The sequence below is a fragment of the Mustela nivalis genome (assembly GCF_964662115.1).
Source record: "Mustela nivalis genome assembly, chromosome: 7".
NCBI lineage: Eukaryota > Metazoa > Chordata > Mammalia > Carnivora > Mustelidae > Mustela > Mustela nivalis.
In genome coordinates, this window is record NC_139026.1 from 91,042,026 (window position 1) to 91,183,889 (window position 141,864).

At 46.4% G+C, this 141,864-nt stretch overlaps 2 protein-coding genes, 2 long non-coding RNA genes and 1 pseudogene across 12 annotated transcripts; 2 read left to right on the plus strand and 3 right to left on the minus strand.

Moving 5' to 3' along the window:
* Positions 1-10,771: 10,771 nt before the first annotated feature.
* Positions 10,772-18,205, minus strand: LOC309869829. The gene is made up of 2 exons (XR_014314364.1): positions 16,559-18,205; positions 10,772-12,187 (listed from the first exon to the last, which is right to left on the minus strand). It is a non-coding gene; the product is annotated as an uncharacterized lncRNA (long non-coding RNA).
* Positions 18,206-19,758: 1,553 nt separating this feature from the next.
* ATP5MC2 (ATP synthase membrane subunit c locus 2) lies at positions 19,759-27,118 on the minus strand. Of its 6 annotated transcripts, none has more exons than XM_082741568.1 (5): positions 27,025-27,118; positions 23,546-23,615; positions 22,285-22,374; positions 21,558-21,751; positions 19,759-20,021 (listed from the first exon to the last, which is right to left on the minus strand). In XM_082741568.1, the coding sequence occupies exons 2-5, from the start codon at positions 23,582-23,584 to the stop codon at positions 19,907-19,909; spliced, it is 438 nt and encodes a 145-aa protein (XP_082597694.1). In that variant the 5' UTR covers positions 23,585-23,615; positions 27,025-27,118; the 3' UTR covers positions 19,759-19,906. The 6 variants fall into 6 exon arrangements, with proteins under 6 accessions (XP_082597694.1, XP_082597691.1, XP_082597696.1 ...); XM_082741565.1 differs by lacking the exon at positions 27,025-27,118 and adding an exon at positions 26,552-26,836 and having other exon boundaries at positions 22,285-22,369; positions 23,542-23,615; XM_082741570.1 differs by lacking the exon at positions 27,025-27,118 and adding an exon at positions 26,552-26,662.
* On the plus strand, positions 26,820-28,186 carry LOC309869828. The gene is made up of 2 exons (XR_014314363.1): positions 26,820-26,939; positions 27,636-28,186. It is a non-coding gene; the product is annotated as an uncharacterized lncRNA (long non-coding RNA).
* A 27,307-nt stretch (positions 28,187-55,493) lies between these two features.
* CALCOCO1 (calcium binding and coiled-coil domain 1) lies at positions 55,494-72,242 on the minus strand. 3 transcript variants are annotated; one of them, XR_014313853.1, is made up of 17 exons: positions 72,160-72,242; positions 69,823-70,004; positions 69,176-69,278; positions 68,205-68,395; positions 65,650-65,808; positions 65,100-65,248; positions 62,957-63,047; positions 60,644-60,799; positions 60,184-60,438; positions 59,592-59,717; positions 59,005-59,100; positions 58,542-58,650; positions 58,119-58,318; positions 57,604-57,710; positions 57,285-57,356; positions 56,774-57,077; positions 55,494-56,625 (listed from the first exon to the last, which is right to left on the minus strand). XR_014313853.1 is itself a non-coding variant. In XM_082738995.1 (16 exons), the coding sequence occupies exons 2-16, from the start codon at positions 69,976-69,978 to the stop codon at positions 56,445-56,447; spliced, it is 2,151 nt and encodes a 716-aa protein (XP_082595121.1). In that variant the 5' UTR covers positions 69,979-70,004; positions 72,160-72,242; the 3' UTR covers positions 55,494-56,444. The 3 variants fall into 3 exon arrangements, 2 of the variants coding, with proteins under 2 accessions (XP_082595121.1, XP_082595122.1); XM_082738995.1 differs by lacking the exon at positions 56,774-57,077; XM_082738996.1 differs by lacking the exons at positions 56,774-57,077; positions 57,285-57,356.
* A 33,936-nt stretch (positions 72,243-106,178) lies between these two features.
* On the plus strand, positions 106,179-131,434 carry LOC309869820 (cationic amino acid transporter 3 pseudogene; annotated as a pseudogene). Its single transcript, XR_014316500.1, has 3 exons — positions 106,179-106,261; positions 109,588-109,741; positions 129,290-131,434. The product of XR_014316500.1 is annotated as a cationic amino acid transporter 3 pseudogene (transcript).
* The last annotated feature ends 10,430 nt before the right edge of the window (positions 131,435-141,864 follow it).

Genomic DNA, 141,864 nt, shown 5'->3' on the forward strand with positions numbered 1-141,864 from the left:
CAGGCACATTCCTGATGGGAAATCCTCCCAGGAGAACTGACTGTTTTGCACCTGGTTGTGTACTTTGCTTGGAAGGAGAAATAGCCAGATGTGTGATTATATACCCATCCATGGGCTGTGGTTAATGGTTTGCCTGATGGTCAGGGAATTGGAAGGAACAGGAGTGGAAAGTTGCTGACAAGGAAACTCAGGGAAAAAGTATGTATATAGATTTCTCTGAATGGGCAAAAAATGTGAAGCCATTTGTATACCTTGTGAATGCTCACAAAGGATGACCTCAGCAGACCAGGATTTTAATCAAGTGGATAGGATGATCTGTTCTGCGGAGACCAGTCAGCCTCTTTGCCCAGTCACTACTGTCATCCCCCAACAAGCTCATGAACAAACTGGACGTGGTGGCAGAGATGGAAGTTACGGATGAGCTCAGCAACATCGACTTCCATTTACCGAAGCCAAGCTGGGTATGGCATGGCTGAGTGCCAGATGAGGCACCATTCCCCGGGGTGATCTGCTTGCTACCTGGTGGCACTCCCATCATGGAAAGGGCAGTATTTTGTTCTTACCAGAATAGATACTTACTCTGGATATACATTTTCCTTACCTGTGATGCTTTGGCCACAATTAGCATCCATGGACTTAACAGAATGCTTTATCCACTGTCATGGTATTCCACACAGCATTGATTTTGATCAAGGAACTCACTTCATACCAAAGAAGTGCAGCAATGGGTCTATGCTCATGGAATTCACTGAGTTTACCATATTTCCCACCATCCTGAAGCAGCTGGTTTGGTAGAACAGCGGAATGGCCTCTTGAAGACTCAATTTGTGTCTGCTAGCTGGCAATATCAATTATCTTTGCTAATATATATATACACAACTGATTTTCTATCTGTTTGCGTATCTATATCAGTATTTCTTTATCAGTATAGATATTCTGATATTCTATCTTGTAAATTTACTAGTTCTAGGGTGTTTCTTGTAGATTCCATAGGATTTTCTCTTTTTTAAAGATTTTATTTATTGGGGCACCTGGGTGGCTCAGTGGGTTGAAGCCTCTGCCTTTGGCTCAGATCATGATCCCAGGGTTCTGGGATTGAGCCCCACATTGGGCTCTCTGCTCCGCAGGGAGCCTGCTTCCTCCTCTCTCTCTGCCTGCCTCTGCCTACTTGTGATCTCTGTCTGGCAAATAAATAAATAAATAAATAATCTTAAAAAAAAAAAAAAGATTTTATTTATTCATTTGTTGGAGACAGAGAGAATACAAGTAGAGGGTGTAGCAGGTAGTAGCAGGCTCCCTGCTGAGTGGGGAGCCTGATGCAGGACTCAATTTGAGGACCCTAGGATCACGATCGGAGCCAAAGGCAGACGCTTAACCAACTGAGCCACCCAGGCATCCCAATTCCATAGGGTTTTCTGTAAACATTCACGTTATTTGTGAAAAAAGACTTCTTTTTCTAAAATTTATGCTTTTTATTTCTTTAGTATATGGTTTCTACCAAGTAGGAATTCTCCAATAACCATAATACAGCCATCAGAATCAGGAAACTAGTATTTGATACATTACTACCAAATAATCCACAGACCTTTTTCATGTTTCACCAGTTCCCAAAATATCCTCTAAAGCAAAAGGATCCAGCTCAGAGTCACATGTTGCATTTAGTTGTCATGCTGCTTTACTCTGCTTATTGTTTTTTTTAAAGATTTTATTTATTTATTTGACAGGGAGAGAGAGATCACAAGTAGGCAGAGAGGCAGACAAAGGGTGGGGGAAGCAGGCTTCCCGCCCAGCAGAGAGCCCAATACGGGGCTTGATCCCAGGACCCTGAGATCATGACATGAGCCAAAGGCAGAGGCTTAACCCACTGAGTCACCCAGGTGCCCCTTTACTCTCCCTCAATATGGAAGTTTCTTGGTCTTTCCTTGACTTTTGTGACCTTGACACTTTTAAAGATTATAGGTCAGCTATTTTGTAGAATGTCCCTCAGTTTGGTATGTCTGATATTTCCTTGTGATTAGATTCAGATTATGCATTTTTGTCAGGAATTACAACAGAAGTGATGTTCTAATTGCATCCCATCAGCCTATACATTATTTTGATTTGTCCCATTAATGGTAACATTAACTTCAATCTCTTAATTATGGTGATGTCTGCCAAGTTTGTCCACTGTAAAATTATTTTTTACCCTTTTCTAATTAATGAGTATTTTGTGGGAAAGTACTTTGAGACTATGGAAATATCTTATTCCTCATCCAATATCCACCCACTGGGTAGAGTATTCATTGATGCTTATGGATTACTATGATAGGTACTAAGTGGCATTTTCTTTTTTCTTTTTTTTAAATTTTTTATTATTATTATTTTTTATAAGATTTTTTTTTTATTTGTTTATTTGACAGAGAGAGACAGAGAGATCACAAGTAGGCAGAGAGGTAGGCAGAGAGAGAGGGAGAAGTAGGCTCCCCGCCAAGGAGAGAGCCCGATGTGGGGCTCGATCCCAGGACCCTGGGATCATGACCTGGGCTGAAGGCAGAGGCTTAACCCACTGAGGCACCCAGGCACCCCCTAAGTGGCATTTTCTAATTCCATCATTTCTTCTATGTTTACTAGTCATTTTACAGAGGAAAGCTTTTTCTTCTTCTCATTTATTTATTAATTACTATCAGAATGACTTATAGATTCCTATTTTATTCTGTGGATTCTGATCCTTTATTGTTCTTGTTAGGTTGATATTCAAATTGTCCCAGATCTAGCCAGTGGGAACCCCTTCACGCTGGTTCTTGTATCCTTTTGACAGATCCCTATCATTATTAGGTCATTCCGTACTTTCTTGGCACTGATATTTCAGGTTTATCTTGTAGTTGCCCCCACCCACAGCCTGAGAATCAGTTCTCTCTCAAAGGAGCAATGGTCCTTTTCAATGGAGAATGGTATTTAGAAACCAATATCAGATGTAGTCAACGTTATGGGGAGTCATTGTTCTGAGGTCCTTTCAGGAGAGAATTGGGAGGAAAATATGTGTATGTATGTATACATTTCACCCTGATACCTCCAATTCTAACCTAACATTAGAGGATTCATTCTGATTTTATCTTTTTCCATAGTGGAGACCCTTGTTTAGCAGAAAAAATATGTCTCCCTTTATCCTCAATATATTTGACCAATCCCCCTTATATATAACTAATCTGATGTCATTGCTGCCCAACCCCTTCCCTGCACCACAAATGCCTGCTTGACCTCCAGCACCCCATGCCAGACTCCCACAACAGTCCTCCCACCACATAGAATTGGAACCCTCTTTAACCTGCTCTGGCTCCAACACTCCACAATGGGCCACTGTTGTTGCTCAACTAACTGGACTCCTACATTCTCCAGCTCATGGATTTTAATTAATAAATAACTTTATTTATTTATTAAAATTTTGACTTATTCATTTGAGATAGAACAAGAGTGAGACAGAGAGGGAGCGCACAAGCAGGGAGAGCAGCAGGCAGAGGGAGAATCAGGCTCTCCACTGAGCAAGAAGCCTGATGCCGGGCTTGATCCCGGGACTCTAGGACCATGACCATGACCCAAGCCAAAGGCAGACACTTAACAGAATGAGCCACCCAAGTGTCCCAAGCTAATGGATTTTAGACTGAGTTTCTCAGGAAGGAAGGAGGAAGAAGAAGCGATACAAGCAGGCTCATAATTATTTTTTAATTAAGAAGAAAAAATCCTCCAATCATTTTGATTTCTTGTTATCCTTCACAGTATTGTTGACCACTCTTCTACTTGTGGTAGAAAGGAAATCAGGTTTCATTATTACACTAGACAAATCTGTGTCCATAATATTCCTTTTTATTTATTTTGTTACTATTATTTTTAAAGGTTTTCTTTTCTTTTCTTTTCTTTTTCTTTTAAAGATTTTATTTATTTATTTGACAGACAGAGATCACAAGGAGGCAGAGAGGCAGGCAGAGAGAGAGAGGGAGGAGGAAGCAGGCTCCCCGCTGAGCAGAGAGCCTGATATGGGGCTTGATCCCAGGACCCTGAGCCGAAGGCAGAGGCTTAACCCACTGAGCCACCCAGGCGCCCCAAGGTTTTATTTTCTTAAGTAATCTCTATGCCCACTGTGGGGCTCAAACTTACAACTCCAAGACGAATAGTCGCACGCTCTATCTACTAAGCCAGCCAGAGGTCCCCCTCTTCTTATAATATTTTTAAAGGCCTGCATAGCTATAGCAGAAAGGACCATGTTTGAGGTTATTAGCGATATAAATTTATGAGGAAAAAATAGAATAGCTAGATCCAAGAGAGCTACCAGAGACTCAGTATTACTCTTTCATCTTTGACTAATTTCTGAAGTACAAGCTTCTAGCTAGAGAAATGCCTGAGATACTTACAGGAAGCCATGGGTTACAGCTACGGTCACACTAAGTCAGGATTAAGATTTAAGAGTTAGCTTGATGGGGAATGCCAATCCGAACCTACAATGAATGATAAATATTTCATACCCATTGAGGGAGGCAGTAGTGCAAAGTATGGACTCTGCAGCCACACCTCCTGGGTTCCAGTCCTCCCTGTCATACTAGTAGTGGGAACCTGCAAAAATTGCTCAGTCTCTTTGGGCCTCAACATCTTCATCTCTAAAATGGAGACCACTTTATAGGGTTGTTTAAGGAGACTAGGTAATACCCTTAGAACAGTGCCTGGTATTAGAAGCAGATTTGCCTTAAAGCTAAAGACACTTAAGTTTTAGGGGCTCTCACTGACACAGGCTACCTCCAAAGCTCTGAATTTAAGTTTGCCTTTATTCAGGCACCTGGTAGGCTCAGTCAGTTGAGCATCTGACTCTTGTTCTCAGGGCTGTGAATTTGCACCTGGCTGGTTCAGTCTGTAGAGTGTGAGACTCTTGATCTCAGGGTTGAGTTTAAGTCCCATGTTGAATGTAGAGCTTAATTAGGGGGGGGGGAGGAAAAATTAATTACTTACATCTAATGTTAGGAGTGGTCCTCTAATGGGGCACACAGCTGGCTCAGTTGGTATAACATGTGACTCTTGATCTTGGGGCTATAAGTTTGAACTCCTCCTTGGGTGTTAGAGAGAGGCCTTAACCCACTGAGCCACCCAGGTGCCCCTAGAGATTACTTAAAAAAATAAAATCTTGGGGAGCCTCGGTGGCTCATTCAGTTAAATGCTCACTCCTGATTTTGGCTTGGGTCATGATCTCATCGGTTTTGAGATCGAGCCAGGAGACAGGTTCTGCATTCAGTGGGGAGTTTGCTTGGGATTCTCTTCCTCTGCTCCTCTCCTCAATTGCACGTGCACTCTTTTCATCTCTTTCTCTAAAATAACACTTGGGGCATCTGGGTGGCTCAGTGAGTTAAGCCTCTGCCTTCGGCTCAGGTCCTGATCTCAGGGTCCCAGGATTGAGCCCCACATCTGACTCTCAGCTCAGCAGGGACCCTGCTTCCCCCCATCCACCACCTGCCTCTCTGCCTACTTGTGATCTCTGCCTGTCAAATAGATAAACAAAATCTTAAAAAAAAAATAAGCCTTTTAAAAAATAATATCTTAAAAAAGAGTGATCCTCTAAGGTGTATTTATTTTTTATTTTGTAGGTATGTGTTTTTTGTTTGTTGTGGTTTTATTTGTGATTTTATTTATTTTTTTTAAAAGATTTTATTTATTTATTTGACAGACAGAGATCACAAATAGGCAGAGGCAGGCAGAGAGTGAGAGGGAGCAGCAGGCTCCTGGCTGAGCAGAGAGCCCGATGCGGGCCCGGCTCAATTCTAGGACCCTGAGATCATGACCTGAGCCGAAGGTAGAGGTTTAACCCACTGAGCCACCCAGGCCCCCCTGTTTCTTATGCTTTTAAATTGCTCCGTCTTGTAGAAAGATAAGCTATAAGATAAGCCACAATGTAGCTCATCCATTTGAAAACTATTTACTGAGTGGCTACTATGTCATAGGTGCAATCTTGTGGCTAAGACAGATATGTACATAAATAATTACAATATGACACAGTAAGTGCTGTAACAAATGTGTATACAGCTACACAGAGCACTGAACAAACTCTAGAGGGAGTTGAGGAATCTAGAATTTTGACTGGCCTGTTTTAATGGATACCTGTGATATTTGGAGGGCAGAAGATTTTCAGTTGTTTTTTTTTTTTAAGATTTTTATTTATTTATTTATTTATTTGACACAGAGAGAGAGTCAGAGGTCACAAGTAGGCAGAGAGGCGGGCAGAGAGAGAGGAAGCAGGCTCCTTGCTGAGCAGAGAGCCCGATGTGGGCCTCGATCCTGGGACCCTGAGCCAAAGGCAGAGGCCTAACCCACTGAGCCACCCAGGTGCCCTAAGATTTACTTTTAAGTAATCTCTATACCTAATCTGGGGCTCAAACCCACAACCCCAAGATCAAGGGTTGCCTGCTCTAGCAACTGAGCCAGTTTATTCAGTTTAAAGAAACAACATATTCAAAGGCCTTAATTCCTTCATTGAATAAATTATCAAGGAACTACATCAAGCCAGGTAGTATTCTGGATGCTGGGGATATAGTGATAAACAAGTCAGGTAGAGCTGGGCTTTCATGGAGTGTACACGCTACTACCAACGGCATTAAATAGGGTAATGCAATAGAGTGTCACATGAATCTATGAATGTGTGTCCATTTTATTTTATTTTGTTTTTTATTTTTTTAATAAGGCTCCGTGCCCAACATGGGGCTTGACCTCATTACTCTGGGATCAAGAGCCTGTCCATTTTATTTATTGCTTAGAAAAATTCTTTTTTAAAATTGTATTTATTTACTTGAAAGAAAGAGAGAGAACACGAGAGAGAAAGCATGAGCAGCAAGAGTGAGAAGCAGACTCCCCATTGAACAGGGAGCCAGGCCTATGTGGGGCTCAATCCCAGAACCCTGAGATCACCACCTGAGCTGAAGGCAGCTGCTTAACCAACTGAGTCCACCCAGGTGCCCCAAGATTTTATTTTTTTTAAAGTAATCTCTACACCAAATGGGGGGGTTAAGCCCACAACCTGGAGATTAAGAGTCGCATTCTCTCCTGACTGAGGCAAACAGGTGCCCTGAGTGTGTGTCTATTTTAAACCAAATGGAGAGAAGGCCTTTCTGAGGAGGAAACATCTCAAGTGAGGCTTGAATGACAAGGAATCAAAGAAGATTAGAGGCAGAGGAGAGCACTTAAGTGCAACAACTCCTGGGCAGCAAAGGACCTAGCATACCCAAAACAGTTCTGAAAAAGAAAACAAAGCTGGAGGACTCACACAGTCCCATTTCAGAACCTACTGTAGAGTATCAATAATCAAGATAGTGTGATTTTAGTGTAAGAATAGATATTTATATCCATGGAAGAGAATAAAGAATCTAGAAATAAACCTAACTGTATAAGGTCAACTGAATTTCAACAAGGATACCAAGTTAATTAAATAGAGGAAAGACTGTCTTCCCAAAAAATGGTGCTGAAACAATTAGACATCTATATGCAAAAAAAGAAACATAATTTGCACCCTGTACATAAAAAAGTCAACTTCAAATGGATAAATCTAAATATAAAACCTAAAACTACAAAACTTAAATAAGAAAACATAAGTGAAAATCTTTGTAATCTTGGGTTAAGCAGAGATTTCTTTGCTGGGACACAAAAAACACAAACCATTAAAAAAAACAGATAAAGGGGCGCCTGGGTGGCTCAGTGGGTTAGGCTGCTGCCTTCGGCTCGGGTCATGATCCTGGGGTCCTGGGATCGAGTCCTGCGTTGGGCTCTCTGCTCAGCAGGGAGGCTGCTTCCCTCTCTCTCTCTGCCTGCCTCTCTGCCTACTTGTGATTTCTGTCAAGTGAATAAATAAGGTCTTTAGAAAACAAAACAAAACAAAAAAAACGGATAAATATGAACTTCATCAAAATTAAAAACTTTTTCAAACGCTCTTATTTAAAAAATAAAAACCAGGGGCACCTGGGTGGCTCAGTGGGTTAAAGCCTCTGCCTTCAGCTCGGGTCGTGATCTCAGGGTCCTGGGATCGAGCCCCACATTGGGCTCTCTGCTCAATTGGGAGCCTGCTTCCCTCCTCTCTCTGCCTGCCTCTCTGCCTACTTGTTAAATAAATAAATAAGTTCTTTGTTAAATAAATAAATAAATTCTTTAAAAAAATAAAAAATAAAAAGCAGCCACAGACTGTGAGAAAATATATGGAAAACACATATCTGATAAAAGGCCTATATCCCACAATATAAAAAGAACTCTTACAACTTGATTAGAAAACAAAACACCTAACTTAAAAAATGGACAAAGGACTTGAACAAACACTTTATCAAATGAAAAGTACAGATGACAAATAAATACATTAGGAGATGCTGAACATCATTACCAGAATTGCAAATTAAAGATTTTATTCATTTATTTGAGAGACAGCATGAGCAGGAAAGTGGGGAGCAGAGGAGAGGGAGAGGGAGAAGCAGGGTCCCCCCTGAGCAGGGAGCCCAATGGGAGACTTTTTTTTTTTAAAGATTATTTATTTATTTGACAGAGAGAGAGAGAGAGAGATCACAAGTAGGCAGAGGCAGGCAGAGAGAGGCAAAAGCAGGTTCCCTACCCGGCAGAAAGCCTGTTACGTGGCTTAATCCCAGGACCCTGAGACCATGACCTGAGCTGAAGGCAGAGTCTTAACCCACTGAGCCACCTAGGTGCCCCCCAATGGGGGACTTGATCCCAGAACCCCAGGATCATGACTTGAGCTGAAGGCAGATGCTTAACCAAGCCACCCAGGTGCCCAGAAATTACAAATTAAAACCACAATGCTCTATCACCACACACCCACTAGAATGGCTAAAATTACAAATATAGACAATGCAAAATGCTAGGGAGGATGAGGAGCATACCCTGCTGATGGGAAGGCAAAAAGATATATCCACTTTAGAAAACATTTTGTCAGTTCTTTTCTATCTTTCCTGTTCTTTGCTTCCTTCCTTCTTTTTTTTTTTTTTTTTTTTAAAGATTTTATTAATTTATTTGACAGAGAGAAAGATCACAAGTAGGCAGAGAGTCAGGCAGAGAGAGAGGAGGAAGCAGGCTCCCGCTGAGCAAAGAGCCCGATGCGGGGCTCGAGCCCAGGACACTGGGATCATGACCTGAGCTGAAGGCAGCAGCTTAATCCACTGAGCCACCCAGGCGCCCCTGCTTCCTTCCTTCTTTCTCTCTCTCTTTCTTTCTGAAGTATACTTGACATACAATATTATATTACTTTCAGGCACATAACTTGGCAGTTTCTTAGGCAGTTGCACATATATTTACCACATAACCCAGAAATCCCACTTCTGGTATTTCCCCAAGAGATATCTGCCCACACAAAGACCTGTACAATGAATGCTTGTGGAAGCTTTATTCTAAAAGCTCCAAACTGGGAAATACCTAAATGTCTTATCAACCAGTGAACTGATACACAAATTATAGCACACCTATACAATGAAATAATACTCTTCAGCAATAAAATTAATACACATGACAACACAGAAAAATCTCAAAAGTGTTACAGGAAGTGAAATAAGCCAGACACAAAACCCTACATACTGTATCGTACCATTTCATAACAATTTGGGAAAGACAAATCTTAGAGATGGGAATCAAATGAGTGGTTGCTAGGGGCTATGGTAATGGTTGTGGGACGGGGACTGACTACGAAGAGGCACAGGAGAACTTTTTGGAGTGACAGAAATATCCTATATCCCAACTGTGATGGTTATATTACTTTACACATCGGCCAAAACTTGACATATCGTGCATTTAAAAATGGTGAATTTGGGGCCACTTCAGTGGCTGAGTCCGTTAAGCACCTAACTCTTGGTTTCGGCTCAGGTCATGATCTCAGGGTTGTGAGGTTGAGCCCCATGAGGGCTCTGCCTTCAGCTCAGAGTCTGCTCTCTCCCTCTCCTTCTGCCCCTCCCCCTTTTCACATGCACATTCTTTCTAAGTAAATAAATAAATGCACATTCTCTCTAAAAAAAATAAAAATTTTTTAGAAGATTTTATTTATTTGACAGAGGGAGATCACAAGTAGACAGAGATGCAGGCACAGAGTGAGAGAGAGAGAGAGAGAGAGAGAGGGAAGCAGGCTCCCTGCTGAGAAGAGCGCTGGATGTGAGACTCGAGCCCAGGACCCTGAGATCATGACCTGAGCCGAAGGCAGCGGTTTAACCCACTGAGCCACCCAGGCGCCCCATAAATAAATTTTTTTTAAGATGAATTTTACTGTATGTAAATTATTCTGTTATGAACCTGAATTATAGGCCATAAAAGGCACTGCAGCTTTCTCTTTGTTCTCTTTTGAATCACTTACTCCAGGGGAAGCCAGGTATTATGAGGACACTCATCACCCTTATGGAGAGGACCACAAGATAAGGAACTGAAACTTCTTGCCAACTTGTGAGTGAGACATCTTGAAATCTGATCCTTGAGTCCCAATCCTTGAATTAACTGGGGCTGTTGCCCTGGCAGCATCTTGCCTGCAACCTCATGAGAAATCCTAAGGCAAAATCAACTAGCTAAGCCAGTTCTAAATCTCTGACCCAAAGAAACTGTGAGGTAATAAATATTTGTTTTTTAAGTCACTAAGTCTGGGGTAATTTGTTAAACAATTATAGATAGCTAATATACTGAGAGATGGGGGAGTAATCTGAGGTGATATTGGGAGAGGTAGGGGTAGGTAGGGGCCAGATCTTGTAGACTTAGAGGTGTGTAAGAACTTCGGATTTGATTACAACTTCAATGGTAAGCTATTGGCTGTTTTATTCAGAATAACAATTACAATTTCACTTTAATCAATTACTATGGAGTGGTCAAGAATGGAGGCAGAAAGGGGCGACTGGGTGGCTCAGGTGGTTAAGTGGCTGCCTTCAGCTCAGGTCATGATCCCAGGGCCCTGGGATCGAGTCCCACATGGGCTTCCTGCTTAGTGGGGAGTCTGCTTTACCCTCTCCCTCTGCTGTTTGCTCTCTCTCTCTCTAAAAAATAAATAAAATCCTGAAAGAAAAAAAAGAATGGAGGTAGTGTATGTGAGAGATGATGGAGGCCCAGACTAGGTGGTGCCAGTGGAGATGGATGTCTAGAGAAAAGGAAGTAGAGGAATCAGGATGAGCCTAGGGCCTTTTTGTCTGAATAGTTGAAATGAGAATAACTATAAAAGGAATATATTGTGGAAGTGATGGATAAAAGCAAGTCTTGAAGGAGTATATAAACATAATGTGTTTGCTGAAAACTGTAAATAGGTCAGTATGGCTGGAATTTATGGTGATTGTATGGGAGGAGAGAAAAGACAGGCATGGAAGAAAGACCCTTTTTATCACCATAAAATATCTGGACTTTGTATAGTCAAAAGCCACTCAAAGATTTTAAGTAGCAGAGTGACTGATCAAATTCACGTTTTAATTTTTATTTTTTAAAATTATTTTAGTTTTATTCATTTATTTGACACAGAGAGAGAGATCACAAGTAGGCAGAGAGGCAGGCAGAGAGAGAGAGGGAAGCAGACTCCCTGCTGAGCAGAGAGCCTGATGTGGGGCTTGAACCCAGGACCCTGAGACCATGACCTGAGCTGAAGGTAAAGGCTTAATCCACTGAGCCATCCAGGCTCTCCCAAATACACTTTTTAGAAGGATAACTAGCAGCAGAATTTGGATTGAAGATGGGAGACATTTTGAATTGAATTAACCCCCTGATTTTAAAGAGGCAGTAGAAAATGGTAGGAAGAAAATATGGGGCACCTGGGTGGCTCAATTAATTGAACATCGGGACTCTTGGTTTCTGTTTGCGTCATGATCTCAGGGTCATGAGACTGAGCCCTGCACTCCGCTCTGCACTCAGAAGAGAGTCCGCTTGAGATTCTCTCTCCCTTTGCCCCTCTTCCTGCTCCCTGGAGTTGCTTGCATATGCTCTCTCTCAAATAAATGAATAATCTTAAAAAAAAAAAAATATTTATTTATTTATTTATTTTATTTGAGAGAGAGAGAAAAAGAGAGAGAAAGAGAAGGAATGGGGGAGGGGCAATCGGAGAAGGAGAAGCAGACTGACTCCCCGCTGAGTGTGGAGCTGGATACAGGGCTTGATCCCAGGACCCTGAGATTATGACCTGAGTTGAAGGCAGACGCTCAACTGACTGAGCCACCTAGGCACCCCTGAATGAATAAATCTGAAAGAAATAAAGAAAGAAAGAGGAAAAGGAAGAAAAAAAGGAAAAATGTAAATGGCTTTGGAGTTAGATGGACCCAAATTCAAATCCTGCATAGCAAATTACCATCTATTACAAGTTGAGTTGTGTCTCCCCCGCCACCCCAATTACCTCCAACTCATATGTTGAAGTCCAAACCGCCACTACCTCAGATATGATCTTGTTTGGAAATAGAGACATTGCAGATGTAATTAATTAAGATAAGGTCATACTGGAGTAGGACAGGCACCTAATCCAACAATCAGTATCCTTATAAAAAGGGAAAACTTGGTCAGACATGTGTACAAGGATGATGCTATTTGAACATGAAGGCAAGAACTACAGATCCAGGAATGCCAAAGATTACCAACAATCCACTGAAAACTAAGGGAGAGGTATGTAACAGATTCTGCTTCACAGCCTTCAGACAGTGAGATACTAAATTTCTGTTAAGCCATTCAGTTTGTCATACTTCATTCTGCTAGCCCTAGCAAACTAACCGACCATGGACAAATTATTCTATTTTGCTAATCCCTAGTCTCCTCATCCGTAAAATGGGGGTAAACTGCATCTACCTAATAGGGTGGTCACAAGAATTAAATTAAATGGCACTTGTAAAACACCTGGCATGAGCATGCAATACTTAAGTATTATTTTACATTTGTGAGACACTAATGCTACCCAAAGAAAATGGGACTTTTCTAGAGATTTTTGGAAAGATTCCCTACAACATCAGGGCCATGTGCAATATAACCAGAAAGTAACAGGGTGAATAAGATGATCTCAGAATCCCTTTATCCTGTTGGATTCTTTTGAATGGAGCCCTGGGTAGTCTTGCTCTCTATTGGGATAGAACACTATTACAAGGACCACAAGTATCCTCAAAGGCAGGAAGATTGAGGCTAACTAACATCCTGTGGTGGGGTCAAGTTGGAAAGGGAAAGAGGTGAACAAAGCTAGAGAAGAATGGGCCAGATACCTTAGGCCTCCAGGCTTCCCAGCTCACTTCCTTGGGTAAAAAAATGTAGGTTATGGATTGTCCTCTCCCCAGCTCCATAAGGGAAACCCAACGGAGGCCTCATCAGTCTCTGGAACGCCTAGTCCTTTCAAGCAGGGAGTCCCTTGCCAAAGCAAACAATCCCAGCTCTACGATTGTGCTCTGGCTGGGGTGGGGGAGAACAAAGATCCCTTTCTTTGCTTCCCCAACTCTATGGCTCCAGCCAAAGGCACTGTTTACACAATCTTCCCTGGTGAAGAATTTGTTCCTTTTCTCTCTCTAGGTTGCAGCTGGAAAAGATTGACTCCCTCCTTGCCTGTTTCTTTTCCCCAGATCCCTGGTCAGGAAAAGTGCCCAAAAATACCTGAACCTCCCACCCTCAGACAGGATGTCAGCACACAGAGCAGTAACTCTAGGCCCTTTTGTGATGTGACCAGAGAACCTCCAAGTTTTAATGGCAGAAGGCCTATCTGGCTGGGAAAGACAGGCTGCTGGCTAGAGAGACCAGGAGACAAACTTGTCTCCATTCCAATTCTGTTTATTCCTCCCTCTCTATTCCCATGGGGTTACTAGGCTTTCCCAATCCATCTGCACAACTGAATTGAATAATCAAAATCCAGGGCAGATTTGATTCCTTCTTTAAAAGGAGATAATGTGGGCAGGATGAAAATCGTTTTTCTAATGGATAATCTAATGGGTTTTTTAGTTTACTAATTCTTTTTTTTTTTTAAAGATTTTATTTATTTGACAGAGAGAGATCACAGTAGAAAGAGAGGCAGGCAGAGAGAGAGGGTAGCAGGCCCCCTGCTGAGCAGGGAGCCCGATTCGGAACTCGATCCCAGGACCCTGAGATCATGACCTGAGCCGAAGGCAGCGGCTTAACGCACTGAGCCACCCAGGTGCCCCTAGTTTACTAATTCTAGTGGTACATGTTTTCCTTAAACCCTAAAACAAAGCAAGGAAGAGGAACGAAAGCCCCAGAGTGGTGGAGTCTAATTTTAGTACTGGCAGAGAATCCTAGTGTTAAGTTACTCTTGGTAAATTAGTAACCAAGATAGAGCAGAGATAGAGACAATTTACAAGATCTTGTGTTCTAAAAGGAAGTTTCAAAATTAATTCCACTTATTTCTATGACAGCTCCAGGAAGCACATCTCAAGGAAATGTGCTCATTTCACACAAGGGAAGAAACTTGAAGCATAAATTTACCTAAAGCGACTTGAACCCAGGATTCTGGAACTTTCAGTCTGGTCAACTCTATAGGGCCAAGCTGCTTTCTGAAAATTTTATGGTCTTTTGCACTGCACAAATTTTCCTGAGCTAAATCCCCACTGACTATTCTCCTGTTGCTAAGGGAGTTATAAGCTAGCTGTTTGTTATCCTTTGCAGTTATGTTTTGGAAACTTGAAAGTCCCCACTCCAACTGCTGGGTGATGTGAATGGAAAGGCCTTACAGGTACAAAGGGGATGTAAGTCTGTCTGGTCTTGGATTCCACACCTACATATACATAACCCTTCCTGCCCCACAAAATCTGCAGAGCTGGTTTCTGTAAAAGCAGCTACATAATTCCTGGAAGGCTCTAATCCACAGTGGTTAAAAATACCCACCTTGAAGGCAGAGCTGAGCCAACTAAACTGAGCCTGCCCAGAAACCCAGGAAATAGGCAGTGGGGTAAAATGAATCCGGGGGAGGCAAAAATGTTACCTACCAGCAAGTTAACAACAGGGATGGTAACTGTAAGAAAAACAGATCAATCACCTTCACTGAGAAGTCTAAATAACTATCTACATTTGTTTTACCTCTCCACCAATGATATTGTGGTCCCTATACCTTGTGATGTGATAGAATGCAAGCAACTTTGGTTGTGGATTTCTATTTGGTTTTATCACTTCCTACCTAGATAACCTTAAGGACAAGGCATCACTCTTGAATCTGAGGCTTAGTTTTTTTCATCTGTTAAAACAAGAAAATACATCTACTTCATACAAATTAAATAGCTATAGAAAAATATTATGCCATATAATTTTTGTTTAAAGGTCTTTCCTTCTTTAGCCTTCCTGAGCTACATTAGATTCAATGAAGTTAAGAGGCAGAGGGCCAGATAAGTCAACTTCTGGAGTTCCTTTTCAGCATTAAGAGTCAGATGAAATGTTACTTCTTTTGCAGATTTAAACATTGTATAAACTTTCTACACTACATAATAAATTATTACAAACTTAGTGGTTTAAAACAACACCCATTTATCACCTTACTATTCTGTATCATAAATCCAGGAAACTTGTGTTCTCTGCTTAGGATCTCACAAAGCCAAAGTCAAGGCAGGTGTTGACTGGGCTAGTCTTTTTTTTCCCCCTTATGTAGGCTCCACATTCAGCACGGAGCCCAATGTAGGGCTTGAACTCATGACCCGGAGATCAAGACCTGAGCTGGTATCAAGGGTTGGATGCTTAACTGACAGAACCATCCAGGAACCCTGCGAGCTAGAATTTTATTTAGAGGTTCTGAGGAAGAATTCACTTCCAAGCTCATTCATACCATTGGGAGAATTCAGTTCCTTGCAGTTGCAGGACGTAGGTCCTCATTTCCTTGCTGGTTGCTGTTTTGGGGGGGTCAATTCTGGCTCTCAGAGGCCACTTTCCAGTCCTTGTATCTGGTCCCCTACATCTCCAAAGCCAGCAATGGAACACTGAATCCTCCTTTCAAATCTCTCATTTATCTTTCTGCCACCACCCTGAGAAAGCTCTTTGCTTTTAAGGGTTCCTGGGATTAGATCAGGCCCCCACAGATAATCTCCCTATCTTGTCAACTGTGCCATGTAATGTAACAAAATCACACCCATCATATCCCATCAAATCCGAAGGTTCTGGGGATTAGAGTAGGACACATTTAGGGGAGTCATTTAAAAAATTCTGCCTACCACCACACTTATTCAAAAGATCAAAGATCTCTTATGGGGTAAGGGGAGGAAGGAACTGGGAACAAACTATCTCTAAGTAACCATTTACACTTATTACAGTAAGAGAAGCCAAGCATTTGAGATGAGAGGCCTGACCTCATCCTGGTATTCTATCCATCATGTCTTCTGCCATTTCTACGGTAGCTAATTTGATCACAATGTACTTACTAACACTCACACTGCCTTGAGATGAATGTTTCAAAACTAAAAACATTTTAAGGAATGCCTGGGGACTAAAAAATCTTGCGTTTTAAGTTTTTCTCATCAGTGAGAACACCAAGCTGTCCAAGAGTGTGTCCTAAGAATACATGTTGGAAAATGCATAATTTTAGATACAACTCAATAAAGACGAAGTTTAATTGCTCACAACTTAGAGGATGAGGACAATATCCTCTACTTACCAGAGTGACGCTATCCTCTTCCCTTTTCTATTTCAGAATTCAGCTTGAATATTCCTTCATCTAATTTCTCTTGAAAGGATGTAAAGACACAGAGCAGCCTCTAAGTGCCCGGACACCAACTTAAGCTAAATCACCAGTGTTGTTCCTAAACATATTTCTCATCTGGATGACCTGAGAAAGCCTCAAACTAATAGATCCATCCTGAAAGGGAGCCTGTAATAGGGTTACTCATTACTGCTGTTTAACATTTAGATTATTTCCAAAGGACATCATTTTCCTCTAATTAGAATGGCACTCCTCCCCTGGTTCTGAAGAAACACAACTGACTTTTGAAAAAACAGGAGTAAGAGGGAAGCAAGCCTCACTGCCTTCAGCATCCTTGGGTTCTCTCTCACATGTTTTATGGCTAGAATTTATAAATTTTGGATGGTCAGTTCCCTTTTCCATGCCAACCATAAAAAAGGGAGAAGCCATCTACAAAATGGCTATAATATGCTGTGAGCTCCATGAATGAGAAAGCAAATTATAATCAATATATTGAATTTTGATGGCACCATCCTTTCCAAACACTCAAAGGGCCTCTGTGTGTATGCACATTAATTCCTGTGATGAAGATTATTATTCCTATTTAGTAGGTGGGGACAAACAGAGGGCCTAGAAAGTTACTGGTCAGTGATCTGCCCAGTATCACAGTGGCCAGTGGTGGAAGAGCGATTAGAACATCTCCTGATATACCTGAAACTAATGTAACACTGTGGTCTACTCAACTTAAAAAAAAATAAAATAAAATAAATCTGACTTCAAACATGGTCTCTTTCTAAAACTACAAGGACAGTAGAAAGCTTTCATTACATATTATTAAAGTTGGAAAGCGCTTCAGAAAATTTGCTCTTGGACCCTCTACTAAAACGTAGCACTTCTCTTCCTAAGTTGTTAGCAACCTGGGTTGCCAATAACTATCTCCTGGGGCTTGAAACGAAGAGGTTGCCTGGACTCCTCCTGAAGTTGCTTCCAAGCTCCTTGCAGCACCATCTCATCATTTACCTCAGAGAGAACAAAAACACGTGGGCCACTAAGCTGTGCTCTCCCCAAGCACCTAAGTTGATAAGGGGCTAGCTAGAATCTATCCCAAAGAAAGGGCCAAGAGAAAAAAACAGATACCTGATGACTCAGAAAGGAGATGGGCAGCAGAGGCCCTACCAGAGATACAAATCTAAGAGACCATAGTCGAGGAATAGAGTCTGTTCCCTCTCTCAAAATATGTACATACCTTCCACCCACTCTGAGCTGGAGGAGCTATTCTAGTGAAAGCTCCACTTGGAGCCCTATGGCCCAGAATACACTTAGTTGGGCGTAGTAGAGCAATCTGGAAGCAAACTGTGGATAGGATCCCTCTCAACCCTTGATCTAGCAAAAGGACAGGGATGAACGATTTTGGGTGACCTGCTTCCGGAGGATTAGTTTACTCTGGAGTTAAGTCTGCATTGGGCTTTAATTTTATAGTCATTCACATTATCAGGTAAGGACTTTAACCCAGTTTACTTCAAGCATGTGTAGGATAAGGCTTATTTTAAGTGTATCTAGCCATTAGAAAATATAATTCTTCACTTTTATATTAACCCCACTGTCCAAAGTCCCTCTTCAGAAATTTTTAAGGGAAAAGGTTTATCTTTGCTTATTCTGCCCTTTCCTCTTGCTTGGGATAAGTAACTGGCAACATGGCTTGGGGAGAGTCCCACAAGACCAGCAGTATGGTATTTTTTTTTTTAAAAGATTTTATTTTTTTATCGGACAGACAGCACAAGTAGGCAGAGAGGCAGGCAGAGAGAGAGGAGGAAGCAGGCTCCCTGCCAAGCAGAGAGTCCGATTCGGGGCTCGATCCCAGGGACCTGGGATCATGACCTGAGCCGAAGGCAGAGGCCCCAACCCACTGAGCCAACCAAGTGCACCAGCAGTATGGTATTCTTACATCCTGGCTACAAGATATGATCCTTACTCTAGCTCCAGCTTAGCTAGTCAGTGTTTCTGAGGAAATCCTTTGACATTTCAAACTCTTGGTTTCCTCATTTGTGAAGGTGGGTGGTTTAGATAATTAAATATAAAGAGGGACAAAGATATTGCTGAGATGCATCATTTAGATACTTCTAGGGATACAAAAATGAACATGACATAGTCGCTTCAAGGAACTGAGTCTAACTTGGAAGATAAAAAACATATACATGCATACAAATCCACAATTTATCATAGACCATAAGCATTATAAAGGATACAACATACTCTATAGTCCTTTATTTTGGTTAGTGCTCATTTGGCTGAAGGTAGATGGAAAACAGATGAAAGTTTCGTAATGAAGAGTTAGCATTTAAACTTTTTTTAAGAAAATATTTATTTGAGAGAGAGAGCAAGACAGTGAGAGCATGAGCAGGGGTAAGGGCAGAGGGAGAAGCAGACTTCCTGTTGGGCAAGGAGCCTGACGTGGGGTTCAATCCCAGGACCCTGAGATCATGACCTGAGCCGAAGGCAGCTGTTTAACTGACTCAGCCACCCAGGCACCCCTAAACTCAGTCTTTAAAGATAAGAGGGAGTTTGCAAAAGAGGAAAGTGTGCAAAGATTCAGAAAAAGAAAGCAGAGATGACCAAAGGGCAAGGCCTGAAGATAAGGACAGGAAAGAGGGAAAGTATTTGAAAAATGACAATACCACTTTGGGTAGAGTGTATGGTGTATGGGAATAATAAAAGATAAAATCTGAGAAAGCTGAGGTCAGACTGTGTTTGAATTGGTAAATGACAAAACTTGTCTCATACTTAAGGATTAATCTGGCAGTGGTAGATAGAAGTAAATGCTAGAAGGAGGAGACTGGAGGCGAGACCTGTTAAAAGTTTATTGCAGTAGGCCAAGTGGATGGCAATGAAGGCCTGAGCCAGGAGAGTAGCAGGGAAAATAGCCATTCGTCAAAATTTTAAGCCAGTCCTGTTTGTTTCTATGGACTCAATTCTCCAAGGTAACAGGCCATCCCAGGTGAAAATTATTAAAAATGATTGCTAATTTGAATAAAGCTTTCCTGACACAGAGCATGAAGAACAAGTGACCCCACACTCATGCTGAGTTTAGAACTGTCACCACCCACCAGGCCTTATACTTTCACCAAGGCACTCAGCCAACCATGGAGAACAAATATACACAGGAGACACAAGAAAGCTCTTATTAATACAGTATTTATTTGTCTTCCCTCTGTCAAACCCTGAGCCAACCACTTTCCCCAGGCTGCCTGGGGAGGTATAGGAAAAGGATTATACAGGGCAGACGAGACACGGGAGAAAGACCTATGGGAGGTGGAGACGGCTCCTTCACATGGCGAAGAGGATGAGAAAGGCCACCATCAGGCAAAAGAGCCCCATGGCCTCCGAGAGGGCAAAGCCCAGAATGGCGTAGGAGAAGAGCTGTTGCTTCAGAGAGGGATTCCTGGGAGAAGGGGAGGAGAAAAGACTGAATTTCTAGTCCACACAAAGAAAAAGACAAACACCAAAGGTGGGCTCAGGGAAAACTCATCTCCCCAAGCTCATCTTAGGCAATGCGTCTCTCGGGGCGACGTCACCATGCCCCAATTCTTGCCTGATATATCAAGGGCTCTACAGAGACTGAATGACAGCAGCGGACAATCCAAAATTCTGTAACAAGACCCATTACCTCCTCCTCCAGTGGATCACCCATAGCATAACTTAAGACCTCCGGGCCTGGACATTTAACTACCTAGGCTCCAACCAGAATGGAAGAGGTATCCACAGTGACAGAGTCTGTGTTTTGAAACTGGAAGCAGCAGAACCCCAAAATACAAAATGTGTAAAAACCAAATCACAATGGTAAAAAAGGTGGGGATTTTAAAGGCTTGACTGGTCTCCCTTTATTCTTTAAGATGGTCTCTGGGCATACTTCAAAACCCTAGGACTTTATGGACCCCAACTAGAAAAACCCCATTCCAGAGGACAAGGGAGCCAGGGGGACAAACTACTTTCTTTCATTTCAAGTCAAAGATCTGGGGCTTTAAGAAGCTACAAATGGTCTGTGGGGTTTAGAAACAAAATGGGATTAAAAACTCCCAATTTTGGAAGTCAATATATAATTTCTATTTCCCTTATTCGGTCCCCTCTGGAAGCCTTGATCAACGAGGTAAAGTAACACCAACTTCCAAAAGAATTGTGAACACAGGCTTATTTCATATAAATCCTAAAAAACAAACCTATTTCCTCAAAGGCATTAAGAGAACTTGCAGGACTCTAGAGGATTAATTTAGTTTTAACGTGAGTTGCCCAGGGTTGGTGGAGACCAAATAGTCCCCAGTGTCAGAAAGCTGTGGGGCTGACTGCAAAGGCAGTTTTCCCAGGAGTGATGGGGTGGGGGTAGGGGGGAATTCCCAGGGATAGGGGAAAAGCAGCAACCAAGCCACGATGCTGACTTGAGGCGCTAGACCAGTGGTAGCCAACTTTCTCTGTCAAGAGCCAGACAGTAAATATTGTAGCTGTTATGGGTCACATATGGTGTCTGTGGCCCTCTTTTTTTCATGACACTTTAAGGATTAAGATCCATTGTTAGCTCAGTTATACAAAGACCAAGGGATAGCCCAGGTATGGCCCGCCTGCTTTGGTTTGCTGACTTCGGCTCTAAACCAAAGCTTTTGAATGGAATTTTCCAATATGGTAGCCACTGGACACATGTGGCTATCTAGCCACATTATAAATACACAAAATTTAAACTTTATGTACTGTTAGTTACTTAAATATTTATTTTAAATAATCTCTAAATCCAACATGGGGCTCAAACTCATGACACCAAGAGCCACAAGCCCTATCAACTAAGCCAACCAGGAATCCCTAGTTAATAAAAATTTAAATTCAAATAACCACAGGTGGCTACTGTATAGGACGGTATGCCTCAAGATCCCCAGGTATTTCTGCCCATACCTCTGGAAACATATGAGAGCCAATGGAGGGCCCATCTTACCTGGCATAACCAATGATGAGGCTCCCAAACACAGTCCCAATTCCAGCCCCAGAACCAGCCACCCCTACCGTGGCAGCCCCAGCCCCAATGAACTTGGCTGCTGTATCGATGTCCCTTGAAATGGCGCTGGTTTGGAAGCTTCGGGTGGGAATAAGTGAGGTCAGGGGACGTGGGGCTGCCAAGATGCTGAGGCCCTGTGAAGAAGATGCCAGTAAAAGATAAAGATTTTAAGAAATCCCCTTTTTTGCTTTGGTAACTTTGTGCCATGTAAACCCTTTATGCTATGACATTCTATGGCTTCTCCTCCAAACAAAAACTTTTTATTCCCTGGAAAATACACTAAAATGTTGCCAAGCAGAACTTTTTCATGCAAGAGGTGAACATCAAATACCTTCAAGATTCAGGTATGGTCTAAAAGGGTAAGACTTAAACCGCAGCCTGTTCTTGGTACCCTGAAATCATCGGGATAAAATGCCACCAGCTGAAGTCAGTAAATTAGGTCAGGTAATGGTAGTCAGCAGCAACACACATGAGCATGTGCTGCCAGCAGCAAAAGCTGGAACACTAATCATATGTGGTATCAACTGTCCTCCACCTTCACCTAAAGCCAGTGGCCTCATTCCTTCATTAACTTCGTCTGTGATGATTGTCCTCAGCACTCCCCCTACTGGCGCTGCCAGGTAGCCCTTTTCACCCTTCACCCCGAAAACCACAGGCCCAATCTGACCTTATAAGGTGCCTCATCTGTCAGTGTCTCGGGTGGTTTTAGCACCACTGCAGACAGTGATCGGCTCAACAGCTGAGAGGTGCTCCTGACCTAAAGGGAACAACACATAGGCAAGAGAGTCAAGGAAGTTGTGGAGAAGTTGTCACATGGATGCCCCATTCATTCACTTGAGGGTAAATCAGAATCTTGGATCATTCTTTTACATTCAGCAAACAAAGAACCATTCGAGTTCTCTTGCTTCTCAGGCTTCTCCTCTATTTTAAGGGAAGAAACCTACTTCCTTTCAGACCACAAGGTATTGCCATTGTGTTCAAAATTTACCCCGTTTTATAGCCCTTTCTGACTAACTCCAAGCAAAAGCGGACAACCTGGTGGTTACCAGCCAGTTTTAGTCAGAGAGATCCAGATTCTAATCTAAGCTCTATTTCAGCCTTGTGATCTTAGGACAAGTAACTTAAATCTTTCTAGACCTGCCTTCTCATCTATCAAACTGAAAGGCGGTAACTCAGGATTGATGTGAGAAGTAAAAGAGATTATGCACACAAATTAGTATACCCAGTGTTCCATCCATCAATGGTACCCATGAATAGTGCCACCCCTTTTCACTTATGGATGTATGAACCAGTTGCCTCCACCATCTAATAATCTGTAATGTCTGGGACGCCTGGGTGGTACAGCCAGTTAAGCATCCAACTTTTGTTTTCAGCTCAAGTCATGATCCCTGCATTAGGCTCCCCATTTGTGGAGAGTTGAGATTCTCTCTCCCTCTTCCTCTGTCCCTCCCACTTGTTTTCTCTCTCTTTCCCTCTAAAATAAATAGTAAATCTTTTTTTAAAAAAATAATCCACAATTTCTTCCACTCTGTTGCTTTTGAATCATATGTTTTTTCCAATGTGTATTTACATGTGATTTAACTTGCCATTCAAATTTCAGCTCTGGAGGGAACTCAGGACTATGGCTCTCTAACACTCAGGGAAAGATCCTATACAGTTGGGTTCCAGTTTACAGGAACACAGTTTTAGGATAGAAATAACCTGATCTTAGTCTAGATTCTCATTTTCACTCTTCTAATATGGTTGGATGAAGAGATTTAACTGGCTTCCAAGGGATCTGAGACGGGAGGTGTCTAGTAAGCATTCACTCTCTGTTGTCAGGCTAACATAGCAAAGGACCTTCCCCCAGCCCAACTGTGAAGACCAAGGTGTGGCAAGGAAGAAACAAGATCCCCCTACTTAACTGTTCCAGAAAGGCAGGCACTCACCAAGAACGGGGTGGAGACGAACTTTGCACAGGCGTACATTTTCAGGGAATGAGGGGCTGTGGCAGGAGAGCTGAAAATTACAGAAGTAGAATTGTAAACGTTGTCCTTATTCATCAAAGGAGATCTTAATTAGCAGAAAAGGTGCTCTGGAAAATTTAAATGGCCCAGAGAGCAGAGTGAATGACCTCAAGTCATCAGCAGAGATGCAATCAAAACCTTAAAGTCAAGATTTCCTCCACACAGTTTCTAAGATTTCCTTATAATCAAGTGACTCCCACTAGTCTGTACAAGTAGCCACTTGGTCTCAACTTTAAGACCTGTACTCATTTCCACAGCTTGTAAGTTGGTGTCTCCAGAGAAGTTCCTGTGTCCTCAGCCTAAATCTTCCTCAGTTTCTATTCAAAAGGAACTCTTCTAGGGGCGCTTGGGTGGCCCAGTGGGTTAAAGCCTCTCTCTTCTGCTCCGGTCATGATCCCAGGGTCCTGGGATCAAGATCCACATCGGGCTCTCTGCTCAGCAGGGAGCCTGCTTTCTCCTCTCTCTGCCTGCCTGTTTGCCTACTTGTGATCTGTCTGTCAAATAAATTAAAAAAAAAAAAAAAAGAAAGAAAAACCAAAAAAAAACAAACACAAAACAAAAGGAACTCTTCTAAGATTTCATTGTCCAAGATCGAAACAGTTGCCCTTTAAAGACTCTTAAGAGTTGTTTGTTGAAGGATTTCCAATCTCTTTTTACTGAACCTAGTTACCTGGAAGTTATCGGGTTCCTCAAAACACTTCAATTTCCTACATTAATTAACAGAGTGAGGCAGATCAGTGAGGAATCCTCCCATTATCCTAGTTAGCCATGATTGTTAAAGTATTCATTTTCACCACCACCCAAGTGGCATTCAATTTTGTATGCTTGAGATCTAAAACAATGCTGACACCCTACAGATTCCCTAAGTTTGCAGAAATGAAGTTATTTAAGAGAAGAGTGGTTGAGTTAAAGACCTACAGAAAGATTTCCCTGAGAGGCCCACAAGAACTAGTTACTTGAGGGTAGGGATGATCTATATATTAAAAATGCATATTCAAAAAAACCAAATAAAATAAATGCATATTCGAAAAATTTTGCATACTCGGGTCCCACTTTAGACTGTCCTGATCATGATCTCTGGGTATAAGGCCCAAGTGTCCTATTACTTCAAACAAGCTTCTCAAGTGATTGTCAGGTACACTGAGAGCAAGGTCTTAAAACCACTAACGATGGTAGTGGTAGAGTCAGGACTTGCCATTTTCTCACACTTAAGTTAATGCTTCCTAATATGCTACAGGTTGAAATACTCAGGGGTTACTTAAAACCTGTTAAATAACACTTCCTTAAATGAGCTGTACTCAAAATTTTTCCACATACCCTTCTGAATCCAGAATCAGTCACTTTTAGATTAATCGGTGGCTTCAACTCTTGTCCTGTCTCCAACTGCCCATACATAACTCTAACCCAATTTTGCGGCAGACTATAAAGGTTTTCTTTGGTCAAAATCCAAAAATTTCCCTAAAGCTTAAAAAAAAGGAGGACTAGGGGTGGGGTGCTGGGTGAATCAGTCAGTTGAGTGCTCCACTCTTGGTCTGGGTTCAAGTCAGTATTTCAGGGTCATGGGACTGAGCCCCACAAGGGGCTCTGAGCTCAGGGATGAGTCTGCTTGAGATTCTTTTCCTCTTCCTCTCACTCCCCACCCATGCTCTAATAAATAAAATCTTTAAAAGAAAAAAAAAAAAGAGAGAGAGAGAGCCAAACTCTGTAGAGAATCTAAATGTCCATCAACAGATGAATGGATAAAGGAAATGTATATATATATATACAATGGAATACTATGCAGCCATCAAAAGAAATGAAATCTTGCCTTTTACAACCACGTGAATGGAATTAGAGGGTATTATGCTGAGCGAAGTAAGTCAATCAGAGAAAGACAATTATATGATCTTCCTGATATGAAGAATTTGAGAGGTTAACGTGGGGGGGGGGTTGGGGAATAGGGAAGGAAAAAATGAAACAAGATGGGATCAGGAGGGAGACAAACCGTAAGAGACTCTTAATCTCACAAAACAGGGTTGCTGGAGGAAGGGGGACAGGGAGAGGGTGGGTGGGTTATGGACACTGGGGAGGGTATGTGCTATGATGAGTGCTGTGAAGTGTGTAAACGTGGCGATTTACAGACCTGTACCCCTGGGACTAATAATACATTATATGTTAATAAAAAATAAAAAATTAAAATAAAAAAAGAGCACTAGGCACCTGGCTGACTGTCAGTATGGCATGCAACTCCTGGATTTTGAGTTCGAGCCCCACCTTGGGTGTAGAGTTTGCTTAAAATGTAATAAATAAATAAGTAAATAAATACTGTCTGTTTTCCCCCTAAGGCAATTACACTTCAACATCATCATACAGAACATAGTTGTAGGGTGTAAATTAAGTAACATGTAGAGTTTAATGTGGTGCTGACATGTAACAAACCCACAACAAAGGGTGGCAATTAAGTGCATTAAGTGCTGATGTCTCCACTGGTCACCTAACCGCGGCAAGTCTGCAGTTGTTAGCCTACAACACTCCAGACAACAGCATCATCCAGAATCAGTGGGCCTAAATCATCACAGTTTTATTCTTCCGTGATCAGTCAGAGTTAGAGAGGGCTGTTGACTTAACTACTCCTTTCCTTAAACCTTCTTTTCCCTCACAAGAGGAGAGTCTGGGGACTCAGTATACCCTTGACAGAAAAGCTGGCAGGAGAAGACCACCGATGGGCCCCCCACGACTCTTTCAGGCCTGCTGCCTTTAATAGAAAACCTTGCTATTAGCCCACCACTTCCGTTTTTTCCAACTTCTCTTGGATGGAGGAAGAGAACGGTATTGAAAGACAACCAATGGTTCCAAAGAAACTGGTTTCTCTTCTCTGCCACAGCTTTCCTAGGCCACGGTTTGAATGGAGAGGGTGTTTTGGCTTTGTTCTATCATGTCCACGATTACTTTTAAAAGACTATCAGCTATCTCCACTGCTTGAGGCAGCTGAGGTCCTGAGGCCAAGTCTGGAGGTTGCCCGATAAGGAGACAACGAGTCAGGATAAGAAGAAAAAACTGAAACAGGAAGGGAGAGTACGGGGTTTGTAACAACTCTGAATAGACAAGAGGGAGAAAAGAACCTCTGCAGGAACCGCGTGGAACAGGTGAAAAGAGCGTTCTGGGATTTGACTTTCGCCAGCTCCAGAGCGCTCTTCCCTCCCCCGTCCCACGAGACATCCAAGATGGCGCCAGGCCCGCGCGGTTGGAGGTCACAGGCACGCGGAAGGGGCAGCCCTAAGGCGCGGGAATACCAGGAACATGGGAGGGCGTGAGGACCAGGGTGGGCGCATGCAAGGTAAGGGCCTCAAAGGACTCGTGCGAGGTAGGGTGTTCCGCGCGCGTGCGCGGCGCATCGCGGGCGCGAGGGCCCAAAGCCTTACCTGCTCCCAGGGCCGAGGAGACAGAGAGGGCGGGGGGAGGGTCGAGGGGGGCGGGAAGAGCAAAAGGGAGGCTCAGCGCATGCGCGGCCCGGACCAACGAGACGCTCTGCTAAGGATAGAGTGATTGCAACGTTGAGGGTCGGCCCAGGCGCAATAGCGCCGCCTGCCAGCTTTGTGGCGGCATTCGGCCAGTTGCTCCACCTGGTGTTTGAGAGGAGAAACTTCAGGCAGAGCCGACCCTGTGCAGAAATGAGGACGACCTTCCAGTGTAAACCGATCCGTAACGTGGCCTGCGGTTTGGTCGGCTCAGCGTTTGGGATCGTGTACCCTTTCCCAGCATGTGCAGTCACATTGCCAACCCCAACCTCCCAACCCCCCCCCCACACCAGAAATTCAGTGTTAAATAACATACATCGAGATGGGGGGGGGGGGTCCTGTGCCCAAAATGTAGCAGAAGGAAAATTAAAAGTCATGGCACTCCTGCCTTCTGTCGCCCAGGGACCCTGACCTTATGGACTGGAAACCCGTTCAGTGGGCGAATAGTGAGCAAAATGCCCCAGCTGCCTGTGGTGGCCTCACCTTTATTTCCCTCTCTCTCTTTCTTATTCTAGTGATCAGCCAGAATGAGGAAACCAGCATCACCGAACCAGAAGATAGGGGCTAATGATGATTGTGACTCAAGCGCCCTGACACTAAGCCTTCTCTCCGGAGTCCTGAGACAGTCAAGGAATAGTGGGCACCAGGGACCTGTAGTGAGGTTGTGAGGTCACCGCAGGCATGCCCCTGCCTCTGCCCAGACTCCATCTGTGGGAGTTGAGATAAGCCGTCCTCCCACGAGGTGCTCTCATGGAAGCCCTTCGGCTTCTCCTTCGTGCCCTTTGGCTCTTCCTTTCCCGGATGGAAAGCAGTGGGGGTGGGGGAATCCTGGCCCTCATCCCAACATCTAGGCCTCTTTGTCTCCCAAGACAGGCGGCGAGCCGCTCCGTTGGAAGGAAGGCGACAAGGCCTATCCACTTCCCCTCCTGTCCAAATCCCAGCCATCCAGGCATCGTGCTTGAACGCGGCTCGAGAAGGACAGGGAAAGCTCACCAAACCCCCATAAAAAATAAAAAATAAAAAGAAAGCCGCGGCTGTAAATAAAGCCAAATCCGCCACCCTCTGAGGGGCCGTTTGTCCTCCCCTCCTTGGCCCCGTCCTTCCCGCCGCCCCCTCCCGGCTCCCGGGCCCCGCGGCGCCCCGGCCCCGAGCTCCTCCATTTAATCGGATTTGGGAGAAGGGGAGGATAAATCACGGCAGCAGCTTTACGGTCCCGGAGGAGAGGCGAGCCGCAGCCAGGCACACCCCGGCCGGCGATAAAAACCGCCGCTGAAAGCCCACGGAGCAATTTCCCGGGACCCCGAGCGACGCCATTACAGGAATGTAATTTTGCCCGGATGAGGCCCCGAGTTTAATTATCCTCGCGGAGGAATTTCAATGCGGCCAATCCATCTTGCAGGCGGGCGGCAGAGGGATTTATATGGGCCCGTTATTTCACACCGATCCTCCATCTGCATTTTTATGGCCCTGAGCTCCTGAAAGGGAGGGGAAGGAGTGGGGAGAAATCGGAGACGCGGGTGAGGAGAGAAGGGTGGGGGACCTCCCGCCTTTCCTAAATCCACGATTCCAGCTCGGTGAGGATTCTCGCTGGTTTCCCGGAAATTCCCCAATATCCCTTCAGTTCCAGTTGTTGACTCGAGGTGGGGAGGGGGGTGGAATAGGTGAAGAAAGGAGCTGGGATCGTTGGGAGGCAATCAACAGGTATTTACCAAGTACCAAGCGGTGCCAGGCAGGTATAAGGTGCTGAGGGGGAAAGGGAAGCCGGGCGGGCAAGGATATCCCCTAAGGGCCCCGCACACCCCGGCTCTCCCGCACACCCGCCCTCCGAATTCCTTTCAGCTCTCGGCTTCGCGGCCTCCCAGGCAAAAAAAGTCGGCAGTTCTTAGGCGCCACCGCCAAACCGCTGTAGCTGTTTGTTGCGACAGTTTAGACCCCCCTCTTGGATATCACGAACTATCCCAAAGGAGGATTGGAGAAGGGGCCCCCAAGGAAGCTGAACTTGTTAAAGACTGTGGCGTTTAATTCTCTCTTACCCCCTTCCCCCATTCGGTGCTGGGCTCTGGAGTCACACCAGCCTGGGTTCCTAGATCGCTGTGACCTTGGGGAAGCTGTTTAACCCCTCTAAATCGATTTCTTGCTATGCACATTTGGAGTAATAATAGTGCTTACCCCACAGCGAATATTGGGATAATATATGTGAAGCTTTTAGCAAAGTACTTGGAACTCAGTGAGAGTTCAATAAATGATAGTAATAATAATACCAGTTATTGTTATTGTTGCGATTATCATTACAGCTGAAAGCATTGCAATTTGGATTCTGCACTGCTTCCTGGAGACTTGATTGGAAGATCCCTACAGTGGTATCTCCTGAGACTCAACTATGACATACTGAACTTTTTCACCCTCATAAATCATGCAAAACAGGTTCTTTGACAGGTCGTGGATAGAGAGCTCTGTGGGGGAGGACTGGAGTGGGGGAGGCTGGCTATTGTGGCCAGGCCTGAAGTCAGAAATTAAATCAGTAGGGGAACAGTGAGATTGCAAAAACTGGCTAAGGTATGTGAGAGAGGGGTGAATTGGAAGACAGCAAAAGAGAGTTAGCGAAGGGCCTTAGGGATCTTTTTGACTTGGTTTGGGAAAGGCCCCTTCCACATCAGCGAGGGAAAACTAGGATCCAGGAAGGAAAGGGTGTGGAGCCAGACTATCCTTTCCAATCAATCCCTTTCTTTTCCTACCAGACCATGTAACAAGGCTGGCCTGATTGGCCAGTTTTTCTAATGACTGTTAGTGGCACATTCTCACTGGTTAGCAGCCTCCCGGCACAGTGGTGACGGAGAAATGAGATTGATCTTTTCTTTCTTAGGATTGGTTAACAGCCCTCAGGGGGGCCAGAGACTCATTTTAATTGACTGGATAGGCTAGGAGGGAGGTCCAGCACCTCTCATACAGAAATTCTGAGTGTTCTTTTCCATAAAGGTCAAGAAGAGTCTTGATTGGCTTATGCATGTTTGTCTCTGGACGGGAAACAATAGCTTAGAAAAGAAAAATCAAAAGAATCATGCAGGCGTGCTACAATTCAGTTTGAAACCCCAAACAGAGAGATGGATTCTCAGAAACATAAGAAGGATAAAAAGAGAGAGTAGGACACAGAGAAATGCAAAGGAAAAAAATTGTCAGAGAGAAGAGGAAGGGTTTGAATAATTTATTTTTCACTCCTGATGGCTTAAGATGAGGCTACTTTATGATGTGTTTTGCTAGATGCACATGTCACCAGGACGTGACATAGAAAGAACAGCTGTCCTGGAAACAGGAAACTGGGAGTCTAGTCCCAGCCTTGCTACTAATGACCTGAATTAACTTTGCAAGTTACTTCATATCTCAAAACTCCAATTTCCTCACTTGGAAAAATCAGGGAGAAAAGTAGGTGATTTTTAAGGTTCTCTCCAGGGTTAACCTTCTAGGATATTCTTTCTTTCTGTTAAACAGGTACTTGTGTACAAGTTGGAGTGTGAAGACACTGCCAATAAGAACTATTTTTTTAAAGTGGTGGTTTTTTATTTTTTATTTATTTTTATTTTTTTAACTAATCTCTACATCTAATGTGGGCCTCAAACTCATGACCCCAGGATCAAGAGTCGAATGGTCTTCTGACTCAGCCAGTCAGGGAACTCAACAAGGATTCTTCTTAAGTCTTGAGCTCTATTTGGGATTGTTAATTTCAAGCACCTGGGGATGATGGGCACTGACTGATGGATTTCCTACTTCTCTTGCTAAATCAATTCCCCAGAAGAGCAGGACTGTGAGCCATCAATAAACCTGCCTATTCCTGGAGGAAGAAAACTCTAGATGGAGGGAGGGAAAGTATCGTTAGTATCCAGGCTTTTGAGGGAGGGACCAGTGGGAAAGTTGGTGGCAAGACAGCCAAATTTTTGCTGGAGAAGAACCTAGATTCCTTTGAATTTTATGATAAATTTGTATAGGACCTACATATGTATCTAGAAGCTATGATTAAGTATCTGTGTAAACATAGATTTGGTGCATGCCTTTTGGTAGCTCCCCAGCCAAGGAACACACACAGACAACACAGAAAATAAAAGTCTTTGTGATATAATGTGGGGTGCCTGGGTGGCTCACTTGTCAGGCATCTGTCTTTGGCTCAGGTCATGATCCTAGGGTCTTGGGATCATGTCCTTTCTGAGTGGCAAGACTGCTTTTCACCCTCTGCCTCTACCCTTCCTCCCCACTCATGCTTTCTTTCTCTCTCTCACATAAAGTCTAAAAAAAAAAAAGTTATTGTGGTATAATGTGAAGAGCTAAGGACACAAACTAGAGACCTGAATCTATAGTTTGTAATACTGATAATTAGATAAATGACTTAGAAGAAAAAAAATCATTTTACTTCTCTAAACTTCAATTTTCTTAGCTGCAAAGTGTAGAAAAGCCACTAGATGACTAATTAAGTTCTTTTTCAGCTTTAAATATAAATAGCATAGCTTTCTCCTTTTTGGTTTGCCCTAGTTTCCTGTGACTTCAAGTAATCAATCAGCATTTATTGAATATCTACTATGTGTAAGGTATTGTGCTTCATACCATGAATGGGAATAAAAAGGGGGGAAAGCATAATCCCTTGTCTTCATAAATTCATAATCAGTAAGAAAGACAAGTGCATATATAGCTATAATATGCAGCAAGATTAAATAAGTTATTTGGGTAATAGGAGTTGAGGAAGCAGTATGAATTCCATCTAGAATGATCAAGGGGACACTGTGATTAAAGTAGATTTTTTTCTTCTTTTAAAAAAGTATGAAATAGGGACGCCTGGGTGGCTCAGTCGGTTGAGCACCTGCCTTCTGCTCAGGTCATGATTCCAGGGTCCTGGGATCAAGCCCCAAGTCAGCCTCCCTGCTTAGCTGGGGAGATTGAACCTCCGCTTCCTTTCCCTATGCCCCTGCTTTTGTATCTCTCTCGCTCACTCTCTCAAATAAATAAAATCTTTAAAAAAAATTTTTTTTAAAGTATGAAACATTTGAATCACATGAAAGAATGCAAGTAACATATATTATTTACTCAACAGATCATTATTGCTATCTTATTATGTGTGAAGCAATGTTCCAGGCACCTGAAACACAGATGTGGACAAAATAAGACAAAATCCTTACTTTCCATGAGATGCTTGGCTGGCTCAGTTGGTAGACCATGTGACTCCGATCTTGGGATTATGAGTTTGAGCCCCCACATTGGGAATAGTTTACTTAAAAAAAAAAAAAAAAAGGAAAAGGAAAAGAAATACATTATCAATGCCACCGAGAGGCCCCACATACTTTTCTCTTACAGTAGCCTCTGAATTTTATGTTTATCATTTCAAGATTTTTCTTCCTAATTTTGGCATATATTATTTATTTAACTCCCCTCTTTTTCCTTTATTTTTACCATGCTAAGAAAGATGTAATATCATTTGTAGACTCCCTTTGCTTCCTCTTTTCATTCAATATTATCTTCCCAAGATTCATCCATGTTGATGTAAGATAGCTGTAGTTTATTCATTTTCATTGTATAATAATCCATTAATTTGTTGATTAATTCCCCTGTTGATGAGTATTTAGGTTTGTTTCCAGCTTTTTGCCATTACAAACAATACTGCTCAGCACATTTCTGTATACACGGACAAGAGTTTCTGCATAAAGAGAATTACTAGGTTGTAGGATATGAACTTTTCTAGATAACGTCCATTTGTTTTCCAATATTTATGCCCAACAAAGTATATGAGTTTTGGTTGCTCACCAACTTAGGTATTGAGCTAATCTGTTGGATATAAAATGGTATTTCATGGTGGTTTAAATTTATGCTTGCCTGATTATTAATGAGGTTGAGCATCTTTTCATATATTTATTGGCCACTCATGTTTCTTCTTCTGTGAAATGCCTATTCATGTATGTCCTTTGCCCATTTTCCTATTGGGTTATTTGTCATCTCCCTATTGATTTTTAGGAATTAACAAATATATATGGCTTACTTCTGATCCTTTGTTAGTGCCAGCTATCTACTTTGAGTTTGTAGAGGGTTTGGCGTTTTAGTAAAGGCTTAAAGGATGGATGATTTCAGTTCCAGCTCGGAGTCCTCATTTAGTTGGATTAATTAATTCTTAATTCATTCATCAAATATTTATTGACTGTCTAGCCAGACATCATGCTAGACCCTGAGAATACAAATATATCCCATACTTACTCACCCCTTACCACTTCCAAAAACTAGTTGGGTCCAAGCCAATGCCATCTCTTGCTGGATCACTATAGTAACTTCCTAACTGGCCTCCCTGATTCCAGTCTGTTTTTGCCACAGTCTACTCTCCACACAGTAAGTAGCTAAAGTGATCTTTTTAAAATATAGATTAGACAAGGGCACCTGGGTAGCTCAGTGGGTTAAGCCTCTCCCTTCGGCTCTGGTCATGATCTCAGGGTCCTGGGATCAAGTCCCACATTGGGCTCTCTGCTCAGTGGGGAGCCTGCGTCTCCTCTCTCTGCCCATCTCTCTGCCTACTTGTGATCTCTCCGTCTGTCAAATAAATAAATAAAAATCCTTAAAATATATATAGATATAGATATAGATAGATATAGATATAGATTTGACAATGCAATTTAAAACCTCCCAATGATTTTCCAGTGTTCATAGAAAAAATTATAGGGTTCAGTTTGTTCCTGCAGATTCTCAGACACACTGTTGTGTTCCCATTCAGGCCCTTCGCTATTTCCAATGCCCAGAACATTCTCCTCCCAGATCATACTCACTCTCATTTCATTTAGGTCTCTTTTCAAATGGCACCTCCTTAGAGAAGCCTTTCCTGACCACCCCATCTAAATAGTCCCTACCTTTCCTTCTTCTTTTTTTTTTTTTTCCTACCTTTCCTTCTTTGACTCCCTTCCTTTATTTTTCTTTTTAGCACCTATCGTTATTTTATTTTTATTTTTTATTGCTTTTTTTCCCCCCTAGAAGATAAGCCCCACTGGACCAGGGACCGTGTTCACCACTATAACCTCAGCATTTAGAACAATGTTTGGCACATAGTAGGCCTTAAGCAGAAATTTCACAAATGGTTGAACAGTGAATAATATAGAGTCCTTGCCCTTAAAAAGTTTATATTCTAGCAGGGAATACAGAGAATTAAAAAGCAAATAATTTCAACACAGTGCAATAGTATTTTAAGAGGGGTAAACACTGGATGCTATGAAAACACATAAGGAGGACATGCATCCATGTCCTGAGAACTGGTAGTCAAAGAAGGCTTCCAGGAGGTGGTAACACTTGAGACCCACATGGAGGACCTGCACTGGGATGGAATAGAAGGATGTTCCATAGGGAAGGAGCAGTAAATACAATGACTTTGAATGAGGGATTACATGGTCTCTTCCACAAAGGGCAAGTAATTCAGTGTAGCCAGAATGACCTGTTCCAAGGGTACAGAGAGGTGAGGCTGGTTGTTGGTGGCTAGGTCCTGAAGAATCTAGAGCATCAAGCTAAGGCATTTGGATTTTATCCAGAAAGCAGCAAGGAGTCATTTAAACAGAAGAGTGAGGAAACTCTAGCATTTTATTATTTTATTGTTATTATTTATTTTTTAAAGAAGGTTTTATTTATTTGAAAAAAAAGAGAGAGTGTGTGAGCTGGAGAGAGAGGGAGTAAGAATCTGAAGCCAGCTCTCTATTGAGTGCAGAGCCCACAATGCAGGGCGCCATCCCATGTCCCCAAGATTACGACCTGAGCTGAAACCAAGAGTTGGCTGCTTAACGGACTGATCCACCCAGATGCCTCTATTTTATTTTTATATTTTAGTAATCTCTACACCCAATGTGAGGCTCAAACTCATGACCCTGAGCTTAAAAGCTGAACGCTCCACTGACTGAGCCAGCCAGGCACCCTGAAGCTCTAGCATTTTAGATTTGCTCTTTAGAAAGATCATTCTTGCTGTAGTGTGGAGAATGGATGACAAGGGGAGGACTGGAGGGATGGCGTGCAATAGGAGGCTGTTGTCAAGATCCAGGTGGGAGCTCAGCAGGTAGAGTGTTGTGACTTTTGCTGTGAGTCTGAGCCCCACTTTGGGGGTAGAGATTACTTAAAAATGAAATCTTAAAAAAAAAAAAGTCCGAGTGAGAGATGGTTGTTGCCTGAGGTCTGAGGTGATAGTGGGAATGGAGAGAAGTGTCCAGAGTTCAAGAGGTTTAGAAGGAAGAACTGATAGTCTTGAGGGATTGCTGTAGGGAATGAAGGAGAAGGGAAGATGAAGATGGCACTTGGTTTTCTGGCCTGAGTCACTGAATGGTGCCATTCACTGGCTCTGTCCCAAGCCTCGTCTCCTTCCATCTCCACATTCTAGGAACCACCCTGATGGGCTCTCCAACCTAGGAGCTCTGCCCTCTAACTCTTGGTCCTGTACCCGATGACCCTGAATGAATCTAACCTCTCTGGGCTCTATTCCCTTCATTTACAACACAGTAAGTGAAACTGAAGGGGCACCTGACTGGCTCAATGGGTAGAGCATGCAACACTTGAGCTTTGGGTTGTAAGTTCAAGCCCCACGTTGGGGGTAGAGCTTACTTAAAAAAATAAAAATGAAACTGAAACTGCCATCTAGATAACCCTGGTTCTAACTTACTTTTCCAACCCTGACTGAGTCACTAGGTCCGTCTTGTTTATGAGATTGGAAGCTCATCTAAGAACAAGGATCTTCCCTAATATTGCTCTATAGAGGGCAGGACAGGGTTGTGGCTCTTGGAAGCCACTGATGAGTGCTATCGGCTGCTGGAAGACTCCCAGACATAAAGGGCAAAAGAATGGTGAGACAGACAGTAAAATGACTTACAGGTCTTTACTGTAAGTTACATTGTCTTCAGACTAGGAATAGCTGCTGTGAAAGGACAGGGAAGAGGAATTTAGCACTTCTTTTTGTAGCCAGCTGAAAAAGTGTCACATGAAGAGTGGATTTGGGAAGCTATGAGAATGAAGAGGGGTAGTAAATTGCTTGATGGGCAAGTTTAGGGGTTTTCCAAGCATAAAGGACAGAATGGAAAGGGCAAGAGCATCATAGTGAGATGAATAGGCTTACCCCTAATATTTATGGGGCCAGGGCAAGATAAAATATATAGGCCTACATACCAAATGTCTAAATATGTAAACATTGTAAATAAAAGGAAACATACTGTTAAATAAACCATATTCTACCCTTTTGACAACTATGTCAATACCAACAGGAAGATTTATAATTAGAATTCTGGGACTCTTCTAGCCCCTAGTCTGACATTTAGGGTTCTGTTTCCATTCTGGGCTCTGTCCTATGACCTGAGAGGCCTCACACAAAAGCATGTGGTCATTGCAGCCACACATCTCAACTCCATCCACTTTCCAGGCCAGAAGGGTTAGTTGTGTTTCCCCAGTAGCTCCTGTGCTTTTAGGGCTCAGGAGGAGGCCCTGGAAGGGGGCCCAGAGCTGCTTGGTAAGGGGTTCCAGCAACTGGAAGATGGTTTAAAATGGGGGAGGCATGAGCTCTGGTTAGGCATATTCCTTTGGCCTTAAGTTATCCTCACTCTGGAGGAGGAGACGGTCTAAAACAGGGATCCAGTGTTGAGGTCCATTATGCCATGTCTAAGGACATGGATTCTGAAATCACATCGACTGGGCTCAAACCCCTACTGTGATATTAACTCTTCTTTGAATCTGGGCAAACTCTCTGAGCCTCAGTTTCCTTACTTATAAAATGGAGATAATAATATCTCCCTCATGGGGTTATTGGGAGAATAAATAAGCTAATATGTACAAAGCATCTGGTATTTAATAACCACTCATTCACGTTGTTTTCCTTCCACACCCCACCATGCTTTCCTCAAAGCAACTATGGGGGTTGGGGAATAAATATGAAGTTTTTCTCAGGCAAAGCTGTCTGGGAGGAGTAGGTCTGGGAAAAAGGAGTTTTATGAAGGAGAGAGTCATAATCTAGGCAGTAACAATCCCATCTCAGGCTGGGACCATGTGGGAGAAGGAGGAAGAGTAAGTTGTCTTGCACGCAGATAAATGAGAAATAGTGACGGCATAATTGCTTCTACAATCTGTTTGTTTTGCTGACAGTAGCAGCTGTTTACTTGGTTTTCAGGTTAAGACAGGGGAAGGAGGTGTGAATAATTTAAAATAATAGAAAATCCAAACATCATTTTTTTGATGACCAGGAACACAATCAGAGAAACACATGGTCGTAAACACATAGAGATTTTGTCTTCCACATACGGAAACTGACCTCCTTGTTAAGCTGATCTTGTATTGTTCTTGAGCATGTATGGGATTCTTACCACATGCTGTCACTCTTGCTGTTCTTGCAGCTGGAATGCCCTTTTCCTCCTCCGCCATTACAAATTCTCTTCTTTATTTCAGATCCATGCCTTTTTTTTTTTTGTGGAGGCTCCACATCCAGCATGGAGCCCAATGTGGGGCTTGAACCCAGGATCCTGAGATCAAGACCAGATGCTTAACAACTGAGCCACCCAGGGACCCCTCCACTCCTTTCATATTAGGCATCCCTCCCTACCACTCTCCCCACCTTTGCATGAGCTCTTCTTAATCTATACCACCTAGAACTCACTCATGGTCTTAATGTGTTTACTGTCTTGTATTGTTCTCTTACTCTTTCCTGTGTGCAACTCTTGTCTCCCCATATAGAGTTTAAGCTTATTAAGGGGAGGAACTGTTTCTCTTTCTCTAACATTTCCCATTTGTCTGTATCTGTGTATTCATTCAGTATCATTTATTGTGTTCCCATGTGCCTGAATTGTGTTAGGTGCTGGGAGCATAACATTTTTTCTTTATATATATGTATATATTATCCACATATGTACACATATTTACATGTATACACTATACATATATTTGTGTGTGTATATATATGTATATATATCTTTCACTAGAGGGCTAATAATATAATGATTCATGGTTTGATAACTGCTTATAAATGTGCTGCACACGTAATGGGCCCTCATTATAGGTTTACTAGATTCAGGGACCATGCTTCTTTTCCACTAGGCATTTATCGAGGGAACAAATGAATGAAATAACTGAATAATGATCCCCAGTACAGCTGCTCCAGGTCTACTGTCCTATATGGACCTGGTTCTGGCCGACTTAAAGGTGTAAGACTGGTTTGAAGGGAGCAGAGGTCTTTGGAGTCATCAAAACACATAGTCTTTTCAAGGCACTGTTCCCTTAAGACCTAGTAATTAAATCACAAAGCATTTTACAGGCACGATGAATACCTTTTGCCAGTTTGCCTCATTCAGGTTGGTGACTTATGAGAACTGTGTCCATCTCATCATGAAAACAGCTGTTACTGAATACTTATTATGTGCTAGGTGTAGTGCTGTTTTCTTTACATGAATTATCTAAATCCTAGCAACAACAATCCTATGAAGTAGGTGTGATTATTATCTCTACTTTACACAAGAGGAAATTGAGGCACAGCTGCTGAGCAGGACTTGAATCCTTCAAGAACTTGAAACCAAGAAGTCTGATTTTACGCCGTGCTGGCTACATAGTGAATTGAGAGAGTGCAAGCGCCTAGGCGCTCTTGGGCCGGCCCTGCCACTTGTTTGCTGTGTGACCTGCAGAAGTCATTTCAGCTCTCTGATCATCAGCTCCTTCTGATCGCATAGCTCGATAGTGACCACACAGGTTTTAAAGCTTATTCTTTTGATTTCAAGTCCTGGGCTCTTCTACCAGCCTCAACTGCCTAGATCTTATGGTAATCTCTTAAATCTTCTCTTTTACCTCCTTGTGGCATCTGGGGAGCTTGCAGTACTGTCATTCATGAGATGACTGTCCTTTTTTGATAAGTTGTATATGAAGATCTTGACGGCTTCATGAAAGGCTTGGCTGATGGGGAGTATAAAGAAAGCTGCAGAAGGACTCCTGAACCCAAATTCTTTCTGTTACTTCATCCCTCAATTGCTAAGTTTATATGAAAACATTTTCCAGGGTACCTGGGTGGCTCCGTTGGGTAAGCATCTGCGTTGGGCTCAGGTCATGATCCCAGGGTTCTGGAATGGAGCCCCTCTTCAGCTTCCTTGCTGAGCAAGGAGCCTATTTCTCTCTCTCTCCTTCTGCCTGCCACTCCCCCTGCTTGTGCTCTCTCTCTCACTGTCAAATAAATAAATAAAATCTTAAAAAAAACCAAACAAAAAACCAAATACATTTTCCAGTATACAGGATGCTTGCTATCAAGGAAGCATTCAGAGAGCACATAGCTACAACTAAGCAGTGATGGAAGAACAGGTGGTCAGTTCAATTCACTTCTGAGTGTGGAGCTTAACCTACACGGGTGATAGATTGTGACCAGGTAACATGAAAGAGCAGGCAAAAGTCGACTTCTCTTAGGAGCCTGCATTTGGAAACCGACGCTGCCTGAAATCCTCCATTTTGTCCTTTCGGAGATGGGATTTTGCCTCCTTCGTATGTAGACAAAGGATGATAGTTATCTGAACAAGTGTGCATGGCTGGCTGGCATCAGTCCGTATTCTAAATTGGTAGGCTTAAATAAAAATGGATCTGCTGTACCCCTCATGTTATTTGGCTCAGTTCTCTCTTCTTTTTTTTTTTTTTTTTTTTTTCATGTCAGATGGGTAATGTGCCAAGGTCGTAACAAGGTTTAAAGGGCGGCACATGTCACACAGAAGCGTGAACACCCAATCATCATGCTTATGAACTACAAAAGGATCTCAGTTCTCTCTTCTTAATCTCCCTTGTTTGGGTACCAAGGGTAGCTGTGCGTCCTGTTCACTAGGGCAGCCTCTGGTTGGGGTTCCTGCTAGTGTCCTTTCCTAGGGCTTCTTTAACACCAGCCAACCTGGCAGGATGACTTTTATGTCCCTGCCCTCACCACCATCCCTAGCTTCCAAACTCATCTAGTCATTTTCCACAATCATTTTCATGGTTCCAACCTTCTTCATCTCTGCCTAAAATTCTACAGAGACCAGGGACAAAACCTACTAAAGAATGATCTACCTCTCTCTCTCTCTCTCACACACACACACACACACACACACACACACACACACACACACCTTACCATTGCCCCAAAGATCAAATCAAGGTCACTCCCAAAACAAAAAACAAGAACAAAACCCAAACAAAACAAAACAAAAATGGTGGTGGTGTGGAGGTTGGGGGGAGAACTTAAAAAAAAAAAAAAAAAAAAAAGACACTTTGCTTCTAGGAGATGAGGCCACCCTTTGGGGGATCCACCCTAAGTTACTAAAGAACTGAATTTTTGAAGCAGCTACTTCTGTGTCAGGCTGCCTGTTTATGTGGTCTGTAAAGGCGTTTTCCTTAAGCAGAGAGTAGCTTTGGTAATAGCTTAGAATTCTAAGTGTGTGTATGAGAGGGACACTTGGGAGATGAGAAAAGAAATTCTGTTCTGACCACTAGGGGAAGGGACTCAGAAGGAAGTTTTGGTCTCCGTCTTTCTGGGAGCCCCAGTCTTTGGGGGCAGACTCTGGGTCAGATGGGGTGCATCAGAGGGAGGGACCTGGGAACAAGTAAACCCCGTTTACAAACAAACATACAAACAATTGCAAAGGAATTCACGCGGGGACACCCATCAACTTCAAACCGAGAACGGAACTGAGAAAAGAGTCGAGGACACAGGGGCAGAATTTAGAGAAAATTTGGGTAAGCTTGGAGGAAGCGTGTGCGGAGAGGTTGCCTGGGAACCGTAGCGGTAGGCAAGGAGCAGCCCAACCACCCTCCCCCGGGTCTCTTCCGCGCGGCGCTAACCCAGACAGCCCGAGGTACTGTCTTGGCGGGGCTGTCTCTGGATCCTTCCAGCAGCTGACCCCGCCGGCTCCCGCCTCCTTCCTCACCATCCCTGGGGCCCCTTCCTCCACACCCGCTCCTCCTGGCTCCCCCTCGATAATCTTCTGACATCTCTTCAAATCCAATTATCGAATTAATTGACGTGCTAACCGAGAGGCAAACAGAGAGGGACGGCAAACACCGGGCGGTTCAGATTTATCCTCCGGCCTCCACAGGCCCCGGCCGGGCGAGATTTACTGGGCCTCGAACACGGCGACAGTTCAGACCTTTGATTAATCATGTTTTTCTCCCGGCCCCATAATTTAGTTGCTCTTTTTCCCTCCCTGCCTTTTTTTATCAGTGGAAACAGAGACGGAGTCCTCATCAGCTTCAATTACAAATATTAAGCCCCCGGACAGCACTTTGACAGAGAGGCGGCCAGCCCCCCCTTCGTCCCGCCCCCCTAAATCATCCCCGAATTAACATCACAATCGGCGGCTGGCGCGCGTTCAGATTTAAATGGTGGCATATTGTTCGCGGACGGTCTAGTTCAGACCAGCGGGTTCGCAGCTCCCGGCGGCAGCCCCCGCCTCTCCCCACGCCGCCTCCCTCCGGCCTCCTCCGAGGCTGTGACTTAGAAGCCGCGGGAGGCTTCGGCGCCTTGTCTCCAGCAGGGGAGGCTGCAGGCAGGGGTGCGCCGGGGTGGGGGCGAACGGGTTGGTGAGAGGGGTAGGGTGTGGAGGGCGGGTCTCGCGGAACTAGAGTAACTACAGAAGCTGGGTGGCGGGAGAACGGGGTTTATGCAAATGGATGCAAATGACGGTGCAAAAAGAGCGCGTTTGGGATTGTCGCTACACAGCCCTTTGGGGGTAGGTTGTGGCCGCCTTGACCCCTCGCAGGGTCTGCGGGTCCTCTCCTTGGGTCATGGTGGAGTGGCCAGTAAGTAGCGCATTCTCATTCTTTGGATCTTACTGGGTGAAGGAAAAACGTGTGGCAAGATTCCTGTTTCCTCAGCATTTTAGGGAAAATTTGCCCTAAACCACAGCCGGAAGTCTTGAAGATAGTTCTCAGAAAGGACTTACTTAGTGGGAGACCGATTGTGAGGTTGAACTACCCCTTAGGCATGTTTCGGATTAGAAGACCCTGGAAATAGCCAGATTTCTCTGAGCCGTTTTGGGGGAAAGATAGAACTATGTGGCTCTGTCCCACTCAAGCGGAGGAGAAAAGGGAGAGTAATTCCCCCGACCCCATTAATCCTTTAGGAAGAAAGGAGAAAAGGAAGAAAATGTCAATCCAGGAGTCTATGTTTCCAGGTATTTTCATATCCACCTGCCTCTACAGTCTTACCCGCATCAATGTCTAGGTCTCCATTTCTGCCTAGCAACATCACAACCAATCAAGATGCAATTAAGGCTGGCAGCTGGGCTCATCCTTAACTGGGATTGGCTGCTCACATTGTGCGCATCCCGAGTTTTCATTGGCTGACGGCCACCTGTATGGAAATGAGAATTACCCGGGACTTACAGCCCCTCTCCGCAGTGTGGACCTGTGGCTTACTGCGTTAAAACCTGCAAGCTCAGAGCAGGAACTCCTGGGCTTTTTCTTGCCATCTCTGCCTTCTTCCCCCAAAGAGATCTCTCGAACTTTCCTCTTTTCCCTCTGCATCTCTGCCTGAGGCCTAGTCTGAAAGAAATCCGACCAAATAACGCAGAAATAATGCGGATTTGTATGCTGTTTGTATGCCTTTGCATTCTCTCGGTTCAATGTCATCATTTTGCCCCTTTCGTCCAAAGCCTTCACAGTTCTAGCCCCTTTCTCTCTTCCTCATCCATCTCAGAGCGATTTCTTTTTATGGAATCACTCAGCCCCTGTCCACTCTTGCCCCAAAACCTCCCTTAGGGCTCGGGTCCACCAATTCCGGATTGCCGTTTCCTCCCACTCAGGACGCAGGCATCTCACAAAACAGTCTAAAGAATGGTTTAGGAGGGAGTTAGGAAAAGGACCCCCCCCCAACACACACACACACACACACACACCCCTCCATCCTCGCTCCCCATCCATTTTCTCCGAGGGAGCCGAGTTTGACAGCGAATTCATTCCGAGCGGGGAGGGTGATTTATTCTTCAAATATACCGACAAGTGCGGGCATGATGGAGCCCATTAAAATGTTGGGAGATTGTTTTTATGATTGAAGTCTGTATTACTCCAACCATAAAGAAAGAGAGCAAGGAGTCATTAGCATTTTCATGATGGTGTATTTCTGCTTGTCTCCGCGCCATCACTCATCTTTACTGCCCGTCCCTTTGCTCTCGCTCTGCTACAACGAGGAGAGACTGCAGCCTGAGTTGGGGTTGGGGGTGGGGGAAGCGGGGGCCAGAGATGCCCCAGCCGCTCTGCCCTTCACGCCAAATCCTCACCCTCCTTGGGACTCCGATCAGGGGGTAAGAGGCCAGACACAGAAGATGTGCCTCACCTTTCTCCTGCGGGTTCCTCATGCGCCGGACGGGTGGGAGCAGGGGGTTCTGCCAAAGGGTGCTTGGAGATCTAAGCAGACCAGTTGGGGAAGGGGGTGCACCCGTTCCTTTCTTGGACTCTTCCCTTCCTGGCCTACACACCACTTGGAACTCTCTGTGCTTATCTGAATACCTGTAAAATCAAGAACTCTTGGCTGAGTGCTCTGGCATGGAGATGCCAGAATAGAAGAGGACAAGAGGGAGGGGTTCCCAAGTCCCTGGGTCTGGAGACTGTGTTGGGAAGAAGATGCCTGCACATTTGGCTTCTGTCTCTCCTACTTCCTGAAGGGCCCTTTGACCTAGATGTGGGATGGGTTTAAGCCTCCTATCTCCACCCTAGTTCCCCAGCACCTCCTCCTTCCTAATTCCCTAGGTCCTTGATTCTTTTTACCCAGTTTACAAGACTCTCTAGTACCCCAAGGAACAAGTTCGTACCCTCCATGAAAGTAAGGGAGATAAAAATAATCACTGCCAAGGTAGAAACTCGGAGAAAGTTGGCTATGAGTAAAATGGTGCCTCTATGTGCACGAGGATTGTTGGAGTCACCTGTCTTCTGATGAGATTCTCAACATAAAGAAACATTCTTTCTAGGTTGGGAGCAACCTGCCTGTAAATTCTGTTGCCCCAAATTGTACGGTGGCACTTGAGGGAGTTGGTTGGGATAAAAGCTAATTAATAGGTGATGGGGAAATGGAAGTGTCAGCTAGTGAGACATTAGCTGTGATAACAGCGATTAGAGGACCACTTTCCTCTTGATCCAGGGCTTACTTACTGAGGTCCCCCAACAACTTGAGAGGTAGGTTCACAATCACCATTTCACAAAGAGGAAGCCAAGTGTCAGGTGAGAGTGTGTAGGATCCCCAAGGTCACTCAGCCAGTAAACAGAAAAATCAAGACCTGAACTCTGGGCTGTTTTCATGAACTGATGCTGCTTGAGAAGGAGTTTACGGTCTCAAAAGTGGAAGCCAGGATGCCAGAACACCCTATTTACTTCATCTAGGCTCATAACGAAGTGGAGAGTATCCAGTAAGTGCTAACTAGGCATATTCATCTCTTGGCAACTGGTCTGGGTAGTTGAGTATTAGCATTGCTGGGATGAACCCCTCTCTAACCATTCAGGGAACATTAATTGAACACCAATTATGTGTCATCTTTGATTGGCCACACCCCCAACCCCCTCTCCGTGTCCCCGGCCTCCCCCTATCCCATTGAGATAGGTACCAAATAGAGCTCTGGTTTCCTGGGCCAGGATGAAGGCCCAGGCAGCTGGACAGAGACGGAACAAAGTGGGGTGTGGAGGTGAGAGCCCCCCTCCAGCCTGCACAGTGCCCAGAGGCGGCTCTAGTGGCGGCCCCAGATTTACAGCTGCCCTGGTCCTGGTGCCATAAAAGCAAACGATCCTTCTCTGTACTAATTTCTGTGTAATTAGATCTCTCCTGGTATGGAAAGTGGGGAGTGGGGGTAGCCAGGAGGGGAGGGTGCCAAGGACTCTCCGCAGAAGTGGGAGAAGGGGCTGCTGACACACATGGCTTCATGTGGGTCAGGTTGGGCACATGGGTCTGGGTGCCTTGGGACAGAGATGGGAAATGCAATGACACACGCATGGCAGGTAAAGAGGCAGATGGGTCCTGATGTGACAACACCTTTGTGCCCAGGATGGGGAAGGAGAAGCCTGCGATCTTGTACAAAGTTCCAAAAGCTAGAAGAATAACTCGGGCTAGTCCACATGCCCAGGGGAGGTATTGAAACCCTCAGAGGAGCTGCACACAGATTTCCCCACTGGCAGCAAGATACCAAACAAAATTCCCCACAGAGGCCCGAAGAGCAAGGAATTCTTCCATTTACATACACATTTATAAAGCAGTATATACATTTTATCTATACATTTGCTGGCATGACAGCAGGTACACACCTCTCTTAATCAAATGCTGAAATTACAGCATCTGTACTAACAAGAACTAAACAAATGTTTGTTCCCTTCTCTGTCCCCACCCATTGCCTGCCTACCTCTTGCAGACAGAAAACCAACGGATGAAAAAAAGTCCTTTCTTTAACTCAGGTTTTAAGATACTTGAAGGTGGATCCCATTAAGTCAGCGGGGATAAAAAGGAATTGCTGAAGAAATCAAAAGGAATGTGGGGATGGTTAGAGAAGGAAAGATCCTGGAGTTCTGCCTTTCCTTAGGAAGAGTGAAGCCTCAGAGAGGAAAAGAATTCAGTTGTTACTTCTACCTCCCCTCCCCCTCTCTGGCATCCCCACCCCATGGTGACAAACAATGACCACGGGTATGGCAGTTATGCATTTGGAACAACACTTCCGCCAGCCAAGTATTCCTTCTGCATTGGAGTGTGTTTGTGGCGGGGCCTCGGAGGGCCTCTTACCAATCTCCCTCTGCAGCCTCAATTTCTGTCGTGGTCAGCCTGCCAGGGAAGCTTCTGCTTCAACCCTTCTGCTTGAAATGGAGCTCTTCACTTCATAAACAGTTTGCCCTGTCGCTGGCCTGCAGGAGGGATTAAAAGATCCTTTCGTGGAACTGAAATCCATCTTCTTTTTAATTTCAGAATATACCATTTCTAACTACCTGTCATATCTCCTTGAGTTATTCTAATGTTTTAAGACCAGTTCAATCAAAGCATTAATCGGCCCCCACAACAGCAATAACAATTAGATACCCATTGGAAAATCAGGAGATTTTGATCTCCACAGATGACTGTCATGTACTTATCTTAAGCCCTTGTTCTAATGGGCAATTCCTGATTAACCTGAGTAATGAAAATGTATCACAATAAAGAAAGATTTGTCATGCCTTGTTATCACTTCATAAGGCCATCCTTCTAGATACCTGCCATAACACCAGGATATTTCTGTCCCAATAAAACACGATCATGATGTGCTTGGCTAATAAAAAGGAAAAAAGCCATGTATTAAAAATATGTTTAAAATGATTTGCATGAGTGATGTAAATATAAACCACCACCATCATCATTGTCAACATCATCCTCTGTTTATTTGCCTTTTGAAATCCCTGCTGGACCTTGGGGGTGGGAGTAGATAAAGGAAGAGGGAGGCAGGAAATTAGCACCTATTAAATGCCAGGCACTGGGCTAAACAATCACAATAGTACTGTGAAAGAGGTATTATTATGCCTTCGTAGGTGAGGAAATTGGGCTTAAAGAATTTAAGTCACTTGTCTGAGGTCATCCAGGGAGTAACCAAGCCATCAGGATTTTAATCCAGAGAAGATGGATTCCAAAGCCCCCACTTTTCCCCCTGACCCCAGACTGGTTACTTTTGCTTTGATGCCAGTGGTACCCTGCCGACTGGATCTAGACTATTCTTGTGGCACTAGTGAGGGTGTATGCTGGGCTCAAAGACCTCGCCCTTCCTTCCCAGACACCCAGATCCCCACAGGGGAGCCAGGAGTTCAGAGCCTGAACGTTTTGGCTTTTGTGCTGGTCACTTTTCTGCCTTCTGTGCAGGGGTGCCCACATGTAATCATGGGTAGCACTAACACGCCCCATCACTATTGTACAGTGAGACACTTACATACGCAGTGTCAACCAGCACCAGGACTCACACAGGCTGGCTTTACCTTCTCTTCTCCCAGGTGGTGGCGTGTGTAGCCAGCAGGGGTCGCCGGCACACCAGGAATTACTGCTTTCTGGGCCAGTCTCCTTCTGCCCTACAGTATGGAAATGTTCCTCCTCCTCCACTCTTCTAAAATCTCTGGCTAATCCCTCCTCTTCCTTTCTTTTCCTTCCTAGGCAGTCCCCTAACCGCCCCCCACCCCAGCCCTTCGCCCTGACCCTGTAGGTCTCTAATGATGAGCTAAGTAGTTGCTCACTAGGCAGCACCCTGATCTGCTCAATCCCTATCTGGACAGGGTCCAGGGATTCTGGCTGGCGATGGCACTTTAGGAATGGCCAAGGAGTTGGTAAGAAGACTGGAGTGCCCGAATTTCTGGTTCACTCTTGCCTTACTAGGACTGTCCCTCCTCTTGGGCCTCCCCAATAGCCATTCTTCTCAGCATCCTTCACTCTGCCTTGTCTTGACCATTCTTTATTGTCCCAGTGTTCATGTAAGCATTTGTTCCAGATCCTCAGACCCCCAGGGTCTTTTAGCTCCTTTATGTTGGGAGGGCTTAAGAATGAAGGAGGAGGCAAATCTCTCGTGGGGTGATCTGTGGCCAGTGGTTTGGGATGAGAAATCATGGTTTGGGGAGCCTATGGGAGGGACCCAGGTATCCTGCCTTACAACTGAAGAGGGCCAGGTGTGTGCTCCCTGCAGAAAAGGGGTCCAGACACAGGCTGTGGAGGCAGCTGTGGCCGCCTTCTTGGGAGTGGCATCTCTCTGCTCTTTTCTGCCTTTCCCCTCCCCTGCTGTAGCAACAGTGCCCCAGCTTTCCCGGGCCCCCACCTACCGGCAGCCCCCTCCCCCAACTCCTGGAGCCTAATGATTGGCGGCTGCCTGCTGCAGGGCCCGCTGGCTTTATAGCTTTGCGGCAGCTGGGGAGAAAGCAAGGCCAGCGACAGAAAAATGGAAACCGACCAAGCAATGGAGAATGATGAAAGAGTCAAAGGGAGGAAGATAGAAATAAAGGCAGAGAGACCTCAAGAATAACAAGCACTCCAATTCTAAATGATGGGAGGGACAGACTGAAGCAGGGATGGACACAAAATTAGAGAGATGCTGATGAAAGGTGAAGAAAATGCCATAAGGATGGGAAAAAGGGGGCGCCCTGGTGGGTTAGTCATTGGGCGGCTGCCTTCAGCTCAGATTATGATCCAGGGGTCCTGGGATGGAGCCCCGTATTGGGCTCCCTGCTCGACTGGAAGCCTGCGTTTCCCTTTCCCATTCTTCTTGCTTGTGTTCCCTCCCTCTGTCAAATAGATTTTATTTATTTATTTGACAGACACATCACAAGTAGGCAGAGAGGCAGGCAGAGAGAGAGGAGGAAGCAGGCTCCCCGCTGAGCAGAGAGCCCGATGCGGGGCTCGATCCCAGGACCCTGAGATCATGACCCGAGCTGAAGGCAGAGGCTTTAACCCACTGAGCCACCCAGGCGCCCCTCTCTATCAAATAAATAAAATCTTTTTGAAAATGGGGAAAAAGGGAAAGAAAAAGCAGACAGAAAACATTTGGATAAGTCCTGAGAGTAGGGAAGTGCTGGGTTTTCCAGTGGGCAGGAATTTTTGGTATTCCTAAGAGGGTGGGATGGGGATTTAGGGACTCTCAGAAATTCTATGATACTGAAGAGGTTCTAAAGCTTGCAGCTAATCCAGTTCTCCACACACTTATGTTCCCATTCCTCCATTCTAGACTTTTCCATGGCCACACCCTCCTAGAATTTTTTTAAAAAATATTTTATTTATTTATTTTCAAGAGAGGAAGAAAAAACATAGGGAGAGTGAGTGAGAGAAGCAGACTCCCCACTGAAGAGAGACACCCCCCCACCCAGGCCCCTCAGGAGAGGTGAGGCAGGGCTCAATCCCAGGACCTGAGATCATGACCTGAGCCCAAGGCAGCGGCTTAACCAACTGAGCCACCCAGGCCACCCTAGTGTTTTGAGGTTATTACAGAAATGTCCTCCTTAAAGATGACCCATGACCTAGTGTGGAAGAATCTTGTACCATTTTCCATGAAATAAATGGGCTCTGAATTGGGAGGGAGGGGTTTTAATATTAGAGCTGTCCTTTATTTGCCCACAAATTAACTTGTAAGGTTGTTGACCCTCTCATGGCACCTCAGTTGGCACATACCACATTTACCTTATATTACAGTTATTCCTCTATATATCTTTTTTGCTAATATATACGCTCCTTAACAGCAAGATCTGTGTCTGCCCTTCTTTGTGGCTCCCACAGTGCCTTGTTCTTATTTATTGAGTGAACCAATGAATGGCCCCTGGAGATGTGTAAGCAGAGCTTGGATGACTACCAATGAGGGATGTAGTCCAGGGAATTTCTGTACTGAGTGAGCAACTGGAAATATATCTCTAAGTGCCCTTTTGGTTTTGAGGTCCTATCAGTCCCCACACGCAAACCAGAGTTTGCTCTATTTCTCCAAACATGCAGGGGTAAGACACAAAACAGAAATCCCCAAATTATAAAGCACCTACCATGTGCCTGGCTCTGTACAAGGCATTTTACACATTTGATCTCATATCATCATCCCAATAACCTTTCAGGAGAGAGTTAACCACACTTTGCAAGTAAGGGCTCAGAGAGATGGAGCGTTTTGCTCCCAGTCATATGGTTAGGAAGTATGACAAATTAAATCTGGAGACCTCTAACACCTATTTGATTGCCACACCACCATGATTTTACCAATCTGGGAGATTTCCAGTTTTAGAAAAGCATGGGAGTTGAGAAATAGGGGAGACAGAAGAGGGAAGATATAGCTTCTAAATTTAGGGTTGAGAGATTCTGGATTCTTTTTTTTTTTTTTCTTTTTAAAGATTTTATTTATTTATTTGACAGAGATCACAAGTAGGCAGAATAGCAGGCAGAGAGAGAGAGAGGGAAGCAGGCTCCCTACTGAGCAGAGAGCCCGATGTGGGGCTCCATCCCAGGACCCTGAGATCATGACCTGAGCCGAAGGCAGCGGCCCAGCCCACCGAGCCACCCAGGCGCCCCGAGAGATTCTGGATTCTAAGCCTGGAAAAAAAAATTCACTTTTGTGACTTAGAATAGCACATTTCTACTCTTACCTGATTATCAATAGACCTGGGGAAGGAAAAAAATATTAGGGACCAGGACCAGCCACCTAGACATGGGGTACTAAACATTGGGATCTCTTGCCCTGGGTTATGGTCTCGGTAGCATGGGGCAGAGAAGTGTGTCTAGTATGCAGTCTTGGAAATTTCAGGCATGTATCTTCCTGCTAGGAGGAATCCTGGAAGTCTAGAGATGTCCAGGTTGCGGGGGTCCCATTCTGGGACAGGGCTTCAGTTAGCACTGTGAAGTAGAAATGTAATACATGGTTTTAAATTTGTGACTTTAAGTTTTCCCGTAGCTACATTAAACAAAGTAAAAAGAACCAGGGTCACCTGGCTGGCTCAGTTGGGAGATCATGAAACTTTTTATATTGGGGCTGTATGTTTTGCCCTACGTTGGGTGCAGAGATTTAAAAAAAAAGATTTTTATTTATTTATTTGACAGAGATCACAAGTAGGCAGAAGCAGGCAGAGAGAGAGGAGGAAGCAGGCTCCCTATGGAGCAGAGAGCCCTATGACGCGGGGGTTGGGCTTGATCCCGGGACGCTGGGATCATGACCTGAGCCGAAGGCACAGGCCCTAACTCACTGAGCCATAGGCACCCCAAGGTGTAGAGATTTTTTTTTTTAAATAAAATCTTAAAAAAAAAAAAAAAAGAACCAGGTAGGGTGCCTAGGTGGCTCAGTTGGTTAAGCAACTGCCTTCGGCTCAGATCATGATCCTGGAGTCTCGGGATCGAGTCCCACATAGGACTCCTTGCATGGCGGGGAGTCTGCTTCTCCTGCTGACCTCTCTACTCTCATGCTCGCTCTCTCTCAAATAAATAAATAAAAAATCTTAAAAAAAAAAAAGAACCAGATAAAACTAACATTAACATATTTTATTTAACCCAAGATACCCAATTATCATTTAAATAAGCCTAATCAATATAAACTTCTTTGAAATTCTTTTTTAATTTTGTATTAAGTCTTGAAATCTGTTATGCAATTTATACTTCCAACATTTCAATTTGGATTAGCCACAGTTCAAGTGTTCAGTAGTCACAGGGGCTGGTGGCTAGCAGAGTGGACAATGCCAGCTTAGAGCGTGCCTCATGCCTGGCTAGTCAGAAGCAATAGGAATTCTTTGATGTTGGATCCAGACATCTCGGTTCCCGCCCTTGATTTTTCTGACACCTTGACTCATATATATTCCCAATTCTTGTGGGTCAGAATTGTGTATCTATTGTAGGTTCTGTGCTGTTCAGCAGCACGGTAAGTTCCAGCCCCAACACTTTCCCCAAGCTCCTCTTGCCAAGCCAGTGGTTTCCAGGAGTCGTTCCCTTGACCACTCTCCAGCACCAGCCACACCTACCTCTGACTGATCCTCCCAGTCTTCTCCAAGACTTCGAGTTCTCCAAATTTCCCTTTCCTGTGGATAGTCATGTGGGTTCTGCCCTTGGCCCCCTTACCCTCTCACTTTACATGCAGGGACACCTGGGTGATCTTTCTCCACCCTCATCACTTTTACTTTCAAGGATCTTAAGTCTCTGTTCTCAGTTCTAAACTCTCTTGAGCTCCAGACTTATATCTATCTATCCAACTGCCTGTTGGATCTCTCTTTTGGAAGATTACAAACACATTGGAATTTCAACAAGTCAAAATTGCGCCAGTCATATTTTCCCTCCATGTATTTCTCCATTTATACAATTTATTTGGCGAATGGCCTTGTTGGTTATCTGGTCATTGAAATGAGAAACTCGGGATCAACCTGACTCCTGTTCACTTCCCATATCTAATTTTCACCAAGTCCCATTAATTCTGCATCTTCAAGAATTCTGCCTCTTTTCCTCTTGACACTGCTTTGGTTTGGTGCTTACTATTTTTGCCTGGGATACTACAAGGGGTTCCTAACTGGTTTCTCTGGACTTCCACGATCTGGCAACAGAGTGTAAGCTTCATAAGGGCAGGCATTCTTGTGTTTTGCTTGTGCTGTTTCCCAGTGCCTAGAACAGCGCCTGCCACACAGCAGGCACTCGATGAATATTAGTTGAGTGAACGTTGAGTGAACGTTTGAGATCTCCCAGTCCATCATCCCAGGCTCATTTCACAGTGTACAACCTTCACTCAGCAGCCCTACCTGAGTGTTCAGCCTTCTGAACCAGTTAGGTCTTCGTACATTCTGTTCCTTCTGTCTCTTTAACACTGAGCTTCTACACTGTCACCCATGGTAAGTTTTGTCTCCCCAAGTCTTGGTTAATTATCCTTCCTCTGTGGGCCCAGAGCCTACCATGCCTGTCTCTACAGGAGTGCTTATCTTGCTTTCCTGTTTTTGTTGCTTTATGTTGGCTAGAAGCTGTTTTTTGACTGTTTTTGACTGTTCTTCTCTACTCCCAGCACCTGACCCGTGAAGAGCACTCCATAAAGTTCTCTGAGCACAAACATGCATGACATGTCTCGATCCCAAATGACATCACATTTTACTCTTTCAGGCTACACAGGGCACTTCAACAGTATTGCTAATGTTTTTCTTTCCTTTATTTTTTTTAAAAAGATTTATTTATTTATTTGATAGAGAGAGTGAGGGAGAGCAAGCAAGAGAGAGAACACAAGCAGGGGGAGTGGGAGATGGAGAAGCAGGTTTCCTGCTGAGCAGGGAGCCCAATGTGGGATTCAATCCCAGGACTCTGGGATCATGACCTGAGCTGAAGACAGACACTTAATGACTAAGCCACCCAGGTGCCCTGCTAACGTTTTTTAAAGCTGTTTAGTGAGTGCAGTGATGCTCCCTGTTTTATTCCTCATTCCTTTTATGTGGACATATATATACTTCTGTATGTATGAAATATTTTAGTAAAATAATTACAAAATTTATTTTTGGAAGGACTGGCCCTTATGTGCCAGTCTCCGGACTGGGCTTCAGGAACCTGAGACATAAGAGTTGAGAGAGGAGAAAGACTTGTAAGCCTGCTGTGGTGTGTTTTTACAAAGGGTTGTATGTGGCATCTCAGGGAGGGACTGAGAGAAGTCAAGTAGGGATTCATGGAGGAGGCGTCCTTTGAGCTGTGGGGAAAGCATGTGCTCAGAGGCCTGCAAAAAATGGTAGCGTGGTTCCGTGACACTGGAGTCCAGGGTTCCTTAGGGTAGGATGGGAATGGAAAGGCAGGTTGGAGTTGGAGGGTGGAGACCCTGACTGACAGATCACTAAGGGACCTGCACTTTAGTTGGGCGGCCACTGAGGTTCTACAAGCAGGGAGTGACTGTTCTCTCTCACTGTTCTCTCCCACCAACGAGTGACACCCCAGTTCCTATCTGCTACTTGGTCTGGATTTTTCCTTTTATACTAGGGCCTAGAGCCCATTCAGATCCAACAGTTTCTGCATGGATGCTGGGAGGCAAGGCAGAAGAGACCATCCATCCCAGAAGGGAAACAAGTAGAAAGGCCAAGTTGCCAAACACGGCACAGAAAGTAGGAGAAAGAGTTGAAATTGGAACCCGGGTGTCTTGCTACCCACCCCCACCCCTGGCCCCGGTGCAGGCAGTCAGTTATCCTCCCTGAGCTCCCTGTGTCTGTCAGGGACTATGTGCTAGATCCTGGGGTAGGCAGATCATGAGTGAGGATGAGAACTGGCTCTAAACTTCCCAGCCTGAAGGTGTAGAGAGCACACAGGAAGACACACGAAGGACAGAAAAAGGAGCAGTTGGGAACTCTAGATATCCAGGTGAAGGGGTCTGATGAGGACCTGGGGGACTTCGTGGAGGAGCAGACCGTACAGTGGGTTGGGGAAGGTGAGGCAGAACTGGGTTGGGGAGAATGGATGGTGAGAATGACCCCTGTGATGTTCTGCAGGTGGGAAAGAATACCTATGCTGCATCTCGTGTAAGCACTATGAGCCAGGCAGCCTGTGTCAATGGCCTAGTGTGGCTACCCATATGGCTCCAGGGCGGGGCAGCAGTCTGAGTGGCATGGCAGGGGCTGCGGGATGGGGGCAGGGGCTCTGGGACCCTGTTTCTGTCTCCCTTCCCCTCCTTTTGCACTAGGTGGGGCACCCTTCTGGAAGCCAGGATGTCTGGGTTCCAGATTCTTCCCTCCCCAGCCATCCCCAGACATAAATCACAAGTGATTTCATTAAATGCACCTCCTGCTGGGGATGTTGGCTCATAATTCCTCTCTGATTAACCCCCACTACCCCGGCAAGTTTATAGGCCAAGCGAGGAAGGGGGTGAGGGGGAGGGAAAAAGGAGGGATGGGGGGAATCCCAGGCGGGTGATGGATGCCTCTGTCAGCCCAGCTCGTATTTATTAATAGTCTTAATACGGGAAGCAATAAAGGAAGAGAGGGATTCTATTAATTAAATCATTGTTATAATTAACTTTCATTAAAGGAGGATCAATAAAGAGGAGTTGAGATGGAGAGAGGAGAGATCCATTATCTCTAATTTCCTTGGAAGGGATTCAGGGAATGAGATGAGGTTGCTAGGAGACAGCGACGGGAGGGAAGAAGGAAGGATGGAAGATGTCATCCAGGTGGGGCTGGGAGGAGGGTGGATTGGGGGGATTTCAGGTGGGTGGAGAGAGAGAGATCAGTGCAGGTTGCCAGCTCAGAGGCACTGAAGAAAAAGGAGGGTGGCTCCTAAGGGAGCTTCTGGGATGGGGAACAAGGGGGCTATAGGCAGGGCCAGTGCTGGGTGCTGCTGAGAGCCTTGGTGAGCGCACAGGTCCTTAATAAATGCTTTATGACGCTGTGTGTATGTCTAGCCTGTGAAGCTGGTTAGAGTGGATGGGTATGTTTTTGTGACAGTGGAGTCCGAGTGTGCATACGTGCACATGAGGACAACAGCAGAGGGAGAAAAGAAGGCAGGGATGGAAGGAATATCAAATAGGCTATAGAAGTACGCAGTTTAGGGTATGTTTTACTAAGTGGTTCCTCAAGGAGGGGTGAACTGCTGGTGGGAGTAATGCCTGCCTCTGGCCCACGGTACAGGGATGGCTGCTATGGAGGGTGAAGGTCTGAGCAGGGGAAACTTCTGCCTTCTGAGACATGCACCTGGGCCTACAACTCTGGGTCCCACCCCGCCCCACTCCATGTCAGGGCCCATGTCAACCCATCAGTCTGCTCCTGCCGCCCCGCCCTCCGGCCACTGCAGTCTTTTCCAAGCCAGACCCCAGCCCCCCAACCTGAGACAAAAACCCCTCTCCTCCTCAGCCTATCAGGAGGCACAATGTGGAAATGCTGTCAGGCACTGTCTCGCATAAGGCAGCAGGGAGTCCCCTCCCTCCCTTCCCCTTCCCCCCCAGTATGGTCCAGGAGCCAGGCATCTGGGCCCTCATTGCTCTAGTCACACCTCATGATAAGAACACATTTTATTAGAATTGGTATACATATCATATAAATATATTTGTCCAAACTACAGATCGAGGGAGGGATAATGAAGGAAAGCTCTTATTGCTGTGGGGGAGCCTGGAGAGGGAGGAAGGGGTGAGAAATGGGGACACCTGGGACCCTTTGTTCCCCCCATCCCTCACAGAAGGCACAAATGCATTATTTCTTTCCATGTGAGGACACTGGGGGAGGGATGGCAGAGAGGGGCAGGAGCTAGAGTACAGAAAACCTCAAAAATACAAAAGAAACCTCCAAACTTCATACCTAATGGTGTGGGAAAGGCTGGGGCAGGGTGCAGGCCATGGGGCTGGGATGGGGGGGGGGGAACAGAAAGAACCACTGAAACTTAGAACTGAGAGAGACCCGAAGAGGCCATGATGCCCATGCCGCCACCGCCTCCATGCAGGACCCTGAGAAAACCCAGGTAAACCGGCACAGACCCCGACTAAAAGTGGGTGGGGTGCCCCAGGAATTGGCTTTGGGGCAGCAGTGTGTGTGTGTGTGTGTGTGTGTGTGTGAGAGAGAGTGCGAGTGCCTGTGTGTGTGTGTGTGTGTGTGTCTGTGGCAGTGTGGTGGCGGCTCGTGTCAGTGACAGAGCAACCAGGGCTAGGAGGGGGTGATTCAAGTCCCCCGGGGGATGCTCTCCTCCATCCTGGTTCCTCCCAAACAGCTTTCAGGGGGTGAAGTCAGCCACTGCTTCCAAGGAGGGCCCCTGCCTGGACAGAAGAGCCCCAGGCAGGACAGGATGAAGGCAAGAGCTTAGGATGAACACGGTTCAGAGAGCGGTTCTTGGGGAACAGAATATCATGGAGCCCCGCGTATCAGGAAAGATATTAGACCTAAGTGTATGTCTGTACGTGAGTGTGTGTCTGTGTGTAAGTGTATCTGGGCATGTCCTGGGGTGAGGGGTGAGCTCACTCAAAGGTAAAGGGGTCCTGGGTGCTGAAAAAGAAGTGTCCATCCATGTGGTCCTCCAGCGCATCCTTATCGTTCTCGGCCGGGAACCGCTCCTTACAAATGGGGCACTCCTTCCATGGCGGCGGGGTGGCAGGGCCCCCAGTGCTGGCCTCTGACAAGGGACCCACTGCAAAGCCACTGCAGGAGACAGAGGGAAAGGAGAGGGTCAGTGCGCTCCAGTGTCCTCCTGCCTGATGGACCTCGGGGAAAGGGATCCATGCCCCTGGGCTCCCAGGTCCCCTGGTTCCTCAGGCAGCTCCCTGGGGGCTCTCTCTCCCCCGCTCACCCACAGCATCTTTCTCGCCACACTCCTGGAGCTTGGTTTCCTGGCTTTCCATGTCCTCTCTTCTTTAGACCCTGCCAGTTGCTGTGTAGTGCGCGGCCCATCCCCCAGCCCCCTGCTCTCCTCCCTCCATCTCCGTCTGCTGCCTAATGAGGCTGAAAATGAGTCTGACATCGTCCTTCATCTTCCTGCTCCAGCTGAGAAGGATGACAGCATCACCCCCTCCCTGCCCTGAGCCCATCTCGCCTCAAGGCAAAGCTGGGGGCTAGATGATAAAATCTCTTTCCCCCTGCCTTCCCCTCTTGACCTGCGAAAGGAAAGGGAAGGCCCATGGGGCAATCTGATACCTGAACCCCCCCGCCCCAGCAGCTGCATCACCCAGAGGGCTTCCCGGGGGAGTCAGGGAAGAAGGACATCTCAGAGCTGGCCAGATGGATTCCAGTCTTCTCTCTCACCCCATCCCTGGGGGCATCAGCCACCTCCCTTCCTCCCCAGACATAGCCTAGGTACCTACCTGGTGGCTGGGGAGGGGGAAGGGGCAGGAGAGAGGGGATGCAGGGCAATTTGGGCTCCACGGAAGATGGTGCTAGAACAACACAGAAGCCAGTTAAAGGCAGGGCCCGAGTGCACATGTGCCTTGGTAAGATGGGGGCAGGAATGACCTGAAGGCACCTGGGATTTTGAGTGGTGGGTGACTTTGTGTCAACCATACCTTTTCCTGGCTGGGGCCAAGAAGAGGGAGCTTGGGTAAAGGGCATGGGGACTATGCACCCGGATGCCCTTTCCACTGGCATCCTCCCACCTCCCTCCTGGTCTCCCCATCTTGCACTCACCTGGCCATGTCATAGAAGGCATTGCCCAGCTCAGGAAGCAGCAGATTGGCCTCCTCACCCCCACTCTGAACAGCTGCCATGAGGACTGACTTCTCATCTTCAGCCTCCTGGGCACCAAAGAGATAGGACTGGGTTTTGGGGTAGTGAGGGTCCCGAGACAGGGTAGCAGCCCATTGGAGCAGGTGAGAGAAGAGTAGTCTAGGCCCAGACAAGTGGACAGTGGGCTGCAGTAGGAGTGAGGCAGGACAGGAGTTCTGATGGGGACTGGCGGGTAAGAAGCAAAGTGGGGAGCAGGGGTGGAGAGCAGTAAGGCTATTGGGTTGGATTGGGTTTTGGGGTGTTATTCGTTGGATGGCCTTGAAGAGAGGCTGGGCCTGCCTCCTCTCCCTCAGGGTAAAAAGAGAGCCCTGTGAAGCTAAGACTTACTGCTCCAGAGGCTAGGCCACTTGGGTATGACCCACCCTCCCCCTTCCCCCTCCCCAGTGCCCCTGGCTCTGTTTCTCTGCACTGCTCACCGAGTCAGAGCTGCTGTCCTCAGCTGGCCCTGAGAGGTGGGGGGCAATGGGAGCCGGCTGACTGATGACAACCAGGGGAGAAGCCTCCTGTGGCCCAGCAGGAGAGGAGCCCGAGTCTCTGCGCTCACACAGGCCATAAGGAGGGAGCCTCATGTCTTCTGGGGACTCATCCTCTGAGTCTGTCAGAGCCGCTGGGCAGCCTGTCAGTGAGGAGAGGGCACAGAAGGATGAGCTGTTAGAGGCTGGCTGGGCTGTCTCCTCTGGATGAGGGATAAGGTTAAACTAGACAGGGGCCAGTGTCTGGGAAGGAAAAGGGCAAGACACAAAAGGTGGAAGCAGCTCCCACAGGGGCCACACGCAGCTCTCCCCAGCAAGGAAATGGGGTGAGGGGAAGTGGTGTCACAAGACTGGGGGTGTACAGACTCAGCCCTGAGGCCGCCTCCTCATCCTCTGTGGCAGCGCCCTCACTCCACTTCTCGTCTGCCACCTTCTCCAGGCGGGCCTCCAGCTTTCTCATGTACTCCAGCAGCTCCTGGCGTTGGGGGTGGAGAGGTGGGTGAGGCTGGGAGGGTGCCCACCCTGCTGCCCTGCGGATCCCACCTCCCTGGGCACCCAAGAGGAACTCTGAGTTCCTCAGGATGAGATGCCTTCCCTACAGTGGGGGGCACCTCAAAGTAGAGCCTCACTCCCCCCCACCCAGGAGCCCTTCTTTATCCCCTGCATCCCTCCCTCCCTGTTGGCAGTCCTCTCCTATCCTGTCAAATCGGCCAACGAGAGGAGGCATGGTCCCATTTTTCGCCTCTGGGCTCTCTCAGAGATAACAGAAGTTCCCAGCCCTCAAGTCCTCAATTCTGGCATCCAGGGAGCCTGAGTCATGGGTTCGCACCTGCTTCTCCTCCTGCAACTGTTCCTTTTCCTTCTGGAGCACACGCAGGGCTGACCGCAGCTCTGTCAGTTCCCGCTTGCTCTCTGACAGCTGCACCTGAGGGAGTGGGGAGCCTAGAATGTGCCTCCAGGAAGCCAGGCTCTGTGACCTGGACCCACCAACCTAGAACCATGTCTCTTTGTGCCTCTGTCCTTCTTTTGCCCCAACTCACACAAGGGAAGTCCCAACACGCTTCTTCCATGACTCCCGTCTTGATCACAGGAGGCAATCGCCTGAGTCCCAGACTTTGCCTCTGGAGTGTGGGCCTGGGTGAGTGCCTCAGGGTTGGGATGCAGAGGCCCTGGTCATGGCAGGGCACTCTATAATTCTCCTAAGTCACCCCTGAGAGGCTCAGGATATGTGTCTTGAGAACAGAAGGGGACATTGTACCTTTCAAACCAACGAGCCATGGGACAAGTGCAAGGAAGAGACCACTCAACATGGAGTGAGCAGCCAGGACCTCTGAGCCCACACCCAAGACAGCAAGAAGGGGCACCATGGCCTCAGGAGGCCACAGGACTGGACTCATGGGTGGCTGCATGCCTCACCAGGCTAGAATCCTTTTCCCGGGCCAGTTCAGTCTTGAACACTTGGTTCTGGGTCTTCTCCTCTTGAACTGCCTTTTCCAGTCGCAGTATCTCTGCACTCAGCTTCAGGATCTTGTCTTTCTCTGCCTGTGACGTGGCCAAAAAGGAACATGGGAGGGGAAAGGTGAAGGAAAACAGACACTACTGGCAATAACTCCATTGCTCACTGTGTTCCTTCTTTTATTTAAATGAGTATTTTGGGAGCAATTTCTCCCTTTCTTGGCTTTCCCATTCCCTATACTTCTCAGTGAAGGAAGGGACATGCCAGAAGGTGCCTTGCTAATCAGGAACGGGCATTACTGATGGGGCCCGGTTCCTGGGGCAGTAAATGTTTCTGAATCAAGATGGTAACCAAGGAAGGTTCTACAAGGGACAGGGGCACCCTGCTTAGGGACAGGTCGTCCCTGGACAGTGAACTAACTGTACCTCCTTTGGAGCCCCTCCCCATCCCTGAGTTCTTGAAGATCCTCATCCCTCTGTCCTCTGAGGGGCTCTGGCCCCATGGAGGTGGGTGCAGTGGCTGTGAACTTGCCAGGTGCCCCCATCCCTCTACCTCCACACTCTGCAGCAGCCCCGCACGCTCCTTGCTCCACTGGCTTTTTTCCTCCTTCAGGTGCAGGCTGAGCTCAGCCAGCCTGCCGTTGACTCCGGCCACTTCCAGGCGACTGCGGTGGAGCTCGGCCATTGTGCGGTCCCTGGCTCCCGCTGCACTGGCCAGCTCCTCCCCGAGAAGGGCGGCTTTCTGCTGGCTTGAGGCTGCGAGCTCCTGGGCTCCTCGAAGCTGCTCCCTCAGGGGCTCCAGTTCGGCCTCAGCAGACAAGAGAACATGGAGTTAGGGTTCCCAATGAGTCCCTCGTGAGCCACAGAGGTTACCAGGCTCCCTGCTACCCACCACTGCCTCTGGGCTCAAGATTTGCCCTGCTCCATCTCCAGCCTTGTCTTTTCCCCCAGACTTTTCTATAGTGAGCCCTTGGAACTTCCTCTATTTCCTGTTGCCTGAGGGCTTCACTCACCACACGCTGCTGGGCCTGGCCTAGGGTATCTTTCATTTGGGCCACCTTGTCCTTCAGTCGCTGGGCCTGAGCACCCTGTTCCTCCTGCCGGCCCTTTGCTTCCTGTAGCTCCAAATTTAAGCGATGGTTTTCTTCTTGTGCCATTTGGAGCTCAGCCTGATGGAGTGGTAAATAGGTAAGGAAAGGGGTGTTATGTATTTGGGGTGGCTGGCGGGTGAACCACTGTGATGAGAGAGGTCAAGTTTCTGCTTTCCAGGTTTAACACAAACCTAAGTATTCAGCTCTTGTGAGCCCTTCCCAGCCATTCTCAGCCGGCTGAGGGTCTCAGCTCAAAGCCACTCAGTCCTGAACATCCAGTCTCCAGCTCCCAACATGAGGTACCAGTATCCCAGCCTGGGCAGGGTCTTACATGCATCTAGGTATCCCATGCAGCATTTCTGCTTCTCTGCTCTTCCTTTTAGTTATTTATTTTAAAAAGATTTTTATTTATTTATTTCAGAGAAAGAAAGCAGGGGAGAGGGAGAAGCAGACTCCCCACTGAGCAGGGAGCCCAATGTGGGACTCTATCCCAGGACCCTGGGACCACAACCTGAGCCGAAGGTAGACTCTCACCTGACTGAGGCACCCAGGTGCCCATCTGCTCTTCCTTTTAGATCAAAACTCAGTCTGGATGTACCATAAGGCCCTCAAACTCAGCACATTCTACCTCCCACTCTTACTCCTTTCTGCTCTTAGTTCCACCCATGGTACTATTTCTCAGATCACTCAGGCTGGATCTGTTGGTGCTATGCCTGCTTGGCTCTGTTTTCCTTAACGACCCACGAAAAAGCTTTCGGACTCTTCATGCTCCATCTTGTTCACAGCCATTTTCTCTTTTCTGCTATCGCTGCAACCATGTCAGCTCCGGCCCTGGCCATTTCCTACTTGGATTATTGAATAATCCCGTAAGTAGTTCATCTCCTATAAGAAAATCACATGAATCTTCTTTAAAGTTCTGTTTTTTAAGTACGTGTCATGCTCCCCTGAAAATCACTGATGTCGCTCACTGCTTACAGAATAAAGACTAAACTCCAAGTCCTCTCCAATCTGACCTAGGCCTTACCTCAAACTCTTCACCCACACATTCAATTGCCTGAGTGTTCTGGGCGCTCAGCCTTTGTCCGCATATTTCTCTGTTTCCAGAATGGCCTCCCTCTCATCTCTGTCTACTCAAATTCTCCCTACTCCTCACTGCTGAGCAAATGTTTTTCACATATTCTTCCACAGAAGCCTAGGGCTTGGAGGAAGCCATATAGAGGTTCTGCAAATATGCGATCTGAGCTTCTTCTAAATTATTAAAAAAGAAAAACCCAAAAAACCCAACACACAGACTCACAAGTTAATACAAGTCTCAATCCACTGCCATATGATTCTAGGTTAATTAATTTTTGTGCAAACCTCAATATGAAGTTTCTATTGAACTGAAAAGCACACTGAGATGGCTAGGTGGACAGTCAAACAATGGCTGTCCCTGGCACCTCCTTGTGTGTGAGACTCAAAGTGTCCTTGGTACTGCACAACCCAAATACAATACAGAAATATTCTAGCTGCTGAGGCTGACAGAGTGGTTACCTATAACCTCTGATTTCAACATCTGGCATCTATCAGAATTACCTTATTGCTTTGTTACCTTCTAAGTCAACACTGTACATTTGAATTTATAAAAATAAATTTATAGTAATAAAATACTGCTTTTATCTATTTAGTGAGGTTTCACAGAAGACATAAAACTTTACTGGGGAGGTGGGGCAGAAAGCCAAAAAGGCTGGAAAATACTAGGCCAGTTTATTCCCCACTTTTGCCTTTTTTTTTTTTTTTTTTTTTTAAAGTAAGCTCTATGCTCAAGAGTAGGGCTTGGACTCAGGACCCTGAGATCAAGAGTCATATGTTCTGCTGACTGAGCCAGCCAAGAACCCCTATGCCCCCTTTTTTAGTTTTTATTTTTTAAGGATTATATTTATTTATTTGAGAGAAAGAGAGTGAGGAAGAGAGAACATCAGCAGAGTGAGGGGCAGACTCCCTGCTCAGCAGGGAGCCTGACATGGGACCACCCAGGGCCACCCCACCACAACACTTTATCATTCTTCCCTGATGATGCTTAACATATCTCACTTTGACTAAACTTATTTGGGTGTACATTTTATGCTTTCTAGGAGAGTGCATACAATGTTCTCTTAACATTTTTATCCACTCTGGTGCTTAGCACTCAGACAGGACTTAATTAGTAAACACTGCAGGGACACTTCAGAAGGCGAACCGACTCTGAGCCCTTACCTCGCTTTGCTCCTTGTCTGCCTGCGCTTCTTTCAGTTGCCCAAGGAGCTTCTCTTGTTCCCGAGTCAGGGCTTTCACTGTGTCCCTCACCCTGTGTGAGTGGGGAGATGGAACGTCAGATGACCGACTGGTCACCAGAGAAGCAATGAGGGACTCAGACTTCTGTCTTGAGCTCTTCTACTGGTGCTCCTCTAGGCTCAGACCTCCACTTGTCTTTAGGATGTTCAAATCCCCAGGCCAAGGTGATCATGTTGTAAGCCCCAAGTACCCAAGATTCCTGGTTCTAGAGCACAATCTAGAAAAAGGTTTTGCTTTTCTCTTTATGTATCATTTTAAGGAATGTTCCGTGGATGGCTTCCTAGTTGTTTTCGTTCCATCAAGAGACCAGAACCCAGTCTTTTTTTAGGCAAGGAACAGCCGTGATTGATTATAAACTTTGGACCTAGATCAGAAGTTGGCAGACTTTTCTGTAAAGGGCCTGACAGTAAATACTTCAGGCTCTGCAGGCTGGGAGGATTCTGTGGCAACTACTCAACTGTGCCACTGTAGTATAAAAGCAGCACCAGACCACATGTACGTGAATGGCATGGCTGTTCCAATAAAACTTTATTTATGAACACTGAAATATGAATTTCCTATCTTCCTTTTCATATCTTTTTTTTTTTTTAACCATTAATCAATTGTCAAAACCATTCTTACCTCACAGGTTGTACAAAAACAGGTGGCAAGTCCACATTTGGCACATGGGCCATTGGTGACTGACCCCTGGTCTAGACAGTCCCTAATCTCTTCCAGACGCTCAAGTCTGATCCCAGCTTTTCTAGTCCATGATTTAAAACCTAGACATTAAGTAGCTCCCTAGGGCAAGACTAACGTATTCTGCACTGGAGAAGCCTCAGGGAGTAACTCATGTTTTACTCTGGGCCTTGGCTCATGTGCTTCTTTCCTTTAAGGAGTTTAAAAAATAGATATTAGATGTGCCGATCCTGAATGAAAGAGGCTTAATTGTGTGATTTGATGAAAGAACGAACTAGGGTGTTTCTTCTGGTGAAAATCTGAAGCACAGGCATGGCCAGTATTCAATATTTGTGCTATCCGGTGGAAATAATAGCTGTCTGGTAGAAGAAGGAAATTCATTCTGTGCGGCTCCAGAGGTCTAAACCAGGACCAAGGGAGGAAAGTAAGAGGAAGGAGTTCTAGAAGGGAAAGTCTGGTTCAATCCAAGAGATAAAAAATTGACAGTTGTCTGATATTGAAAGAGGCTGCCTTTTGAAGTAGCCACCCTCTTAAATACCCTATATTCCTCCCAGTGCTAAAATTCTATGACTCATGCCTTTTTTCAGGAGATTCTGTAATGTTCCTGGATCATTAGTTTGAACATTTCCTAACAGTGAGAACGGAATTTAGTCTTTTTCTTTTTTTGAATTTATTTTCATTTTCTATTATTTTTCAAATAATAGTTTTTTCTTTATTTATTTTTTTAAAAATATATTTATTTACTGAGAGAAACAGTGCTTTTGTGTGTGCATGCTCACTGGAGCAGGGGCACAGGGGTTGAGGGGAGGGGCAGAGGGAGAATCTCAAGTAGACTCTGGGCTCAGCGTGGAGTCTGATACCGGCTTTGATCTCACAACTCTGAGATCATGACCTAAGCGGAAACTGATGAGTTGGATGCTTAAGCAACGGAGCCACCCAGGTGCTCCCTCTTCTTTTTTAAAAAAGATTTTTAAGTAATCTCTGTGCCCAATGAGGGGCTCAAACTCACATCCCTCAGATCAACAGTCAGCCACTCCACTGACTGAGCCAGCCAGGCGCCCCTCTAATCTTTGCTGTGGTAAAATCTGACATCCATCCTCTCTTATCTCATGTTGACTATTCTATCCATTCTCTTCTTCCAAGTCCTCCGCTCCTGGCTCCTGCTTAGCCTTTGCTGTACCATAAATAGTAACTATGATGACTTCTGAAGGTGAGGAATACAGAATAGGATCAGGAAAGATGGAAGAGCTCGGCAGGAAAAGATTTCCCCTGTAAGTGGGATAACCACATGACACAGCGGCTTCGCCTGCTGCCTGAAATGAGAGGCTGGAGTTTGGGGGTGACAGGAAATGAAAGGAAGGAACGGGGGCAGAGGAGGTCCTCTCACCTGTCCAGCTCCACCTCCTTTGTCAGCACTTTCTCACTGATGGCCTGGATGTCATCTTCCAGCTCCAGGATGCGCGCCACATGGTCTCCCTGTTGCTGACTCAGGATGTCCCTCTCTTCTATGAGCTCCCCATGGGACCGGGAAAGCCCCTGGAATTAAGGTTACCTCAGAAAGATGAAGTTGAGACTCACCTCTCAAAGAACAGAACAAGGCCTTAGGAGGAGCATACCAGAATTTGACTGTTCTCACCCCTCTACCCTGTCACCTTCCTTGAGAAAGAAACTGCAAGGGAACATTCCCTTGCTGGTGAACATGGCCACCTCCACCCTCCCTCACTACTACTGTGAGCAAAGAATCTTATCACATTATGTTTGCGATGTGTCTCCTGTCACTTCAAGCTTAATCCCACTTGTTATTCCCTAAAGCTAATTTTTGATGCCAGAACCATCTTAAAAGTCCACTAGTATCTCTCCTTTTCCATCTTCACTGGGTTAGATTTTGGACCCTGGGTGAGCAGCCAGGCCCCACCCTCACCTGGCCCAACTCCCACCTTGTACTGCTCCATCAGCTCAGCGTGCTCCTGCCTGGCGGTTGCCAGAGCAGTCTCAAGATCCTGGACTTGATTCCTCAGCTCTGTCACCTGTCCCTCCAGCTGCAGCTTCAACTGCATCAGGTCATTCCTCTCTTGCTGGCTCTCGTCCAACTGGTTCTACAGGGGGTAGGATGAAGAGGGGGGCTGTGTTTGTGATGCTCCCGTCAATCACTATGCAGATGCATTCGGGGCTGGGAAGTTATATCAGTACAGATATAAAGAGGGGAGTTAAGGGGAGCCTTGGGGTGTTACTGAAGCCTGCCCACCACCAGACACACCAGCTCCGGAAACCTTGGAAGAAGTCTCTCTTAATCCATGCAGACAAAAGGGATGGCTCCCTGAATTTTACCTTATCTATTCTGGAACCTGACAGATATAGGTTTACGATTTCTACTAGCTATTTCACTTTGAATGGGCTACTTACCTTCTCTGTGTCTTTGTCCTCATTTGTAAAGTGATCTCTTAGTATATATTGTTGAAAGGTAATTGTAATGAGAATAACAAATGTAAAAACAGAACATGGAAGACATCCAGATGGCCAAAAGACACATACTCAACATCACTCAACATCAGGGAAATGCAAATCAAAACCATAACGAGATAGCACCTCACATCTGTCAGAATGGCTAAAATAAAAAACACAAGAAACAAGAAGTGTTGGCAAAGATGTGGACAAAAAGGAACTCTCTCACTGTTGGTGGGAGTGAAGGCTGATGCAGCGACTGTGGAAAATGGTATGGAGGTTCCTCAAGAAGTTAACAATAGGGCGCGTGGGTGGCTCAGTGGGTTAAAGCCTCTGCCTTCGGCTCAGGTCATGATTCCCAAGGTCCTGGGAGCCTGCTTCCCCCTCTCTCTCTGCCTGCCTCGCTGCCTACTTGTGATCTCTGTCTGTCAAATAAATGAATAAAATCTTAAAAAAAAAAAAAAGAAGTTAAAAATAGAACTACTCTATGATGTAGTAATCGCACTCCTAAGTATTTACCCAAAAAGTATGAAAACACTAATTCAAAGGGAAAAGTGCACCCCTAAGTTTATAGCAGCCTTATTTACAAGGGCCAAACTATGGAAGCAGCCCAAGTGTCCACTGAATACTGAATGGATAAAGAAAACATGGTATACACATACACACACACACACACACACACACACACACAACTTTCACTTGGCCATAAGCAAGACTGAGGTCTTGCCATTTGCAATGACATGGATGGAGTTACAGAGTATTATGCCAAAAGAAATAAGTCAGTCAGAGAAAGACAAATACCATATGACTTCACTCATATGTGGAATTTATGAAACAAAACAAATGAGCATGGGGGGAAAAAGAGAGAGAGAGAGAAAGAAACAAACCAAGAAAGAGACTCTTAACTACAGAGAACAAACTGCTGGTTAGAGGGCAGGTGGGTGGGGGTGGGTGAAAGAGGTGATGGGGACTATCACCATTATCATGATGAGCACTGAGTAATGGAAGGAATGCTGAATCACTGTATTGTACACCTGAAACTAACATAACACTGTATGGTAACTACGCTGGAATTAGAATAAATAAACAACAAAACTGATTATGGGGTAGGAGTGCACACATGTCTGACTTAAGATACAAACATCTTCTTCCTATTCTTGTGTTGATTCTGTGTGTTCAGAGGGTTCTAGAAGGCAAGAATTTACTTCCATCACAGACAAGTTACTCATTCTCACCTCCTGAGCCTTCTCAAATCTGTCCTCTTGTCTGGGGAGTGTATGTACTTCCTCCCCCAACTGTCCCTGTCCCTTCTCTGCCTTTAGGAAGTCTTTGCCAACATTTGCCCTCACTCTCTAATTCTTCTCTGTTTGGTCTATTTGGTCCAATGGGCAAAGAATACAAGCCACACAAATAGTTTTTAAATTTTTTGGTAGATACTTCAAAAAAATAACAAGAAACAGGTGAAATTCACCATAATAATATTTTGTCTAACCCAGTCTACCCAAAATATCATTTCAACATGTAATCAATATAAAAAATTATTGAGATCTTTTACTTTTTAAAATACAATGTCTCCAAAATCCTTTGTGTATTTTACCCATATAGTACATCTCAATTTGGACCGGTCACATTTCAAGTGCTCGAGAGCCTCCAATATTATCTAGGGCCATACTATCTGCTCTCATTCCTCACCTGTCCTGGACATAGGTCTCATCCTCCCCTTCCTCTGAACATTCCTTCCCTGGAGTGGCCTCCCTCCACCCTTTATATCTTCCCCTAGGGCCTAGAACAGGATGTGGCACTTGGGAGGAATGCTCAAAAAGTACTTATGAAATCTTGAGTGACAGTGGCCTGTGGGTGGCTTGCTTTTCTGCCCTACATGCTTGTGTCTATGTTAGACCGAGACTTTCTTAACGGCAAGATTGTGTAACTCCCAGCAAGGTCTTTGGTTGAGGCCAGAGCCAAGGGGAGGGTTAGGTGAGAAGGGGTCCCTTGCCCTGCTGCCCACCCATTCCTCAGCCTAGGAGCAGCTCTGCTGTACTGTTCTCACCTGCAGCACGGTGGCCTTGGGGACAACCAGCAGGATGTCAGAGCCACCATCGGTCTCCTCCAGGGTCACCAGCTCATCCATGGGCCTTGGCTCTCGGAACTGGAAAGGGGGGCTCTGCCCACACACCCGGCCCTGGCGGTTCACATATCGGAACTGGTAGAGCTGGGCTCCAGGTTTGGGCAGGTAGCTGGCTGTGGGAAGAGGAATGGACCCGGGATATGATCCCAGGCCCTCAAGTGTTTGACACGTCTCCCTTCCCCTTGATGTGACTTATCACCCACTGCCCTTGGCTCTAGCCTCTTGTTCCCTGTTCCATATACTGTTCTCTCTCCACTTCCCACAGGGTATTTCCATATCCTGGGATACTCCTGTCCCTCCCTTCTGCCTAGTCCTGTCCTTCCTCTCTTTCCCAAACCTACCTTCCATCACCATCATCGTCATGATGCTAGCTACCATTTACTGAGTGCCCACACTGTACCAGGCACTACGCTAACCCTTTACCTGTATCACTTCAAACCTTCATATTGTACCTATTAAGCCAGGCACCCCCTTTTATTGTTAAGATAGTAGACAGAGAGATTAAGTAATTTGTCCAGGGCCAAACAGCTCATAAGTATTAGAGTTGAGATACAAAACCAGGTCTTTCAGAATCTAACACCACCTTCTTAATCTTTGATCCCACCTTTCCTTCCCTCTTCCCTACCCCTAGCTCCCTAAGAGGACTTCCTCTTTTTTTTCATAGGAGGCAGGATTAGTGGTCCTCTATAGCTCCTTCCATCTCTAAGTCCCTGATTCTATAATAATCCCACAATTCTATGTCTGCTGAGCCCTGCTGGATATAGTTCTTATTTTCTTTATTTGCACTTCTTCTTCTTTGTTGTCTGTGCCTAACTTTTGTTTCTGAGCCCACTGTCCTCTACACCTCTATCCCCCTGGCTTCTCCATCCTGGACCTTCCATATTCCCTCGTACCTTGGAACTGGACGCTGGCGTGGACAGGGGAGCCATCAGCCGCACTTTCGGGCACCGAAGACCACACAAAGGTGTGGTAATCCCGAACACAGGCAGCCTCCACCTGTGAAGGACCATGGTGGGAGAGGGGTAAAGTGATGGAACTATAAACTATGAATGGCAGAAAGGGCTGAGGGATTGACCAGGGACAGGGTGCTGTTATACGGACAGGGATGATGAGAGACAGCCAAAGTGGAGGGACATTTTGTGGCAGAAGAGAGGAAGGCTAAGGGGCACCTGGGTGGTTCAGTCATTAAGTGTCTGCCTTTGGCTCAGGTCATGACTCTGGGGTCCTGGGATCGAGCCCCACATTGGGCTCCCTGTTCTGCAAGAAGCCTGCTTCTCCCTCTCCCACTCCCTCTGCTTGTGTTCTCTCTCTCTCTTTCTCTCTCCGTCAAATAACTAAAATCTTAAAAAAAAGAGAAAGAGAGCAGACGTAAGATGGGGAGAAGATGAGCTCTGCTTACATAGAAGCCCTCAGTTACCTGTGACATCTTTTCCCTTCTTTTCTACCAACATGAGGTTGAGAACCCAAGGATTAAGTCACTCCCCTTATTCCAACCAACTCATGGCCCATAAATCTGAGCCAAAAGAAGGTTCAGAGATACCTTGAAGATGCCAATCCAGTCGCTGGCACTGGGCACGGTGCCTGGGGGAAGGGTATAGTGACATTCCACCTTGGTGTTGGGGATGTAGGTCCGGGCTACATTCAGAAAGTTGACTCCACCTCGGGAAGGTGCCCGGCTTAGTGATGATTCTTCCATCCTTCCCTGAAGATATCGGCCCTCCTCTGAAATAAAGGGTTAATATCCTACAATCTCTCCAATCCAACTCTTCTTCCCCCCAACTCCATTTCCACCCACTCCCAGCTCCTGTCACTACACCTGGAGATGAAGGCATATCTCGTTTCCAGCCCCTGAGGGTTAGACAACCCTTAGGAGGTATCATTTTGGTTTCCAGAACATAGGTCTGGCCCTCTGAGTCAGTCCCTATCCTGTCTCACATTGTTCCTTTCCTGAGTCATAGATTCTTCCTAGAGTTAAGTTCTCTCTCATTTCTGTTCCCTTTTCACAGCCCCATTGATCAAGTCTCAGTATCCAGGGCTCTGCCTTCTGAGTCCCTCCTTTTCTACCTCTTAACATCCTGAGCATTCCAAATCCTTCAATCTCCACCTCCCCATCCCATCCCCTGATTCTTTCAGCTCTTGGATTCAAAATCCAACTGAGGTGTGGGGTCCCTCATTCTGAGTGGGTCTCCCTGCACACTCCAGCTGTACCCAGGACGACTCATGACATCTGAAAACAACAACTAATCTCTGAGAAAGTAAAGACTGAGTCTTCAGAGCTGGAAAGTGGCTCGGGGGGATCAACAGTCCAATCCTCAGGCCCCTGAGGTCCCAGTTCTCTCCCCTCTCAGAGTTGTCCACCTTCATGAATTTAAAAAAAAAAAAAAAAGCTTCTGCTCTCATTCAAGAGACAAAGTGAAAGGGAGGATATAGGGAAAGACAGGTTTTTTCTCTCCACTTCATTACTCCAGGAAGTTAAGAATTCTGGAGGCGGCTGCTTCAAGGGTGGAGTGAAACACTCGGCAGGAACGTGGTGGTGTGGGGAGATGGAATGTGGGAGCCTGGAGCCAGGAAAGCCCCACCCCTGGTAGGGGATAGCCTGGAAGGTGGGAAGTAAGGGGCCCTGAGAAGGGGAAATATATATGTGATGCTGAGAGAAGGGAGAGATAATTCAAACAGAACCTAACATTCTTTTCTTCAGCTCTTGCTGGGAACAGAACTAGAAACCTACTGGTTTGACTATGTTAACCCAGCTGCAGTATTTTCCTATTTTCTTTCTGCCCCCTTTGGCCTCAATTCTAAGTACCTGGATGGGGAACTGGAGGCATGCTGTAAGATGAGACTGAGAGGAAGAGGTGTTCCAAGTTGGGTGGAACTATGCGTATGGAGTGAGGAACAACAATTATCAACAGAACTCCTCAGCCTAAGGCTGTGAGATGGCCCTCGCCATCGCTGCTCTCCAGCCCACTCATCTTCATTGTATGTCAGCTGCAGAAGATGGCATCCAATCAGCCATAGGTACTCATGTGCACACCCCTAAACATCACAACTCCATGTCAGGCTGAAGTTGGGCCCAGGACTTTAAAAAACAACAGAAATTCAGTAGAGAAGGAAAGGTGCGCCAGTTCTCAAAAAACAAGCAACCTCTCCCTCCAAAATAAGGACTGGATTCAGGACAAGAAGTATCTTTGGGGTTTGATCTCTGAAAAGCCCCCAGTCAAAATTAGCCTTTGTTTTCTCCAAATACAATTCTTCTGATGGTCTAAGTAGGGATGAGTTGTCTGCAAAGATCTAAGCCTGGGGAACACCAAATATGCCCCACAAAGAAATCCATAACAGCTGGAAACATTCGCCAGACCCGAAACAAAGCTCTGGGCACTTAAAGTGTATGAGTGTAGCTAGATTCAAGTGTTCAAGAGGGAGGCGAGAGTCCCTCCTCCCAACTTTGCAGGGCTCTAGAGTTCCTTAACATTCTACCACTTGGGAGGTTTTTTTCCCCCAGCGATTCAGCGCAGTAAAGGCCTTTGGATTGGGGCGGGAGGGTAAGGAGAAAGGGAAGGTTTGCGAGGGTCAAGTCTTGCCTGGAAGAGAATGAGTAAATATTTCAGCTTCTCCCAACTACCTGAAACGTAACAAGCTTTATAGAGAAGGACCGAGGAGAAGGTGAAAACAGTTAGGGGGCACCCTCCTGATCGGGGGGCCCCCCTGAGACCCAGAACTCTTAAAACAGTAGGGGTGGCTTCTCCACTACGGAAAGTATTAAAACCCAAAACTTCCGGCATCTCCCTTCTACAGTTCCCTTAGGTTACCCTTCCACAGACTGGAAAGTGGGGTGACCCCCCCGCATCAGATCGCCCCCAAATTAGGCCAAGTTTCTTACCCCACTCTCCGATCAGCTGTTCCCTCACCTTCCACCAACAACAAAAACAGCAGTCCGACTCCTGGAGGGGAGGGAGAAGAAGGGACGCGAGGCCTTCTGGGGTTTGTGGTTTCTCCGCCCTCTTTTGTCGGAGAGCTGGCTAGGATCTGGGACCACATATCCCAGGAAGCTGTGCGTGAGGAGGGCGGAGCAGAGGGCGGCCTTGGCGACTACCTCCCTGCGGCAACTTGGGAGGCGTAGTTCTCACGTCCATGACTGTAAACGAGGGTGTGTTCACCAAAGGACTTCATGGCCCATGATTCCTCAAAAGGGGGCCGGCTGTATTAGTGGCGACTGCTGGTTTGTAACGTGCGTGGTGGGTGGGATGGTGGGGAGGAGTTAGGGCCCTAACGCCGCCTACGTAAAGCTTTACGGGGGTGCTGAGCACGTTGCGTTACGTGCTCAGGTTTGCTTTTCACGACTAGCATTGGGGTGGATAATGTTATCCGCACTTTGCAGATGAAGACATTAAAGCCCAGAATGCTTAAGGAACCGTTCTAAAAGTATCAAATCTATGCAATGGTAGAACTCCAGTGTTGCACGACCCCCAGCTACCTACTATTTAGGGACGGGGAACTACTGGTTGGGGTAGCAGTTTCTTCTTTGCTTCGACCTCAGGGACGGCCCCTGTAAAAACAGTGTTATGCACCACTATGTGTGTGCATATATATAAATTCTCCCCACCCCTCGAAGGTTTCAGTGCCAGGGGCCTGCCAATACACACCAGGACTGGGCTTTCCTAGAGTGGCCTCTAGGTCTAGGAAGGGGACCATTGCCTGAGGTGGAGGTGGTGATGGGAAGGGGAAGAAAGAATGAGGTTGAAAGGGGAGACTGACATAATTCAATTATGTGAGTTCATAATTCAGGACTCACAAACAAGCCACTTAGACAGGCTGGTTTGCCCAAGCCTTTTAACTGGTTTAAATGAATTAGGATAACAATACATGTTACTACTCTTGTTTTTATTTAGGAGAGATGAAAGATTCACACTCCTCCCACAACCTAAGTCAAATTAAAGACTTGGGCATCCTCCTGCCTACCCCTTCTTGGACCCTCCAGGAATCTCTAGGGAGTCCGAGGCATTCAAAATGATCTCTCTCTCCATCTCTGTATTAAGGGATTACAGTCTAAGGATTGACGTGCTCTTCCTGGGTGCTTGCTTTAATTCTCTGCTCACTAAGTTAAGGAACCTCTGCTTTTTCCAAGTTTTTTGGTAGTATTTTGCTTTTACTACTGGATAGGGTGTCTGGTGCCTGCCTTTGGGTGCCTTTCATCTGAAGATCTCCAAACACTTAACAATAAGTCACTGGGCTTCACAAACATTAGGGGACATGTCTGTGTCATTAGTCAGGATTTATGAGTTGGGGAATAAGCTGTTGGATGAGGAGCTGGCTCAAGGTCCTGGGGTGGGTTAAGAATGGGGCCTGTTCAGGGACCCATGTCCCATGTGTTCTTGGTTTTTGTCTTCCACCCAGAAAAAAAGACTTGGAAGAAAATTCAGTGTCAGCTGGAGCTAAAAACAAAACAAAACAAAACAAAACAAAACACAGAAACATTTTCCATTTTTTGGATGCTTACAATGTGTTTATGCTAAGAATTTTTCCATTTGATATGACAGGTTTATATAGTAAGTCCTATTATTATCCTCATTTTACATATGATAAGGATTGAGGCACAATTAAAGTGACTTACCTGGCATCATCTAACTAGTAAATCAGGATTCAAGCACAAACAGTATACCGAGCTTCTACCACGAAAACTGCTGGTATGTGATACCAACTTCCATTGTTCTAAGAAACAGTGCTATTAATTAGTTAAGGGACAGGGGCACTTGGGTGGCTCAGTGGGTTAAAGCCTCTGCCTTCAGCTCAGGTCATGATCCCAGGGTACTGAGATGGAGCCCCGCATAGGGCTCTCTGCTCAACAGGGAGCCTGTTTCCCTTCCTCTCTCTCTCTGCCTGCCTCGCTGCCTACTTGTGATCTCTGTCTGTCAAGTAAACGAATAAATATCTTAAAAAAAATTAAGGGACATGTTAAGGGACATGTTCACTGGGTTTTATGCACAAGGCACAGGTGATGTGAAACAGATTTATTCAACAAATATATGTGTGAGATACTATGCTAGGTATTCAATAAATTTTGCTGAAATAATGAATATAAAGGGGCACCTGGGTGGTCTAGTTGGCTAAGCATGGGACTCTTAGTTTCCACTCAGGTCATGATCTCAGGATCCTAAGACCGAGCCCCTCGTTGGACTCCCCGCTGAGTGCCGAGTCTGTTTGAGATTCTCTCCTTTTCCTTTCCCTCTGTCCCTCCCCCTGTGTGTTCTCTCTCTCAAATAAATAAATAAAATCTTTAAAAATTTTTTAAAAAAGAAAGAATGAATATAACATATAGATATTTGAAGGATGGATTGGATTTGGATAATTTGGCAGGACAAGGTCTAGGAAGGCAAAGCTTATTCTAACCTAAAGCAAAGATTCAGAAGTGGGAATTTATAATGTTTACTGGAGTCTAGGAGATCATATAAGAACAGCATATAAAGTTCAGCTTTTTTAAAAAAAGATTTTATTTATTTATTTGACAGAGATCACAAGTAGGCAGAGAGGCAGGGAGAGAGAGAGGAGGAAGCAGGCTCTCCGCCAAGCAGAGAGCCCGATGTGGGGCTCGATCCCAGGACCCCGGGATCATGACCTGAGCCGAAGGCAGAGGCTTTAACCCACTGAGCCACCCAGTCATCCCTCAGAATCTCTTTCTTTTTCTTGGACACATAGCTGGACCACATTTTTCAGTTTCCTTTTAAGTAGTATGTTTCATTTCCAGGCTTGACCTATGAAACCTCCCAAGGCAGATCCTTCATTTTGTTTCCTTTGTGGCTTGATGAATATGACCTTAAGCACAGTGATCCTGAAGGCCAAATGTTAAAGATGGTAGGGCCACAGGTTGGAAGGAACCTAGTTCCCTGAATCACCACTTGGGAGAAAACTGCCTGCTAAAATCAGTAGCATGCATTTTGGACTTCACTTGACCAATAAATCAATTTCTATTCATTACAGCACTAAAATTTTGGGCTTTATGTTTTATAGTTATGTAAAACACTATGAAATAGGAGCACCTGGGTGGCTCAGTGGGTTAAGCCTTTGCCTTCTGCTCAGGTCAAGATCTCAGGGCCCTGGGATTGAGCCCTGCATTGGGCTTTCTGCTCAGTGGGGTGCCTGCTTCCCCTCTGCCTGCCTCTCTGCCTACTTGTGATCTCTCTCTCTCTCTGTCAAGTAAATAAATAAAATTTTAAAACCTTATAAAATAATATATAACTTAAATAATATTTAACTATGTAGTTACAGTTTATGTTTTCCCAAGCAATACATCAGGTTAAAAAGTTTGGATTTGATTCATATTAGGAATAGGAAGTTAGTCGCTGATTATTTTTTAAAAGACTTTATTTATTCATTTATCTGAGGGGTGTACAGAAGGAGAGGAACAAGCAGACTCCATACTGAATGCAGAGCCTGACGAGGGGCTCGATCCTACCACCCTGAGATCATGACCCAAGCCAAAACCAAGAGTCTAATGCTCAAAACTCAGGTGCCCCAGATTTTTTTTTAAGATTTTATTTATTTTTAAAAACATTTTATTTATTTGAGAGAGAAAAAGATTGAGAGAATGAGTGGGAAGAAGGGCAGAGGGAGAAGCAGACCCCTGCAGAGCAGGGAGCCTGACATGGGACTTGATCCCAGGACCCTGGGATCATGACCTGAGCCGAAGGCAGATGTTTAACCAACTGAGCTACCCAGGTGCCCTAAAATATATTAAGCAATTAATTTATTTGAGAGAGAGAGAGGGCATGTGCAGGAGCAGGGGCGTGGCAGAAAGAGAGACAGAATCTCAAACACGCTCTGCACTGAGAGACCAGCTGGACATGGGGTGATCTCACGACTCTGGGATCATGACCTGAGCTGAAACCAAGAGTCCTGGCACTTAACCCACCGAGTCACCCAGGCGCCCCCGATGAATTTTTTAATAAGGGAAATAATACTGTGAAGACCAGTGGAAGTGACAGTTAAAGGATTGAAGAATGCTTCCTGAGTGAGATTGTGGGATCTTGGGACTGTTGGTATTGTCAGAACACAGGGAAACTCCTGACTGGGGCTAGGGTTAGATTGACATGACTTTGAAAGTCTCTCTAGTGAGTGTAGTAGGAGCTGCTGCAAGATGAATCCAATCAACCTGAAGATTAAGGTCTCTTTTCTCTTTTGGTAAAAGTCCCATCTCTCCAGTATTGTTCCATCTAGCCCAGTGCCTGATACGTAATAAATGTTGATTTGAAGCCTGTCCCGGACTCTTGGAAGGCTTTGAGGAGTTACCGCTAGCTGAGTGCCAAGAGTATGGAGAGGGCTTATTCTCGCACAGAATCATCACAACAACCATGCAAGGTGCTAGCAAATTTTACAGATGAAGAAACCGAAATTCTGAGAGTAACTTGCTCAAGGTCTCTTGGAACAACCTTATTCTGAACTCCATACCTTTTTCAATATAACAGGCTGCTTTCTCAGAAAATCATAATGGCTAGTATTTACCAGGTGCCTGCCCTGTGCCAGGTGCTCTGCTGGGTGCTTTACAAACATACAGAAGCAGCTGGTGTATCAGATATTGTAGGCTGTTACTAGTGTTTCCAAACTGTGGACTCTGTGGGAAGTAGGTGTCAGAGTCAGAGTTGCTCAGAGTCAGAGTCGGCTCGGGCTGCCTTAACAAAATATCAGAAGCTCAGTGGTGCAAACAGCAGGAATTTATTTCTCTGATTTCTAGATGTTGGGAGGGAAGTCCAAGATCAAGGTTCTGGCTGACTTGGTTCCTGATGAAAAATCTCTTTCTGGCCTGTGGACAGCTGATTTCTCATGGTGTCCTCTCAAGGAGGACGGTGAGAGAAAGCAGTGTCTTTGGTCTCTACTTGGAAGGGCACCAACTCCATCATGAGGGCCTCAGGCCCAGACCTCATCTAACCTGAATTACCTCCCAGAAGCCCATCTCCAAATCCCATCACTTTGTGCTTTAAGGCTTCAGCACATGAATTTTGGGGGGACACGAACATTTAGTCCATAGCAGTAGGGAAAACATTAACATAATTTGGGGGTAAAGTCTGATTCTCTTGGACTATTCTTTAGGGCTCCTGTCCCATTTTCTTTTGTCTCCTTAGTTCTTTGGCTCCATTTTTCTTTCTTTCTTTCTTTCTTTCTTTCTTTCTTTTTTTTTTAAGATTTTATTTATTTATTTGACAGACAGAGATCACTAGACAGAGAGAGAGGAGGAAGCAGGCTCCCTGCTGAGCAGAGAGCCTAATGTGGGGCTCAATCCCAGGACCTGAGATTATGACCTGAGCTAAAGGCAGAGGCTTTAACCCACTGAGCCACCCAGGCACCCCTGGCTCCATTTTTCTTAGACTGGGTAGAAGAGTGCTTTAGCGTTCTCACTAAGACTCAGGTCCTGCAGCCTCTGCTTCATCCCACAGACCTACAGACGGTACTCGAATCTCATAGTGTTCAGATTGCCTTCATCTTTCCTCTACTAGTAGGGAGCAAGATATGGCTCTGAGTACTCATCCATCTATTTATTCAACAGATTTTTAAAAAATTTTATCTGAGAGAGAGAGAGAGAGAGAACGAGCCCGTGTGGGCAGACAGAGGAAGAAATAGACTCTCCACTGTGTAGGGAGCCTGATGCGGGACTCTATCCCAGAACCCTGAGATCAAGACCTGAGCCAAAAGCAGAGGCTTAACTGACTGAGCCACCCGAGTGCCCCTTATTCAACAGATTAAAAAAAAAAAAATCTGTTCCTATTTTTTAGTTTTTATTTATTTATTTATTTATTTATTTTTTAATTTTTATTTTATTTTATTTTTTTTTTTTTTAGTTTTTATTTATTTATTATTTATTTATTTTGTAAAGAGTCTCCACACCCAGATGTGGGGCTTGAACTCATGACCCTGGAATCAATCAGGAGTCACATGCTCTACTGACCAAGCCAGTCAGGCACCCGTATTCAACAGATTTTTTTACTAAGCATTATGTATCACTTGTTGCAATATTAGCTGACATTTGTAGCCCTCTGGTATCAAAAGCCTTTTACATTCTTGGATTCCCCTGATCCTCACAACAAATACCAGGAATCAGGTCGTGTTATTATTATGCTATTTTTATCATGGAAGAAACCAAGTTTCAGAAATATTAAATATTGCCTAAAGTCACACAGCCAGGATGAGAGTCAAATCAAGAATTTCTGACTTCCAAGTGATCTCCTCTTGCCCTTCATGGCCACCACAGTCCAAATTCTACAGTGCCCTTGGCCTTGCTGCTTGCAATGATGATCTTACTTTGCTTTGTGTATTAGTGTGTATGTAACAGGTGCAAAGGACAACCCTCAGATTTCAGTAGCTTAACATGATAAAGATTTATGTATCGTATAGTCCAAAGTGGATATTTGTAATCAGGTAACTCGAGAATCCAGACCTGTTCAAGCTGTGGATCTGCCATATTCAATAAGTGGCCTCAGGTAGCACCCAACCAGCAGGTGACACCCAACCAGCAGGTGGGGGAGACCTCACCACTCTCCACTTCCTCAGCCTGGACATTTATATTCCCTTTCCGATAACCAGTTATATGGACTCACCTCACTACACAGGGGCTGGAGATCAAATTTAACCACTTTCTATCAACACTGGGTTGAGTTAAAGTTCTAGAGTTGATGTAGTTTTCCTGCCTCTGGAAGAATGATTCTAATCTGCCCCCATGTTCACGCCCCTTTTTGGGTCTTATTCATTCCACCAGAACTCACGGGGTACCAACTTTGTGAGCCACTCACAGTCAAAGATCTCCTGGCTGAAGGACAGATTGGAGTCCAGTCAGTCAAAACGATGGAAGGGCATCAGGCCACAGGCTGATTGGTGATGGAAGTGGTCTTTTCCCTTCAAGAGGCTGTTTGCAGGGGGGCACCTGGGTGGCTCAGTTGCTTTAGTGTCTGTCTTCAGCTCAGGGTCCTGGGAGCAAGTCCCTTGTCGGTCTCCCTGCTCAGTGGGGGAACCTGTTTCTCCCTCTCCCTCTGCTCCTCCCCCTGCTTGTGTTCTTCTCTCTCTAAACAAACAAACAAACAAACAAACAAACAAACAAAATCTTTAAAAAAAAAAAGAGGTCATTTTTCCTTCCTATAGTTTTTCTTTATTTTTATGTTAAACTGGGAAGTTCGAAAATGTTTACTCTTCACCAAATAAACAGAGCTTTGTTGTGGACTCAATTGAAGTAGTTGATTTCATGTACTTAACAGTTCTATTACCTTTCTAACATTTTCACAGTACTTCTCTCTGAGAAACTGTGGGTGGGCATATCCCATTTGCTTCCTGGGCCTCCCTAGTACAGTGGGAAGGGAGAAGGTTGACTTTGGAGCCTGGGAAAACAGAAAGCAGGTAGCTCAGTTATCTTGCTGAGAACTCACTCTCATCAGATAGAGAATGGAGCAAAGTGGATAGACTCAAGAGTTATTGAGGAGGTAGCATGGGTAGGGAGTGGGGGCAGTGAGGGAGAGGGGGGCAGGTACACTTTGATTTGTGAAGTCATTTTGATGCCCGTGGATGTGTGAACCTAAAAAAGTCCAACTTCTAGCTTTTCAAAAAAAAAAATCATCAATTAAGTCACTTAATGTGTGCAACAGAGGACCTCGATTCATCTACAACCCAAGGAAAAGGAAGAGTCAATCATGGCTCATCACAGGTTCCTGGTTGGAGCTACGTGGATGGTACTCCCTCCTTGAGTTGGGTAACTTGGTGGGAGGAGCAGGTTTTAGGATAGGTCTGGGTGGGATTGGGATGGGGGAAGTTGTTCCTCTACTTCTGGATATAGAAGGTTTGATATACTCCCTGGTGTTCAGAAAGCCATTTCTTGTACTGTAGAGTTAAGCCTCCCCAGGCATCTTTCTTTATATTTTAAAAAATTTGGGGGGTGCCTGGGTGGCTCATTGGGTTGAGCCTCTGCCTTTGGCTCGGGTCATGATCCCAGGGTTCTGGGATTGAGCCCCTCATCGGGCCCTCTGCTCAGCAGGGAGCCTGTTTCCTCCCTCTCTCTCTGCCTGCCTCTCTGCCTACTTGTGATTTCTGTCACATAAATAAATAAAATCTTAAAAAAATTTAATTTAAATTTTTATTTTATTTTAAGTAGTCTCCACACCCAACGTGGGGCCTGAACTCATGACCCCAAGATTAAGAGTCACATGCTTTACTGACTAAGCCAGTCAGGCACCCTTCTGCCCCATCTTTTTGCAGCTCCACACTTGCTCTTAAAAAAGATGAAGGATGGGGGCACCTGGGTGGCTCAGTGAGTTAAAGCCTCTGCCTTCGGCTTTAATTCCCAGGGTCCTGGAATCGAGCCCCGCATCCGGCTCTCTGCTCCACATGGAACATGCTTCCCCCTCTCTCTCTCTGCCTGCTTTTCTGCCTACTTGTGATCTCTGTCTGTCAAATAAATAAGTAAAATCTTAAAAAAAAAAAAAAAAGATAAAGGATGGTTCAGAAATTTAGGTTCTGGGAAAAGCAGAGGAGCCAAACATAGGTAAATAGGTAAAGTGTGTGTGTGTGTGTGTGTGTGTGTGTGTGTGTGAATACTGTTAGGAGCAGGTTGGGATCACAAAGACAATAGATGTTGATTTACATTGTGTATAACATTTGCACGCTAATTAGCACACATAAGGATGCCTGGGTGGCCCAGTCCATTAAGCTAAGTGTCTGTCTTTGGTTCAGGTCATGATCCCAGGGTCCTAGGATCCAGTCCCTCATCAGGCTCCTTGCTCAGCAGGGAGCCCGCTTCTCCTTCTGCCTGCTGCTCCCCCTGCTCGTGCTCTCTCTTTTGTGCTCTCTAAAATCTTAAAACAAAACAAAACAAAACAAAACACCAAAACAAAACCCAAAAACACCCACGAAGAATAACCAGACTGGTGGTAATTTCCTCCCCCAAATAATTAGCACACATAAAAATGCATGGACACCCCCCCTCCAAGTCTCAGTCCCTCTCCTAACTGTAGAATCATCCTTCTCCTCTATTCTAGTCATATCCCAAAGCCCCTAGTTCTTGCTGTTTAAAGTAGGGCTGGTCATACTTGAAAAGAAACAATGGTTGGGATCACTCCCGTCAGTATAGGGTAACTTCCCTTTGTGCCTGGGTCAGAATTGTGGGGGAGGAAGTGGCTGTTAAGGGGCAGGATAGGGACAGAGACTAGCTAGCTTAGTCTGGTCTCAGGGGATGTCGTTGTGTCTACCTATCTGGGTCCCTCTTTTTGTCTCTTTCCACTCACAGATTGTGTGGCATTTTGGAGGGTGGAGTGCCTGGGCACCTAGCCCACTACTTCCCACCCCAATCTGGCCCTGGGCACAAGCCACATGGTGCTGTCCATCAGCCTGGCCTCTTGCCCATCCATTATAGCCTCAGCTGCCAGGCTGGCACAGGTATTAAAAGGAACTTAGACTAGGTTCTGGCCTCCCCCCAGTTCTGTTCCCGAGGCCAAAGTGGTGGAGAGTCACAAGAAGAGAGTACACACCAGGGCCAGAAACCAATGTCGACACCAACTCCTGGATGCTGGAAAGGGGTGTCTGTGCCTGGGGGAGGACTGCGGAGGCAGGAGGCTGTAGCCCATAGAGGAGGAGCACCTTCCCGTGTGCTTGGGCTTGGGCAATGTGGCAGGAGACAGCAGTGGTTGCCATGGTGTAAAGGAAGACTCCCTACTAGATCCTGGGGAAGGTTTTTTCCTCTCCCTCCGTGTCTGTGCACAGCACGTGGACTTGGGCATGTATCCCTAGGTGGGACTGTGGGCAGGGCTCCGATCCCGGAGGGAGGGGCCGTTAGCTGTGCCCAGGCAGTGCCTGGGTGACCCTAGAGTGAATCCTGCAGGTCCGGACATCTGAATCTGTCCCATGTGGGCGTGACAGCTGTGAGATTGCTGTTAGGGCACAGGAGAAGCATGCCTGAAGCAGGGACCTTTCTGTCCCATGGTAGGGACCCACTGTATCTGCTCTATGGTGCAAAGGAGTATGGCATCCGTGGACCCTCGCTGTGGAAGCCGATGGCAGCGGCCTGGCCCAGGTCTAGCCTGCATCTACGCATGCGCCGTGAGGGGTGGTCTTGGCGAGTGGGATATCCGTGGGAGAGCTGGTCATGCCTCGCCTTTACATGGCCATGGTATGTTCACATACGTGAATCTTCCGAGAAATGTTGGGTGGTGAGGGGGCGGGAAGTCTGAAAAAGATGGAGAATTTATGAGCTGCTTTTGTCGGGAGACAGTCGTAATGAAGAAAATTCAATTTTCTGCAGCTCGGAGAGTCAATATGCTAAATCTCGGAGAAGCTGTGGAGTGACAGCGGAATGGCAAAGTCAATGGGACGTGTGTGGGGGGAAGCTGTCTATCTGTGTCTGCAGTGACGCTGCCTCCTCTCTGTACCCTTGAACTGTACCGAGGGACTGGATGCAACTAGATACTTGTGTTCCTGGGACTGCCCCTTTCTCTCTTCCTCTTCCACTTCAGCGGCCATCTTCTCTTGCGTCCTGCTTATACGGAGAAAGGCTGCTCTTTCCCAGCCCGATCCTACACTAGCAACTCCTTGGGAAGTCCTTCTCATAGTCTAACCAGGACTCCCTCTTGCTGAAGTTACTGTTTTTTTTTTGGGGGGGGGGTGCTGTTTATAGCCCAAAGTGTTGTGTAGGAAAATTCTCTTTTCTTTCTAACTTCATTCCCAGTCTTCCTGTAGCTGCTCTAGCTGGCCTCCTGTTCTCCAGCAAGTTCCAACTTTTTCCCAGTCAGTTTTCACTTCCTCCCCTTCAGCATCCCGTTCTAGGAGGCAGGAGGGGTGGGGTGGGGGGATGGGACGAGGGAAGCTGGGGATTCCTCTGTGAGCCACAGTGTCACCAGAAGCAGTGATTAGCCGAGCTGCTGGCTGTGTAATTGGTGTGTGCCCGCGTCCCAGGGGTCTGGTGTGTTAACAGCGGGTCCCTGTGGTGAGTAACGAGATCGTGCCTATGGCTGGTTGCACACGCTAATTAATTAGTGCTCCTCTGGTGTTGAGGAATGAGGAGGATCTGGGGGAGGTGGTGGTGGTGGGGCTCAAAGCCCCAGAGCCCAGCTCTTCAGAGGCCAGAGGTCACCTAAGATTCTGCCAGAACCCCGGCGTGTTCAGGTTGGTGTGTAAGGTTAGCAGTCAGAGCTCTGGAAGCCATAGCTGAAAAGAGGGTATGGATGTGTGGCCGGTACGGTGTGGCCTGGGCTGTTGAGCGGGTCCTGAACTGGGCTGGGTGGAGGTGGATGGAGCGGGGAGGACAGCCTCCCTCAGCTTAGGGAGGACTCCGTCTCAGGGCCTGTGATAGAGCACATTCTCTCCAGGTGGCCCAGAGAGGATGGGCAGAGAGAATGGGGAGGAGACATTTCAGACTCATTCCTGCCCTCTCTACCCTCCCTTCCCTTGCTAAACCCAGCTTCTCAAGAGGCCATTTCACTCTCACTGGGTACACAGAGCTCCAAAGCGCTCTTTGGCCATTCTCCCCGAAATAACCATTGCCTTCCCCTTACTGCCCACGCAGATACCCAGACTTCTCAACCCCTGGGCTGATCGATCTCTGAGCCCAGAAGCCTCCTCTGAAGCCTGGGATTCCGAACCTAGATATTCGGGACATACCGGAGGACACGAAGAAGTGGGAGGAAGGGGAGGGTTGGAACAGACCCCCACAGTTTCCCCGGACGGTATGATTACTTATAACAGCAAGAAAAATTAAAGTGAGAGCAGAGGAAGAACTTCCAGGGATCCGACCACACTACTTGTTTTCTGAAGCAGGAATCAGCCGCCTCACACAGGGAGGGATCGGGCTGCAAGGGCATCCACAGAGAGAGATCCTCTCCCGTAGAGTGTTGGGATTCAGCAAGGTGTGGCGGGCAGGGGGAAGAGGAGGCAAAATAGAGCAAGCAGGCAGAGGGGAAGAGGAGACTGCGGCGGGGAATCTTTGGCTTCCATGTGGAGGCGCGAGTCCCGTTCCTGCACACGGTAATTGCTAAATTACCCGCCATCTGCTCGGCTCTCAGACATAAATTATCTGCGAGGAGAAAAGACGCAGAGGCGGCGCACTTTCCTTTCTCTCCTCCAAACCCGCGCTAGGAGCTGGGGGTGGGGGGTCGGGAGGGGGAGCCTTCCCTCCAGCCGGGGTAGAAGCGGAGGTGTGGGACGCCCTGATAGGGAACATTCACTATTTGCCTCCTGAGAGGGAGTGGCTTTGGAGTGACCAAGTAACCAGGCCCACCACCCAGGGTCCCAGGGCTGCCAAGGGTCCCAGGGCTGCCAAGGGTCGCTATGGACCCTGGGCAGGGCGGAGCCAAGAGCTGGCGGGGCCCAGCCTCCCGAGGCTACTCAGGAGGGGGCGGGGCTCGCTGTGGTGGGCGGGGCTTCCCCCAGGTGTGACTGAATTGCCTCGCAGGTTTTCCCCTGGTCACCCTTCCTCTGCGCACCCCGCCCATCACTTTGCTGAGGAGAGATCTCTTCAGCTCTCGTTAACACCCGTCCGGGTCTCTCAGAACGAAGACAGCAGGGAGGATAAGCAGAGGACATGAGGAGAGAGAAGGGGACAAACTTCCCTTCATTCGTCTCTGAGCCCTGTTCTTCCTCCCTATAGACTCTGAAGGGTGGTGGCGGGGAGAGGTGTGAAAGCTGATGTAGAAATTACTTGAAATGGGGCAAAGTGGTAGGATGCAGCAGGTTAAAGAGATGGAGGTAATGGAAAGGTGGAGCCCGCTGGGAGATGGGGTTGTTCGGGGAGGTGAGCCAGGAGGGGACAGGCTAGGGAAAGATGGTAGGTTGTCAAGGTGGGAGGGACAGCGTGGTTGGTGGGCGGGGGAGGGGTGGGTCGGAGAGATAGAGGTGGGCGGGGTGGGGAGGTGGAGGAACTGGGACGGGGCAATGCCAGATGGGAACTCCGAGATGGTAGGGTAGTGAGTTGTCTTGGAAGGAGGGCTGGAGGAGGATCAGAGTGTGAGAAGGGGAAGGCAGACAGCAGTTCCGAGGCAGGTCAGAGCCTGGGAAGAATCTAGTAGGGAGTAAGGGCTGTGGCAGGGACAGTAAGGGGGTTTGCGGGTCCTTGGAGGGTCCCAGGAAGGTGAGAGTAAGACCTCCAGAGCCTCTTCCCACTCAGGTTGAGGCCTGACTCTGGAGGGGAGCTGCGGAGGCCACCTGAGAGGCAGGGGTAGGGGTGCGGTCCCGTCTGCCCCTGGCCCAAGGTACCTGCCGGGTGTGCCCAACAGGGTGGGGGTGGGCTGGGCCGCTTCCCAGCTCTGAGCGCAGAAGCGAGCGGGGTTTCTTCCGAGCGATTGTTTAGTATTCATGGGGCGACGCAATCTCTCCCACATCTGCTTAGCACAGCAAGTCCTGTCATATAACTGTCTCCCGCACTGTCTGTCCATAAAGAATGTCTCGGAATTGGTGTAATTCAGAGAAATTAATGACGACTTTCCGCGGGACGGCTCCCTGGGGGATGATTAACACTTCATCGTCCATCTGATGCGCGGGGCCCAGCGCTCCATCGCGAACATTTGGGCCGTGGCCAGCCGCATTAAAGGTTATTACGGAAAACGCGACCTGCAAACGGGCGAGAGGCATGATGGACTAGGAGGGTGGGGGCTGGGGTGGGGGCAGGGGAGTCGGATGGAGCCCGCCAAGTCCGAGATCAAGTTTCCCGAGGTGTGCGCACCTGGGGTCTGCGGCTGAAGGAGACTGGGTTTCTGTTTCAGCGACAGTAGGATTGGAAATGTGTTGGGGAGACGCTCACCGCAGGGGCTAGGGAAGGGAATGCGGTGGCTTTCTATGGACGGACACATTGCTGGACACATTGCTGATGGAAGATTTCCCTGTATTTCAATCCTCACAGAATGCTTGGGTAAATTTAATGAACCCCTCCTTACAAGTGATAAAACTGAGGTTCAGAGAGGTTACATAAAGTACCCGAGGTAACACAGCTTATTAAAACGGGCAGAGGCAGGATTTGAACTCAGGTCCTTGACTCCTTAGTTCTTGCTCTTTCCCCCCACACCACTGGGCAGAAGGTCTCATTCTCTCTTGTGTCTGCCTCACCTTCAGGCCTGGAGATGGGGGGTGAGGTGGGTTGGGGGGAGGTGCTCAAAAATGCTCAGGAAGGAATGAATTCTCTTTGCAGGTTTCACTTCCATGATGTGGCCCATGGTCTTAGCAACTCTGGTGGCAGGAAGAGGAATATAGCAAAAGAGTTCCAGTGTGGGGTCAGGAAGCTAGAAATAGGTTTCCCATGGGGTTCCGTGCTTTCTCCTGGATTCTAGACCTCTAGAATCTAGAGGATGGGGCTCTGGATCCTCAGAATCAAGGAGTAGAGATGCATATGGATATGTACACTCGGGGGTTTGAGTGTGTGTGAGTGTGTGTAAAGTGTGAGTGTGCATGCCTATGTGTAAATGTGTTTGTGAGTGTGTGTTGCATGCATGTGAGAATGCTCATGACCCCTGGGTGTGTATATGTGTGTATTTTGAGAGTGTCTGTGTATACGTTTGAGTGTGAGCATCTGTGTGTGTGTCTGCATGTGTGTAGGTAGATGTGGACGTGTGCATGTGTGTGATGTCCCAGGGGAGCCTGAAGACTCCTCGCTGAAGATGTTTTTGATTTGAATTGTCCGAATTTCTAGCAGGTTGGGGGCTGTGGCATGTGGTCGGGGGAGGTGGGAGGCCAAAAGAGGAAGGCTGCTGGTGCTGGGGTGCGGAGGCTAGGCCAACCTGAGCAGTGGGTGACTCTGTCCTGCCAGGCACAGGAGGGAGGGCGTCAGGGTCCTGGGTATGAGGCTGGGGGGGATACCGGGTCCTGACACCTGCACTCAGGGCTTGCATTGGAAGTGCTTGGAGGCCCTGCTCTGACCAGGGAGGGCCATAAAGAGGTGCAGTCAGGATGGGAGAGTGGCTAGACAATGGAGGGTTCAGGCCAACTCTCTTCCCCCCACCAGGTTTTGGGAATGATCTACAGAGGCTGCAATTCCTAACTGAAGGCTCCATTCCTTCTGCCTTAGGGCAATAGAGTCCACAGAAGTCCTTGTGTGCAACCTCTGACACTGGGAGGGCTATAATCACAAGGAAAGTTCTCTCTCTCGTCAGTACAACCCAGACAGTTCCAAAACAAGTCCTTGTCTCTTGGGGGGCTCTAGTAAGGCCAGGTAAGCATTGTTACTGAGTTTCACAAAAGCTTTCAGACCCCTTGTGCTGGGAAGTTCTTACTGAGTCTAACCTGAAATCCTCTTGCTGCACTTTGTGCCAAATAAGTCCAGGCTGAGTCTGGGAAGTTGGAACCCAGCACCAAGTTTGGATATAGTTTCTTCTGGGTAGGAAAGGGAGTCTGGAGTATAGGGATACTGAGAGGATGTGGACTTAAGCCTGGTGGCTCACAGATGGGTCAGATGCATCTGTGGCAGGGGGGCCATGATCATCAGGGCAGATTCGGAGAAAAGAGTTCAGTGACCATCAGTTACAACACTCTTTACACACAGAGCCAGAGGCCCTCCAGGTGGGAACACTCAGTGTCTCCTGCCCGTGATGGCTCCCTCTGGGAAACCCAGGCCCCTGACACCCAGTCTCAGAGTCCTTCTTGTTCTCCATTTGGAGGACCCTAGGGTCTGTTCCTTTTTTCTTAATTTTATGCAATGGGGAGAAAGAGAAAGAATACTTCAGCTAGACAGGAGTGCTGTTCCCCTTCTTCTTGCTTAAAATTATAGTGACTCCTTTCCAGCCTTCCCAGCTGGGCTTAAAGGCTGACCTTCTCCTTCCTGCTCTCCCTCCACAGGTTTGCTGGATCTGGTCTCTTAGCTCTACCTGGGCAATCAGCCCAGTATTCAGCCCTCCTTACCTTGATCCTGACCTCACAGTCTATCCCCAGTCTGAACCCTTCTTCTTTCTTCCTCTTCCTGCAGACCAACCTCTTAGCCCTTTGCAGTATAACTCCATATTCTCCTCCTCTGGGAGGTCTTCTTTGATTATTTTTCCTGTTTCTGGATCCCAAATCTTTTTCTAGACCACTGCCAAGGTACCTGCAGGCCTTTCCTTGTTCTTCTCTCTTCTCTTTCCTGGCTGTGTTTCTTGTCCCTGCTCCCTTCTCTGACCTCCCTGCCCCTGCCCTCAACCTGTGCCTCCCAGTGGGCAGGGCTGGGTTTTCTCCTCCCTCTCAGGACCCCTCTCCCTTCACTCGGAGTGTTAGGACTTCTGAGAGGACTTGACTGAATCCTTCCTTATTTTCTGTGTTCTGGGAATAGCAGAGATAATGGTGTCCAACATTATCTCTGTTGGACAGACACCTCCCTCCTCAGGTGTGTCAGCTTGAGGAGGGAGGGGGCAGAGTAGATCCTCCCCTGTCTGTATCCTAGACTTTAATTCTGGTTCAGGCTTCATCCCCAGCTCCTCCTCCTCCTCCTCTTCCTGGGTGTCTCTGAACCGACGCCCTGAGATGCTGGGTCTGGCGTGGGGTGTGACAGGCAATCTCAGTGATTTCTCACCTTGGGCTTCACACTGCCCCTGGGTACCTGTTTCCCCATTGGGTCTCTGCACCCCTGTTTTCTCGGTCTTCTCTTCCACCCTCTCTTTCCCTTTTCCACTCCATCCTCACCCAGCCCACCTATTCCCAAAGCCTGAGTTCTTGCAGCAAGCTCTTCCTTTCCTGAGACTCTTGGGATTGGAGGATGGGTGGAGGTCCTGGCGGAGGAGAGGGTCCTGGCTCTGGTGAGGCGCCAGGCCTAGCTCGGGACCAAGCGATGCATTGGCCGCCACCTTGTGGCCATATTGAGACCTGCAGGGTGGGGGCCGTGCTGAGAGGGGAAGGGAGAGGGGAATGCGGGCAGGGGTTTACATTACAGGGTAGTGGGCCTCAGAATTTCTTATTGACATTGCCGGTTTCCTCAGGGAGCCTTTGAATTTTAATTGGCAGGGGAGTAGAAACCTGGGAGGAAAGCCAAGGGGCAAGGACACGTCTAGATGGAGAGAGATAATTGAAACCCTGTCCTCAAGTCTCAAACCTCCTATTCAAATTATCCCTCCCCCAAAAGAACCCTAAAAGGGAAACAGTCTGAAACTAAAGCAGGACTTGATATCTGACCTGTAGAAGAGCTTCTCGACAAATCTCAAATTGTATTTGGATGCCACTGCTTCTGACAGGTGCACAGCTTTTTCAAAGGAACCTCCCTCCAACACTCCTATTGAGTTGTCCTGCCTTCCCCAGATGCCCTGATCTCACCATGCTCAGCTCATTGGACCTATTCAGAAAAGCTCGGGTTCCTCAGCCTTCCCTGCTCCAGTCTGTGTATGCTTATGGCCAAGATGTTAATCTGGGAAGTCCCTTCTCTGGCCTAACTTCAGTCCTTCCTGTAGCCCTGGAAACAGAAAGATCCCCCATATAGCTAGAAGAACTACAGATGGGAAGGTGGCCAGAGAAAGGAACCTGTGAGGAAGGTTCTGAGGGAGGACAGTTCTGCCTCAGTTTCTCCTACATCCTCCTTTCCCCTGCCCCATGGGATCCTTGGAGATGAAGGAGATGGGACAGAGTGGTTACCTTCACTGGAGAACTCTCTCTGCTTGGGCTTCACGATTCACAGCTGCTGGGGAAAGGGTGAAGCTCTGAGTTCCAATCATGATCCTCGTTATACAGGGGGTATCTTGGGAAGGGAAGATGGGGGGGGGTAGGGTTTGTCTCCATCAGCCTGAGTCCTTTCTGGTCTCACCCAGGGTCCTTTTGAAGTCTTTTTTTTTTTTTTTTTTGGTCCCTGGCACCCACATCCCAGTTCCTCAGAAGCCCTCACAAAGATACCTCCTCCTCCACCCCTCCCCTACTCCAGGATCGCTTTTTGGTGGGCTGAGAGTCCCTGAATCCTCCCTGCCGTTCTCCTCTGTTTCCCCCTCACTGCTTGGAGATCTTGGCCAGGAGCCCTGGCTCTGAGGGCTCAGGGTGGGGGCTGGGCCCTGACGCCCTCCCTCTGAGGTGCCATTCCTCCCTGGCCTCATTTGCTGCTGCTGACCTTACTGAGTTAAATTAAAAAGCAATGTTCTGTGTGCGGCTCCAGCCCCGTGGAGCTTGACTCTGGGAAGACGGAGACAATTACCGGCCCCTCCGTCTCCCTCTCGTCTGGCTGCCTTATAATTTTTTCCCCTGCTGCCTGGTATGCAACATTTATGTTTTTAATAACACCAGAATGGTTTTGACCTTGGGAATTCATAGCAGAATGGGCATCGTGAGAGGCCCCAGCGTGATTGGCGTTTGTCTCAGTCCTTTACAGGGAGGAAGCTGTCTGGTGCCTCTTCCATTCTAGGGAAGGCGTGGGAGCTGCACCCAGTGGGTCTAAGGGGAAATTGCAAAAGCCAGAGGGGACAAGGGGGCACATGGTGAGAGGGAAAGAAAAGGGGAGGGTTGCGTCTTTTCTGGTTTTGCGTATGGGATGAAAGTTGCAATGAGGTATTTGGGAGGTTGGCATGGGTTTTTTTCATCTTGTTTTATAAGGAAGGAGTCCTGGATTGGGGAATGGGGTGGAGTTCAGGCGTGGGGGAGTCTATGCAGGAAGAGTGGGGTGTGGCACACCTGTATGCCCACATGCAGCCTGTCAGTGCACAAGTTTGCACACGTGCATGCCCCTGGGATCCTGGGTGGCCCCTCGCCTCCCCGTGTACAGAGCTTCGGTAGGAGGGAGCAAGATTAGAACTGGGAGGAGGCTTCCTTGTCTGCAGCTTTGAGGAGCCTCTGGGGAGGGAAAAGAGCAAATGATAAATGAAGAGACAGTCCTCTAGCTAGTCAGGAAGTAGGAGGAGAGGGGCAGGGGCTGTGGGACTCTGAGGACCTGAGGGGTGTGTGTGCTGAGGATGAGTGGTTCACAATAGGTATTTGTGACATACATGTTGCTCTGTGGTGAGCAGTCCTTTGTGCAACAGTTCTGTAGGTAGAAACTTATACCATGGGGATGGGTGTAGCTTGGACATCAGTTGTTTTTTTTTTAAGATTTATTTATTTATTTATTTGACAGAGAGATCACAAGTAGGCAGAGAGGCAGGCAGAGAGAGACAGGGAAGCAGACTCCCTGCTAAGCAGAAAGCCGGATGTGGAACTCGATCCCACGACCCTGAGATTGTGAACTGAATCAAAGGCAGAGGCTTAACCCACTGAGCCACCCAGGTGCCCTGGACATCAGTGTTTTAAACCCAGGGTGGTGAGTGGCTTCCTACTGGGTGGGGCCTACGAAGTATGTTTTTCTTTTAGGAGCCACAGTCAGCACCAATAGGAAGACCCCCGTACTGGGAACTAAGAAAAGCTGGGCTTCAGTTCTGGCTCTAGTTATCAGCTGGGATCCTGCGAAGCATCACTCTCTTGGAGCTGGGTGTCATCTCTTGTACAATCGTGGAAGGAAAAGCCATGTGACCCTTCTGTGCCAGGAGCCTCAGAGTTGGGGACCAGAAAAAAGGCATAAGGGGTTGGAGCAGGTGATGGTATTTCAGGGGTCAAAGAGAACAAGCGATGCCAGTGGGAAGGACTGCAAACGGGGTTTCCCGAATCGAATCAGAAATTCATGGATTCTTGGTGGAGCCAAAGACTGCCGGCGTCCGCTGCTCAGCTCTATCTCAGCACCAGGGCCCCAGGCAGCCTCTGCAGGGAGAGCCGTTCTCTGCCGCCCTCTTGTGGCCACCGAGCCCCTTGCAGGACGCTGCTGAGAAGGGTCCTGTCCAATCCACAGGACTGCGTCCTTCGCCCCCTGGTGGAAATCTCATATATTACAAGAGGCGATCTTGGGTCGTCCAACCGCATCTCCCCAATCCCTCCTCGTCCAACCCTCTCCAATCTCCCCTAGTTTCTGGAGGCCCTCACGACCTCCTTAAGACTGGAAAAGCTTTCCTGAGATTTAACCCTCTGTCATTGCCTGAAGTTTTAAGTTCTGCTTTTGGGGGTGCGCTGTGGAGACAAGGGGCTGAGATCAAGTAACTGAGCAGAGAGAGCAATTTCTCTTCCTCCTTGGGTTCCATTTACAACCCCAGCTTCCCAGGGTCGTCGGGAATTTTCAACGAAAGATGGCTGGGGCTGGTGACATTCCTGGAGAAAATGGGTCTGGAGCAGACCAGGCATTATGTGTCTATGCTTCTGCGAATTTGCACCTGAGCTCAGTCTGTCAGCGTCAGCAGGGAGATGGATTGGCAGGATCCAGGAGGCAAGAGACAGGGATGATGGAGGGAGATGGTATATTTGACAGATGCTGACAGAACTGGTTATTTGCTAGCTTTGGAATCCCCCCCCCCCACCCACCATGCTGCCCTTGGCCCTCCCCTTCTAGTACTCAGTGCTCATTAGTGACTGCGTGTCTTTGGAGAGAAACCGAGTCGGCCAAGTTGCCCTGGGCAAAGGGGGTGGGCAAAAGGGGGAGCGAAAGGGGGGGAGGGACACCGGGTAAATGATGGAGGAGGGGTGGTTGGAATGATTGGGATTTGAGCTGGGGTCGAATGATCACTGGGGTGCTTGGAAGGCTTGTCAGGGGAAACTGTCCTGGGGGCAGACAGTGAGATGCGAGGGTGAGTGAATGGGGGCAGGGGTGGGAAGGGATATTTAAAGGAACTGAGTTCACTGCTTTAGGCACTTATTTTGGGAGCGCTGATGAAATAGGAGCCAAGGATTGTTTTGAGAGCCTCCTCTGTACTGCGAAGGGTTAAAAGTGCTATGAGGGGATTAAAAGAGGGGCATGCATGTTTCCTGTTCTCCTTCCTGTATTTGAAGACCTGCCCTATGTCTTCCCCGGACTTGTTGCTCCACGTGTGTTTGTCTGATGGGTGCAAAGAGCTGCTCGGCAGTTCTCCACCCGGGATGCGGAGGCAAAGCTTCCAGGCTCATTTCTGTTCTGCACACCCCCGCCCCCTCCGGCAAAGCACATCCAGTGGGCCTCCTGCCTCTTCGTACCCGCCTTCTCTCTAAGGGCTCAATACGCAGAGATACCTGGGGGGCGGGGGAGAGGGGGCCTTGGGTGCTCTCCCCGAATTTCCAATGGGTCCCAGTGGAACGAACTGGGTGGAGGGAGGGGTAAGCCTCACGACCCGAGCGGCCGGCGTAGCAGGCAGGGAGGGGCTCAGTATTTGGAGTGATGGAGGATGTTGGGCGAGGAGAAGAATGCTGCAGTCGGAGCCCGCGCTGCATCCTAATCAGCGCTGCGGAGGCTGCGCGGCGAGCCGTCAATCTTCCACACAAAGGGCCGCCCGCCGCGTCCTCTCCCAGCCTTTGGCGCTGGCCCACCCCTGTCACTGCCCCGCGGTGCCGATTGGCGGGGAAGGGGGAGACGGACACACAGACAGGGGCCCAAAGGCCCAGGAAATTCAAGCCAAGACCCCTAGAGTGGGAACCAAGAAGGCAGAGCCGGTCAGAGCGCCCTGGAGAGTCAAAGAGACGGAGACCAAGTTCAGAGACAGTCTCAGAGGAGAACGGAGAGAAAGGAGAGAGAAGAGAGGAGCCTGGGCGGGGGGTGGGGTGGGGTGGGGTAGAATGGAAGACAGAAGAGACACCCAGAGGATAGTAGGGGCAGACACAGACTCAGGGACATGAGTGAGACCCAGACTCAGGGGGTACAAGAGCCCTGAACCCAGAGCCAAAGACGATTTGATGGACGTGGGGCCAGGGCTGAGAAGTGCACACAGAGAGGGAGGGAGAGGGAGACAGAGAAGGGAAAGGAGGAGGTGGGGGCCAGAGGCCCAGGCAGTGAGTAGGGGCAGGTAGGGGTGGCAGAGGGTGGGGTGCAGGGTCTGTGTCAAGGGTTCCTCTGGCCTTTCAGGACCTGGGACTCTGTTTGGGAGGAGAGGCTCATAAGTGTGTGTGTGTGTGTGTGTGTGGAACACAGCAATTCAGAGCTCTATTAAAAATACCAGAGTCATCTGGTGCTGAAAGAGACCCTCACAGCCTCCCTCTGCCACGACTGCTTTGAGCAGAAGAGGTAGAGGGTGGGGGAGAGAACAGCAAAACGATGGAAGTTAGAGGAAGACTGAGATAGGAAAAGAAATGGCAGAGCCATGACAGAGATCAGAGGGAGAGAAACTGATAATGAAAGAGGGAGTAGAGACCGGGAGAGGGAGGGTGCCACTCCCTGCAGGAGGCAGAGAGGGGCAGGAGCAGGGGGAGAGCCATGGCTGAGTGGGCATGGTTGAGAAGGCAGAGTAAGGGGAAAGGTTGTGTGTGTGGGAGGAGCAAACAGGACACCTGTCTCTCCAAAGAGGTTGTGGGCTGAGTTGAAACAATCCTATGGTGAGGTAGAGAGGTGGTCAAAGAGTGCTTTTTAGGATGACCTTGTCCCTCCCTCTTTTCTAAATACAAGAACCTATTCCAAGGCATGTCATCCTCTTCAAAGTAGCGCTTGTAACTGCTGCTGAAGGTGCCTGGGTCACTCCTGGCATTCCTCCTTGGGGATCGCTTTTACAGCCTGCGGTACAGCTCTGAGCATGCTCACCAGAGGCCAATTTTTATCCTTTAGGAGGGATCTAATTTTTGAAAATTGCCAAGTTTTCTCCGAGGCTGGAGAATAAGGTGAGGACCCAGCGGGGAAGCAGTATTTCCAGTTAAAAACAAAGTAAATGTGGGAAGACACAGTGGAGAATACACCCTCCTCCATGGCTCTGCAAGGTCAATGTCAAGGAGAAGCGTGCAGGATGTGACAGAAGGAGACATTCCTGGTGGCTGCTGGAGCCCTGGTTTGATTTTTCTACCTGTTCAAACCAGGCAGTCATACTCCCAGGAGCACTGGAAGCCTGTACTGGAGGACAGAGGCCTGACATTTGCCAGAAATACTGGGTCAAATGGTCCTGCCCTTGGGGAGCGTACAGTCCCCCTTCCCACCGCCTAATATGCCAGGTAACCTGGTGACACTCCCCCAGCATAGATCAACAAGTGCAAAGGACTAGGGCAAATTCAGTATCAGAGGCAGTAAGTTCAGGGAAGGCTGCCTGGAGGAGGGGAGTTATGATTGGAGTGTAGAAGGAGAAGCCCAACAGGGTATGAATTGAAAGAGGAAATGAACAAGAGAACCTGTCTGTCTGTTGTTTCCGGAGCAGGATGAGCAAACCATAAACCAGGCAGGAGACATAAACCTGGAATAAAGAGCTGGATTGGGGAACCAGCATGAAGGGGAATGGAGAGGGGTAGGCTGGTTGATCTGAATTTGCCAGGAGAGAGTGCCCAATGGAGGGTGCCCTGCCATGTGTTAGGCAGTGATGTGTGTGCACACAATTTCTGGAGAAGCGTGTATTCAAGTTTGCACGTCTTCTGTGTGTGTATGTGTGTGTGTGTGTGTGTGGGGGGGGTGTTCATCCAGGTGGCTTTGTGCCAAGTGGCTTTGTGCCGCGGGCTCTTGTCTTTCCATCTGTGTGTGTGATTGGTATGTTGCTATGTCTGAGTGCATTTGTTCATTTGTGTGTTTCCATGTAGTCATGTGTGAATGGTATCTCGATTGCTTTTTGCCTATTTTATTTTATTTATATGTGAACAGTGTCTCCATTGCTTTTACGTTGCATGCGGTGGAGTGTGGCGTGTGTGCTCTATGTGTGTGTGTGTGTGTGTGCGCGCCCGCGCGCGCCTGCCCGTGTCTGCAGGAGGAGTGGGGCCGGAGGGGAGGTCTGGCTGCCCACGCATCACCGTCTGTCTCTCTCCCTCCACTGGCTCCATCTGCCCTCGCTGAGGTCGTGACAAGGAGGCAAACAGCAAACGGCAAACTGCTACGCACAGAGAGACATGAAACATTGTAAACCATGTGCGGACTCCTGTGGGGGAGAAACTCGCACAGAGCCAGAGGGCCGACCGACAGACAGAGCCCTGCGATCACAGGCTGCTCCTCTGAGCAGGTGCACCCACAGGCCCACTACGCACAAAAGGCCACACACGCTTGCTCTTGACATCCCTCTCCCTACCCCTCCTCCGAGCTCTGTGTCCCTGCCTTCCCTCACCTCCAAACGGCTGCGAGGGTTTGGGGCGATGGGGCTGAGAGGGGGCGCACACTCCTCGGAGCCAGTCCGCGGATGTCTAATCGCTCCTTTGGCCGTGGAAGGGTGTGCGGGCGCGTGTATGCGTGTGTGCCCCCTCCTTCACTCCTTCCCCGGTCCCGCCACCTCCACCCCCCCCTTCCGGCCCGCGGCAGTTTCCGAAATCGCCCGGCGGCCGAGAATTCATTAGCGGGGGGCGGATGTAAACGCAGCGCGGTGGAACGTTTTAATTAGGCCTGAACAATAAACAAGCTAAACGAGGCGCGCAGGGCTCCCTGGCGGGCCCTCAGCCTCCTCCGCGCGGCGCGGACTCATTACGGCTGCAGCCAATTTCATGCAGCCGCCGAGCGCGGGCCGGGGGCGGGGGCGTGATCGGGGTCCGCGGGGCGCCGAGCCCGGGCGTCGGGGGCCGGGGCAGGCCAACCGGGGGCGGCACGGGTGAGCCGTTGCCCGCCCCGCAGGGTCCGCCGCTCCCCCACTTCTTCACCATCCATCTGCCTTTCTCAGTGTCCTTGAGCTGAAGGTCCCTCCCCATGCCAGCCGACCGGGCGAGCTTCTGCCTTTCTTTTTCGGTCCTATCTCGTTCTCCTCCCCGCTCCACGACTCCCCCTCCCCGCCCCCCCTTTGCGGCGGACTCCGTCTCCCCTTCTCCGCGCGCCGCCTCCGCCTCTAACTCTCGGTTCCTCTTTTTGCCGCAGTCTCCATATCTCTTCCACGGGGTCTCTCCCTCCCTCCCGCTCTCAGACTTTCGCCCCCACTTTATCTTTCCTCCCCAGGCTGCCGCTACCGTTCCCGCTTCGGCGGCGTGGTAGACCCCTTGGCCCAGTTCCTCTGCGTTGTTGCCCTGGAGCTCCGTCTACACCCGCCTGGGCCTTCCCCTCCACGTCCTCCCTGCGCCTCCCACGCTCTGTCGGCTCCTAGTCTCCAGTCCGGCCTTCGGTCTGTTTGGTCTGTTTCTGCCCGGCTCTTTCTCCGACCGGCCCTTCTCGGCCTCCTTTTCGGGTGCGGTCCCTAGCTTTGCACCCCCCCACCCCACCCCAACCATGGGGGCTCTTCGGGTCGAGCCAGAGGTCCTGTTTGGCCTGTTTCTTCCTCTCCCTTCCTTTCAACCAGCCTTTGGTTGCTGGTTTCTAGTCTCTGTCTCTGTTTGTGGGTGGCAGTGGCCTTGGGCTGGGGTTGAATCCTGGCCCTGCTCCTCACCGTGTGGCCTTTTAACCTGGACTTACTCACCTGTAAAATGGGAGAAAGGATTTTAGGGGCTTCATGGGATTATAGTGAGAATTAGCACCACGGTAAGAAATGTCCTACTATGCACAAAGTAGGCACTCACTACTACTAGTTCTTGTTATTTGCCCTTCCTCAATCTTCTTCCCTCTCTCCCTAGCCTGGAGTTTTAAAAAAAAAAATGTTACCAAAGTAATAGGCTGTATAAGTCAAAGTCGCTTGAATATCATAGGGTTCAGCCTAGCTAATGCTCTAAGGGCTGAACATAGGGAATGCCTGTGAGTGTAGATGAGTAGGAAGGACTGGGACTGGACTGAACCACAGAACACAGGAAACCGTGCATTGGTGCCCAGGATGGAGCTAACTCAAACCCGGGGAGGATGGAGGCATTTCTAAAGGGCCAACCAGCACCTGTCCTGTGGTGGCAGCGCAGGGCACCCTCTGTCCATGCTGTCATGGGCCTGTGTCTGATGGGGGGCTGCAGTGGGCCTGGGAGGCCAGCTCCCCCAAAACTCTCACCTCCAGACAGGACCCGGCCTCTTAGAACCTCAGACCTCCGTCCCCCGTCCCTTCCACGCATGGGACACACACACACATGCACAGGTGCCCTGGGATTTCTAAAGGGAAGTGCTGCCCCACTAGACGTGGAGTCCTTCCAGCTGCCATTTCCCTGACACAACGTCATAGGGCAGTGGAGGCTCAGAAGGCTGTCCCTGCTTGGGTTTCTCAGTTTCCTTCTCTCTCCAAGGGAGCAGAATCAATGAGTCGCACACACTTTTCCCTCTCTATGTGCCCGGAGCACCAAGGCGGAGATCCAGAGGGAGGAGCAGGGGCCCTGTGTGCAGAAGCTCCCAGGCAGCTGAGGAGATGAGGCTGACAGCTGGGACAGAGAGGCACAGCGCTCTGGGCACTCCCTCAGCAAATATTCATGAACTGAGTAGATCAAGGGCAACTGGACCAGACCCCATGGCTCGGATGATGGGAGATGGGCAATGACCACAGGAGGGAAGACGCAGGAAGACACAGGGGTCTCGAAGGATTGCTAGGAGACAAGGAGAATGATACGCAGTTAGCAAGGAGCAGGAAAATGGAGAAGAGAGGATCACATAAGTCAGAGCTCTGAGGAAGTGCATTATCTTGGGGTAAGGAATATGAATCTTGGAGACAGACAGGAGGAAATGTGTAGGTGTGCATGTATGTTAGGGAGGCAGAGGGACGGAGGGGACAGTGTCACCTGGAGAGGGGATGAGAGGGCTTGAGCGGAGATGACCTAGAGGACCACCCCTCCCCACCCCGCCGCAAGGGGGGATGTGATGGGGTGGCAGTGGTGGTGGGGATGGGAGGCAGCAATGTAGAATGTGCCAGGGTCTAGCTCCGGGGTGACGTGGGGCTGGGCGGGCAGGACCAGGACGTTGGAAAGGGAGGCTGACTTCCCTGGCCTTGATGTGTCCTCATATGCTGTGAGGATGAATGAGCCTGGATTTCCTAGGCTAGTGAGCCATGGCTGGGTGGAGACAGCTGCTCAGGCCATGAAATGTGGGGAAGAGGCCTCTGGGGGTCAGTAGACAGAAAGAGGGAGAGAGAGAGACTGGGCTGGGGATGGGGAGGGGTCATGGGAAGACTTAAGGCTTTGAGACTTTTATCCTGGCTCTCTCCTTACCCTAGCCCTTCCATGGACTGAATTGTGTGTTTTAAAGCTAAAAAAATCTTCAGTAAATGACCTGGCTTAGCCTTTCATCTTCAGAGGGTAAGCTATTACATCTCCACTTTGCAGATGAGGCCTAAACTTGGCAAAGCTCTCCTGGGCAGAATGTGTTGGAAGGGGTACCAGGAGGCATGTCTTTGTCCTCTGGGGAGTGATTTCTCCCTTAGACAAATAGGCCCCAGGCCTGGCTGCTGCCCAGGGCAGAACCTGCAGGAGGGGGCACCAGAATGTAGTTGTTTGATTCTTTGCTCTGCCCTTTACTGGCTCTGTGACTTGAGGCAAGTTACTAAACACCTCTGTGCTTCAGTCTCTTTACTTGTAAAATAGCAGTACTAACACCTGCTTCTGTAGTTTGTTATTGAGGATAAAATTAGATTTATGTGAAGGTTTGTAAATCCAGTTATATTAGGCGTTTTAAACCATCCTCATCCTCATCTTTGTTATCTTCTCAGCTTCTTCTCTCCAGATCTGCTGAGCACATCAGCCTCACATCTCCCCAGCTCTTTGTAACCCTGCCCCCCATCCTCTGAATCTGGCATTTTCTTCCATCTGATCTTGCTTCATCTTCTCAATCTCTTGTGTCCATAAGTCCCACAGCCCTTGAAGGATCTGGCTACACTTTATTAATTTATATGCATTTTTTTTTTCTCTGCCAGGGTTTCTTGTCTCTTGTGTCTCTCTTCTCACATCCTGGAGAACAGGGCCCTGTCTTCTTCTTTGGGATGCCTTCCTTCCCCCTAGGGCTGGATCACAGGGTGACTTCAAAGAATGGACCACAAGTGGTTCAAACACAAGATGGAGGCCATTGGGGGACAGGACCACAAACTAGACAGCAAAGTGTCTGCTTGTGGGACTCTTCCCTCCAAGCTGTGTCAATCCTTCTTCAGAATGTTTGCCTTGACTGGGGAGGGAAACAGTCATCTCCTTCCTGGAGCTAAGGGTTAGAAGGGAATTATTTCCCTAATGTTTAGCGAGACTATATTTTGTTCCCTGTTGTGGGGCATGTCATCTGGAGGTCCATACCACATGAAAAGAAAGGGCAGTCAAGAGAGGGCTTTCCTTTTCCTGTTTAGGGTGTGTGTGTGTGTTTCTCTTGTCCTAGCATTTATCAGCCCTAGCTCTAAAGAAATCCTTTCCAAAGTGTATTCTAAATTTCTTTTGCTGAAATTAAGCCCATGTCTTTAGTGGAGACAGTTTCTAAAGTCCAGTATCTGGTTCAATGTCTTTCAGAAAAGATATGTGTCCATGGGGGAGGAGGTGAGTAAAGGGTAGAACTTGGAGAAGAAATGTAATTACCCAGCTCCTGGCTTTAATTACATGTAAGCCCTGGATATTCTAAACTTTATTAAACTTCTAAGTGTCCATGGGGGTGGGATGGATCTGGTGAGTTTTGCTCCCTGATCTTCTCTGCAGGACCTCTGGAAGGTTCTCTTTCTAGCCTCCCTTCCCAACCCAGCCTTTGGCTACACACTTTTCACCCTGCTACAGATGGCACCCTGATCAGCTCTTCTGGAAAGGAGGCGATCACCTGCCCAGGCCAGGTGTCTCACTGACTCTCTTTATTTTTCTTAAGATCCTCTGATTCCAGGGGCACCTGGGTGGCTCAGTGGGTTAAGCTGCTGCCTTCGGCTCAGGTCATGATCTCAGGGCCCTGGGATTGAGCCCCCCCCACCATTGGGCTCTCTGCTCAGCGGGGATCCTGCTTCCCCCTCATTCTCTCTCTCTCTGTCTGCTTCTCTACCTACTTGTGATCTCTCTCTGTCAAATAAATAAATAAAATCTTAAAAAAAAAAAAAGATCCTCTGATTCCTTCTCCCCAAACCCAAATGCTCTCCCCCAACACCATGTTTTTGATAACCCACTTGGCTGTTCTGGAGGGAGGGGCTCTTTCTGCAGGGAGCCTTGTCTCCTCCAAAGCTGCTTACTAATTACAAACAGAAAGTCTGGTCTGTGAGGTTAGTCCCTCCCAAGCTCCCCGGCTTGATGGAGGGAGCCAGGAGCTGGGGGATTTAAAGTGCAATTTCCTGTACCTTTTTCATTTCCTGCTGGGGGTTGTGGAGAGCAATAAGCAAGGTGGGTGGGCAGACTGAATGACTGGGCAGCTGGGGGATGGGCTGGGCGAAGCATCCCTCCATCACTCTTCTGCCATCTGCTCTTTCCAGGTCTCAAGGTGAGTTCCTTAGGGATGAGACACTTGATAAATCAGTACCTGGCACTCCTTCCCTATCTTCCTCTTCCCTCCCTGAGGTAAAGAAACTGAGTAGAGAGGCTGGGAGATGATCCAGATCCCATGATTGGAATAATAGTTGAGAGGACAGGAAGGAATCATAGCTATGAGTTGGGTCTCCTCAGGTAACAGATGGGGAAACTGAGGCCTTCGAGCGGGCACGTAACCTACCCCAAAGTCACATTTCTAATGGTGGGCTTGTGTTACAGGGATTTGCCTGACTTCCATGACTCTCAGTTCAGTGCTCTTTTACTCAGTCTGGGTGGGCTGTGGGTTGCTCATGTGTCTATGTGTGCGTGTGCACATGGGCGGGGATGAAATAGGAGAAGTAGGGAGGTGTGGGGAGGTATCTAGACAGCTAGGGCTCTAGGTTCTAAAATATTCACTCTTTGGTGGGTCTTGTTGAAGAGCACAGGGAAGTCCCACCTTGTGGAAGGCTTTTGTGAGTTCATCCAGAAAACAGACAGGTGGATAAAAAGGAGAGAGGGAGGGCGTGTGGCCCTTGGAAACGATTAGGCCCACATCTCATCTTACCCTCTCCACAGTCAGAGGTGGACGGGGTGGGGGAGGGGGCACGGCAGAGGACAAAGGAGCCAATTATTGAGTGAGTGAATTAATTGATTAATTGTCCAGAAGCTTCCAATGCTCCCCCAACAATGACATCCCCTCCCCCCGACCCCAGTCAGGCATGGCCTCGGTTGGCCCAGATTATTAATTAGGGCTTGAAGTCATTTAACGATGATTTCATTATCGACGTGCTGTCTGTCTCGGGCTCAGCCCGGTTGCCAGGGCGACTCTGATCGATTGCCTTCCTACAAGTCAGCCGGCTCCTGCCTCTCCGGAGCCTGACTGTTGGCGAGCACCCCCTAGCGTTCCCCTCTGGTACTGCAGAGCCTCCTAGTTGCTGGCTTTGTGGGACCCAGCCAAAAAACAGTTATAGAACTGCCTAGGGTGTTGGGGGGGGTGGGGTGGGGAGGTGTCGTTCAGCTGGCCTGTAGCCTGGGCTGCCCAACTTTTGGTACTTATTCTAGATATATTGACCTACCTAGCTATTGTCAGGGACTCTGGGGATGGAGTCCTCCTTTCCCCTGGTTTGTGGAGTCCTTCTGACCGTGTTCCATGGCCATCTACACATACCTCTTTGGAATGTGTTTAGGAAGAGTAGGTGACCTCAGTTCTTTCCTGCAACCTCTGAACTTCCCTCGGGGAGGCCCAAACCATCTGTGATAAGGTTATCCCCCACCCCCTTTTTAAAAGATTTTATTTTTTTGAGGGAGAGAGAGAGAGAGGTGGAACAGGAGAGAGACACAAGCAGACTCCGTGCTGAGGGCAGACACTGACCCGGGTCTCGATTCCAGGACCCTGAGATCATGACTCAAGCTGAAATCAAGAGCTGGTCAGTTAACTGACTGAGCCACCCAGCTGCCCTGTTGAGGTTCTTCCTGCTGCTTCTTCTTGCTGCTAAAGAGACTCCTTGTGCTGTAGCTATAACCAGACATTTGGCCTCTGGGACCTTAATAGGGGGCTGGCAGGGAAGGGTGTGGGTAGAACATTTCCCCTTTAGATTGCTTGAGTTAATGTTCTTAGAGTCTCCCCTGGTCCTGAGAGGAGCTAGAGGAGCTAGTCTTTGCAGAGCCCCAAGAAAGCTTGGGGGAAAAGGCAGGGGCCAGCTTGCTGTGCTAAATCTCAGGTCTTCAGAAACTTAGCTGGACGCTTCATCACTGGTCCCTTAAAACCTAGATTCACACATGTACACTGGCCTCAAGGTCTCTATTCTCTCTCACTTTCTCCTTTTGTGGGTTTCATATGTATATCTGTGGGGGCCTTTGGTGGAGCGTTGCTTGAAGGCATTGATCGCAACTGCTCGGAAGGTGTCTTTATTGTTGATTTCAAATTAATGGACAGTCCCTAGTATCTTATTTTGCTTATGCTTTGCACGGTTCTTATTCAGCTCTCAATGCAGATATGGTCCCAGTTCTTCACATCTCCTCATTCTTCTCCATTTTGTCCCCAACACTTTTTCCAGCGTTTGCGTGCCTTTCTTGTCTGCTTTCTCTTTCTCCTCAGCCCCCACGCCCCCGTGCGCTGGGTCTGCCAGGCTGCATTAACTCTGAAAAATTTAGGGCTGAGCTTCAGGCCTCTTTTGATTGCAGCATTTTGGGGGCGAGGGCAAGGGAGGCTGTTTTTCTATCCATGCAGGGGTCCCTGAGATCCCCAGGTTGGCATTGGGAGAGAGCCTGAGGGCAGCCAACGCAGCAGCTTCCCCCCATCAGCTTTCTGGGCACATCCACCACCCAGCAGCACCTGAGAGGGGAACCGGCTCAGCAGCGAGCCGAGTGAGATTGAAGAGGATCATAAAGAAAATATATATCCTCCTCCCCGGCCTCGCTCCCTCCTCCTGCTCCACACTTGCCTCCTTCTCTCTCTTTGTCTTGCTCCCTCCCCCTCCTCACCGCATCCCTGTTTTCTTTGTTCCTACTTTGCCTCCTTCACCTTCATCTCTGTCAGGCAGATCTGTCTGTCTGTCGGGGTCTGTCTGTCTCTCTGACTCCAGATGTATTTTGGTCTGAGTTTTTCCAGGGCTGTGTCTGCCATCAGCTCTCCCTTCTCCCTCTTCCCTCCCTGCATCCCTCCCTGCATCCCTCCCTCAGTCTCCGAGGGGCTCTGTTCCCATCACATCTTTATGAGGTTCACCGTGTGTGCCTTTTAGTTTCTCCATCCACATCTCCTCTGCTCTCTCTCCTTTTGCTGCCTCCCCCATCCCTGTTCCCTCTCTTGTCACTCACCCCCCTTCCGTCTCTCTCCCTTCCTTCTCTTACTTCTGTCTTTGAGCTCTTCCCCTGTCTCTGGCTCATACCCCTGCCTCCTCTCCACCTCTCTCCTCCCACCCCTCAAGGTTCAGATACTTCGTGTGAAATCACCTGGATGGGCTCCAACTACCAGGTCCCCCCATTCTGTACCCCTCCTCCAGGAGAGATTTATGGCCCCAAATCTGTGTCCTCTGCATCCCCCCCCCCCCCAGCCCTGGGCCAGTTCTTTTCATTACCTCGTGATTATCTGGGGGCCCTGGCATTTCCCCCAGCCTCCCACCCTCTACCCAGCAGGCAGTGAATAGTACAGGGAGAAAGGGGAAGGGATAGCTCTTGGGACCAGATGCAAGGACATGGAGACCCTCCCCCAGCACCCGCCCTTCTTTCCCTGAAGCAGATGCACATCTGGGAAAATCCCAGCTTGAGGCAGGGGAAGACAGCCTAGGACTGTTGGAACAGACATAAATCAAACACCCAGATGCCCCTCCCCTACCGTGCTGTCATTACAGCCATGCTTCCAATTCCTGCCTGTCTCCTTTGCCTCTAGGAATTTTGGCTTTATAGTCTTGGCTGGGCCACTCATCCACTGCCCAGAATAGGGCCTGGAATAAAGGAGGTGCTCCTTTATTGCCTTTGGTCCGTGCCTCACGGAGATGTGTGAGAGCAGGGTCAATGTCATTTTCAGGTTTTCCTCAGTTAGAGGTTCTTTCTGAGATCTGAAGCAATCCTTTCTTCTCCAATTTCGATGTTCTGTCTAAGTATAGCTTCTGTCCCCTTGTGGTCCCTTCTCTCCCCTCCCTACACCCTAATTGAGGGTTTAGAGGAATCTCAGTGCTATCAAGTAAAGGCAGTGTTGCCCCTTTTCCCTGAGACCCATGGCTTTTTGGGCCAACTGCATGTGTATTCAGCCCCCTTCTCCTTTTCTGTTCTTGACTCTGTTTGAAGAAGGATCACTGGGAAGTAGAAGGCACTTTCCTTTGGTCACTGTTTCAGGGTCTTGGAAACCCTACTTTTTTTTTTTTTTTTTAAAAGATTTATTTGTTTTAGAGAGAAGTTGCTGGGGAGCAGAGGAAGAGGGACAAGCACACTCTGTGCTCAGCGGAGAGTCCGACATGGGGCCTGAGACCCTGCAACCTCAGGGTCTCAGGCCACAACCCAAGAGCATGGCTTGAGGGGAAATCGAGTCTGATACCTAACTGGCTGAGCCACCCAGGTGCTTTGGAAACCTTACGTTTTGAGTGTCTGGGGCAGGAAGTTCTCTAGGTAGGGACTGTATCTTTTTCTTTATTTCGTCCAGTACAATGCTCAATGCATATCAGGTTAGAATATGCTATGACCATTGAATGACTATCTCAGGAAATAACTCCTGGTGAACTTATACCAGTTCCCTTTTAGTTTTATTTCTGGAGGGATATGGAACGTGGATGAAGGGGCAGGGACTGGTGGTGGTGGTAGGATCTAGCAGGATATTCTATAACCTAGTAGGATATTCTGGGTGAGGTTGTTGGAGGGTGCTTCTATCCTTGCTTAAAGAACTCGTGAGTGGGTTCTTTAGCTGGATCTGGGAATGGCCCCCAAATCACCACAAGTTGGGCTCCATCTGGCTCCCCACACTCCCCTGCCAACTGGGACCTCCTCCATGCATAGGATTCTGGAAACGGTGTTTGCTTCTGAATTCCCATCTTGCTACCCAGTCTCAAACTCCGTCCCATTTACGTCCCCAAAGCTCCGCCTCCTCACCCAGACAGGAGCCCACTAATCTTCCTTTGCCCACCTCCAGCTTTCTTCTTGGAATGGGGCTAAGCCACTTCCTTCCCAATTTTCCATCCTTCCCAAAGCCTCCCCAACCCGCCTCTCTGAGGGCCCGCCTCCTGGAGGGTCCGCCTCCCACATGGGGTCTGCCTCCCCCCCCCTCCCCCAGGGCCACGCTTGCCTGAGGGCCAAAGGCTAGGCTCTGCTCCCTATCTTTAGTTCTTGGTCAAGCTCCTTAGCTCTCCTTGGGTTTAGCTTGCACTTTCTTTGCAGGTCTTCCCCTCTGAGGTAGAAAAAGCCCACGGGTAAGTGATTTTTTTTGGTGTTAATAGAGTTGGCAAGAAAACTGTGACAGGGCCAGAGAGAAAGTAGGCGGGGCCTGGACTGCCCCCGGGTGCGGGTGCCGGTGTGCGGAGCTGTGTGATGTTGGAGCAGAAGGTATTTCATGGCGCCAGAGCTAGACTTTGCATGGGGGTTAGGGGGTGCAGACCAGAGGCCTTGTGAGTTTGGGAAGGATAGGTAGGTTTGTGGTGGTTGGAGAACTATGGAGGCCTACACTCTGTTCTCCAGACCACAAAGCGTCTCAGCTTTGCTGAGGAAAATATGAGTTCAGGGAGGTTGCTCTTGGCACTTCTCTAGTGTCCTTCCCACTTTTTTTTTTTTCCCCCATTTTTGTCATAATTGCATTTATTTCCATTTTTGATAAAAACTAGTTAGCTCTTTGCTTCCCAAACCCACACTGATGAACAGTGAACGTCATCAGAGTTGGAAGAGCACATGGCTGAGCGGGAGCCCCGGCCACGTTCAGCCGCATGGCTTTTGGCTTGGGAGGAGGGGCTTTGCAGAAAACACTGAGGCGCCTGTAGTTTTTTTGTTCCCACCAATCCCGTCCTCACAGCTTCTGTGGACATAGACCCTTTTTTCTAAATGAAGAGAAGCTCTCAGAGCGGGGTGGGGTCGTGAGGACGGCTCTCCCCACTCCGGTTGCGGACACACAGACTGAACGCTCCCTCGTTCCTGCCCGAGTGCCCACCTTCTTCCAAGATCAGCTTCTAGCATCACTTGGCCCACACATGCCATGCCCTCCCTCCTGGCCTTTCCTTTCTGGCCTAGTGCGGAGCTTGCTTTCTTCCTCTTTGTCTTTCCCACAGGGCCTAGCACATAGGATGCTTAGACCCATTCCTTGAAGGAATGAAGAATCTTCCACCTGACTCTGCTGCCCCTTCCATGTTACGTCTCCTTTCTCACTGTTGATTCTGAAGGTCTCTGTGTCCTGCCTTCTTAGGGAGGGCATTGGTGCGGACTTGGAAGAGGAGCCGGTTCAGTTTGATAACGCGGTCCGGGTAGGAGAGAAGACTTGTGGGTCTCCTTTCTCCAGTCTGAAGGAGTTAGGTATCTATTTTCACAGCTGCTGAGTGAGTGTATCTCCTCGCCTTTCTTATCTAATTTAAAAAAGCTGCGGTGGGGATTGAGTATCTGCCAGGTCAGCCTGGAGGAGGAAAGATTTCCAAGTTCCTCTGGGGTGTGGCTGCCTAGTGGTCTTTAAAACACTGTATGGAGGCTTATCTGAGGTCCCAAATATATTGTAAAGGGGCCAGTGCTAAATAAACATTGAAACTTGATGGCTCTGTCCTCTCTGTCTTGGAATCTATCAATTTTATGTACATAATAGGCATATTTATTGATTGATAAAGGCTTGGGGGAGAAGTCTGAAATAGGACTGGCTTTCTGGGTCTCCAAGAGGCATTTTGCTGTTATCACAAAACATATTTGTTATCTTTAATTTCTAAGGCCCTTGGAGTCTTAAATTGTTCTCAGGCCAGCCCCCCCCACACCTCCCCCATGATGTACCCTGTACGAAGTACCTCGACACCAGAAGCCCAGACAACACTTATCCACGCGTGACATCAGTTGTATTGATTATATGTGGCAAATGTTGATTTCTAGGTTGTTTTTCTCTTACCCTCCAGCAGTTCTTGGGCAACTTCTCTCATTATCAATTGATATGGTTTATGTGCCTCCAGAAAGCAGGCTCATTCTGATCTTGGTTTAAGCAAAATCATGTGAAAGGACAAATTTCCTTTACCAAGTATATTCCAAAGTGATAAAAAAATGATTTTTGGATTATGTTCTTTTGATTTACCCTCATCCCATTTTTTTTTTTATTATTGAAGAAATCACAAAGCAGATTGAGGATTAGAAAGAGCAAGGGAGGGGCGCCTGGGTGGTTAAGTGGGTTAAAGCCTCTGCCTTCGGCTTAGGTCATGATCTCAGGGTCCTGGGATCAAGCCCCACATCCTCCTCTCTCTCTGCCTGCCTCTCTGCCCACTTGTGGCCTCTGTCTGTCAAATAAATAAATAAAATCTTAAAAAAAAAAAAAGAAAGAACAAGGGAATAAGGATAAAGTGTCTCCCTTAAAAAAGGGGTGGTGGAGGCTCTTTGTTGTACATCGTGATACATGAGCTGGGAGTGGCAAATGGGTCTTTTAAAAATATTTATTTATTTATTTTTTAGAGAAGGGGAGAAGGGGTGTAGGGGCAGAGGGAGAGGGAAGAGAATCTTAAGCAGGCACACCCAGCGCAGTCTGACACAAGGCTCATCTCACAACCCTGAGATCATGACCTGAGCTGAAATCAAGAGTTGGATGGTTAATCAACTGAGCCACCAAGCACCCCTGTTTTTTTTTTTTTTAAACATTTTAAATTGTTTTTACAAATTTCTTAAGTAATCTCTAAGCTCAGCTCATGACTCTGAGATCAAGAGTCTCATGCTGTACCAGCTGAGCCAGCCAGGTGCCCCCAGATGGGTCTTGATGGAGAAGTCACATCTTCTGTATTTGGATAAGAACTCAGGACTTTGAGGCATGATACAACTTTCATATGGTTCAGAGAATCTGGTGTCTTTCCTACAGCAAAACAAAAAACAAATTAACTTTCCAAAGGAGCAGGTGGCAGTGTGGAGCAGTTAACTAGGGCTATGGGAGCAACCAAGCAAATTCTGGTGAGAGAGGACAGATGGAAGACAACAGTCAAGTACTTACATGGGAAGACAAAAGGACATTTAAAGATGTGAGGAAGGATAACCAGAGAGATAGTTGGCCTTTCCTAAGCCACCTTGTGTGCATTGTATTACTACTGAGGGTGTATACTGGGAGGAGGTACATGGAAGAAGGATCCGTGGACTCTGACCACACACAACCTCTAGTCTAAATGTAGAGACAGGGCATAGTGATAGATGGGACCACTGGAAGGATTTCCAGAATCTATGCTTGCAAGGAAAGGAAAAATGAATGTGGGGGGGGGGAATGAATGTGGATCAGTGCTCATTGTAGACAAAGGCCATCCTACCTTGCAGTGGTAGTTTGGAAAATAAGTGGCAGGCAGAGGGATTTCCTTCTATTGTTTTATCCTGAGGACTTTTATTAGGTGTTCTGGGCTGACAGGATTCGGGATTGAGAAAAGGGGAGTTAGAGAATCATACGGGGAGGAGAGAAGAAATTGATTTTCACTGTTGACATCAACGTATCACATCACTTTCTAATCCCTTAATTTCACACCTTTCTTGGCTTTACACAACTCTCTTTCGTCTTCCTTTTTTTTTTTTTTAATATTTTTATTTATTTATTTGACAGACAAAGATCACAAGTAGGCAGATTGGCAGGTGGAGAGAGAGAGGAGGAAGCAGGCTCCCCACTGAGCAGGAAGCCCAACGCGGGGCTGGATCCCAGGACCCTGGGATCACGACCCAAGTGGAAGGCAGAGGCTTTAACCCACCGAGCCACCCAGGTGCCCCTTTCTTCTTCTTTTTAAAAGATCGATTGATTGATTGATTTAGAAAGCATATGGGTGTGAAGAGGGGCAGACAGAGAAAGAGAGAGGGAATCAAATAGACTCCCTGCTGAGAGTGGAGAAGTGGGGCTTGATCTCACAACTCTGAGATCATGACCTGAGCAGAAACCAAGAGTCCGGTGCTAAACTGACTGAGCCAGTCAGGCACCCCTCCCCATCTCTCTCTCTGATTCCTGTTTGGAAAATCTAATTCTGATTCTTCCTGGTAGCCCATCTAGTTTCTGAAGACATCTAAAAGCAGAGGCTCAGGATTTTCTGATTTGTCAACTTGATCATCTTGTTTTGGTGTGATAGAAATGTTAAGAATTTCCAAAACTGGATTCTGACTGAAACCAAACCTGTATATGTGTCAAATCATGAATGAGGAACATTGGATTTAACTCTTGTTTTTTCAGAAGTTATCCCAGAATGTCTAAGAACAGCCACTTGTTCATAACCATTCCAGAATGATATTAGACAATTTGGAGTCTATAGGGCCTCTAGAGAAGCTCTGGCTATTTGATTGCTTACCCAAATAATGGTGCAATGAAACTAGTGTTGTGTCTGCATGTAGCAGGAACTTCATAGATATTGAAGGAAGAAAGCACAAATGCTCTGGTCTATATCTACATAGATTTTGGTCTATGTTTGGGGGGGATGGACTTGGTTTATATACAGTTGATCTGATGTGTGTTAGTCTGCATCAGGACGGGTTTTCACTGACTTGGAATTCAGCCTCTGCCAGACTGAGAAGGGATTTGCGAGGTGTAGTGCTGGGGGTAGGAGGGTAGGTAGGTGAGTTGGAGGAGTGACTATGTTACCTCTTGGTCTAATGAGCAGACAGACTAGGGGCTGCCATGCCTTCAAGTTCAAGTCTAGGTTGCCCCTAGTAATATTTACTTGTAGAATTATGGTTTCTCACCTCATTGATAGAACATGAATCATGTTCTACCCTAAGGAGTTTCTATTTATTTAATTTTAATTTTAATTTTTTAAAAGACTTTATTTATTTGACAGAGAGAGAGAGTGAGAGAGCACAAGCAGGGGGAGCAGCAGAGGGAGAGGGAGAAGCAGGCTCTCCCCCTGAGCAGGGAGCCCGACTTGGGACTTGATCCCAGGACCTCAGGATCACAACCTGAGTTGAAGGCAGACATCCAACCGACTGAGCCACCCAGGTGCCCCTATTACTTTTTAAAAAAAGACTTTATTTATCCATTTGAGAGAGAGAGAGAGAGTGACAGAGCACAACTGGGGGAAAGGACAGAAGGAGAGGGAAAAGCAGACTCCCTGCTAAATGGGGAGCCGGATGCAGGGCTTGATCTTAGGACCCCAAGATTATGACCTGAGCCTGTCAGATGCTTAACTGACGAGCCACCCAGGTGCCCCATTTTATTAAATTTTTAGGAGTTTTTATTTTATTTTTTAATTTTTAAAAAATATTTTATTATTTATTTATTTGAGAGAGAGAGAGAGATGAGGGGAGGGGCAGAGGGAGAGGAAGAAGCAGACTCCCCATTGGGTGAGGAGCCCTGACGTGGGGCTCGATACCAGGACCCTGAGATCATGACCTGAATTGAATTCAGACGCTTAACTGACTGAGCCACTGAGGTGCCCCAGGGGTTTTTATTTTAGAAAGGGATTATTCCAAGTAACATTGAAACAGAATATAGTACAAAGTAAGATAATAGGTGGGAAAATGCCTGGTAAGTGATCCATTTGGTGAGGTTGTTCTCAGAAGACTCCTGGGAGATAAGTTTGGATGTTTATTTTCCTTAGCGTGAGCTGTATTTGGTTACTTGAGCTTCAGCATGGGGAAAGGGGCAGAAGGAGAGGGAGAGAAAGAATCTCAAAGAGGCTCCATGCCCAGCATAGTGCCTGACATGGAGTGGAGGCTGATCCCAGGACCCTGAGACCATGACCCTAGCTGAAACCAAGAGTTGGAGGCCCAGCCAGCTTAGCCATCCAGGTGCCCTACTTCAGCTTTCTTTCCAACCTTTCAGGGAAACTGCCCGAACTTTACTTATCTTTCCCCTGGGGAGAAGTAACTGAAATGATTCTCTCTCTTTTCCTTTTCTGCACAGACCAAGACTGAGAATTATTATTGTATTTTAACATCTAGATCTCTATTAGTATCTGTAGCAAATACTTAAGTGGATCTGTATCATTGAGCAAACTAACTGGATTTACTGGTTTAGGGTATGGTGGAGTTTGTTTTGTGTTTTTGGTGGGGGGGCATGGAAGGAAGGCCAAAAAAGAGGCTCTATTTATTATATCGTGGCCCAAGCTGAAGATGTAGCTGGAACTGATGTTTTCCTGGGAAACAGTTACACAAAATGCTGAGATGGGGTAAATGCCACTTCTTCCATGGGGCCTTCTCAGCTAACTCACAGTGCACAGAAGATATTCTCCAGTCTTGCCAACACTGGAAAACCAGGTCCTTATTATTCTAACTTCCCACCAGCTATGAAGCCATCTGGGATTTTGATATACCCTCGCCTTAACTGTTCATTTCTTTTTTTTGTTTTGTTTTGTTTTAAAGATTTTATTTATTTATTTGACAGATCACAAGTAGGCAGAAAGGCAGGCAGAGAGAGAGAGGTGGGGGGGAAGAGGAAGCAGGCTCCCTGCTGAGCAGAGAACCCAATGGGGGGAGGCTGGCTCTATCCCAGGACCCTGGGATCATGACCTGAGCCGAAGGCGGAGGCTTTAACCCACTGAGCCACCCAGGTGCCCCTTAACTGTTCATTTTTTTTTTTTTATAAAGATTTTATTTATTTATTTGACAGAGAGAGATCACAAGTAGGCAGAGAGGCAGGCAGAGAGAGGAGGAAGCAAGCTCCCTGCTGAGCAGAGAGCCCAATGCGGGCTCGATCCCAGGACTCTGAGATCATGACCTGAGCTGAAGGCAGCGGCTCAACCCACTGAGCCACCCAGGCGCCCCAACTGTTCATTTCTGACTTAGGAATGACCTTTCTGGTTCATAGTTTATGTGTCTTTTACTTTTTTTAGCAGGTGGGGAAGAATTCCTTCAGGAGAAAGAAATATCCAGGAAATGTCCTTAATTTTAATTTTAAGAGTTCTCTGTTTGCCACCATTGTCTTGCATAATGTGTAAATGAGTGTAAATGAGTGCCTGGTGATTTGGGGGTGACAGTGCTGGTGTTAATAATTAAGGGGGAAGAAAAATGTTGCTTTTGCTTGAATTCTTTTCCACAAAGAATCATTGTCGTGCCTGGATTTTCTAATTTGGAATTTGCCTTTATATTCATTTACACTTAGTTGAAATCTGATCTTTAATAGATTGAATCCAGTCTTTCTCACTTAAAAACTATTTGTGGTTTTCTACTTGAGGAACCATCCAATTTCTCAGTTTAGACCCAAACCGAAGTCCGCAGAATCTATCTGTTTAGTGATGTGCAGACAGTACAGGAAAAATGGTAGCAAACACAGGAAATCCTTTTCTCTGGGAGCTTACAGGACGAGGGCGTTTCATGGATACTTCCCTCTCCTGAAGCAAGTGAAGTCCTGTTCTGTACACCATTTGGTCATTTGACTATTGTCCTCTTCCCCCACTCTGCAGGCAAGCCTTACATATAGTTATTATACTCGGAGTTGCCTAATGCCAGAACACGAGGTGACTTATTTTTCAAATTAAGTAAAGCAGTGGAAGTAATAAACTCTGCGTTGTCTGTCTGTTCGGTTGTCACACACCAAGGGGATGACATAGGAGCAAATCATAAATGGCACAGATAATGCACTTGGTCTCAGCCAACTTGGGTTATTTCCTTTCGACTTTCACTTTGTTGTAGTGAGAGAGATTTGGGCCTCCATTCTGATTTTAGATCGTTGACATCACCACAATGGGCTATAGAGCCTGGGGTTTATTTCCTTGGTGGTGAACAGTTAACTCTTTGTACGTCAGGCTTCTGCTGGGGAAGGTAAGGCCAGCTGAAAGTCATCAGGCAGGAGCTCTGGGCTCCACCTCTTCACCTACTACTCCTGCCCTCTTCACTGACTGGGTGTTCTCTCAGTGCAGAGTTCTAGGTCAGTGAGATATGCCACTGGATTTTCATGAGGAGAGAGTGGGACACAAGGAAAGCAAACTAGAGAGCTCAGATATCTATCTGTAGATGTGGCCAGAGAAGCTTCTGGAAGGAGGGTCATGTTGAACAGGGTTTCGAAACAGTGAGTTCTAGGCAGAGAGGGACAGTTTGTGTGAGGGCTGATGTTAATGACGTCAAGTAATGTGCATGTGTGGGGTAAGGATTTGTCCTATTCAAGCAGGAGCCACAGAAAAGGTTAAGAGCAGGAGCAAGCGGTAGAAGAACAGTAAAAAGAAAGCCTTGGAAATGCAATCTTAGAAGTTTGGATTTAATAGAGAGCAGGAAACTGCAGTTCTGGTTGGGGGAGAGATGGGGAGAGGGAGTGAGAGAGAGACAGTCTTTTTAAGACTTGAGGAAAGTGTCATTTTCCAGAAGGAGGGTAGAGGGCACTCACACTTCAGTTATCTGCTGCAATGCAGAGTAGTCAGGAAGAATGTGATTTAGGGCTTTATCCTGCTTCAAGGAAGGGCAGCACTGTCTGATGGCTGCTGGGTGAATCTGAGAGCTGAGAGGATCTCATTTTGTAGAGTTACCAATTTTATGGACCAGGAGGGTGGACCGGGAACTATGGCAGGCTCTGGGTATGCACTTATTTTCAAGCGGTAGGAACCTACTAGATGGAGGTCTAGTGTGGACAAGGTGCTAAGTGTCTAAGTGACTTCATGTCAGCTGAATTGAATTGAGGGCTAGGTTGGTGATCAGCAAATATCTGAAACCAGTGGCTTTCATTTGATTTCATTTCCTTAGACTTAATCCAAATTTTTATGCAATTTCCCTGAATAAAGTCAGGGTCCTTGGGAACTGCTTTGTCAATACTCTCGTTCTTGGACATATTTGGGGTTTTCTTCTTTTTGAAACTAAAATAGAAAGGCAATCCTTTATCTTCTTTTTTGATCTTCCTATACTAACAGCATGTTCAGAATACTCATCATTCCTTATCTCAAGTCCATATTTTTTTAATAGCCTTAAAAAATAATGAGGAGATACAAGAATAAACAGAGAAGTCTATATTGGTGGCTCATGTCTATTGGTCTTTGTGCTTGTTTCCATGGATGATTAGTAGATACTAACAATGCTCTTAGGTCTGTGAGTTCAGAGTTGGTCAGAGACTTGGGTCACAATGGGGAACACTAATGCTCATTTTTTATATTCTATTGGGTCAGGTGTCTGTCAACAACAATCAAACCAGAACGATCAGTCTGACAGAGCTCAAGTCCTTTTTCCCAGCATCATCATGAAGTTTTGGATCTGGAATGGGGAAATCATATTTTGGAGTGGCTGGAGAGCTGACATTTTTCTGGTTCTGTGTCCTTCTGGGTTAAGGATAAAGAGGGGATTGCCATTCTCTGGCAAACATTCACAGTCTGCTCCTGACTGGCAGCCAAGTCTGGGGAACAAATGGCCAAGTGAATTGGAAAACTTAAAAAGATGTTTTGTTAAACCATCCTCATTAAATTGGCACCGTCTGCCTTCCTACTCTCCTTTGTCCCAGTTGGGGCTGTCCTTTGAGACAGATGTTTCCTAACGGTGTGTGCCAGCAACATCTGGAAGCCTTGGGTGATGGCTGAGGTTTGGGAAGGGCAAATCTGGAGGTTTTTAGGTTTTCAGGGAAATTGCAACTATCTTCCTGCTATTGAGCTCACATTTGTAGAAATATCCGGTCCCCATCCCCATTTTCCTAATGCAATGAGAGTGAAGACTTCATTTCCTTCTCTAGCACTCCTGACCCCACTGAGGATTTTTTTTCTTCTTCTTCTTCTCAAGAATGAGGTAGTCACTAGAAAAGATTTGGGATAGAATGATGAAAGAAGTCTCAGGTGGGTGACATATTTGGCAACTAGAGAGCTATTATCTTATATTTCTACTAAAAGCCAAGCAAAAGGAGAGGGATTAAAGTTTTGGGTAGGATTTATAATTAGTTATAAAATCATAACTGGGAACTATTAGAATAGGTTTGAGGATGCTTTGGAATCTTCCTTGGCATCTAAAAATATAGTCTGGAGACATTTTGACCCTAGATTGGGTTAGACTTTTACTTTTTTTTTTTTTTTTTTTTTTTTTTTAAGTAATCTTTACATTTAGTGTGGGGTTTGAACTCAAGACCCTAAGGTCAAGAGTCAGATGCTCTGTTGGAGGAGCCAGCCAAGCAGTCCACCACCCCCACCAACCCCCGCCAAGAATGGGTTAGGATTTTGGCAGGACATGGTTAGATGGAGCCTTCCGATTTAGTGATCCCTTTAGTTTTAGCTCTGGTTCATTAATACCTATTTAGGATGAAAGGGAAGACATCGGCAGAGGGTGACCTGGACTCAAATATAAGAACTGGCTCAAATACTCCTTTAATGGCCAAGTTCTAGAGTTTTGACTCTTTGTGGAGGTAAGGTGCTTCAGTAGAAAGGACATGATCTTTGAAGTAACAAAGAGCAGAGTTTAAATTCCAGCTCTTCTTTTTATTGGCTGTTATGAGCTTAGGACAGTTGTCTCACCTCTCAGTCTGTAAAGTGGAATAATATTACTTATTTCATTTGGTTGTTAAACTAAATAACATATGTGCATTTCTTATAGCTCAACAAATTCTGGTCTCTTTCACCCCTCTCTCCCTCTCTCCATGTATCCCTAATTCTTACACATATACCTGGTCCCCTATTTGCCAGATACTATTTTTCTCTGCCTCCAACCTCTGCACATGTTCCCCAGTGCCTCTTAGAGCTCAAGCCTAGGGCCCTGATTTATTAATTTGTGTTAGTCCCACAAAATGACAATAACAGTATGTAGTTTTTATAACTGTACTAACATGAGCCAAGGTTGTGGTTTCTTTCTAAGCATTTTTGCTTGCTGACAATTTTGGTTGTAAATCAAAGACAAAGGATTTCTATCTTCCCACCCACTCCTCTGATCTAAAGTTCCTGGTTTGGGGCTAGATCATTCTGGGTAGGATTTTGTTCCAACCCAAAGTGATGGCATGCTGGTTTATAAAGGTCATTCAGGGAATAAGAATCCATAACCTTTACCACTGGGACAGTCTTGTTTTCTTCCTAACTTTTCTTTTTAAAGACTTATTTATTTATTTGATGCAGAGAGAGAAAGAGAGAGAGAGAGAGATCACAAGTAGGCAGAGAGGCAGGCAGAGTGAGAGGGAAGCAGACTCTCCGCTGAGCCCAATGCGGGGCTCAATCCCAGGACCATGAGATCATGACCTGAGCCAAAGGCAGAGGCTTAGCCCACTAAGCCACCCAGATGCCCCAATCTTCCTAAGTTTTTCGTTTGAAAAATATTAAACCTACAGAAAGTCCTAAGAATAGTATATTGACACCCATTTATCTTTCACCAGCATGGCTTGTTAATATTTTGCCACATTTGCATCCTCTCTCTAGTGTGTGTATGTATGTGTTTATATGAATGTGAGGTATGGTCTATATTCAAAGTTCACTAATAGTCCAATTATTATTATTATTATTTTTAGTAGAGTGTTTCTTCCTGATTCAGGTGCAATCCAGGGTTCTACATTATGTCTCATTTTAGTGTCTCTTGATTCTCCTTTAATCTGCAGCCGTTCCTCAGCCTATCATTCCTGGCATTGACAGTTTTGAATGGCACAGGTCAGTTGTTTTATAGAAAGTCAACTTTCTATAGAAAGTTGTTTTGTAGATGGATCATTTTTTATCATTAGATTCAGGTTAAACATTTGGGGCAGGAAAATCTATAAGAACATTATTATTTTTTTTAAAATTTTTATAAACATATATTTTTATCCCCAGGGGTACAGGTCTGTGAATCACCAGGTTTACACACTTCACAGCACTCACCAAAGCACATACCCTCCTTAATGTCCATAATCCCACCCCCTTGAACATTATTTAAAAAAAAAAAAGATTTTATTTACTTGAGAGAGAGAGAGAGAGTGAGAGTGAGAGAGGAGAGAGAGAACAGAGAGAGAGAGTGAGAGGGAGAGGCAGATGCCCCGCTAAGCAGAGAGCCCAATACAGGGCTCAATCCCAGGACCCCAAGATCATGACTTGAGCTAACGGTGGATGCTAAACTAACTGAGCCACCCAGGTGCCCCTATATAAGAACATTCTTTTTCTTTTCTTTTTTTTTTAAAGATTTTATTTATTTGATATAGAGAAAGAGAGCACAAGCGGGGGGTGGGGGAGAGCGGCAGGCAGAGGGAGAGGAAGAAGCAGGCCTCTGTGGAGCAGGGAGCCCAATTTGAGGCTTGATTCCAGGAGCCCCAGATCATGACCTGAGTTGAAGGCAGATGCTTAACTGACTGAGCCACCCAGGTGCCCCATGAGAACATTCTTTTTTTTTTTAAAAGATTTTATTTATTTATTTGACAGAGAGAAATCACAAGTAGATGGAGAGGCAGGCAGAGAGAGAGAGAGGGAAGCAGGCTCCCTGCTGAGCAGAGAGCCCGATGCGGGCCTCAATCCCAGGACCCTGAGATCATGACCTGAGCCGAAGGCAGCGGCTTAACCCACTGAGCCACCCAGGCGCCCCATGAGAACATTCTTACAGACAATGAATGGCATATAGGCAGGGAACAGGTGTTCCTCCCCATTGTGTTTGTAGGGTCAAGCATAAGGACTGGCATTTAGAAGGTGCTTAATATTTACTGGATGAATGACTGAATGAATGACCTAAAAGTTCCCCTTCTACTTAGGTCTACTATTTTTCCACTTGAGGAGAGGAAAGAGCGGCCTTCTCCTATATCCTAGTCCCACTTTTATTATACATGTGTGAAGGCTTAAAGGTAACCTAGGACCTCTGTAATGAGCCCACAGAGAAGGGAAAGGAGTTGGCAACTATGATGTGAGGCAAGCTGTGGAGTCTCTTTCTCTTGGGGGATGAGTGGTGATCATACTAGGTTAAGACTGGAGGTTGAATAAGGTGGTCCTCAGATGGAGAGAAAAACAGCACACAGAACCTAGGACTACATGGCCTGTTTCCTTGCTGAGAGAAATTAGTTATTTTGGTTTCTAGGTTTTACTATACTTCCCTCCCTTAACCCCCATTTGAATCCTAAGAATGCCATGGTGAAAATTGATTTCTGTCCCTCCTCCTTTCCCAGTGGGGACAACCCATAATTCTCTCCTTCTCTACCCTCCATTTCTCTCCCCAGCCCACACACACAAGTGTGTATTTTCTAACATTTATAAACGGTGGTTGGGCGGCCATTCTCTCCAGATTATTTATTGTTGAGAAAATCTATAACTCCTTGGACTTCTCATTTTGATGTAGAAGCTTTCATCCCTGTCGCCTGGGGGAAGGGAGGTTATGAGAGGTACTCTTTGCCTCTCAGAAATGTGTTTTCAGGCTTCCCTTTGGGGCCCTTTCTCTCTCCAGCCCTGATCATCTCAGACATTTCTGACAGTCCTTCCTGAGGCATCTGGGGCTTGGGACTGGATTCATCTATTTAATTCTGCAAGGATTACAAGTGCCTGATTCACATAGTTCCTGCCCCCTTTCTGAGAGTCTACCTACCTCTGTCTTTGCAGTCCTGTATTTCACTAGGTTCCAGAAAAAGCGCCCTTTATCTCCATGTCAGCTCTTGGTTATCCACAGTAATGGTGGGAATAACCCAAAATAGTGAATGACGCTAAAATGACTTTTGTTTGATTTTTAAGTGATTGAATTCTGCCTAGAGATAATTCATAACGTGAACACTTTCAATGAAAGCAATCTATCATGTTACTGTCCCATGGGACTCTGTATGACATCTCTTCTTTGGCATCTAGAGAGGGAGATAGATGCAAGAACACAGCCCTCCTCTGTTGTCAGAAGCATCAGACATCTATTGAGGTCTCTGCAAAACATGTCTCCATGCCTTGTTTCCAAACTCTGGAGAAAGCCTTTCCTTAGTTTGAAAACCCAATACTTTGTCCAAAAAACATGAAGATCGGTAGCCAACATATGAAACTATCACTTTTTCTAGGGTTTCCATCACACTCAGAGTAAAACCCAAAGTCCTCACAGTGATTCTCAGGCCCTACATGAAGGATCTGCCTTCCTCCTTTCTCTCTGACCTCATCCCCTACTGTTTCTTGCTGGCTCATTCTGTCCCAGCCCCATAGGCCTCCTTGTTGTGCTTCAAAAATAGCCAAGTACCACTTCACACCCATTGAGTTGGCTGCTATTAAAGAAAGAGAATACAACAAGTATTGGTGAGGATGCCAAAAAATCGGGATGCTTGTACATTGCTTGTGGGAATGTAAAATCATACAGCCATGGTGGAAAACAGTGCGGTGATGTCTTAAAAAATTAAATATGCAACTATTGTGTGATCCAGCAATCCTACTTCTGGGTATATATCCTTCAGAATTGAAATCAGGGGGTCCCCTGGGTGGCTCAGTGGATTAAAGCCTCTGCCTTAGGCTCAGGTCATGATCCCAGGGTCCTGGGATCAAGCGCCACATCAGGCTCTCTGCTCAGCAGGGAGGCTGCTTCCTTCTCTCTCTCGGCTTGCCTCTTTGCCTACTTGTGATCTCTGTCTGTCAAATAAATAAATAAAATCTTAAAAAAAAAGAACTGAAATCAGGGACTCAGAAAGAGATTTATACACTCATATTCACAACCCACACAACCCACATGCCCATCAGTGGATGAATGGATAAACAACAGGTGGTACATACATACAATGTAATATTATTCTACCTTAAAAAGGAAGAACATTCTGATACATGCTACAACATGGGTGAACCTTGAAGACATCAAAGTGAAAGAAGCTGGGCACCAAAGGACAGCACTGTATGATTCCACTTACACAAGGTACCTAGAGAGTTTAAATTTATAGAGACAGAAAGTCGGATGGTGGTTGCCAGGGGCTGCGGGGAAGGAAGAATGGGAATTTACTGTTTAATGGGTACAGAGTGTCAGTTGAGGAAGATGAACAAGTTCCAGAGCTGGATGCTGTGATGGTTGCAGAGCATCCATGAGGCTGTCTGGACCACCCATCTCAAAATCACAACACCCACCCAGAGCACATCCTAGCCTTCTCTTGCTTTACTTTTCTCTGCAGCACTGATCACAAATCTGACACAATCTATATTCTTATTACTCGTTTATGGTCGGCTTCCTCCTGCAGGTATGTAAGCAACTTGAGTGGAGGGATTTTTGTGTTTTTTAATTTGCCATAATTATAGCAGTGTTGAATAATTGGGGACAAGTATATCTGTTGAATGAATAAATGAATGACCATGATCACACACACACACACACACACACACACACACACTTCTAGACAAGGCACCAACAGAAAGAGAAAATTCCATTTTTTCTTTGGGTTGTTAACAAATTCCTTCTATGCTTGGGTATGAGCCTTGGCCCCAGCATTCATGGTGGCTTTGCTCTGTTTACTTTTTTGCCTGTATTCTGAACTGTTTCCACTTTGGAAATATGGGTGTACTACGTACATCACACTTGCTGTTATTTCAAAGCCTCTACTCTCGTATTCCTGTCTTCCCCCTTCCAGAGTTGCAGGGCTGCTTGGATGAGGACTTTGGAAACTCTTGGAAAGCTCAGCTATCCAGAACACTTTACACTTGTTTGGGAGTCCCTGGTTTGATTGGCTCTGGAGTTTTCATTCTCTGGAAATTTTAAGGTGGATGAGAGAATTTATGTAATTTGGTATCAGGGAAGGAGCTGGGCTTGGACAGAAAGAGATTGATATGATTTCTGAAGATGTTGTGTTTATAGTCCCTCCTCTCAAACTTTGAGCACCTGAAAATAATTATTGAACAGGCTCATTAGCCTTCCTCTCAAGTCTTTACCAAACTTCTAGCAAAGCAACTGGTATCCAAACTATATTTGAAGCCATTCAGGAGGAGCCACAAGGCCAACTTCCTGACTGGCAGGAGGGTTAACACCCAGCCATGGGAACCAGTGGAACTTACTGCTTGGAAAGGAACTTAACTTGGAAGAGTGTTTTGAAAAGGAAAGGTCCAGAGTGAGGGCAGTACCCTTCTCAGAGAGAGAGGAGTGAACACAGTGACCTCCAGGATGGAGGAGAGTGGGTGGGGCCGGCTGGGAAAACAAGACAGCCTGCAATTTAGTGGGTGGATTGTTGGATTTGATAGGAGTTCTTGGCGACTTGGGATGGAACTTTTGTTTTGGAGTTTGGAATGAGCTCAGAGACTGAGAGAGACAGAGGGAGGAGGGGGGAGTGAAGGGGGGGAGCTGGGGGCATTATGGAATTCATACAAGCTGGCTTCATGTTCCCTGGCCTCTCTCGGCGTTTCTTTAAGTACCTCCCCTGCGCCAAGCACCTCCTTTGGGAGAGACTGTTTCCTAATTAGACTGAGATTCACAGACCCAGAGCCCTCATTAGGAAATGTCCTCAGGAAATGCTCTTGAAATCAATGATGGTGCATGTTCCGGTCTCCTGTTTCCATCTCTCTTTGGCCCTTTCTCTCTTTCCAAAAAATGAAAAAGTTAAAAAAAATCCTATTTCTAGGAGTCTCAAGATAAACGAGTCGATCAATACATCTATATATTCATATCCTCTGTCCTAAATGCCTCTTTTGGTTACTTGGTACAATTAGGAGCAGATCCTTGTCCTGGGGAGTGAGGGTTGGGGATGGGAGTGTGGAATTCAGAAGGAGGAGGTACATGGATCCTGGCCTTGCCCTCTGGAAGCTTTTAGACTGTAAAGGAATTTAAGTGACACACCCAGGACACCACCAGACTGAAAGGGGAAATTAGTTTCAGCTGAGCATCAGGACAGGCTTTAAGTGCTGGCCGAGAGCAGAGGAAGGTTGGAGATGGGGGATCAATCAGGATGGCTTAGGAAAGGCTTCCTAGATATGGGGGGAAATTGTAGAATAGGGCTGAGAAAAGCTAGAGGGTCTAAAGACTGGATGGAAAGCAGAGAGGAGGGCATCTCTGGTAGGGCAGGGTTCATCCCAGGAAGGGTAAGTCAGGATGTGAGGAGCTGAGTTAGGTAGCAGGTGATGGGCCGGAGGGAAGGGGGGAATTAGGACGGGACACTGACAGCTGGGTCAGAGAGTCTGGACTGAATATAAACCAGTGGAATAATTGCAGGTTATTTCATGGAGAAAGGGTGTTTGAGGAAGATTGTTATGAACTGGATTGCAGATAGACTTTCTCAGGATTCCCAGTCATGGGTTTACTTTTTCCTCTGTAAGTCTGGTTGTTCATCTGTTTGTTCTGCCTGCTTATGATTATTTAATTCCCATGTGTTTTCTTCTTTGCGTTGCTTCCCTGGTATCTTCCTACTCTGTCTGTAGGCCCATTTTCACTCATCTTCAGCAAAAGTGGGGAGAGCCCAAGGACCACCCTGCATGACAGAGTTGAGGGAAATGAATGATCAAAAGCATGTCCCACCCTGCCATTCAGTTGGTCCTCCTCTGAGATTCTTGCCTATGGTCCATGGATGGACCTCCGAAGAGTATGACGACGACGACTATTACTACTAGTTGTTCTCCTCCTCCTCCCCCTGCCCTTCCTCCTCCTCCTCCTCCTTCTTCTTCTTCTCTTTCTCCTCCTCCTCCTCCTCCTCTTCCCCCTCCTTCTTCTTCTTTGAGGTGAGCAACCTCAGAGGAGTCTATGATTCAGCAAACATGAAAAACCACTGTTGTACTCTTTGTGGGGAGGTAGGTGGCTGGGTCGGTTCCCCACAGAGAGAGAACTGTGGTGCAGGCATCCTTAGTGCCAGCTACAGGACCTTCCAGAGATAGCTGAAGGGAATAAAGGAGAAAGAGGAGTTGGGAAAAGGGACATGGGTTCAGAGAGAACTAGTAAGAGGGGTGCCCCATCTTCCCTTGTTTTCCACCCTCTTTCTAGCAGATATTTCTTCTTTGTATATTCCACATCCTGATGATTGCAGGATTCTTGGTCCCCTTCAGTTTAAATCTATTGAGTCTGCCATTGATTAGGCTCTGTACCAGGTACTCTCACAGCATTGTCTCCTGCAATTCCTTTGTTGAACCTGCAGTGCCTGGAGGGGGTCAGTTCCCTCCCTCAGTCTGGCATGTTGGCATCACTGCTTCCGTCAGGCCCCTTTTCAAAGCATTTTCTTTTTCCTTTTTATCTTTATCTCTATTCTCATTTCCCCTCCTCACTAGAGACATTTGCTTTAGTGCATTTAACAAATGCTCCTCCAATCCATGCTTTATAGGTGTATTTATTTATGTTTATGTTTATTTTATTTATTTATTTAAAAGATTTCATTTATTTATTTGACAGAGATCACAAGCAGGCAGAGAGGCAGGCAGAGAGAGAGGGGGAAGCAGGCTCCCTGCTGAGCAGAGAGCTCAATCAGGGCTGGATTCCAGGACCCTGAGATCATGACCTGAGCTGAAGGCAGAGGCTCAACCCACTGAGCCACCCAGGCGCCCCTATTTATTTTTATTTTTAAAAAGATTTTATTTATTCTAGAGAGAGAGAAAGAACCCAGGGGGGAAGTGCAGAGGGAGAGTCTCAAGCAGACTCTGCTGTAGGCGTGGAGCCTGATGTGGGTCTCGATCCCAGAACCCTGAGATCATGACCTGAGCCAAAACCAAGAGTCAGACATTTAACCGATGATGCTGCCCAGGCACCCCCCCAATGTATATTTAGATACACTCATCCATTCACCAAATACACAGTGCCGACTGTGTCAGGCGAAGTTGTAGGTACGAGGAATACAAGCAGGAGCAAAATAATAAAAAAGTTCTGCTTTCGTGGAACTTAAATTCTATTGGAGTGAGACAAATCATAACAAATAAGTAAAACAGTACCTTAAATAGTGATAACTGTCTGTGGTGGGTGGTCAGGATCAGACTGCAGTTTTATATGGGGTGATCAAGGAAAGCTTGCTACAAAGGTAGTGTTTCACCAAATGCAGTGAAGGGAGCAACCACGTGGCTCTCTGGGGTGGAAGTGGTCCATTTATAGGGGACGACAAGGACAGAGGCCCTAAGGTAAGATCTTGCCCGATATGTTGGAGCCCAGAATGGTTAGAAGGCCAATAGCTGGAGAGTAATGAAGGGGAAGAAGGAGAAGCAGGAAACTGAGATGTAGCTTGGTCAGTGCAAATACTGTAGGACTTTGTAGGCCATTGTAAATGCAGACTTTGGCTTCTACTCTGAGTAGAAAAGCGACACCAGCAGAGGCTTTAAGCAGAGGAATGACATGACATTTTAGCAGATGTAGGTGTATCCTTGACAAACACATAGCATTTGGGGGCTGTTCTTAACATGCATATAAATGGCATTGTGCCATACACATACTTTTGCTTTTCCTAGGTAACGTTGTTTCTGAAATCTACCCATGTTGCTCTCTGTAAATCTACTTTATTATTTCCGACTGCTGTGAGTTACTTCCTCGTGTATGTATAGCACATTTTATTTATAAATTCCTCTAGTAACAGATGCTGGCATAGCTTCCAACCTCTGGTGACCACAGTTGTATAACCCCACAGGAGAGGGGTTGTGGGGTGGGAAGGTGTGTGCATTGTTAATTCCACTAAAACTGTGCTTCGAGATGGTGGCATCAGTGATGCTCCCAGTAACAGTGTGTGATAGTTTGTCTCTTCTCATTGAATTCCCATACTGATCCAGAGAAGTAAAGTAAAATTCCTTAAGGACAGGGAAACTGAGGTTTAGAGAGATTGAGCAAATTACCAGAGTTTATATAGTCATGTGAAAGAGCCAGGACTCAAATCCGAAATTTTTGACATAATGTTCTTCGCTCTTACCACTTTGTATCCAGCACTGCTTCTTCTAGAAATAAGATGAGGCATCTGTGGACAAAGATAGTATTATAATTATTGTATTGTATTATATATTATATATATACTATATATATAGTATTGTACATTATTGTATATAATTATTATTGTATTTTTAAAAGATTTTTATTTATTTATTTATTTGATAGACAGAGAGAGATCACAAGTAGGCAGAAGGCAGGCAGAGAGAGAGAGAGAGAAGAGGAAGCTGACTCCCTGCTGAGCAGAGAGCCCGATGTGGGGCTTGATCCCAGCACCCCGAGATCATGACCTGAGCTGAAGGCAGAGGCCTAAACCACTGAGCCACCCAGGCGCCCCTTATTATTGTATTTGAGCTTTGTATTTTTCTTTTCTTTTTTGACCTCTGTTTTAATTTTTCAGTGGGATCCCCACCCAAAGTGGGGCTTGAACTCACAACCCCCAGACCAAGAGTCAGAGGTGCCCCAAGCCTTGCATTTTTCAATGCTTGGTCTAACTCCGTCAGCCTAGGACCGCAGAGTGTTTAGCACCAACATGTATGAGGATGTCTAATTAGAGTCCTTAGAATTTCAAAGTGAATTATATGAAAAAAACAGTTTTCTTTTCTCTTGACGGCTAGCTAACAAGTTTGATTTTCAGTGCATGATTTTGAGGCTGGACATTTATAAAGATTATTTATAAAGATTAATTGCTTTTCAAAGTTTGGGGACTTTGGATCAGATGTTAACATTAAATGTTAGGTAGATTATATTAAGTGCATATGGTTACCAGGCACTGAGCTGAGTACTTCCCAAGCATCATTTCATTTACTCCTCACAACAATCCTATGAACTATTTACTTTTACTTCCATTTGTGGAAATCAAAGCACTGAGAGGGGAACTAATTTTTCCACAGATTGAGTTGTGATTTGAAGCTGAACAGTCTACCTGCACAGCCTTTACCCCTAATTGCTAAACTGGGATGCCTTCTTGTGAAGGAAGCTTTTAGAACATCTTGCCTTTGAAAGGTAGGACAATGTCTTGTCAGTTGGGGTGGCTTAGACCAGTCCTGGGAAGTGAGGGGGTAGGTGGACAAGAATCTCCTGAGGGAAAGGATCTGAAGTTTGAAAATGTTCCCCAGGTGTCTATTAGGCCTCCTTCTGTCCCTCAAGGTGAAAGATAACCTTTGCCTTAGGGCATCCGGCCTAGATGATAGGTCCTGGACATGATGCCTTCGAAAAAGTGGGGATTCTCTATCTGGGTGTGGGTGGCTGGTTGCCTATAACCCAAGGTCACCTGATATTTTTTAAAACAAGCATCCTCAAAGACAAGCAATTCTTTATCATCTATGTGTGGCTTATTTATACCTGCCATGAATGATCTGTGGTCAAGGTTTTATCACAGTTTGTTTTCCCTCCACACTTTCCATTTTGATTGCCTTCTACAAGGAAGGTAACACCATTTATATATTTACCTGAGTCAGGTTTATAAAGGTGCTTGGTTACAAGGTGTGTATCTCAAGGTCAAGTAGATGGGAATTCTGGATTATGTGCTCTTTCAGGTTTCTCTCCTCAATTTGTACATTTGTTCAACAAATATTTATTGAGCACCTAATTCACAGGAGGAGACAGGCAGCTGAACTGGGTTTTTAAAAAAAGATTTTATGTATTTATATGAGAGAGAGAGAAAGAGAGAGAGCAAGCAGGGGGAGGGGGAGAGGGAGAGAATATCAAGCAGACTCCCTGCTGAGATCAAGGTTGAGCCACAATCAAGAGTTGGACACTTAACTGGCTGAGCCACCCAAGTACCCCTGGAATTTTGATACCTTAGGATCGATGGGGGTAGCCCAGCTGCTTTGAGAACACATAGGAAAGTCAGCGTAAGGATCAGGGAACCTTCCTGGGGAGGCAGTTTCTGAGCTGAGAATTCAAAGATAAGGAGGGCTTAGCTAAGCAAAGTGGGCTTAAGAGGGCATTACAGGCAAGGGAACAGAGTGAGTGTAGCTGGAGCAGGAACTGGGTAGGGGATGAGCTTAGAGGAGTAAGCAGAGGTCAGGTTTTGAAGGAAGAGAGGATTATAAAAGAAGGGCAATGGGGAAACCACTGAAGGGTTTGAAGCCTGGGGTGAGTGGGAGACACCTCAATCACATTTATAGTATAGAGAGATCCCATGAGTTAAGAATTGACCCTCCTTATCTATCTCGTGTGCTTGTTAGTAAATCAGAGCACTGGAACTGGTGGGTGGCAAATAAGGAGTCTTGATGGATTTGTAGATGGAAGGTCTGACCCAATAACCTAAGGGTTCCTTTTGAAAATCTGTAGGGAAGATTTTTCGGTTTTGACTTGATCTTTCTGTCTTTAAAAGCCCCTGACAGCATTTCCTAAAATTCTCTCAAAAGTGAAGCCTGAGTAGGGAGGAGAGTGGGGGTTGCATGACTTTGTTCTATCTCTTCTGCACTACTCATTTCCGGGGCATTGCTGTGAATTGCTCATCCAAAGCCTTGCTCCCTATGAGGAGGGGACCATTTGAATAGCAGCAGGGGAGTAGGGGAAGGAGGAACCACACGCCGGGTTCGTTCATTAAGAAAATATATTTGGCATATTCAGACAATGGTTTGAGGGAGTTAAAAATAACTCCTCGTGAAAAATTAATAGGGAGTTATAAGTGAGTGTTTTAATACAAGCTCACAGAGCAGGGCAGATTCTCCAGGTGGTTGGCAGCTGACATCACAGATGGTATAGGGTGTTTATAGAGCATGGTGTGGCCAGCGAGGAGCATTGTCTTAGAAGTGAGCTCTCCTTTTCTCCTGGAACCTAGAGAGGGAGGAGACAGAAGGAATTGTTGTGGTTGTGAGCGACTGAGCTAGGTGACATTTCTTTTCTCCCTGCCCATCACACTCTCATAACTGTGGACATAAAAATTGTAGTGAATTTTGCCTGGTTGCTTTGGGTGAAGTTTACTGAATGTCTGAATTCATAAAATGGCCTTTCTGGCTCTTCTCCCTTCTTAGTCATGGACCCTGGGTTGACGGCTGCACCCATTTTTCCTGTGCTTCTGTACCCAACAGCCTGTTCCTCCCATTCTGGCAGGTAGTTAGGAAGGCCCTGCCCCTTCCTCCCTCTTTCTCTCATCTCACAGTGCCCTGTGGGCCTATGTGGGTAAGGTGAAGGGTTGGACTGTACTTCCTTGGCCATCAGCACAGCTAAATGGATAATGCAAAATGAAGAGGAAGGGGGCCAAAATGCCATCTGACCTTGGCTAGCTGATTTGGGGGCTAAGGGTTTTAAGACTGGGGGACCAATATTTGTATTTTAAACTCAGATGATATTTAAAAAATGGGTCTGTAATTGCAACGAGGCCCTCTAGGCCGTGAATTAATGTGTCATAACTCACGCCCAAGCACTGCGCAAACATCCCGCGTGTGAATTATTGCACAATAAATTCATGCCCTGTTGTGTCTTACAGCTTAATTAGTACATGAAGCTACATGAGTTAGACGAACCCAAATGGGATTATGTCATGTGGTGCGTAAAAAAGCAGAATGTTGCGAGGTATTTGGCACTTTTTCTGGGGGGGAAAGCAGAGCTGATTTTTTCTGTAATGTCCTTTGGTGTCCTTTTCTGTGATATTTAGGCTGTAACAGGTGACATGTGACTCCTGAGCTTTGGTTGTTGTTGAATATGGGTTCAGTAAATATTTATTGTTTACTGTGTCTTAGGCATCCTGGAGGGAGAGCACACGTAAGATGAAACATGAAGCAGCAGCTCTGAAGCCTGAGCACCCGAACTTGGCAACCCCAACCCAGCTTGGCTTAACTCAGCCTCACTGAACCCAGTCGGAGACTCTGGGCTCCCTGGACTTGCTACAGTGCTCTGATCCTAGACTCCTCTTCAGTTTCATCTAGGATGTTGTGCAAGGCACTTTGCAGGTTTGGTAAAAAGCTGGTATGTAGACATACACTGGCGCAATACGTGGCTAAGATTTCTCCTGCCAGAAGCCTGAGCACTCTGGATATAGTGGCCCTGGGTGTGGGCAACACAATGGGTGCAGGTGTGTATGTCCTGGCTGACGAGGTGGCCAGTGAAATAGCAGGGCCATCCATTGTGATCTGCTTTTTGGTGGTTGCCCTGTCTTTTGTGCTGATTGCTCTGTGCTATGCAGAGTTTAGTGCCCGGGTTCCCCAGTCTGCTTCTGCGTATCTCTACAGCTATGTCACTGTGGGTGAACTCTGGGCTTTCATCACTGGCTGGAACCTTATCCTGTCTTATGTTATTGGTATAGCCAGTATGGCCTGGGCCTGGAGTTTAGCTTTTGATGGCCTGATTGGGTACCAGATCTCTTGGACCTTGAGTGAGAGGATCTCACTGTATGTTCCCTATGTCCTTACGGAATATCCAGACTTCTTTGCTGTGGGCCTGGTGGTGTTGTGCACTGGATTGCTGGCTCTGAGGGCTAGTGAGTTTTTCCTGGTTACTACGGTGTTCACAGTGGTGAACCTTTTGGTTCTTGGTTTTGTCATCATCTCTGGGTTCATTAAGGGGAACCTGCACAACTGTAAGCTCACAGAAGAGGACTACATAATGACTATGTCTAGACTCAATGACACTTCTAGCTTGGGCCCTTTGGGCTCTGGAGGGTTTGTGCCTTTTGGCTTTGAGGGAATTCTCTGTGGATCAGCTACCTGTTTCTATGCATTTACTAGTTTTGACAGCATTATTCCTGCTGCCGAAGAAGCCCAGAATCTAAAGCATTCTGTCCCCATGGGCATTGTGATTTCAGTGTTCATCTGCTTTTTGGTATATTTTGCTGTCTCTGCAGCACTTACACTCATGGTGCCTTACTACCAGCTTCAACCTGGGAGCCCCTTGCCTGAGGCATTTCTCCATATTGGCTGGGCCCCTGCCCGCGATGTTGTGGCTGTTGGAGCCCTCTCTGCTTTTTCTACCAGCGTCTTGGATTCTATGTTCCTCATTCGTTGGATGATCTATGTGATGGAAGATGATGGCCTCCTGTTCGGTGTCCTTGCCAGGATGTACACCAGGACAGACCTCCCCATCATAGCCACTGGCCTCGGGCATTGTCACAGCTTTTGTGACATTCCTCTTTGGACTCACAGATCTGGTGGACCTCATGTCGATTGGGACCCTGCTTACATACTCCCCGGTGACTATTTGTGTTCTCATCGTCGGGTATCAGCCTGAAATGAAGGATGAAGATGATGCAGCAGGGGCGCAGCACAACAGCGGACCTGTGCTGGAGAAGCTGACCATGTGGGGACTCTTTTATCCAGGCAGCCTCACCCCCACCACACTCTCTGGCCTGGTTGTCTACATTTGCTCCTCACTCCTTGCCCTGCTGCTGACTCTTCTTGGCCTGGCGCTGGCTCAGTGGCCAGTTCTGCTGCTTTCTGGAGATGCAGTACTGATTATAGTGGTTTGCTGCTCCTGGTGCTCATCACTGGGATCACTGAGGTCATCTGGAGACAGCCACAGAGCTCCACTCCCCTTTACTTTAAGGTCCCTGCTCTGCCTCTCCTCCCACTTCTGAGCATCTTTATGAATGTTTACCTTATGATGCAGATGGCAGCTGGCACCTGCGTCCGATTTGGTGTCTGGATGCTGATTGGGTTGGCTATCTACTTTGGCTATGGGATCCAGCACGCATGCAGGATTAAACCCACTTCAGTCAGGGTGCAAACGGACGACCTTGAACTCAATGGTGCCAGTACGAGTTCGATTTAACATCGCACCTGAATGCTGTCTGGTCTCCCTGCACAATGGTGGAGAGTACTCCTAAGCACACAGAAAGCTAGGCCTCCCATGGGATGTTGGTGGGGAAACACTAATAGAGCTCTGTGCTTATTGTGGAGTGAAGGTTGTGTCTTTGTCTCATATATATATATTTTTTAACTTGTCTACTTTTCAATTGTGTCTGCTTACTGGCTTTAAAAAATTATTATTTTTTAAAAAAAGATTTTATTTATTTATTTTTGACAGAGAGAGGCACAGCGAGAGAAGGAACACAAGCAGGGGGAGTGGAAGAGGGAGAAGCAGTCTTCCTGCTGAGCAGGGAGCCTGATGTGAGGCTCGATCCCAGGACCCTGGGATTATGAATTGAGCTGAAGGCAGATGCTTAACGACTGAGCCACACAGGTGCCCCTCAAAAATTATTATTAAAAGAAACTAGAAAGAGTGTTTTTGTTTTTGTTTTGTTTGGGTAAATGCCCACTAGTGGAATTACTGGATCTATGGTAATTCTATTTTTAATTTTTTGAGGAACCTCCATACTAGCTCTATAGTTGTTGTACCAACAGCCACCAACATTGTATGATGGTTCCTTTTTCTTCTCATCCTCACCAATACTTGTTATTTCTTGTCTTTTTGATTTTAGCCATTTTGACAGGTATAAAGTGCTAACTCGTTTTAGTTTTAAATTGTATTTCCCTGGTGATGAATGATGCTGAATATCTTTCATGTTTCTGTTTGCTATCTGTATCTCTTCTTTGGAGAAATGTCTTTTCAGGTCCTCTGCCCATTTTTAAATTGGATTGTTTGTTTTTTGGTGTTGAGTTGTATAAATTCTTCATGTATTTGGACATTGGGCATTAACCCCTTATTGGATATATCATTCTCCCATTCAGTGGGTTGCCTTTTCGTTCTGTTCATGGTTTCCTTTGCCATGTAAAAGCTTTTCATTTTCACTAACTTGAAAGGATGTATGCAACCCTATGTTTATTGCAACATTATTGGCAATAGCCGGGGTACGGAAGCAACCCAAGTATCCATCAATAGACGAATGGATGAAGAAGATGTGGTACATATACAAAGTGAAATATGACTCAGCCTTAAAAAAGAATGAAAACTTGCCACTTGTAACAACATGGGTGGACTTATAGGGTATAATGCTAAGTGACATAAGTCAGTCAGAGAAAGACAAATACCATATGATTTCTACTCATGTGTGGAATTTGAGAAATAGAAAAAATAAAATAAAATAAGAGAAAAAAAAACTCTTCCTAGACTCTTCAACAGAAGGAACAAACTGGTGGTTACTAAAGGTAAGGTGGGTGGGAGGAAGGGTGAAATAGATAAAGGGAATTAAGAGTGCACTGATCTTTTTTTTTTTTTTTTAAGATTTTATTTATTTATTTGACAGAGAGAGATCACAAGTAGGCAGAGAGGCAGGCAGAGAGAGAGAGAGGAGGAAGCAGGCTCTCCGCGGAGCAGACAGCCCGATGCGGGGCTCGATCCCAGGACCCTGGGATCATGACCTGAGCCGAAGGCAGAGGCTTTAACCCACTGAGCCACCCAGGCACCCGAGTGCACTGATCTTGATGAACACTGAGTACTGTATAGAATTGTTGAATCATTATGTTGTACACCTGAAACAAATATGATAACACTGTATGTTAATTATACTTCATTAAAAAATGTACTAGAAACAGACAAAAAAAAAAAAAGCTGGAATATAGTCCCTGCCCTTAAGGAACTTATAGTTTGTTTTTATTTATTTTTTTAAAGGACTTTATATTGGTTTTTAAAAAAATTTTTATTTATTTATTTGACAGACAGAGATCACAAGTAGGCAGAGATGTAGGCAGAGAGAGAGGGGGAAGCAGGCTTCCCGCTGAGCAGAAAGCCGGAAGTGGGGCTCATCCCAGGACTCTGAGATCATGACCTGAGCCAAAGGCAGAGGCCTTAACCCACTGAGCCACCCAGGCACCCCCTATTTTTTTTTTTTAATAGAAGTTTTATTTTTAAGTAATCTTTATACCCAATGTGGGGCTTGAACTCACAAGATCAAAAGTCACATGCTCTACCAACATAGCCAGTCAGGCAGCCCTAGGAGCTTATATTCCACTACAGTGGGTAAAGCATAGCTGCCACGCAAGGTCGAAAGTGTCATAAGAAATATCCAAAGAAAGTGTCTAGGAAATTCAGATCGGAGGATGATCATTTCTGGCTGGCACAGTGGTGAGGGTTGGGTGGTGAAACCAGAGAAAACTTTGTAGAGGAATGATATTTGAGTGGCAAAGAGAGATTGTAGGCAGAGAGAACAACACTAGGAAAAGGATAGGAAAACTAGGCAGGGTTCAGAGCTCACTGAGGCTCAGCAGTGTGAGGGGGCAACAGAACATGCATAGTTGGATTGGAGCCAGAGTTTCCCCAGGAGCACAAAGCACTTTGGCTTTGAACCCACCACCCATGCTGAAAATCCCTGGGGTTGGTTCTCCTACTTGGTGATATCTGTATTCCTGGACTTGGAAAGTTTCTCTACCACTGTCTGCTTTAGTCCAGCTGCTTAGAAAGTGCAGAGCTGAGAGCCAGGTGTCCCGGGTGTAAGTCTTGTTTCTACCACTAACTAGTAATGTGACTTTGAGCAAGCCACTCAGTTCCTTTAGCGCTCTGCTTATTTATCTGTAACACGAGCGGTCAGAACGGATTATTTCTCAAGTTGTTTAGTTAAAAAAAATTAAGAATTTCATTTTTTTTTTTTGTCCTGTTATTCTCTTAACTGGGTCTCCCTACTGCATGAAATCTGAATCTGTATTCTGCCCACTTTTCTCTGTAACCCATTGTTGGAGCTGTAGTGATACAATAAATGACATCGCATTTCCCTCCTATGTTTGGAACCAACTGATAATCAAGACATCCAGACATATGGTTAAACCATCCGCTTTAGAGCTGCAGCCCAGTTGGCTGGCGAATACCGTGTCACTAAATTAGAAAGACATACTCCTCATCACAAGGAGAGCAGCCCCTTCCTCTTACCACAGGAGAGAGCCTGCTTTTATTAGATTTTTTCACGTGTGAGCAGGTTGAATGCATGTGTCCTGTGGGCAGGTTGGTTTTGGATAAAAAACAGAAACCAACAAAAAACTGGAAGAGGCTGAACTGGGCATGCTCAGAGCTGTCTCTCCAGTTCACTGATCAAAGTCACAGTGGGAGAGTGGGGCTTGAGAGCAGCCAGGAATAGTACTGCTCACTGGTGCTCAAACTTCATGGGGTGTCACCTCACCTGGAGGGCTTGTGAAAACAGCTTGCTGGTCCCCGCTCCAGTGTTTGGAATTCAGTTGGTCTTCAGTTGGTCCAGGAACTCCTAACAAGTTCCCAGGTGATGCTGATGCTGCTGGTCCAGGGACCACACTTTGAAAACTGAAGCTCCATCTGAAAGCCTGTCCCCATGTAAAGATAACCCTTTGACACTCACCCTCATTTAATGGAACAATCAGGTTAAAATACCATTGTTAATCCTTTCACAGTGGGGAAATCATAGTGAATCATTTCACAGTGTGTGTATATATGAAATCACCACAACGTACCTTTATTTTATAATTTTATATGTCTATTTTAACATCTTATAATTTTAAATATCTTATAATATCTTATGATTTTAAATATCTTATAATTCTAAATATCTTATAATTTTATATGTCAATTATGCTCCCTCACTAAAGCCAAAATAAAAAAAATAAAACACTACAGTTATCTTTATTTATTTTGTTCCCTAGATTGTAGATCATAGGTTAAGGAGTGTATCTTGTTCACGCCTCCAGAACATATACCTGCGGTGCCAGGCACAAAAAGAGCATTCAATAAATTCATATTAAATTGAATTGAACCTTACACATGCCTTTGGTACAGAAAATTCTCCTTCCTTTCAGGCTAGTACTGTGCTATTCCTTTCAAACTATCTTCTAGGAAAGTCTCCTTGCCGAATGACATTTCTGTCCATCCAGAACTATACCAAGAACTGTATCTAGATCTATGCCCAGCATCTAGAACTGTACCAGGCACTTCTAATTTTGCCCTTGTTTGGCTATGCCTGAATTCTGGTGATTGTCCTGTCCTGTCTGTTCCATCACAGTGGAATCTTGCTCAGGGCAAGGGGGAGGAACTCTCCTTCTTCTAGACCCAGCAGTAAGAACAGTGCTGTTCATTCAAAGAGCAGCAGGGAAAATACAGCCCTGGGGCAGGAGAATGCCTGAAAGGACCTCCTCTGGTCCCTCTCCAACAATTCCCATGGGATTTGGGGGAGGGGGAGGAAGTAGCAAAATTGATAGAAGGCCCAACCCATTCTACCTGACTCCACTGAATCCTTGAAGTCTAGACTGGCTCCAGCGTGGGCACAACAGGCATCTTTCTTGAAGCAGAGTTATGTGCTGTGGCATAGACAGGCCAGTGTTTTTCTATTGTATTTATGTATGGGGCCTGCCCTGGGAGGGAGAGATAGGAAGCTACTTCTTATTTGCAGAATTTCTCATATTCCCAATAGGGAGCAGGTGACTCCAGGGGAGCCTGCTAGGATTGCCTGTATATTTACCAATTCCTTTAGATGCTGTTTTGAGAGACCGGTGCAAAAACCTTGTGAGAGTATCTAAGATTCTTTGGAGAGAGAGATTTTACACTCCAAATGGGGGAAAAATGGACTGAAATAAGAAGGATTAGGAACTGGATAGGGATGGAGGCCTCATTCCTTTGGAAGGGAAGGTCTGAGTAGAAACTGAGAGAGAGGGGTGCCTGGGTGGCTCAGTGGGTCAAGCCTCTGCCTTCGGCTCAGGTCATGATCTCTCAGGGTTCTGGGATCGAGCCCCGCATCAGGCTCTCTGCTCAGCAGGGAGCCTGCTTCCCACTCTCTCTGCCTGCCTCTCTGCCTACTTGTGATCTTTCTCTCTGTCAAATAAATAAAATCTTAAAAAAAAAACCGAGAGAGAAGTATTGGTCAAGAGACACTTCCTGGAGGAAGATGCCTATGGAGCAATTTGGGAAATAAGAGAGGAATAGGTGAGTTACAAAAGAAATGGGACAGTAATTCTAGGCTGCATGGACGTTAAAGAGTCATGAAAGGATGAGACTATTGTGAGGGATGTGTTTTTTCACATTTGAAGGGAATTTATGAGCCAAGTTTGTATTGTATATTTGCCATGGAGGGAGATTTCTGAATTAGGAAGGAATGAGATACGATTCTCTTTGCCATCTGGTGGATAGACAGAGAGAAGGATATGGATAGACAGACTTCTTGGGAGACAGTTGTAGAAACTACTACAGTCATCTAGAGCTTTGCTTTTCACAGTATGGTCTGTGGACCACCAGTATGAGTATTACTGAGAGTTTGTTAAAAATGCAGAATCATAGGTCCCAATCCAGACGTACTGAATCAGAATCTGCATTTTTAATAAGCTCCCAAGTGATTTGTATGCTCTTTCAAGGAGGGATCTACACTGGGGAAATTTAATTTGGGGAAGAGGGAGAAATGTGGGCCCTGGCTCCCCTCCTGTCTCTAGGCCTCCCACACCAGTCACTATGCCAGGGTTTGGTGCTCTGCCCACTTTGGGAAAATGCCTGCCGTGCCCACGCTGGAGTCTGCCTGGTCCTCAGGGGCTCCCCTGGGGCGAGCTCTGCGTGGGTTGGGAGTGCTGCCAATTTTATTTCCCCTACTTCATGTGATGGACTGAAAGGGACTGGGGAGGTCATGTTAGTCATGCCCCGCCTCAGGGTTGTACTGTCCCTTAATCAAATGAGTGATAATTTGGTGATGCTAATTGAGGAGCCTATGGGGGTTGGAGGGATTGAAATAGGAGTTCTTAATTGTCATGGGAATTAGGATATTTTCATGATATTTTTACTTTCAAAGATATTTTCATCTTTCAAAAGCTTTAAGGAGTAAAGGGGTTATACCCCAGTAGCGACCAAATCAATGCTTTGTAAGGGATCTTTTGATGATTTCTAATGGGTTAATAACAAAATACATGAGACCTATAATTCTGGAGACTTGGGGTAATAGGCAATGCAACAATTTTACCAGGTGGGCATTGAGAATTTTCTTCAACTTTTTTTTTTTTCCAGAGATTTTATTTATTTATTTGGCAGATGGAGATCACAAGTAGGCCGAGAAGCAGGCAGAGGGAGAGGAGGAAGTAGGCTCTCTGCTGAGCAGAGAGCTTGATGCAGGGCTCCATCCCAGGACCCGGGGATTATGACCTGAGCTGAAGGCAGAGGCTTTAACCCACTGAGCCACCCAGGCACTCCTTTTCTTCAGCTTTTGAGGGTTTGTATACCTCACCCACAATTATAATGAGTGATAAGAAGAGGCCAATATTGAGGGAAAACATCTTGAGATTGAACATTGGAGAGAATTTTCTGAGATTAGAGGGTGACTGGAGGAGTTGGGAAGGTGCAGTCTCTCTGGTCATTCACATGGCTGTCTCACTTGGGTTTGGAATGCCTCAGATGGGCTCCTGCCCAGAATCAGGGAAATGCACAAAAAGAACACTCAAATTCTTTTTTCTCCCAAGAATTCTCCAGTCAACTCCTTAAATGGGAGCCTGGAGTGAGAAAGAATGAGTCAGGTGGTGAGAAAGAAGAAACAATTTTATTAAAGCAATAAAATTTGTTAAAAATTTTAAAACAGGGTTTGGGTTTAGGAGAATATGTTGCATTTTCAGGTTCAAAGAAGAGTTTTAGGTTGCCTTGTCCTTCCACTCCAGTATTTCTCTTGCCTTATTGATGAGATTGTAAAAACTCCTAAGAGAAAATAACATTTCTTTTATGAATTACTTCTCTATATCTCCAGTGCCCCTCAAATGATCATGATAACAATAGTTCCTTCACCTATCCCCTATACTGTGTTTTAAGCACTTTCCATCATCACCTATTTATTTTTTAGTTTATTTTTAAAAAGGATTTTATTTATTTATTTGACAGAGATCACAAATAGACAGAGAGGCAGGCAGAGAGAGAGAGGGGGAAGCAGGCTCCCCTCTGAGCAGAGAGCCCAATTTAGGTCTCGATTCTAGGACTCTGAGATCATGACCTGAGCCGAAGGCAGAGGCTTTAACCTACTGAGCCACCCAGGTGCCCCCATCACCTATTTAATACAGAAGTTCTATGAGGTGAGTATTGTTATCCTCATTTTACAAAAGTCAAATCTAAGGCTCAGAGAGGTGAAGTGATCTGTGCAAAGTGAGTAGTGAAGCTAGGATTTGCACCAAATTTGAGTAAAACTCATGCTGCTCAACCCTGAGCTACAGTCTGCAAGGAATAATGGCTTAGTAAGGGATAGATGACCACTGAAACTTGATGGCATAGAAGTAACTGAAAGACAGTGGATAATTCCAAATAATGAATAATGAAAAAACAATTTCTATTTGTTTTATGGAATGTAGTCAGAGACACACTTAGTGACACATGCAAGCTTATACTCAGACATTCTCTCATTCACCTTCACTGTGCCCCACCCTGTAGTCAGGAGCCTTGGGAAGGGGGAGAGGCTGGGTATATTATGGTCATAAAGCAACTCATTGAAAGTCATGTGTGTGTGTGCATACTATATGGACATAAGTGTTTGAATTTGAGTGGAAATATGCACGGAGGAGTGGGGTACATTTATCTCGGTAGGTCTATAAACATGAGCATATTTGGGTGTGATGTGCATGTGTGCTCTGTGTGTGTGTGTGTACACAAATCCTGAAGGAGTTAAACCAGCTATAAGGAACTGGCTGCCTTCCACCCCTGGCCCTGGTTGATGTGTTTGTACCAAACCCTGATATTTATTTTTCATCGCCTCTCAAGGGAACCTCAATGAGTTTTCTTTCTGGGAAGTTTATGGCTAAGATGCTGGGCTGCTTTGGGGCCCCTATAAATCTGCTATAATCAGAGGAGGTTTGCAGAGAAAGAGAAACAGCAGCAGCAAGGCAATCCCCTCCTGTCTTTTACTTTCTAGTCTAATACACAGCTGCCCTTGTATGTACACCATTCACGTAACCACCTCCCCTCTCCTAGAACCCCCTGATGGAAGGTACTAAGAGAAGTCATTTTATTTACTTCTTTGCTTTCAAGTGGAACTCTCCATTTGAGCCATCCCGGAAAGAGGAGAATTAAAAATTATACTAATTAAGGGGGCACCTGTGTGGCTCAGTGGGTTAAGCCTCTGCCTTCGGCTCAGGTCATGATCTTAGGGTCCTGGGATCAAGCCCCACATTGGGCTCTCTACTTGGTGGGGAGCCTGCTTCCCCCTCTTTCTCTGCCTGCCTCTCTATCTACTTGTGATCTCTGTCTGTCATAAAATCCTTTAAAAAAATTTTACTAATTAAGAAATCTAGGGTTGTGATTATGAGAAACGAATCATTTGTGAAACTAATTTCATAGAAAGCAATGAGCTTTGACAGAAGCAGGGATGGCAAGAGGAGTTGAATGCGTCTGTTTACTTCTTTAGAAAACCTGAAGCAATTAAAAAAAAAAAAAAAAAGGAAAACCTGAAGCAAAGCTCCTGGAAGCAGGAGGCAGGACAACCTGCACATGGTTTGAAGGCAAACACAGCCCAGGAACTCTCCTCCTCCATTTGCCAAGGCTGGTAGTTGGGAGATTTTTTTATGAGGGATTTTTATGACAAACTTTACTTTACATTTGACATTTAACAGCATCTCTTGTCCAGAGAAGGAGGAAATATAGATATTTATTGACATATAGTGTCAGAAGATTGAGAAAAATTGACTAGGATAGAAGGAGGAGAGGTTTCTCCCTTTCTCCAGGTATGCAAATTACCTCACTTAATTTGTGTAACATATGCTTTTCTGTGCTTTGTGTTTTTCTCAGTAATGAGATTAAGAAATCATTTTGTTGTTAATAAAGAACTCAGTGGGGGGAGAGAGGTGATGAGAGACATATAGATGGAGGCATCATGGGTACCCTGTCCCACTTGAACCACATACCTCTTAAATAAGACAGACGCAAGAGAAGTGAGAAATGGATCCTGAGCCAGGGTCCAGGTCCTGGCTCCTGTCTTCCCTAGTCAAAGCCTCCAGCTTCTGCATTTTAATCTTCAGTTTCACTGGTCCTTGCAGTTCACTTTCTAATGATGAACAAAATTCAATATCAAATAATGCCCGAAGTAAAAAGTCCTTCCCAGTTGCCATGTCTTTTCCTTGGAATTCCATCCTCCCAGTCACTGACTAGTGAAATCCTACAGTCATTGTGCTCCAGTTTAGAAGTTAGCTCCTGCCCAAGCCTTCCTGGGTAATACGTACCAGAAACAATTTATTTCCTTTGACCTCCTCTACTCCTTTTGTCAGTCTTCTCATAGCTGCCTTTCTGCACACTGTTTTCAGTTGTGACTATCTCGTGTCTTCCCTTTCTCCACCATTCAACTCTCCACCTCTGGAGTGGGGAGACTGTGCCCTGTATATTTTTATATTCTCTCCATGGCGCTTAACACAGAGCAAAAGAATTGCTAAATGACTTTCATGCCTGATATAGAGTCGTAGGGGAAGAGGTCATGGGTAGGGATGTAGAAGTAGGGGCCATTATGATTATTGATTAAGGATATTATTATTTTTTATTTTATTATTATTATTTTTTAAAATATATTTTTAAAAGATTTTATTTATTTATTTGTCAGAGTGAGCACAGGCAGACAGAGTGGCAGGCAGAGGCAGATGGAGAAGCAGGCTCCTGCTGAGCAAGGAGCCCGATGTGGGTGGGACTCGATCCCAGACGCTGGAATCATGACCCGAGCCGAAGGCAGCGGCTTAACCAACTGAGCCACCCAGGCATCCCAAGGATATTATTTTTTTAAAAGATTTTATTTATTTATTTGACAGAAAGATCACAAGTAGGCAGAGAGGCAGACAGAGAGAGCTGGCTCCCTGCTGGGCAGACAGCCTGATGCAGGGCTCCATCCCAGGACTCTGAGACCATGACCCGAGCCAAAGGCAGAGGCTTTAACCCACTGAGCCACCCAGGCGCCCCAAGGATATTATTGTTAATAAAGGTTTGGACATGATACTTCCAGGTATAGATATATAACTAGGAAATTTTTTTTCCACCAGTAGATTTACTCACATATAGTTTATTTATTAATAATTCATTCTTTCCCTCATTCAAATCTAGAGCTTTTCCTAGTGGGAAATAGATAAACAAGAAAATGAGTGTTCAAATAATTAGTGTTTGATAAACACCTGAAGAAAATGAACAGGATCTTGTGATAAAGAATAACAGGGAATTTTCTTTAGATAGGGAGGTTAGGGAAGGCCTTTATGGACACTGTAATATATTTATCCTATTATTATTATAAATTAATTCAATTTATAACCTGAAGAGCAGTAATAATAAAATCAACGACAGAAAGAGAACAGCAACCTTCCCACCAGGGGGCGTTTTTGTCAACCCAACCTTAGATTTGGTTCCTCCTTTGGTCCAACTTCCCAACCTCCCAACTGCCTTGGGAAGAGGGGAAGTCAAGGCCCTCCCCTTGCCTCAGGATGGACCCTGCCCCCTCTTCTCTAGCCTAGGAGTC

What these genes read in the sequence shown, in the direction of transcription:
- ATP5MC2 (XM_082741565.1), bottom strand. Translation starts at nt 26,821, where the DNA reads ATGTCTCGTGGGACGGGGGAGGGAAGAGCGCTCTGGAGCTGGCGAAAG. An exon ending in TAGCTGATAGTCTTTTAAAA is followed by an intron (nt 23,616 to 26,551) that starts GTAATCGTGGAC and finishes TGTAATTTTCAG; the next exon opens with CTCTCCTGCCACAGCCCCTC. An exon ending in CTCATCATTGGTTATGCCAG is followed by an intron (nt 20,022 to 21,557) that starts GTAAGATGGGCC and finishes CCCTTCTCCCAG; the next exon opens with GAATCCCTCTCTGAAGCAAC.
- CALCOCO1 (XM_082738995.1), bottom strand. Translation starts at nt 69,978, where the DNA reads ATGGAAGAATCATCACTAAGCCGGGCACCTTCCCGAGGTGGAGTCAAC. An exon ending in CCAAGGCCACCGTGCTGCAG is followed by an intron (nt 65,809 to 68,204) that starts GTGAGAACAGTA and finishes TACCCCCTGTAG; the next exon opens with AACCAGTTGGACGAGAGCCA. An exon ending in AAGGAGGTGGAGCTGGACAG is followed by an intron (nt 63,048 to 65,099) that starts GTGAGAGGACCT and finishes CCACTCACACAG; the next exon opens with GGTGAGGGACACAGTGAAAG.